Source organism: Melospiza melodia, unplaced genomic scaffold (assembly GCF_035770615.1).
Source record: "Melospiza melodia melodia isolate bMelMel2 unplaced genomic scaffold, bMelMel2.pri scaffold_62, whole genome shotgun sequence".
Taxonomy (NCBI): domain Eukaryota; kingdom Metazoa; phylum Chordata; class Aves; order Passeriformes; family Passerellidae; genus Melospiza; species Melospiza melodia.
Genome location: NW_026948801.1, coordinates 1,289,372 through 1,432,769, shown reverse-complemented (window position 1 = coordinate 1,432,769; position 143,398 = coordinate 1,289,372). Strand labels below are relative to the sequence as shown.

The following is a 143,398-nucleotide window of genomic DNA, read 5'->3' as shown; positions in this document are numbered from 1 at the left end:
AACATAAGACACCGACTTGGAACTATTCAAACCTCAACTTGCAGAATCCATCTCAAATAGACAAAAATAACAGTGGCAAGAGGCCTTGGAGTCTCCATAAAAATGCCCACCACTGTCATGATAACTCTGTGCTCGTGGCGCTGAAATAGATGGTGACCAAAGAGACTTTGCTATTATCCTCTTTAAGCCAAAGGAGAATTTCAAAGCCAGAAATGGCAATGCACTCCCCTTGTGTACAAATAATTGATGCGGCTATCTGTCCTTTTCCCACATCACCAGAGGTGACAAAGAGGGTTTTATCCTGACTCTCAGCTGAGCTCAGCCACTGGCCATGGTGGGGAGCTGGAGCCCTCCCTGTCATTAGAACTGTGCAGGCCAGGGATGGCCCTGCTCCTGAGGTAAAGAAACACAGCACCGGTGTCAACTGCCCATGTTGGATCCCTGCCCAGGCACCTGCCTGCGAGCTCATCAACTTGTTAAAGTACCAAGAAACAGCCAAGGGTTTGGCAAACAATTCTAACTACAGTCGGAGAAAAACACATCCTACACTTATCCAGGCCACCCACACACGTGACTGAACAATGTACAGATGACTTGAAAGCCTGAAAGTTTCAACGACCACAGGATTTGGAAAAGATGCTACAGAATGGAAGAGAAGAGCTGTGTTTAAAAAATGAAAAAGCAAGCAGAACTGCTTGGGCATTGCTTTGGTAGTAGGTTTTTTTCTCTTTTCCTTTTTTGTTTAGTTTTCTTTTTCCTTTTTTCCTATGTTTTCTATGAAATTTAAACTGGAAAGGTCTAACCTCTATTTCTCGGGATATTTATTGCATGTCTACCTTGTCCACTGAAAAATTCTTGTCCTTCAGAAACAGAGTTCCAACATTGTTCAAAAAACAAGTGGGAAATGTCAGGCATGGCTGGAGGCCAAAATGACAGGTTTCTGAACTGGTTAGGTTTCTGAACTGCCACTTCTCTTTCTGATACAACCAAAGCTACAGCAGATGCTGCTGTGCTGCAGGGGCACTTTTAGAAGGGGACCTTGGTGGAAGTGGTGCCAGCAGATGGCAATGGGATTTTGTCCTATGGCACACAGAACATGGAACAGGTGAGAAAGACAGTGGGATCAGTGAGTATTTGCACCTTACCAAGACAGGAGTTGCATTCCAGGAAGGAACTTCTCGTTCCACCATTTCGATGCCCACGATTCCCAAAGACCATATGTCCACTTTGGGGCCACATGGTTGACCTGTCACCACTTCAGGCGCCAGCCACCCAGCAGCGCCGGCCACGGAGCTCCGTCTGCCCTGCTCAGGGCTGAGCTGAGCAAAAAGGCCAAAGTCAGCTGTGGAGAAAACAACAAACCATGAAAGCCAGCTCCAATTTGGAAACCAAGCAACTGAATTCCCCACTCTCAGGCTAAGAATGTGCTGTTGGATCTCCTGGAGAACTGTCCATGCTCGATTTCCTTGGGGCTTTCCAAAAAAACCCAGGTTTCTTAACGCTGCTCACAGCAGTGGACTTCTTTCCCCTGAAGCTTTAGATTGTAGCTCCCTCTGTCTGGAAGGGACACACACAGAGCAAGGCCACTCTTGACTGCTTGTGGTTCCTTATACCTCTGTGCACGTTGCAACTGTGCCCTCAGCTCGCAGCAGGGGTCCCTGCACTGCCACCAGCACCATTTCTGGGGAGCTGGCAGTCACTCCAAGCAGCCCCACACCCACATCCCTGGAACGCTGCACCTGACCAAGAATATACTGACCCAGCTTGACAGAACCGTCAGTTCTGAGAAGGATGTTGCTGCTTTTCACATCTTGGTGGATGACATGGTTTGAATGAAGAAAATCCAGTCCTTGCAGGCACTGAGAGAGAAAACAGAAAGAGGAGGGCAAAAATGAGTGATGTGATTTCATCACAAAAGAAAGGAAACAAAGAATCTAAAAGATTCCCTCTCCAGGGGAATGGGGAGCAATGGCAGAACAGTAATGGCCACTGAGAGGAAGAGCTTGCTGCTCCAACACTTGCAGAGCAGGACCTTTCTGAGGAAAGGCACATCAGCTTTTGAAAGAGCAACAGCACCTGTTGTTGTAGGCTGTGCCCTGCAAACCAGCCAGGGTGACTCCTGCTGCAGTGGACGTGCTTTTTCCATGCAGAGGACAAAGGAGGGGTTTGGAAAGGAAAAGTCTCTCCCTTTGGTGTTTAGTGGATCACTTTTGGGTGGGAGGCTGCATGACAAAGATTTTCTTGCTGGCCTCAGCACAGGCTTGGATGTATCACACCAGTCACTTTCCAGAAGCAAAGAGCATTTTGGCTGCACTACTATCTTTTTCAGCTGAGGACTGTGAGAAATGAGTCTTTTTTCTTTGCTGATCATTTCAAATCCTTCCACCAGCACCTTTGCTTTCACAGGCAAGGAATGCAGTGAAGACAGACTCCAGGCAAACATTTAGAGAGGCAAGGTGGAGAACAGCAAATACAAATACATGAGACAGAGCGAGAATACAACAGCAGGAGATAAGAGTACTGGCACTGAGTACAGGGAGTGCAGAGGCACTGGCAGGCCTTTCACTTGAGATGCTTTTACTTGCCCATAGAATAGCAGCAACACAGAAACAAAGCTTGGCACAGGAAATCACTCCAGGTCTGAGGCCCTGTTTCCCAGACAATGCTGCCCAAGCCCTTGGAAACACAGATGGGATTGCTGACCTCCCGACTGATGGCTGCCATCTCATCTTCCGACAGGTAGGTCTGGCTGATGACATTGCTCAGAGTGCCTCCATCCATGTACTCCATAACCAGGGACAATTCCTCACCCACAAAGTAGCTGAAAGAAGGAAACAAGGGCGTGGAGATGAATGTACATTGCTGGGTTGCTGTTTGGAAAAGACAGGTTGACTCTTTTTTCAGATCCCTTTGAGACAAAGACAAAATAAAGGAATATACATCCCCTCTTGGCTGTGCATTGTTTGCCATCTGTGCAGTCTCAAAGAGAAAGGCACAGCTGCAAAAAAGGAGATGTCTTAGATGGGCAGTAAGCAAAATGTGCAGTTTAGTAACAGCCCAGATAAAAATCCTGTAATGCATGGTGTATCTGGAAAAAAGCACCTAGTCTTCCTGGCAGGCATAGCAATGGAAAACAGTGGCAACAATCCAAGGGAAATCCTTGTTAGTTTACCTGGACATAAGAAGACACTTGAAAAAAATCAAGCTCCAAAACAAAGTGGTGGCTGTGAATATAGACATCATTGATTTAGTAAGACACGACTCATCGTGTCTTACTAAATCAATGATCTCTATATTCACAACAATTTTTTGAACAATTTTCAAATGCCATGTGCCAGCAAAGACTCATGCAGACAAAATGCAATCTCTTACCACCCACTTGAGATGAAAAGAGCAATAATAATTAGCCAATAATTACAGCTCTATTTTCTGCCAGTGACCAAAGTGGGATTTTACCTTGCATGTTTGCAATATGTGAACAAACATTCATTGGACAAAAGCACAACTCACCTGTCTAAACAGTTGACCAGGTTGGAATTTCTGTTCACCTTCAAGACCATGAGTTCATTTACTTTTAGTTCCTTCTTCCTCAGTCCTTGAAGACGTATTTTCTTGATGGCCACCTAAAATGACATTGAAAATCAGTAACTTGAGAGGTTGGTGGCACGAGACCACAAGGCACGTGGAGCGAGTGATTTTGCAATGACACAGCTGAGCTGTGCCAAACTGCCTTGTGATCAGCCACTGCAGTAATTAGGAACTGACATTCCAACAGCCCATTTCTCTTCTCCCTTGAGAGCCAGTTACAGGACACATGGGGCCACTGACATTTTGCCTTGACCACTTGGTAACAGCGGTGTCTCAGTTATCACCCACAAACCTCTGACCACACTCTCTGCTGCTTTGTTTGGGACTCAGAAGAAGTAATCCATGCCTTAATACTCTGTGGATACATCCTGGGCTATGGGCAGGGCTTAGGGCTTTCAGGGGCGCCTTGCAGATCTCTCCCTATGTGCAGTTCCCAAGTGCAGAACTGCAGGTGGCTAAGGAACTACAGTAACTTTGAGATGGATTTGCTGGCAGCCAGAAATGAGAATTCAGGACTCTGAAGCTGTAGCCCCAAAGAGCAGTGAGGTGCTCGAAGGCACCACCTTTGTTTTAGCAATGGAGAGCGAGTGAGCGCGTCCTTCTCTGAAAGGAACCGCTGCCCTCCGTGCCTTCCTTCCGGCAGCTGAGGAGGACAAAGTCCCAAATGTGTTCTGTGGGCTGGCACCAGTCTCTGCTTCTTGTGCCTTTTCAGCACAGCTCTGCCCAAAGCTCCAGCCACAGCTCACACCAGAGGGGAAAGCCCTCAAGTGCAGCAGAGTCTGCAGGGGCTGTTCACATTTACCTCTCCTCCTGTGGCAGTGTCGAGTGCTTTACAAACATCTCCAAAAGTCCTAGGACCAAAACAGAAGCAGAGAAAGGAGAAGCCATTTAGATCTTGCAGTGAAAGCCAGCCCACACAGGAGATCTGTGCTGCCAATGCCTAAGACCTGCAGGATACTGGAAGCATGGAGATGTCTTTGACAATGACTTCTAAGCACACTTAGAAATTCTGATCAGCATTGACAATCTAAGCTCAGTGCCTGAACACATTTGCAGCTTGTCTGACTTCACACTTGATACCTATTCCACCAGCAAAACACCTGATGCATAGTTTTGTACAATTAACATTGCTTGGACTCACCCACTGCCAATATTTTCCAGTTCAATGTATTTTAGAATGGGATTTTCCATCTTCACCATTCTCCCTGAGGGAAACAAAATGCAAGATGTTCGCTTTAAAGCAGAGATCACACCTTCTAGGAGATACAAAAGGCAGCCCCACTGTCTGGGGCTCTGAGCCCTCCCTTTGTGGACAGCTGGCTAACAACAACAGGAACAGCAACTGGAACAACAAGAAAAGAACAGCAGGCCCACAGCACAAGTGGCTGACACAGAGACTGATTTCCAGCATCCTTTGAATTGAGAGACCTCTTGAAAGCAGGCACACAGGGAAGCAGAGGGAGATACATTCAGAGGACACTGAGACCAGAAGAGAATACCTACCAAGGCAAGTAAGTTTGTCACCTAGAAATATTAAGGAGAGCTGGAACTAACAGTGCCTTTGTTTTCTTGGGAATAAACACTGTGAGATTTAGAAAAGGTTTCTTACTTGCTAAGACTAAATGCACCTGGACATCTAGAATCAATTCCTCTGAACAGATGCCAAGTTCAGAATATTGCCAAGTGTTCCCATCTTTTCCACCTTGCAGCAGTTTGCCAGAAGAATGCCTCTGCGTTTGTAAACCAGAGCAGCTCATGCTAGAACCAATCCCCACGGGGCTTTCAGCATCAGGACCCTCACCCTTTATGAGCAGGCTGAGCTCACAGACGCCCTTGCCCGTGCCCTGCGTGAAGAACCGCGCCGCTTCTCTTCACCCTGACAGCGCGGATCAGTCGCTCCCATTGCACTCGCCCTCTCGGCACCGCACACGTCCCCATCTTCCCAACTCGGCACGGCGGGCACGGGCACAGAGGACAGCAGTGCTCCCCAGGCGTCCCTGTGACACAGAGAGCTGCCCAGAGGAGATGCTGACCCTCCTGTGAGTCCAGGCCGTGCGAGGCAGAAGCCGGCCCAGAGCAGGGGCTGCTGCCTCAGGCAGCTCCGCGCTGCAGCAGCCGGGCAGCAGTGGGACCCTCCCAGCTAAGGAAGGCTCCAGCCTCTGCAGTCCCACCAGCCCTCAGGGGCAGGGCAGCAACCACAACAAGGCTGGCAAAGCCCAAGCATGAGCACTGACAGGCACTGATGGGAAGAAGCCAGAGTGAGCCTTAGCCCCGGACAAGCTGTTGCCCCCATTCAGGACACAACAGGATGGGCTTTGAGATCAGCCACACCCAGGCGCAGATCAGTGCCTTTTTGTCCCAACTGGTGATGGTAGACACAGAATCCACTGGGCTCCCTTCTCAACCCTACCAGAACTTATCTGAGAGCACAGCACTGGCAGCTGTTCAGGGCAAGAAGCAGATTCATTGGGTTGTGCTGCAGAATCACAAAGGGCTTGATGTGTTCTCCTAGAGCCTAATTTCAGCAGGGCTTCTGCCAGTGGCTAGGACTCAAGCAGTCACAGCCTTCTGCTGATCCAGGAACAATCCCTGCTTCTGCCTTCGGCAGAGAGGGAAGCCCAGGCAAACTCCAGCCAGTCTAAGCTGCCCGGCGAGGCAGCAGGAACACCCAGAGCTCTCTCTTGCTGCCTCGGAGCAATGCCAGCACTTCTGTGACACTAAACTGAGCAGAACCCTTTGGTACAGCTATGCTGACACATGCACACAACACACTGTCCCTCAGATGAGAAAGATACCAGACGTACTCTGCTGCTCCAGGGAGTCACCCGCCGTCTCCTGTTGCTGAGCAGCAGCTGGGTCAGCACGGCAGGTGAACCAAGGGCTCAGGCTCCACTTCTTCAGCTGGAGAGCAAAGGCTCCTTTGGATGGCACTGCTGCTTCTGCAGCAGCTTCAGTGTCAGAGTCGATGTAGATCTGAGACAAGAAATGAGTTGATGTCAGAAAGGTGTGGCAGAGATTGCCCTGAAATGCAAGAGAGATTGCCATTTGAAATGCAAGCCCTTAGGAAGCTGCTGTCAGCCACATGCAGAGCTCCTCAACTGGATTGCTTTGGATGTCCACTTGTGAAACCAAATGGTCAAAAGCAAAGGCTGCTTTTACTCGAGTTCATAGCCAGTTTCTTGTACTGAAGGATGACTGCAGCAATGACTGCTCCACTTCCTCCCAAAGACTCCTTTCCCCCTCCTAGGTCTGCAGATACATTTGCAGCTCCTCATTCTAATGTTCTACCTCCTGCCATGAAATTCTCTTTTTCTGCACCTTCCTCGGGACGAGCTTATCCTGCAGCATCTCTGGATGGTTCAGTTCCTGGGCCTCATGCCAGCCTCGGGGCTCTTGGCTGCCCGTCATTTGCTGGAACTCTCTGCAGGCTGCCGGGTAGGATGGCGACACTTCCACCTCAAGTCAAACAGAACAAAGCAGTCAGAGACTACAGCTTGTCCCCGTCAGCCAGGAGTCATCGACTGGGAAGAAAGTAAAGAAAAGGACAGGAGCATTCACAAGGGATACAGACAGCTTGTAGCTCGTATTCCAAATCTATGTGAGTGACCATGTTCACCTGCAAAAACACCTCAAGAAACAAGGCCACCTGGAAGAAGCCAGCAGGAGTTTATTCAGATGACTGCTGGCTAAATGGCCAGAGGAGTAATGCCACTGTCTAGAGCATCAGCTGAGATCCAGCAGAGCAGGAAGTGTCCCTGAGAGCAGCTCTGACAGAGGCCTCATCAGGATGGCACTCAGAGGCATCACCCACCCCTGCTGCTCTGCACTGGAAAGGCAGGGCAGGCAGAAACCAACCCTTGGGTGACTGCAGTGCTGATTGCTATTTCCCTCACTTGCTTTTCTAGAGCCTTTTGCTCCTGAAGGAGGCGATTAATTTTCTCTTGGATGATTTTAATTTTTTCGTCTAGCCTCGTCTTCCTTACCTTGATCCTAGCCTCAGTTTCCTGCAGCTGGGCCTCCAGCTGTTCAGCAATTTTCTGTAAACAACAACGGAAAGGACTCTCTTTGATGAGTGGAGTGGCTGCCATTCCTTCATTCACCTGTTTTTGTTGATTGCCCCTCTGCATTGGGAGATTCTTCTCCTCTTGGATGTCTTCATTCCTCCTCTTCGCTGCCATGATGGCACTCTGAGCTTCAGGCAGCTCTGTTTGTGGCTCTGCCTTGATGTTCTGTGCACACAAATGCAGAGCAAGTGACTGAGAGCTGCCATCAGGCTCAGCTTTTCCCTCTTTTAGCCTCAAAATCACATTTATTCAGCCCCTTCTTTCTGCTTCCCTACCCAGCTCTGTTTCCACTGTAACCATCCTGTCCTGGTGCTGATCTCTGCAGATTCCAAGGCTCTGTGCTTCCAGTGTCTGTGGGACTCCTGGCCTCCTCAGTCCCAAGAGCTCTGGTTTATGCCCCTCTTCCTGCCCTTCCCTCTGTGCCCTGGCCAGTCAGGCTCACCTGGCCATTCTCCTGTGGCTCTTCCACCTGCTGCCTGAGCTGCTCTTCCTGCTCTCGGGCAGGGAACAGCTCTCCCTGAGTCTGGCATGGCAGCTCAGATGAGGCAGTGTGCTCCTGCTCTTTCCCTAGAAGCACCTGCACAGAAAGCAAGAGAAGATGGGTTTCAACTTCCCATACGCCCTTTGTGGGCCAAGACTCAAAGGCTGCTGGGCTCACACGTTCCCAGAGCACTGTGCTGCTGCTCTCCTGGGTCATTCTCAGCCCGAGGGGAGCCACAGATTCCAAAGTGACCCTGGACCTACCATCAGGGACCATCTGGGACTGAAGCTCCAGCAGCCTCTCAGGCAGCTGACAGGGAAGGGGTGGCATCTCTCAAGGGTCTGGTGAGGGCCTCCCTCTGCTTCTGCCATGTCCTGTTTGTCTCTCAGTAGTGACTGACACCCCGCCCTGTCCCACAGCTCCATCCTGGCTCTGCAGGGGCTTCCTGGGTGAGCTCACTCCTTGTGAGAGACACTTCTGGAGTTCACCTTCTCTTCAGGCCTGCACCAGCATTCCTTCTTCCTGACATCCACACTCTTGTTAGAAAACTGGGTCATCCAGGAGATGAGGATGCATGCAAAGATCTCTGATGGAAGTCAGAGAACCTCTATGGCCATCTCAGTATATGGAGGAGGACCAAGGTGTTTCTTCTCCCTCTTTTGTCAACTGAGAATTCTGACCAGCACTAACAGAGTTTCTCATAAGGCCCCATTAATGAATGCACTCACACAGCCCTGGGGATGCCAGCGAAGGAAACCATGTGTCATGTAATGTGTGTATGAGGAAAGTCACCAGACCCCAGCTACAGCAGGGGATAGTTCCCTTAGGACATGCAAAAATTTAAAGGACAAATGAAGGCTTCAGGTCAGAAAAGGCTGGAGCAGGAAAGCTTTAGGGGAAAAAACAACCATCTCTGGAGGGGGAAACATCTCTGCCTGCTCAGGATCAGTCAGTGGAACATGTCACTACTCCTCTCCTGAAGGGATGGCTTTAGGTGAGCTTTGCATCTTCCACTGCTTTGGAGCAGAGCCAGAAAGATTCAAATAGATAGACAGACAGATCTCACTTTTATAATCTCTCTTTACTGTGCTGTGGTATTTACATTCTTTGAACACAGAGAGATATAATTCCCTCTCCTAGGTTTTTTTTAAGGGAAGGTAGTGAGAAACTTAGAGAAGAAGCGAAAACAATTATTATCTCTACTGGCTGTTCTTTTTGTTTAGTACATGTAGAATGTGTCACAGTGATTGTTTACTGAAAGTGATTTGTTAATTGGATTTTAGTGATAGTTGTTTAGCTTGATTAGCTAATTAGATAAAAGCTGTGTCATGACTTTCTGGAGACAGTCACGAGTTTTTCTTTAGTAGCTTTTTAGTATAGTATCTCTTTAGTATAGTTTTAATATAGTACTAGTGTAATATAACATAGCTTAAGAAAGCATTTCTTTAACCTTCTAAATCATAGAGTCAAAGCACATTATTCCCCACGTGAGGGTCACCCTGAATCAATTCTGTCCTTTCTGTCGCTACACACATCAGCACTCGGTAGCAGTGCCCCATTCAGCAGCCATCCTGAACTTGCTCTCATGTTGCTTCAGTAACCCACACTCTTGGGGAATCTGGAGCATGTGGATCCTTATGGAATGCAACCAGACCCAGAGCATTGCACTGGGAACTGCACTCTTTGTGCATCTGTGCTTGGGCAAGTTCTTCTCTTGGACTCGGCCACACTGATGGTGCTAAAGTGGCTGGAATCAGAAATGCAGCCCAGCCCCTCCCAGCTCCTCTAATCTCTGAGCACCAGCTGGAATGCCAGGGCATTGATTTCCTGCTCAATTCCCAAACACAACACACACTGATTCCCTGGGCTGCCAAAAGACACAGGAGTCATTAACCTGAAAGTGATGCGTTTCTGTCAGTGCTGGAAAAGGGCAGGAAAGATTGAGAAAAAGCTCCCTTGCTCCCTGGAGAAGGAGAAATTACCCAAGGCTTGTCCTTCTAGCAAACAAACAAATAAACAAAATATGAAAGTGTTACCTACTCCAGTGTCTAAAGCACTTGGATGCAGTGAAGGGATGTTTGGCAGGGAAACAGCCCTCGTGCTGAGCACTGGCTCTATGGATCCAAGGCAGGGATCAATGGCAGTCTGCCTGAAGGTCCCTCATGAGCCCCCATTGTCCAGGCTAAAGCTCCCTCAGCACCTCCTCCCTGGCCTTGTGCTGCACCCCTTGCCCAGCTCCCCTGTCCCTCTGTGCCCACGCTGCAGCCCCTCCATGACTTTCTGCTTCCCAGGGCCCACAGCTGCACACAGCACTCCAGCTGTGGCCGCAGCGCTGCCCAGCACAGGACCACGCTCCCTGCCCTGCTCCTGCTGCCCCACTGCTGCTGGCACAGCCACCGTGCCCTTGGCCTTCTTGGGCCCCTGGCCCCACGCTGCCTCATCTTCAGCTGCTCACGGCCGCCAGCCCTGCGTCCTTTGGGCCCACGCAGCTCCCCAGCCACAAAGGTGCCCATTGCACTTCAGATACTGCAGGCACCATTGCAAGGTGTACATCCTGGGTTTAGCATTACAAGACAGCAGTCAAGGACTTGCAGCTTTGCTCGCACTCTAGGCTCCAATGCAGTTTTCAAATGCAGTTTTCAAAGCATACTACACAATAGAAGGTATCGACAGACACATGCAGTGTCTGGGTTTTGCCTCAGAAGAAGGGTTCAGAACTACTCCCTTTGTTTCTTTTGCCACGCCTGACAAGAATGCCCCCCCACAGCTTCATGGACAACACAGTCATCTCCTTGCAGCTTATCAAAGACCAAGAAACAGGCAGACTCAGAGCACCTATCTGCTCTGCTACTGGCTGCTCTGCCTGAAGGGGCAAAAGAGCAACCTGGCAACAAAGGCACCAAAATCCCTGACTTCAAGCAGCAACTCTACATCCCCAGTGTGTCTCTGAAATACTCCCAAGTAAACACACCCAAGAAGTTTGTGGAGACAAAGCACCAGAAAGAACTTGTGTGGTCAGATCAACATTTTTTTGTGCCTGCAGCTACTTGGCCAGTCTGTGCAGGGGGACAGGTCTCTCCACGCCACAGTGTCCCCTGTGTACCCAACAAGGCTGAGCACAGTGTCTTTGACATGCTCCCTCCTCTGGGAACAGGGAGCCTTCGTGCTTCAGGCTGGCCCCTATCAAAATGCCAGGAAGCTGGTCCCTAAACATGACAGACCAAAGCCCATTGTCCAGCTGTCACAGGCTGGGGGCAATCACCAGGCCCTGGCAGGACTCCAGCACTCAGCATCCTCAGCCAGCAACAGCAAGTGCTGGCTGGTCAGAAACTTGCAGCTCTGCCCTGCACTAAAGACAGCAGCACACACAGCTGGCACTTACTGGCTCAGAATGTTCAGGCTGTGGTGTGAGCACAGCTGGAGGCTGGCGCTCATCCACCTCATTTGCCTCCTCTTCGGCCTCCTCTCCATGAGCCGAGGGAGCCAGAGGAGAGACTGCTGTTGGTTCTGTGATCTGTGGACAGACAGCAGTATGAGGGACACAAAGTTACCTATAATTTATAACCTTATTTCTATTCAGCACTTTATGCTATTCAGCTCTATTTCTACAACCAGCTCTGCTAAGGACAAATCAGAAACTTTGATAACAATGGGATTCTAAGTCACTGACACTAAATTTAAATGGGCTAATTCAACAGAATTGCTAATAGTTCTGAATTAGACATTTCGCCCTGGCTGCTATCAAGAAGCAACATTCTCTCTGCAAAACAAGCTTTTCATTCCTTGAAAGTTCTGAAATGGAAAATTAGGAAATAGCCAGCGATGCCTTTGTTATTGCTGCTGCAGACATGGAAATGGATTTTCTTTCAGCCTGCCCAGCTGGCCCTCTACACTCTACTGCCACAGGCCAAGCTCACAGCTTGCTCTACAATTCTTAAGCACCAGGAACATGAACCTTTCTCACTCACCTCAGGATCAGCACCTCTGAATACACGCTTCAGGTGACCTGTAGTGGGCAATGGAAAATGAACAAGTGCTGTGAGAAAACTGCCTGGGCTGCTGAATCCCACAGAAGAGAAGAAGTCAACCCAAACAGAGAGTATTTTTCTTTATCAACATCCCTCCACATGACATAGTTCCTTCACACAGCCAGCAAGAGATCAGGACAATAATCTTGGTTGTGCCTACACTTCAGCCTGTTTAGCCTGTAAATGAATACAAACGTGATCAAGAAAATGCAAATTGTTCTTCAACACTCAATGCTTCTGTTCTGTCCAGCAGATAAAGCAGCTATTGTTCTCTTGTCTTTCAGGTACTTTTTTAAAAAAAGAAGTTGCATGCACTAATTCCCATTAAGTTGCTGAAAACAGTCACCCAGGAAAGCTTGCCCCAAATCCCCCTGAGCTGTGGCAGTTCTATTGTGAAAGAGCACAGCAGCAGCTCCAGGCTCAGGAGCAGACACTCACTGCTTTGGTGTTTGCACTTCACTGCAAAGGGAATCACTCTTTTAGCACTCAGTCAAGGGTCAAAATAGACAGTCAAATCCTTTCATTACAAAATTTGGAACAAAAGAAGCTTTCCCTGAGTTCTGGGGAGAACTACAAAGTCCTTAGAAGGCCTTCTGAGAAGGCCTCCCAGGCTGCATTTTGGAAGTTGTCCTGCTTGTCCCAGCAAACTGAGGAAATGACAGACTCTGCTGCCACAGACTCTCCCGTGGAGGGAATGGAAGCCCAGCAGGTTCCCCTGCAAATGCTGCCCCTGTGGCTACAGACACCCCCTTTTTAGCTGAACCTCTTGACAGGAGCTTTACCAAACCACTGGCATCCTAATGCTCTTTCAAAATCAGAAACTCAGCCCCCAAGAAAGAGCAGGAAGACATACAAAAGCCAGGTAAGGATACACCCTAACCTAAGTAGAATGGAAAACTCTACTTACGTGCAAAGTGTGTAACGTAACACGCGGAAAAAGAAATGCCATAAGCAGCAAAAGCTGCTGTAGCCAGATGGTGAAATATTGTCATTTTTGAAAGTTGGGTAAATAGAAGAAACAAGGCTCTTGTCAGTGGGCAGCTACCCACTGACAAATACCCCAACCAGAAAATTTCTCATCAACTGAGCAAGGCCCAGGGCTGCTCTGACACTCAGGCCTTCTGTGCACCAAGGCAACCTTCTGATGTCACGACGACAAGGTGGCAACCATGCCCTGACATCACAAAGCAAACACTCCATGTTGGTCTGTGAATTTATGCAAAGCAATAACCAACCTTCCCTACAGCAAATACAAAAGAGCCTGGGAAGTTTTTCTGTGTCACAAAGCAGCGCAAAAGCCCCTCATGGGCCAAACCCTGTTCAGGGATCCAAGAGGAACTCCAGGAGTGCCCCAAGCACCTACAGCCTGTACCCCAGTTGAGCACTCAGATGAGACACAAGCAAAGGAAACCAGAACAAGACAATGGCCCACAGCATTGCACATGTGAGAAATGACTCTCACTTTTAAAATTTTAAAGGTTTAGTAAACCTTAACAAAGGACTGAATAAGGAAAAATTGCAGCATTGGGAGTCTCTGTGACTAGCAGCCATGTGCTCATCTACAAAAACGATGCTCTGCCTTTTATACCCTTAGCCCCTCTAAAAGTTTTGTCAGTCAACTTTTTCTCTGCTATCCATTGGAGGATATTACTTTCTTGCATCCTGACTGGAGGTCAGGTGTTGTTACACCCTGCCTGCTGGTCACAAGCTGGCCCTCCCCAAATGCCCTGACTACCCAGGCTGTTACAAGGGGGACGGGAAAGAGGACTATGGGAGAATATATTACAATATAATCACTACTCATTTGAACATCCACATAACATCTGCTTCTTAATTGTCAGACCCAACCATTGCATTACTTGTCCAGAACACACAGAACCAGGAGAGAAGCCACTGTTGGCATCACAGCTGAAATGTTTCCTAACAAATCTCCCCACATATTTGCACCTTTATTGGACATGCCCAGGGCTCCGGTGCGTGTACATCTCTGCCTCTCTTCCCCTTTGGCAGCAGTCGAACTGGCAGCATCTGCCCGCCAGCAGCAGCTGCTCCCAGCTGGGAACGCCGCTGGCGGTGCTGATTTCCAGAGGCTTCTGTGTGCCAGGGGGAGCCAAGGCAGGAGCGGGTTGAACGGTGCTGGCGCTGCTGCTGCTCTGTGCCAGAGAGCCCCGGCTGGGCAGGGCACGGTGCCCACTGCGCTGCGGGCTCCTTCTCCTGCCACAGCTGGGCACACCTGGCAACAAGGCATGACAACCTGTGGGCAAGCCAAGGGGTTTCTGGGGCTGCACTGCTCTGCACACACCCAGCACACCTGCAGCACACAATTTTAACCCTCAAACAGGTAAACCAAAGGGAAACAGCTGGAAAAGATTTCATTTTCACCATTCTTACCTGCTCAACAGAAGTCTTCAAAATGAACATTACCAAGCAGGGCCCGATCCCTGATGCCAGCTCAGGGTTAGAAGAGAGGCAATCCTTGATCTCAGCACTGGGTGTGTGGGGAATCACTTCCCTAACACGTGCACACCCAGCAATCTCACTTACTAGTTTGTGTCCATCGATCTAAGACATATTCAATACTTTGCTGAAACTCACAGGCTAAATATTCCCCTATCACAGACATCTTTTCATTAAAATCCTTTCATTAGGATTTTTCCTGCTGAAGCTGAGAAGTTTCAGCAACAAAGAGTAAACAATGGTTATCTACTGCTGTGGAATGTAACAGGTGGATGCATGATTGGTCTCCTGTGGATGTTTGGATGTACTGACCACTCATGGCAGAGCTGGGTCTCACTCTCTGCCAGGAGACAGACCTTTGGTATTCATGCCTTTTATATTCTTAGCTTAGCTAGCCTTCTGACAACTTTCCTTCTATTTCTTTTAGTATAGTTATAATGTAATATATATCATAAAATAATAAATCAAGCCTTCTGAACATGAGGTCAACATTCTCGCCTCTCTCTTCATCCTGCAATCTTTGTGACCATCATCACATTCCCCCAAATTATTTGATTTACTGATTGATACTTATTGGCACTTAAGTCACTTCTCCGAATTTACTGACATGAGAATAGGAGTGTCCTGTAGGTCCCTGCTGGTCTTTGACACAGGTTCAGGAGGAGACAGACCCATGCACAAAATAACCCAGGACAAAACTGGGCTTACAAAGCAAATTCATTCTATTTGTTGCACTAGCAAATAATACATACCAAGCCCTGGATTCCTAAAATTTGCTGAGCACGAGAAGGAGGTGGAGTGTGATGCTCAGCAGCAGGGGCAGGTAGGCAATGCACTTTCAGGACATCCCCTGGATCAAAACCACGTGCATCTCATCCTTCTCACCCTTCCAGCTCAGAACCAGGCCTGGTATCTCCTGCTCAGGAGTGGAATTTCCCAGTTACAGCATTGGCTCACACATGGCTGGTGTGTGAGATGAGGCCAATGAGTCAAGGATTTAAAAGAACTGGAAGAGTTAAAATTTTAGTAATATTAGGGGGAAAGAGTATAGCAAGAAGAGTAGAAATAATAGGGGATAGTTAATTTTTAGCAGATAAGGTAGTTAAGGCTAGGGTAATATATCCCTTGCCTGTCTTTACTATGATTAAAGAAGCAGGATGGGATGCGGATTTCTTTGGGACAAAGAAGAGGACCGTAGCCTGCACCTGGGCCCCAAAACTTCAGCTATAGACAAGGGGTGCGAAAGCCTGCCAATAGATCATAAGTAAAGAGATCAAATTGAGCAAGACATCTTGGCCTTCATCAGAAGGAGACCATTCCCCACTTTAAAACCCACCCACCCATGTGATGTGAAAGAATCCGCAAATGTGAAGGAACTTTGGACTCAGTTATAATACATTTGAATACAAAGGGGGTAGGTGGGGTTACCTAATGAATATGTATTAGTTGTTTTGGGAATTATATGAATATGTAAGATTTTTTTAGATCAGTAGAGAGACAGTGCTTCTTCACACATGTCCTCAGGAGACAACTCCTCATGTGCCTGGCGCTGTAATAAACACACCACCTTCTACCTTTAACTGTGGGGAGTTCTATTCCACACCTCATTTGCTGACCGCGGCAGGAACACTTCTCTGCTCCAGCAAGAACATCCGGGCTCTGGAAATCTCTGGGCGCTGCCAGGACATTCCTTTCCTGGAGGCACCTCCACTCTCAGCTGCTCCTCGTGGGGGACAGACAAGACTGCTGGGACTGTGGAGAAAGGAATGTTTAACTCTGTATAAAGTAACCCGTAAGGCGTATGCAGGGGAAGGGCTGTTCACAAGTCACACAGAGATGTCCTGTGCACAACGTACGCCTGTGCAGTTTGGGTTTGGGTCTGGCTGCTGGCAGAAAGGATTTGCTGTGTCAATAAGGACCTGCTAGCAATTCTGGGGGTGAATTGAGCAAATCCTGTTTTATTGCTGCTATTTTTCCTGTGTGTTGTAATTGTGGCTGTGTTTTCAGTGTGTGAATGTTTGAGGAAGATGATGTGGTGGATGGTGTGTGTTGTGTTGAGAAAAGTGAGCACTCTGTCCCCTCATAAAGCGATATTCCTTTCCCGGTGAGCTTGTGTGTGGACTTTGTAATTGCAGGGTTTGGTACTCCCTGGTGCATCTGGTGCTTGGGTATACAGGGGGGTTGAGTGGTTTTTCTCCCACATTGTAGTCATTTGGGACTGCACAGTTGTGTTTGGGGAGATTTTAGGATTTTGTTTGCAACATGTGCAGCAATTTATGCAGAAAACTACAGTGTGGTGATTTATTATGTTAAACTATGGTAGTTCCTTTCTACTGCCCCCTTCCCCCAGGGTTTAAAATCTCCTGCCACGAGGTGGACACTCTCTTTCCTCCCCTGGACATCCTCTTTCCTCTCCTGGACACTCCCTTTCTCTCCTGGAGCTGTTCTTCATTAAAGCTGTGGGACTTTGGTCCTGGGAAGAGAGAGCGCCTCTCGTCTTTTGCTTTTGTCCTTGTCAGTGTCACTGGGCCCAGAGCTCGCCAAACTGATCCACCACGAGCTAAAAACTGACAAATGGCCCCACATACACAGATCAAAAATTGGTCACATTTTTGATGGACTGGGGTGTTCACCACATTTTGGAATTCCCTATTCCCACACAGGTCAGGCAATTGTTGAAAGGATGCACCACACTCTAAAAGCCATTCTAGATCAACAAAAGGGGGAGTGGCCCAAGCAACACCCCAGATGAGGTTGAGCAAAGCTTTATATGTCTTTATGTTTTGAACAGCTCATTTGCAGGACCTAATCCTCCAATTTTTAGGCACTTTTCAAACAGCACACAGGAAAAATTGAAAGAAAATCCTTCCATTTTGATTAGGAATTTTGAGTTAGGACAAATTGAATGACCATTTCCACTAATCACTTGAGGCAAAGGGTATGCTTGTATTTGCACAGGTGTTGGACTTAAGTGGGTCCCCGTGAAGGATGTGAAACTGTCTCATATACAAGAGCACACTGACAATTCCACCAGCAGGGAAATGAGCACGCAGACCTGAACCGCATGGAGAAGCTACGGTTCGTGCCAGACGTTCCCTGTTCAACCTGTGAAACCACAAATCTTGAGTTTGATGTTGATTTTTGGACTGTGAAAATGGTTTGTATCATAGAGCTCTTTCAGCAAAAGCGTGACGTCCATTATCAGCAGTTTCACCCTTAGGGGGAACTGGGGTAGTACAATTGCACCACAAACTTGAGTATCTGTCCTCAGGATGATGGGGAGTAACATTCAACTGTGGATCTCCCTGGTACTGAAACTCAGCACAAAATTCCATCACCAATGAACCAAGAATTCCAATTCTTGAGGATCACAAGGTTCTTTAAGAAGATCAGGGGCCCAGTGATGTCAGCTGGTTATGGAACTGGTCTCGTTGGCAGCCTCACACCAATATATGTCATGATTGGGTATTGGTTACTCCTTGGCTGGCACAGGCACACTGACCAAACGGGTGGCAAAGGATTTGTCTGGGCTCAAATTGGTCAAACATATGGTGTCTGAGACTGCTGTCTTGGCTAAAGCAAGGCAAACATTCATTTTTGGTTGATCTACATGCATATATGCATGCAAAAGCAAGCAAGCAAAACCAACAAGTGCCAGTATATAATTTGATCGAGCTCCATGTTCCTGTTCAGTTTCTTTTTGGCAAAAGCTTCCCCATCTATTTCAGTTCTGAAGCAAATCTTTTAGCACTTGTTCAGAGCATTGAAACCATTATACCGATTGGGGTGTTGGCTTAAGAAAGAAGATTGTGCTACTTCCATTGCAATTAGTGACATGATGACTGATGTTAGTTCTGTCAGACATGCAACCTTACAGAACAGAGCAGCAAATGATTTTCTTTTACAGGCACATGGGCATTGTTGTGAGGAATTTGAAGGATTGTGTTGCATGAACCTGTCAGATCATGCTGAATCCATCCACAAAGGCGTAAAAAAGCTGAAAGATTTGACAGCTCCAATTAAAGAAGATGGTGGGTCATGGTTAGATGATTTGTTCCAAGAATGAAGCTTTGAACCTCGGCTATAGGAACTTTGTAGAATGGGTCTCTATATGTATTGGGTGTTTTGGTAATGATACTAGTAGTAATACCTTGCATACGTCGGTCTGTGTGATAAATGATGGACAAAACTATCAAAGAAGTTTTAATCACACAAGAGAGAGAGGTAGGAAATGGATTCACAGAGTGTTCTTGAAATCTCACACAGATGGTGGATGAAGGTATAGACATGGAGGAATGTTTTGAATTAAGACCTTGGAACAGACAAGACTTTTTTGGAACAATGACTTGTGATTGCTGTCAGACATGACTTATGTGCTTTGCACTGACTGGACTTCCACAGCATTAAAATTGCTGTCTTGGAATATAGCAAGGCTTAATGCGAGCAAAAAGGATGCTTTAAGCAAGTAATAAGCAGGTATACTCTAGTAAAGCTATGAAATGCAAGGTAGTTAATAAACAACACGGTTACAAAGGTTTCTTTTTACTTCTACCAAGAGGGGGAATTGTGGGAATCCTTCAAATCAAAGGGGTTTGGGAAAGCTGCAAAAGGCAGGCCCCAGAGAGAGCAGAACTGCAATTAGAGCTAAGCAGCAGCCATAAGATTTGTCAGCAGAAAAGTTATATAAGAAGTAGAAAAGTAAGGGCAAATAGAACAATGGTCTGTGTATTAACGCTTGGCTAGAATAACTCCCTAAGCTACCAAAAAGTATCTCTAGCAAGATATTAGAACTTCTAAGCTTAATAATGGAGCTCTGTGCATTGCCTTTTAAGGTTTACAAGCAGATATTGTATTCAAAATAATCAAGCATTGTTTTACCCAAAGGTACAAGTGCTTATAGTGGTTGGATAGAACTACTGTCAATATGCTTCTGCTTTGTGTGATTGGTCAAAAAACTTACTTAAATTAAGTTATAACATTAAATTCTTTATCTGCTGCCAGGGATGTGAGCTGCTGGCATCTTCCCTTTGTCATAACCATGCAATGAGACTGATGCTGGAAAACAAAACAGCTTGAGGCAGCTCCTCAGCAGCCCCGTCCTGTTCGTGATTTGTACAGAGACCCCTGGCCGGCGCTAGTATATAGGTGTTAAATGGCGTATATGAGAAATAATTATGAATTATTTCATACGTTTTGAATTTTTTTTTATTTCATATTGATTTATATCTTTTCAATTCATATAGATTTGATAAATTCCTCCAGCTTGGGAGTATGAAGATTTACAACAGTGCAAAACCTTCTGCCCACTTAGCAGTCAGACCCCGGATGTGTGCATGCACACCCACCCACTGTGCTTGCTTTTCTCAGCATCTTGGGGCTGCTGTTTGCACAGAATTGGGATGAATTTAACTCAACAGAGCCACGAGTGGGGTGTCCAGCTTGTCATGAACACTCATGTGGCAATGAACCACACAGAGATCTCAAATCACAATATCAAAGGTACTTTCCTTCCTGCTGGGCAATGAGGAACTCTAAAAAAGACACAGAAAAGGGGTGGAAAACATTGGCATCATGCTACTGTTGGTGTCCTCCTGGAGGAAAATCTGTTTGGTTTCTTAAGGTGGTAGCTTTCCAAAACCTAGGAAAACTGCTCAGCAGTGGTAGCCCAGTTGTGAATGGTTTTCTTGACTTGGCAAATCTGGGGTGTTAACAATGGACTCGGTCCTTGGTCCAAATCATCTGCCCTCACCTGCAGACAAAAGCACTACCACCAGCAGCAGCAGCTACATCAGTCAGTTTTCTCAGAAAGCTGTGTTAAATTTGGGAGACGAAAGGAAAACACATCAGACACTGGGGATTATTGACAAGACTCTGAGGAACAGTTCCAAAGCAAAGGGCAGCAGCTTCTCTCTGGGGCACTCCTTGTGCTCCAAGGCAGCTGGGCTACCCTGGCTGCCCAGGACCCTGCGCCCCGCGGGCTCTGCAGAGCTGCACAGCGGGGAGGCAGCTTCGGGCACCTCAGCCCCTGGGCAGGAGGGGCTGCTTGCTCTGCAGGGCTGCCTGTGGGCAAAAGCAGGGTGCTGGCCTTCTGCTCTTGGCCCCAGCCTGGCCTTGCAGGGCTAATGCTGTTCCCTGTCTCAGATGTGCTAAAGACAGACTTGTTTGTTTCCAGCTCTGCGCAGGTGTAATTTGCACCACAAAATACTGAAGGGCTAAGGCCTGAACAACAGATCCTGACTGAAGCCTCAACAACAGGATCTGAGCCAAAGTTGCCCTCTAGATCACCTTCCCAACCCAATGTTCTATGTACCTGCTCCTTAACCAAGTGTTATTATCAAATGGATTGTTGCATCCATTCACTGGTGAAACACGTCTTCACCTTTCTGCATGAGGAAAATGGACAAGGCCACACCTGGCCTTGGTTCCTCCTTGAGCCCTGGGCAGGCTCGGGGAGAAAACCAAGAGGAGAATGACACCAGCTGTCCCCCAGCAGAAGCTCGGGCACATTGCTCGTCCAGCACTGTCGGAGCCGGGCTACTCTCACAGCGCACTCGGGAGCCTCGTGGCCGCCAAAGGTGGAGGCACCGCAGGATTTCCCGGTTCCCGGCCGTGGCTCTGCAGGGCTTGGCTGGGACAGCTTCCCCCAGCTGATGTGCAGCTCTGCATGAAGGGGAAACCATTGGGGTACCTGGTGATGGATCTTCCTTAATCACCAGAGGCACCCTTTTGCAATAAAGCTGAGGTGCATTGCTTAGCTTATCCTTTCCTGACTCTTTTTTGCACTTTTGCATTACAGTAAATTACACTGTTCCCTCAGCTGGTATCTGTGTCTGCATCTCTGACCCTCTCCACCATCAAAACAAACACACAGCCAGTTTAGCATGAGACCTGCCTCTCTGCCAGCCCATCTCTTGGCAAATACCCCTGATGGCCATCTGCACAAATGAAATTCCCACTTTGCAACTTCCTTTTCTGCAGGCAGGTGAGAAAAGGAGCCACTCCCAGCTCTGGACACCTCTGGAAAACAGCTGCATTCGGCAGTCACAGCCCTGAAATATAAACCTCCTTCCTTAACCTGCCACAGAGAGCTCCCACCAAGAGGCCTTTTGTCCAAGGATACCCACAGAAGAGCTGGAGAAGGGAGCAGTTTGAAACACAACTGCTTCAGAGTTTAAACTTGCCTTTACCAAATGAGCACACACCAACCTGTCCCAAAGGGAAAGCAGGCAGGAGAGAGAAGCTCCTCTCCCACAACAGCAAACTCTGTGCTTCCTTCTGTTCCAGCTGGAGAGTGGAGGCCATGGGCTGCACCTCACTTTGGGAAGGAGCCCTGGGAATTGGCCTGATCTGGGAGGGCAGCAAAAGGAATTCCCAAAAAAGTAGGAAAAGATTCTCTGGAAGGAGTAGATGATGAAAATATTTCTGCAGAAAAGCAAAAAAGGAATAATTGAAGCATTTCAAAAAGTGCCCAGACTGAAATTTGTTTGCCAATATGACAATCCCAAAGTCCCTGTGGTGTGTCAGGAAGTTAAGGAATGATCCTGCAAGGCTTGGATAAACACCACTGGTGTCCGTCCCCCAGAGCACAAGCAGCTCCCCAACAAGACTTCGAGACCAAGGGACAAAACTTCCGCCTTCAGCTCCCCACAGCAGCTCTAGGGAGTGTCTCCCCACTGCAAGATCTCCTTTGTCAGTTCACAGTGACAAGAGTTGGCTGCAGGAGGCATTTGCATTGGAGCTCTCCCCAGATTGGGGGGAAGAAAAAGAAGAGGTGATTCCTGTGAAAATAAAACGGCAATACCATTTGGGAAGACACCAGTGTGACTTTCCTACAACTCTAGGCCAGAAATTTCTTGAAGAAAGCAACATCTGTCCATGGGGCACTGATATCAATGCTGACAAAATTGCTGCCCCTTCCTGCTGCTGTAGCTGACTCCAAATCATGAGAAATGTGCCAACTCTCCCAAAGACAGGCAGACATAGTGAGATAAAAACAGCTGGTCTGCTGAAAAGGAGTCCAAATGAATGTTTTCTATCTCTCCCTTTCCATCCTTTCCTCAGCCAAGACAGAGCAATGTCCTTCCTCTCTGTCCCTGATGGCTACCCAGGCACGGGATGCAGCATGGGGACAGAGCCTGTCACTGCTCCCAGTGCCCTGCCCTGCCCTTCCCTGCCTGCCTTGCCCTTCCCTGTCCTGCTGGATCCTGCTGTGCTGTGCCAAGCCGAGCCGAGCCCGGTCAGCGGTCACGCATTTTGGGAATGACCCTCCCCTGTGCTGCCCGCCAGCGTAATGAACATACCACTTTCTAACTTTGACTAGTTAGAGAGGCTTTGTCCGTGATTTTCAGTTTTAACAATTCAGGGAGCTTTTGTTTTGCCTGATGGTACAGTTGCTGCCAAGCGAAGCACACCCAAAGACCAATAGTGACCCAGCCTTCCCTTTTCTTCCCTTTTCCTTCCCTCATACCAGGACCTGTCATACCAGGACCTCAGTGCTGCCTCACCTGAGGACTTAGAGCTGCCTCCAGGCCCTTCCAGGCTAAGTGCAGGTGCTCAGGACTCCAAAGTTTTCCTAGCTTTTTGGGAGAAGTTGTTTGCATCATCTGGACTTCTTGGGGTTTCATCGGAGGAGCCAGGCACAGGCAAATTTAATCTCCACTGTGAGCTCTTCATTCTGCTTGTTCCCGTGGAGCTCAAATGCCAGCCTGAGCTCAATGTTCCTCTGGTTCCCGTAGACCATCACAGCCCTTCCATGGCCTCTCCAGAGAGGAGCAGCTGCACATCTTCAGAGAAGCAGTTGCCAGCCCGCAGCCCATCAGGGAGGGAAAGAGTTTCTACCCTTGCTTTTTAGAGTGTTATTCTAGACAAGCATTAATACACAGATCAGTGTTCTATTTGTCCTTGATTTTCTACAGTTTAAATAATTTTTCTGCTGACCTATCTCATGACTGCTGCTTAGCTCTAATCACAGTTCTACTGCCTCTGGGGCCTTCCTTTTGATGCTTTCCCCAAAACTCTCTAATTTTGTGGATTTCCACAATTCCCCCTCTCTCTTCACCTAAAAAGAAACCTTCACAATTATGTCATTTATTACTTGTGTTTCATAGCCTTACTATAATATTTCTGCTTATTACCTATTTAAAGCTTTTTCTTGCTTGCACTAAGCATTGCTATATTACAACACAGCAATTTTAATGCATTGGAAGTCCACTCAGTTCAAAGGGCATAAATTATGCCTGACAATAGTTACAAGTCATTGTTTGAAAAAGTCTTGTCGATTCCAAGGTCTTAATTCAAAACCTTCCTCCATGTCTACACCTTCACCCACCATCTCTGTGAGATTTCGAGAACTCTCTGTGAATCCATTTCCTACCTCTCTCTCTCTTGTGTGATAAAATCTTCTTTGATAGTTTCATCCATCATTTGTCGCACAAACCAAAGTATGCAGGGTATTACTACTAGTATCACTACCAAAACCCCCAATACATATAGAGACCTATTCTACATAGTTCCCTTAGCCAATGTGCAAAGCTTCATTCTTGGAACAAATCATCTAACCGTGACTCACCATCTTCTTTAACTGGAGCTGTAAAATCTTTCAGCTTTTGTATGCTTTTGTGGATAGATTCAGAGTGATCTGACAGGTTCATACAGCACAGTCCTTCAAATTCCTCACAACCATGACATTGTACCAGTAAAAGAAAATCAATTGCTGCTCTATTTTGAAGGGTAGCAGGTCTAACACTATTAACATCAGTCAACATATCACTGATTACAGTGGATGTGGCATTCGTTTGTTTACTCAGCCAACATCCAACCGGATCTTATTGTTTCAATGCCATTGCTGAAGCCAGTTGGGGTAAAAACAAACCTGCTGAAACTCTTTTTGCAGCCTTCCAAGGCATGAAATCACTCTTACAGTTTTCATCATAATGACGAGCAGATCTTGTTCCCCTTAGTTTCCTCTTAATGACTGCCTTGGCACTAGGTGCTATCACAGGGAGTATTCCAATGCTACATGGGCCACCTTCAAGGTGTGATGGATTGCCTTGCCAAGCCAAATCTCCACAAATGAACAATATCCCTTGGGCAATTGTTGTGGATATTGGCCAGCCTCAGAAAACACATCCCAACTGTTTGAAAAATTACACCAAAAAACTTAAGTTTCTGTGTGCAAAATAATGGAGAATAACTTTGTACTTTGGAGGATCACGTTCTTGCTAACCATTAGCTATAAATGTAAGACAAAAAATCTATTGTTAAAAAACAAGGATTTCTAATTCTTGGGGTTCAGATACTGCTTTGGAAGGTTCTTTGGCCCAAACATTCCAATTCAATACAGGATTGTTCCCATTGTCAATTTCACCAGGCTCACCATTGGATTGCTTTATGATCAAAGGCAAATCTTTTACAGGCACACCAACCAGACAGGTTGAGAAAGGCTTTTCTGGTTCCGAATGAGACAAACATATGGTATCCAAGCCTGCTGCCTTAGCTAAGGTCAACCAAACATTTGGTTTTGGTTGTTCGATAGACAAATCTGCATGACAAGAAGCAATTAAAACCCACCAACACCAGCATAGAATTTGATTTTGCTCTATCTTTTTCATGAGATAATTTTTGGCAAAATCCTCACATATATATCAATTTTAAAACTTTGCTTTTAAACTTAAGATTTCACCTTTCAGATGCAGTAGATGGGATCTAAACTGTAACAAAACAAAAACAGCCCCGCAGGGCTCTGTCCCATCCCATCCTGTCCCATCCCTCCTGACAGTCTCACAGGGCTGCTGTCCCATCAACATCTGCTCTGCTCCAGTGTGAAACAGGGCCCAGCATGGTGCCGGGATCATCAGAGAGTTGAGGTGTGTGCTGGAATTCAATGCCCTCCTCACCCCAGAGCAGCCCTGCATTTCCCTCCTGCAGCCTTGGTCTCCTTGGCTCTTTGGGCTCTGGACTGTTCCTGCAGCCCCCAAGGGCCGTTGAGCTCTGCCTCTGGCACAGTCAGGCCTGGCCAGCACAGGCCATGCTCAGCAATTGCTTGTGTGTGCCTGGCCTTGCTGTCAGCCCCGACAGCGGCTGCGTGGCCCCTTTGTGGCCCTGTGCTGTCCCAGCCATGGTGGCCCAGTCCCTGTGCAGGCCCAGCCCAGGCCAGGAGCATTGTGGCTGGGAACAGCCCCTGTGCCGTGGTGCCCACAGCAGCCTTGGGGCTCTGTGCCCCATGGCCTCCCTGCTGGGCAGCCTCTGCCAGCTCCTGCAGAGCCCCTGGCACCTGTGGGGCTGCACAGACAGCCCTGCCCCAGGCTCTGCCGGCCTCTGGGCCAGCAGAGAGGCTGGACAGGGCTGGCCATGGCTGGGAACAGGCCCTGAGGCCCGCAGGAGGATGGAGCTCGCCCACAGCCAAACTCAGCCCAGGCCAAAGCTGGAATCAGCAGCCAGGGCTGCCAAGGGCTGGGCACAGAGGCTGGCACTGACAAATGTCCTGGGCCCCCTCCCTGCTCTGTCCATGCCACCAAGGGCACAGAGCAGCCTCCTCTCTGGGCCACTTGCCTGTTTGCAATGCCTTGCACAGGCGCTGGCCCTGCCCCACAAGGCCTGGCCTGAGTCTTGCCCCTGCACGCTCAGCCAGGCTGAGATGGACACTGATGGTTTCTGGGCCAGGCTCTCTGAGCCCAGGCCAGCTCCCTGCAAGCTCTGCCAGCTGCCCTGAATTCTGGGCAGCACCAAGGGCCTCTCCCCAGCCCAGCCCAGCTGGCTCTGGCCCCACAGCTCTGCTCAGGCCAGGCTGCTCTGGGCACTGCCCCACGGCCTCAGCCCAGAGGGCACAGCAGCAGCTGCAGCTGCCACAGGACTCAGCCCCAGCCATGGGGGAAGGTGCTGGTCCAAGGCCAAAGGAGGCTCCCTGGCTGCCCTGCTCCCCTCAGGCTGAGGTGCTGAGAGCTCTGCAGCCCCTGCTGCCATTGCATCTGCCCAGGGCAGCCCAAGAGCCGCGGACTTGGGGCCCTCAAGAGCTGCTCCTGCTCCAGGCCCAGGGCCCAGGCCAAAGCTGGGGCAGCCACAAAGCTGTGCTCATTTCTGTTCATTGCTGCTCTGATGGGGATAGATCTCCTCGCACTTGGAGGTTGCTGATGAATTTTCCTACTCCAGAGGCCTCTTTTTTCTTGAGCTCCTCAGTTCAGGAATTCACTCGAAAAGGCTCATAAACATTTGTTCAAAACACTTGAACAAGACAAGCCCTGGGGAATCATTCCAACTTTTAATTCTTCTGTGGTTAATTAGACAAATTTCAGAAGTGAATTGAAAGTGAATATACTGTATTGAAAACAATGAAGAGAGAATTGTTTGGTCAAGGTAAGTTTTCTTCTCCTCATTATAGATGGACATCTGCAATATCCAATTTATATTGACCCCCAGCACTTTCCAATGCAGTCTGATTAGGTATTAAAAATCAAGACCTTTCTTGGCTGACAATCACTCAGACTTTGTCCCTACCCCTTCCCCACCATTTCCCCCATCCAACTCCTGGCACTCAGAGCAGCTGAGGAATGCAGTCACATCCAGGGGTGTCTCCAGGGCTCAGGATTGGGGCGAGATCAGTGAAATCGCTTTATTGCTGATCTGGATGAGGCCATCAAGGGCACCCTCAGTCAGTTCTCAGGTGAGCCCAGTCTGGGTGGGAATGTGGCTGTGCTGGAGGGCAGGAAGCTCTGCAGAGGGATCTAGACAGGCTGAAGCCATGGGCCCAGGACAATGGGATGAGGCTCATCGAGGCCAAGGGCCACATCCTGCCCTGGGCTAAGAACCACCCCAAAGCCCTGGCTGTACCCTGGCCCTGATCCCCACAGCCTGTCCTGTTTCCTTCATCCCTGCACTGCCAGGGACTTTCTGGGACAAGGGAGCTCTGCTCTGGGGATGGAGGGAGGTCCAAGTGCCACCACTGGAATGGGAACCACAACTCATCAGGTTTATGCCCTTTCGGGGTCAGAAACTGGTGAGACTCAGAGGCACAGAAAGTTTCTCTCCATGGCCAAGAGACCGTAGTTGAACAGGACACAATTTAATAACAGTCACGCTCTTCTCTGAGCCATGTGCAATGTCCCAGCAGTGTCTGATGAGTCCACCACCCACAAATGATTTCCATACTAAAATTAATTTGGACATTCATTGTTCTGTGATAGATATAAACAGCATTAAGTTCTTGTATCAGAATGCTCATCCTGGAGTGGGTGCAAAACAGCTCAAATAATTCCTGATTTGCAAAGCTGTCAGTGGTGGATGAAGAAGAGAGATCGGGCTGATTTTGGTGCTGAGGAAATGCTAAAAGCAGCCTGACTCATTTCATCTCCTGTCCTGGCTGATCTCCCCTCTTTCCCCTTCCATCCACTGGCGTTTGTCTCCCACCAGGCCCCCTGGTGAAGAGCCTGGCTCTGTGTTCTCCATCCCCTCCTCGCTGGCACTGCCAGGCTGGCATGAGGAGCCCCTCAGCCTTCCCTGCTCCAGGCTGCACAAGCCCAACTCCCTCAGCTTCTGCCCACAGCCCAAGGGCTCCAGCCCCACCTTGGAGGCCCTTCCCAGACCCTGCTCCAGCTGCCAGACATCTTTCCTGCCCTGGGCAACCCAACCCAGGCCACAGTGACCTGGATAATCCCAGTCCTTGATGTCCTGGTCACACAGCCCTGGTCCCTTGTTCCCTGTCAGGCTCTGGGGTGGATCCTGTGGAACATCCTTTGGTGGAGGCTGTGGCTCCAGGTGGGCCGGGGGGATTCCAGGGGACAGGGAACCTGCTGGGCATGAACAGCATTGGAGTTGTTGGGAGAAACTGTGAGGGGGAGCTGGATCCAGGGCCCAAATCCAACAAGGTGAGGTTTAACAAGTCCAAGTGCTGGGTCTTCCACTTTGGCCACAACAACCCCTGCAGCACTACAGGCTGGGGACAGAGTGGCTGGACAGCAGCTAGGCAGAAAGGGACCTGCAGAAACTGATGGACAGCAGGCTGGACAGGAGCCAGCAGTGTGCCCAGCTGGCCAAGAAGGCCAATGGCTCCTGGCCTGGATCAGGAATGGTGTGGCCAGCAGGAGCAGGGCAGAGATTCTTCCCCTGTGCTCAGCACTCCTTGGGCAGCACCTCGAGTGCTGTTTGCAGTTCTGGGCCCCCAATTTAGGGAGGACATGGAGGGGCTGGAGCATGTCCAGAGAAGGGCAACAAGGCTGGGGAGGGAGCACAAGAGCTTTGAGGAGCAGCTGAGGGAGCTGGGGTTGTTTATCCTGGAGGAGGCTCAGGGGAGACAAGGCGGTGTCACGGCACAGGTTGGACATGATGATCTCCATGGCCTGTTCCAGCCTTGTTGATTCTGGGATTCTCTGAAACCACCCTTGGAGCAGTTGCAGGAGGAGCCCTGGGCCTCCTCTTCAGAAGCTCCAGCAGCCCAGGTCCCTCAGCTTCTCCTGCCAGCCCCAAAGCCCATCCTGTCAGTCCTGCAGAGCCTCTCCAGCCCATGCTCACTGCCCTCTGTCTACCTTCTCTGACATTGGGTCCTCCCCCCTACATCGGTTGTTCTTTACATGGTTTCCTTCCCTAATGGCAGTTGCCATTACCTTGGGTTTTGTCTTGGTCTTCTCTTTTTCCCTCTTTACACACATTTTCTGTGCTTCCCCTAAAAGATCCTCTAACCTTTCTTGACAACCATCTAACTTTTCTAACTTTCTCCATATATCTGGCCAGGCATGAGTGATGAAATTTATCTTTAGTAAGATCTATCTGGCCACTGTATCAGGGTCAGCTCCTGAATGTTGCCTCATATTTCTTCTCAATCTTTCTAGCCACTCTGTCCTAGTTTCTTACTTCCTTTGCTGCTCATCAAAAGCTTCATGAGATTTTAATTACATGGAGCTGCCTCTTTGATACCTCTTATAATCAATGTTCTGTATTCCTCCATGTCTTGCCTCCCCTCAGTGCTGTTGTGGTCCCAGGTGGGGTGCACTATGGGCATTTCCAGATCCCCAGGAGGTCCTTGCACATGCTCCCTTTCCCATATCTATATCTCAGCTGCTCGGATCATCTGTCTTTCTTCTGGTGTGAATAGCATGGTCGTTATTGATTGCATCTCTTCCCATGTATAGATTTTGGTCCCAGGAAACTGGTCTAACTGTTCCACTAATCCAGTGAAGTCGTCTAGTAATCCTTTCAATTATTTCTTGAACATTCTCATGTCAGAAGAACTGAGAGGCACGGTTACAAATCTAATTCCTCCCTGCACTCCACACAGGGGTGCTTCCCTCAGGGTATATAATCCCACTGCTTGGTTCCCATCCCCTGATCTGCTTTCCTGTCTTTGTTCTACCCTGCTCCTGGTGTTCTGGCTAGGCCCATCAGGCGGTAGGGGAGGTGCATCTGGGGCTACTGGAGGTGGAGGGGAAAAGTGTTCTAATGGGTCCCATTCTGTTTTTCTGATATCTTAAACATGCTCATCTTGGAGGGTGAGCTCTCCCTCCCACAGCAGGCAGCATAGTCATTCTCTTCCTGATTCAATGGTTTCTTAGCTCTTACATGGATGTTTAATGCCTGGCACATCCACCCTTCATCTGACCCATATCTCAGCCAGTATACATGATTGCTCCTGATTTCCCTTCTGGTTCATTCTACCATGCACTAGTGAATCATTTTGAGCTCATCCTTATCTCTGATATTTGTGTCATATTTCTGTTATGAACAAGTTCACAAGTTAATACAGAGTTGTTAGTGTTAATCTGAAATTGTTACAAGTTAATTGTATTATTTAAATTGTTGTTAAATGTTAAACCTTTAAGTTACCCCCATGTTGCAGGGCTTTGCAAGGGTTTCTCAGGGTGAGAGAGATAGACCAGAATCTTGGCTTCATGATCAGAAGGCTGGATTAAATAATTTATGATACATAATACATTATGACTATACTAATAGGAATAAAGAGAAAAGTTCAAAAGCTGCTAAGCTAAGAATAGAATAGGAATCCATCAACAATAGGGCTCTCTGTGAATCTGTCCCAGAGAGCTCAGTCTCTGATTGCCCCTTAATTGTAAACATGGAACATGGGCCAATCACAGATGCGCCTGTTACATTCCACAGCAGCAGATGATAATTGTTTACATTCTCTTTCTGGGACCTCAGCTCCCCAGAAGAAGGAAAAATCCTAAAGAGAGGATTTTTCACAAAAGATGTCTGTGACACCCCCACTGTTAATCCTCTTACCCTAACAGTAACTTTGTTGCATCTGTCCAGTACTGCCTCCACTGCCCCCCAACATGGCATTGGGTAACATCCCCGGAAAATATGCAAAGAGACATTCAAGAAAATCCAATGAAAGGCCCTATAAACAACCAGCTGGCCGGAGATTTAAAGAACTAAGCAATGGGTCCTACTAGCAAAAAGTTCTCCTACTCCACCCGCAAGGTTTTAGATGTCACCATGACCTGACTAGAACTGGTCAGAATGAGGACCCTAGATGATGAGCCAAAAACTGTCTTCCTAAGCACACCTGTGAGGATGGAAGCCCAAGTTCTGCTGTGGAGCAAAACTGTCTATCTCCTTTTCTGCGTTGCCAAAGGGAGCAGCGGTTGTGTGTGCAACCCCTTGGGCCCTCACCCAGAGCTTATCACTCCATAAAGGTATCCAAAAGGAGCAACTCTCTTTGCCCTATTCATTTCAGCTGGGGACCCATTTGGGATAGCCATGCCTGAAGAGGATGCCAGGAACGGGACGGCTGCCTGCCATGGACCTCCAGGACAGCTGGCTACCTGGACCGAAGAGATTAGCCTGGGATCAGCAATGCTGAGGAGCGCTGGAGGAGTAAGTGACCCCGGTGGCGGGTGTAGGAGGTGTGCAAAGGGTGTGTGAGTGAGACAAGGGCGGGCAGCTCAGACCCCTGAAGCGAATGAGGACCCTTAGTTCCGCAGTTCCAGACCCCCGTGAGGGGGCCAGCCAGGAATGGGGGAATGAGAGGAACTGCTGAGTGAGGTGTCTCCTGAGGATAGTGAGGGCCCTCCCCCGGGCATTCAGGCGTGAGTGGCATGCTTCAGGGCTAGGTCTCCCTTGCTAAGACCATTGCGGTCTAGGTAGGTCTGGCTGTGTGGAGTACCTAGACATTGAGTGAGTCACATGCATCTCAGGGTGCCCTCAGGCACAGCCAGTACCAAGTGCCCACAAGGGTCCTCAATTCCCAGGACCGGTCCAGACGTACCGCAGGTGGTGCACTGCCATGATCTTGGGGAGGAGATAATGAACCCACAGCCCAAGAGCACTGGGGTGGGGACTCTTTAGGTTAAGGCAAGGACAGGCACCACACATTCTTGCACACATCCCTTTCGCCTAGGCTATTCCGCTGGGGAGGGGTAGCCAAGCTGGATGGTGGACAGCAAAGGGGTCAGGTCCCACTTGGGTTGATCCTAGTTTCTGGGAAGAGATACCCCTCGTAACCCCACAGAATGGAGTCTCCTTGAACCTTTCTACCTCCATTCAAAAAGTGAGGAAGGCAGATATGGTATTGGAACAGGACGGTCTAGCCCAGGGTTTGGACTCATGGTCTGGACTGGCGAGTGGCTAAACAAGGGAAGGTCCTGGTGCCCAGGGAGGGGTTTTAAAAAGGAGTTAGGAATTTTAGTGGAAGATCCAGTGGGCGTTTCAAATCTGTTGGACCAGTTCCTTGGATCTAACACTTACACCTGGGGAGAATTAAACTCTATATTTAATATCTTGTTTTGTCCTGAGGAGGTCAGAATGATCAGAGCAGCAGCAATCAGAATTTGGGAGAGGGAGAGTAGAATAGGGCCTCTTGGAGACCTTAAGATGCCTTTAGTCGGTCCAGGGTGGCATCCAAATTGGGAAGAAGGCAGAAGGAATATGAGAGACTACCAGTCTCTGATAATTGAAAGTATAAAAGAATCTATCCCTCATAGTAGCAACACTAAATTGGCCTTTGAGGGCACTCAAGAAAAAGATGAGACTCCAGCAAGTTGGCCCAATAGATTGAGGAGGAATTTTCAGTTATATTCCAATATAACTGATCCAGATCCCAATAGTCCAGAGGGACAAGTACATTTAAAAGTACAATTTGTTACAAAATCTTGGCCCGATATTAGGAGAAAGTTGGAACAAATTGAAGACTGGCAAGAGAAAGGTATAAATGAGTTATTAAAAGAGGCTCTGAAGGTTTACCCAAGGAGGGAAGAGGAGAAGGCAAAAGCAAAAGCCAGAATAATGGTTGCTGTAGCTCGGCAAAGTGTTGGGGCTGATAACAGCCCATCAGTATGGTCTTCTGGAATAGGTCAAAAAAAGCCAACATCCTCGGTAGGATGATACAGGGTAAAAAACAGGTTTTAGAAAAGATGGGGAAAAACCAAGAAAGATAGAAGGAGTACCTAATGACAGGACACATTATTATTGTGAGGAAGTCAGACACTTTAGGAAAGATTGCAGGAAATTGCGGATAGATGCAACGATTGCGCAGGAACAGGAGTCATTGGAACGGGTCTTGAGGGGTGACAACTAGGGGTGTAAGGGGCTCTATATGTTAGGGGATCCGATGAGACACCAAGAAGAGCCCCTAATAAATTTTATAGTGGGTCCCCAAGATGAAGACTTTGAATTCCTTGTGGATACAGGAGCTGATAGATCAAGTATTAATAACTTACCAGTGGGGATGATCATTGGGAATAAGACCTGTGAAATATTAGGTGCAGAAGGGAAGCTGTTTAGAGCACCAGTTGTCGAAAATGTAAAAATAAAAGGAAATTCAAGGCAATGTATAGTAGATATTATCTATCTGCCTAGACTAGAAACCAGTCTGTTGGGTAGAGACTTACAAATCCTGTTGGGAGTGGGGATCCTACCTGAGAACGGGAAAATGGTGTTCAGACTTATGAGGTTAGCCCAAAGAGACTTAGAAGAGATCCACCCCAAGGTGTGGGCAGAACAGGGAAAATATGGATATTTGAACATTCCACCAGTAAAGGTAGAAATGCACAAAGACACTTCTCCCATACAGGTGAAACCGTATCCCATATCATTAGAGGGAAGGAAGGGATTGGCGCCTGTGGTCGAGCACCTATTAAGGGAAGGTATCCTAGAACCGTGTATGCCCCCCCCCTAATACCCCCATATTAACTATCAAAAATATAGGGAGGGAAAATATGGATTGGTCCAGGATTTAACAGAAGTAAATAAGAGGACTATTGCAAGGCACCCTCTAGTGCCCAATCCATACACATTGCTGAGTCAGATCCCAAGAGAACACGCTTGGTTTACCATCATAGATTTAAAAGATGCTTTTTGGTCTTGTCCCCTTCCTGAAGATTGCTGGGATTGGTTTGCGTTTGAATGGGAACATCCGGATAGAAACCGGAAAATGCAGTTAAGGTAGACACGCTTACTACAAGGATTTACTGAGTCCCCTAATCTGTTCGGGCAGGCACTAGAAGAATTATTAGATCCATTCCATCATAAAGAAGAAATAAAAATATTGCAATACGTTGATGATTTACTTGCATCTGGAGAACAGTAAAGTGAAGTCAAAATGGTCAGTATACAACTATTAAATTTCCTAGGGGAAAAGGGGCTGAAGGTATCGCAGGATAAATTGGAATTAATAGAACCTGAAGTCACCTATCTAGGATACGTGATTGGAAGAGGGTGTAAAAAATTCAATTCTGAAAGAATTACAGGAATTCTTTCAATTCTGGCTCCTAAAACTAAGAGGTACGTAAGAAAATTCCTGGGATTATTTGGGTATTGCAAATTGTGGATAAATAATTACACACAGAGTGTGAAAATTTTCTACAATAAATTGGTATACCAAGAACCAATCCAGTGGACAACAGATGACCAGCGATTGCAGGATCTAAAGAATAAATTATCTTCAGCCCCAGTGCTAAATTTGCCCGATCTTAGGAAGGAATTTTATCTATTTGTAAGCGCAGAAGAAGGAATCACCTATGTGGTGCTTACCCAAGAATGGGGAGGATCCTGAAAACACATAGCATTTCTATCAAAATTACTAGATCCTGTAGCCCAGGGGGGGCCCAACCTGTCTGCAAGCAATTGCAGCTGCAGCATTTTTGATAGAAGCCCAGAAATTGACATTACAGGTAAAGATTAAAGTGCACCCACCACATGATATTAGAACGGTTCTTAGTCAAAGGGCCCAGCAATGGCTCACTGACTCTAGGATTTTAAAATATAAAATTATCCTAATAGATACTAATAATTTAGACCTAGCTACTTCTAAGTGTCTTAATCCTGCTCAATTCCTTTCTTGAGAACCCGTAGACAATTTAGAACACAATTGCCTCGAAGTAATACACATGTAAACAAAAGTAAGGGAAGACCTCAGAGATGTTCCCTTAGGTTATGGGAGAGTGCTGTTCATAGATGGGTCCTCTTGAGTGATCGCTGGGAAGAGTTTCTGGGTATGCAAAAATAGGTGGTAAAGACATGGAAGTCTTAGAAAAAGATAAACTGTCTTTGAATTGATCAGCCCAGTGCTGTGAAGTATATGCATTAAAAAGGGGACTAGATTTGTTAGAGAAAGATTATGGCACCATTTACACAGATTGGCAATATGCATTTGGCATAGTCCACACATCTGGTAAGATCTGGGAGAAGCATGGATATTTAAATTCTAAAGGAAAAAATTTAGCACATGCAGAGCTAATAAAGATAGTATTAAAATCTTTACAAAAGCCAACAGACATAGCAATAGTGCACATAAAAGGACACCGGAAAGGGAATACACTTGAGATAAAAGGGAATAAACTTGCTGACCAAATGGCCAAGGAAGCAGCCTTAGAATTAGGAGAACCAGTTAAGATTTCCAAATTAAAGGGTAAAGATGGACAAAAGGAACGTGAAGTAAGACCAATCCTCAGTGAGAAAGAACAAAAGGCGATAGAGGAACTGAAGTTACACCAAGGGGAACATGGTGAATGGTTAACCCAGATGGGAAGAAGTTTCTAAATCAAGCGTTAGCACAGAAAGTATTAACAGAAATACATGAACTAACACATTAGGGAGCCCAGGACTATGCGACCACTTCCTGACAGAAAACCTATGCATTGGAGTGTATGATTTAGCCAGAACAATAACTAAAGGATGTGTAATTTGTCAAAGGATAAACCAAAAGGTAATGAGAAAAATAGAACCCGGAGGAAGAGAATTGGCTTTAAGACCATCCCAAAACATACAGATAGACGTCACTGAAATGCCTCTGGTACAGGGATATAAACGCCTACCCACCTCACTCATTGGGTAGAAGCTCTTCCCACTAAAAAGGAGACTGTAGAAGTGGTCGCAAAGATAATCTTGGAAGACATCATTCCCTGGTATGGTTTAGTGAACACTATCGATTCTGATAGGGGGCCTCACTTTGCTGCTCAGGCCTTACAGCAAGTAATTGAAGCCTTGGGGATGAAATGGAAACTACATACTCCATGGCATCCCCAGAGCTCAGGCAAAGTTGAAAGGATGAGTAAAACACTCAAAAAAGTGTTGACAAAATTAATATCTGAGACCAAATGAAATTGGTTGAAGTGCCTACCCTTAGCCTTGCTACGCATTACAACAAGACCCTGAGCAGATATAGAGGTCTCCCCCTATGAGATGATGTTTGGGTTTCCATTCTTACTGTCCCCCTACAGTACTGGAAATTATTTAGATGAAGAAGTGGCTACCCACAAGTATTTAGAATCTAGTGGGAAAACATTAGAGAGCCTTAGAAAAAAAGGATATATACCCCAAACCTCTCCTCAAGATACAAATGTGCATGATATTCACCCTGGAGATTGGGTACTAATTAAATCATGGAACAATACACCTTTAACACCTTTAACACCTAAATTTGAAGGTCCCTTTCAGGTGTTGCTGACTACACACACGGAGATACGGACTCAAGAAAAGGGTTGGACACATATTACTAGAGTCAAAGGGCCGATGACACCTCCCAACAAAATACCCAACTCCCTTGCACCATCTGCAGGACCAGTAGAAAGAACCTCATCCACCAATTCATGAGAGCGGACTGTAAGCCAGAATCCAAAAGATCTAAAGATAATTCTTAAGAAAAAACCAAGGACTGATAAAGACTGAAAGCAGAGCTAAAGAATTGTTCTTATAAGCCATTATAGGAGTTAAGAGATTTGTTGTAACGTGGTGAATGGTAAAAAGTGTTTTAAGAGTTGAAAAGTTAGAATCACCCCCTCTAAGAAAATTAATAGAAATCAAACTCTCCTGCTGAGCTTTCACAAAAGGCAGTAAAAATAAGCAGATAGACAGTGAAACAGCCAGTGTACAGAGACTCTATCAAATCCCTTGGAAGACCTGAGATCCAAGAGGCAAGACCGGGGGGAACAAGCATGGAAAAAATGGCCCCTACTGGACTCTTGGGAAAACTGGTGCTGATGCTGCTGGTGAGTGGTGCTGTCAGCAGAGATAAGGACCCTTGCACCAAATGTTACTATCCCATCTATGATGGGGAAGACCTGAAGGCCCTATTCAGAGTCCACACCAACATAAACCTGAGCTGTTTTAATCACTCTCAATTAATTACCTGCCGAGAAGACAGGAAGGTCTACTGAGTTAGCAGGAATACGGCCTCTTATAGGCAACACCTGCTTGGGGAATTCCAAGTAGGAGAACCCTGGTTTTGTTTTGAGCATTAGGGTTAAAAGACCTGGTAAAGGAAAAACAGCTGACAAGGGAGAGAGATAGTCCAGACATCCCCTTGGAAAAAAAAATTATTTATAGATCTAGTAGAAAAGATAAGCAAAGAGGTAAATTTAACCAAGTGTTGGGTTTGTGGAAGTACCCAAATGACTGAAATTTGGCCTTGGGAGGGAATTAATCTAAGCCCACTAGAAATTTTGAGATGGAAACAAACAAAATTAGAATACGAATCTTTGACATCCAGGGGAAAAGAAAAATGGAACCTAAAATCAAAAATAATAGGTGAAGAATGCATACTGAGAATGGGGAAGAGATACAACAAACCTGTAGGAAAAATGGCATGTAAAAGATATTTAATAATAAAGAATTTGGATACCAGACGGGACCCAAAGGAGCCCAATATGTATTGGGCTGGTGGAAAAACAGAAAAGGGATGTATATATCATGAAGGATATAAGCTGTATCAATGTACAGCAAAAAGAATAAACCCCTTCTGGAGAATCAGAGAACTATCAAAATTTTGGGAATTCCTGGATGAAACCATAGATGGGTTCTGGCAGGCCCCAGAGTATTTGTTTTGGATCTGTGGGGACACAGCATATACAAAGTTACCTGGAGACTGGACAGGGAGTTGTATCATAGGGGTCATCAAACCAACCTTTTTCCCACTACCTAAGAAAGCAGAAGCACACCTAGGAGTCCCAGTATATGATGATTTAAAGAAAGACAATAGAAAGAAAAGAGATGAAATTGACATGGGCGGGACACAAGTATGGAAGAGCGAAGTGTGGACTCCAGAAGAAATCATCCAAACTTACGGGCTAGCAACATGGGCTCAGGGTGAATCCTGGGGCTACTGTACCCCTATCTGTATGTTAAATAGAATAATCAGGCTACAAGCAGTACTTGAAAAAGTTTCTAATCAAACAGCTCTAGTATTTGAGCATATAAGTGACCAATTGTCCCAAACAAGAACAGTAATTTATCAAATTAGACTGGCTGTAGATTACCTATTGGCACATGAGGGAGGAATATGCAGAAAATTCAACTCTTCTGAGTGCTGCTTGGAGATTGACAATAAAAGTGCTTTAATTAAGAACATCTCTAAGGAAATCCACAAATTGGCTTATGTAGGGACTCAAGAGTGGGCACCTTTAATCAATACTAACTGATGGGATGAGTTCTGGTCCTTTATAGGAACGTGGTGGGAAAAAGCTGCATTTATAACTATCTGTTCAATAACTGGATTGTTGTTTCTACTGTGTCTCTTGCCCTGTTTAGTGTGAATGCTAACTTCCACAGTCGAAGCAAGTATTCAAATTCCCAAGATAAGTAATCAGAGACAAGCAAAAAAAATGTTAGTGGAAAGCCAGAGGCAGAAACATGAAACTGCAAAAGAAATATACGGCAAATTCAAAAAACTCAGGAAATTTTATTTCCAAGAGCTAGAAACAGGAAATTGATGCGGGCATCAGCCCAATCAAAGGAATAGAGGGGGGACTTGTTATGAAAAAGTCCACAAGTTAATACAATTAGAGTTGTTAGTGTTAATCTGAAACTGTAACAAGTTAACTGTGTTATTTAAATTGTTGTTAAATGTCAAACATTTAAGTTGCCCCCGCTGATAATCCCCTCACCCTAACAGTAACTTTGTTGCATCTGTCCAGTACTGCCTCCACTGCTCCTCAACATGGCATCAAGTAAAATTCCAAGGAAAATATGCAAACTAAGAGAGAGTCAAGGAAATCCAATGAAAGACGCCAAAAACGATGAGCTAGCCGAAGATTTAAAGAACTAAGCAATGGGTCCTACTAGCGAAAAGTTCTCCTACTCCACCAACAAAGCTTTAGATGTCACTGTGACCTGACTAGAACTGGATCAGAATGAGGACCCTAGATGACGAGCCAAAAACTGTCTTCCTAGGCACGCTCATGAGGATGGAAGCCCCAGTCATGCTGTGGAGCAAAACTGTCGATCTCTTCCTCTGCATCGCCAAAGGGATCAGTAGCGGTGTGTGCGACCCCTTGGGCCCCCACCCAGAGCTTATCACTCAAAAAAGGTATCCAAAAGGAGCTGGTCTCCTTGCCCTTATATATTTCACATTTGTGCCCCTTTGCTGGCCCAGCCATGGTGGCCCAGCCCCTGTGCAGGCCCAGCCCAGGCCAGGAGCATTGCAGCTGGGAACGGCCCCTGTGCCGTGGTGCCCACAGCAGCCTTGGGGCTCTGTGCCCCATGGCCTCCCTGCTGGGCAGCCTCTGCCAGCTCCTGCAGAGCCCCTGGCACCTGTGGGGCTACACAGACAGCCCTGCCCCGGGCTCTGCCGGCCTCTGGGCCAGCAGAGAGGCAGCCAGGGCTGGCCATGGCTGGGAACAGGCCCTGAGCCCTGCAGGAGGATGGAGCTGGGCCACAGCCAAACTCAGCCCAGGCCAAAGCTGGGCTCAGTAGCCAAGACTGCCAAGGGCTGGGCACACAGGCTGGTGCTGGCAAATATCCTGGGCCCCCTCCCTGCTCTGTCCATGCTACCAAGGGCACAGAGCAGCCTCCTCTCTGGAGCACTTGCCTGTTTGCAATGCCCTGCACAGGTGCTGGCCCTGCCCCACAAGGCCTGGCCTGAGTCCTGCCCCTGCACGGTCAGCCAGGCTGAGATGGACACTGATGGTTTCTGGACCAGGCTCCCTGAGCCCAGCCCAGCTCCCTGCAAGCTCTGCCAGCTGCTCTGAGCTCTGGGCAGCACCAAGGGCCTCTCCCCAGCCCAGCCCAGCCGGCTCTGGCCCCACAGCTCTGCTCAGGCCAGGCTGCTCTGGGCACTGCCCCACGGCCTCAGCCCCTGGCAAGGGCACAGCAGCAGCTGCAGCTGCCACAGGACTCAGCCTTTGCCATGGGGGAAGGTGCTTGGCCAAGGCCAAAGCAGGCTCCCTGGCTGCCCTGCTCCCCTCGGGCTGAGGTGCTGAGAGCTCTGCAGCCCCTGCTGCCATCCCATCTGCCCAGGGCAGCACAAGAGCCCGGGCCTTGGGGCCCTCAAGAGCTGCTCCTGCTCCAGGCCCAGGGCCCATGCCAAAGCTGGGGCAGCCACAAAGCTGTGCCCATTTCTGTTCATTGCTGCTCTCATGGGGATGGATCCTCAGCCACTTGGAGGTTGCTGATGAATTTTCCTACTCCAGAGGCCTCTTCTTTCTGGAGCTCTTCCATTTGGGAATTCAGTGACAAAGGCTCATAAACATTTTTGTTTAAAACATCCAAACAAGAAAAGCCCTTGCTAATAATCGGTTTTTTGGTTAATTAGACAGATTTCAGAAGCTTATTGAAAGTGAATATGCTGTATTTAAACAATGCAGAGAGAAGACTTTTGTCCTGTGTTCTTTTCCTGTTCATAGATTGATATCAGCAATGTCCAATTTATATTGACCCCTTGCACCTCTTCATGCAGTTTGAACAGATATGAAAATCAAGAGTCTTATAAATGATCAAATTGTGAGCCAAAATTATAAAAAATTTAGAACAGATTTATTTTTTTGTCTGCGAGACCAAAGTTTGTTCTTTGAAACCACCACAGCCAAAGATACAGCGTTGAGCCTGGGATCGGCACTGGGTGAACACGGATCTGACCCCTGGAGTGTCAGAGTCCCCCCAGTTCATGCTCGCAGCTTCGTGCTGCGAGGTTTTTACAGTTTATTCTGTCCGAGGCAACGATGATAAAATTTTCTTTGTGTCTCTTCACATGCATTGCTGTTGCTTTCCATGAGCAGAGGTGGACAAAAGCCTCGTCCAGGTGTGCCATTGGTGTCAATCAGCTTTGGAGGAGTCGTGTATTCAGATGTATCAGGGTGGCATCGCTGACTGTCTTGATAGATGCAATCATCAAGGTGATAATTGGTTTCCAATGGTTCTGGACAACTCAGGAAACAAGTGATCATCTCCCTGGAAGCTTCTATTCTTACCTTAAGGCCTCAATTGTTGTCTTAACTTGCATCCAGGAAATAGTTGAGTCTGAATAAGACAGCTGCTCCTGGCCAAGGTAGTCAAAATACATGGTTTGGATTTCACAATATTTTATACCATACATTAATAGCATGAATTATCCCTACCATATATTACAAGGGTACACTATAGTGGATGAAGGGGTGGTAGCCATACAAAAGGGAAAGTTACCTTCCAGCTGGTCAGCCCAAGCCTGTGATTTGCATGCCCTAAAACGAGCTCTGGAAATATTAGCACAGAAAAGGGGAACAATAGATACAGACTGAAAATACACTTTTGGAGTAGTGCATACTTTTGAAAAAATTTGGGAAGAGAGGGGGTTATTCACTTCAAAGGGAAAGAGACTGATTCACAAAAAATTTCTTTAGAAGAGTTAGAAACCTTACAGAGGAAGTACCGGTGGTATTACCAGAGGAAGTAGCAGTGGTATATGTTCAAAAGATATCAAAAATGGGTGCAAGGGAAAAATTTAGCCGATTTTGAAGCTAAAAATGCAATTGAATCAGAGACAGAAACACTAATATTAGTGTTAATCCCCATGAGAGAAATGGAAAAAGTCCCCATATTCAGTGGGACAGAAGAAGAAGAACTCCTTAAAACAGGAGCCAAGAAAGATAATGAAGGGGAGATTAGCAGATGGGCAGCAAATGTTGAATAAACCCTTTGCCAGGAAAATGCTAGAAGGCATACATGGAACAACACACTGGGATACATAAGTGCTAAGTGATCAATTTCTAAGGGATTGGGGATGCATAGGAATTTTCAGAATAGCTAAGCAAGTAACTGAATGGTGTGTGATATGTCAGCAAGTGAATAAGAAGGTCATGGGAAAAACACTCAGAGGAGGGTGAGAACTGCCTTAAAGCCCTTTCAAAACATCCAAGTAGAGTTTACTGAGTTTCCTCAGGTACAACGTTGGAAGTTTTTGCCAGTGACAGTAGATCACTTGACTCATTGGGTCGAGGTGGTACACACTGTGAAAGCCAATGCCAGTGTCGTGAGTAAAACACTTCTAGAATCAATCATTCCCCAGTATGAGACGGCAAACAGGATTGATTCAGATGGGGGAACTCATTTCACATCAAAGGTATTGCAGAAAGTTGTTCAGGCCCAGGAGTAAAATAGGAATTAGACACTCCAAGGCATCCACAGAGTTCCAGTCAGGTTGAGAGAATGAATCAAACTCTTAAAAGAGCTCTATTTAAGCTCATGATTGAAACCCAAATGCCATTAATAAAATGTCTCCCTTTAGCCTTATTAAGAATTAGAACCCAACCCCAGCCAGATCTGGGGATGCCCCCTTATGAAATGATGTTTGTGTTACCCTTCCTGACCTCACCCCAGAAGGTTGCCACCTATGAGGAAGGGGAAGCCAATGCCAAGAAATAAGTTATGTCTATAGCACAAACCTTAGAAGGGCTAAGACATAAAGGGGCAATTTCTCAAACTACCTCCCTGAATTTCAGAATCCATAATAATAATCCTGGGGATTGGGTGATGATCAAGTAATGGAGAGATCAGCCTCTAACTCCTCAGTGGGAAGGTCCCTTTCAGGTACTGCTCACCACCAAATTGGCCGTGTGAACTGCAGAGCGGGCATGGACTCATGGCAACACAGTCAGGGGCTCAGGAGAAGAACCCAAAGAGTGGACTGTAACATCCAGGTTGCATGAAACAAGATTGACTTTCAAGCAGAGACTGAAAGACAACCAGAAAAACACCAAGACACCCGAAACGTAGAGTCAAGCTTCCACCAACCAGCTCGAGAACTGTCTTCCTGTTTTCATGGGTGAGAATTACCAGCATCTGTTGAGGAGAAGTACACAAGGGACTGTGAAAGGTAATGGGGCAGCATCCTTAAGAAGTAAGACAAGGAATAGAGGGCAAGATTGGGTTGGCCCCTTTGTTTGCTACCAAGAAGGCTCCATAGCCCTGCTGTGGGTAGCAACCTTGTTGGCATGGTAAGGTGGGGACAAAAGGCCATACCAGACCTCTATCATTGCTCAGTTGCCTTTTAATTCAACAGGGACTGGAGGGCAGGACCGAGTTGGCCTCTGTGCTCACCCCTAAGATACACTGACTATGGGTAGCAGCCAGATAGGCACGGTAGATGGGAGTCAAAGCCATACTGGACCTCTGTGGTGCCCTTTTGTGCATTACAAATAAGTGTGTCTAAGGAAAACCTGAGATTTTTTCTGCTGTTCCCACTGTCCTTGCCCACATCAACAGATGCTGGTATGACTCATTCAAGAGAGAGAGAAATTTTTTACTTAATTGTTTGAGCAAAATTACTTATAGAAAAAGAAAAGGAGGGTTTGTTACAAATGAGTAATCCTATGGTTGACTCTCACAGTTAAAGAGTGAATATTAATTATATGTTAAGAAAAGTTTTGTAGATGTATAGTTATCCTTCCCCTCCCCCTTGCATTGTTATCACAGGATGGCCTCAGTAGTTGGGGCATTTGGGAGGGTCAGCTTGTTACTATGGCAGAACCTGACCTCCAATCAAGGTGTAAGACAGTGATCTCCACCACTGGACAGTGAAGAAGGAGTCGATTGACAAGACTTTGGGAGGGGCCAGAGATATAAAAGACAGAACATCCATTTTGTAGCTGAGCGCGCGGTAACTGAATCCTTTGCTCCCAGCACTGTGTTATTTTCTTTATTAAGTCTTCTGTTGTATTTTGATAAGATCGTAACAATTTAAATTTTTGAAAGTGAAAATGGTTTCTCACATGAGGTTGGGGAATGTGAGGCAAGGTTGTCCACACTGGGTCAGCTCCAAGGTACAACTTCACTGACCTGGCCAGACCTCCTTAGGAGTGCCCTACATCAATATAAAACACTTAACGCTCCAATCAGCTCTTCTCCAAAGAGAACAGTAATAAAATACACTCTTTAAAATAGGATTACATATTACTTAAAAGCTCTTTGAAATATTTCTCCACAACTGTAAAAGGAAGTCTGCCTCATGAACTGCTCCAGACCAGAGAGAAATCAAGGCAGAGCCATAGTTTGTCAGGACGCCCAGCCTGGCTGGGGCTGTGCCAGGAGGCCCCAGGGCCTCAGGACAAGGTGTCTCCTCACAGCACTTGGTGGCACAGACCCTGCTGTGCCCCAGGGCACCAAGACTTGGCTTCTCTTTGTCCCCACCTGTCATCAGTGCTTCCAGTTCTCTGCTCTGCCTGGGGCCTGGGGACACTTCCTCAGTCGTGTCCCTCAGTGGGACCCATTAAAATTTCAAGAAACTTTGGAGCTGGATTCTGCCTTGGAATTCTGGAGAGGTTTCTTCAGCTCCCTCTCAGGGACTGATGTTCAGGGCCTGAGCACAAAGCTGCAGAGGCTCATTAAAGTCCTTGTGCTGTGTCTGTGCTGCTGAGCTGGGCTGGGCTCCTGGCACAGAGGCAGCTCCTGGTAACCAAGAAGAGCTTCAAAAGCACATTTCTCTTGATGAGCAGCTCTTCTGCCAGCCCAGCAGGGCTGGGGCACTGCCTGCAGCCACCCCAGGCACAGCACAGAGGCACAGAGAGCTTCAATCAGTCAGGGCTGGGAAGGTGCTGAGAAGTGCCTGGGGCAGAATCACTGCCAGCCCTTGGCACAGGAACCTCTGGCTGCAGGACAATGCAGCTGCAGCTCCTGGAGCCATCTCCTAAAGCTGGAACATCCCAACGCCTACAGACTCTGTGAGTATAAATCTGGGTATTTCTGGTGCAGGGGAGGTGAAATGCTCATGAAGCTCTGACATGCTGAGGGCTTCTGATTAGTCATAGAATATTTCCAAGTCAAGGATTTTGATAAAAATGAGGAAACTTTCTAAGTCTAAGTCAGTTTCCTACTATTGCAGAATGAAAGGTAGTGGGGATGAATATTAAAGGTTGATTATGAAGTATTTAATATGAATTTTGACAAGTGCCTGAGACATCCGAAGTGTTACTTTTTGTGATCAATAGGTTCACAGGAGATTCCTAATGTGCTTCCAATAGGTTAACAGGAGATCCCCAATATGCTTTAGGCCACTGTGCCCAAGGACAGCAGCAGCATCACCCTTGCTCTTAACCTTCAGGCTCAGTCTGAGCTGTCCTTCATCCAAGCTGCAAACAGAATCTGCTCCCAGCCAGTGCCCAGCAAACAGGCAGGGTTTTGTCAGGCCAAGGAGAGTGCACAGAGATTTGGGGTCTGTGAGTGCTGCCACAGAGAGATCAGGAGCAGGGAAACACCTGCAGGAGGAAAATCTCCAGGAAGCAGAGAGAAAATCAGGCAATGAGAGGAAACAAAACCCAGCAATGCTGTGGCAGGGAGAGTTTAGAGATATCCACAGGATCCCCTCCAGTGCAGCCCCTCCCTCTGCACAAGCCCCCTCCCTCCTGTACCCAGCCCAGTCTCTGCCCTCAGGGCTGGGGCTCCAAGGCGTGCAGCCCCTCCTGTGCAGGCAGAGCTGCAGCAGAGCTGTGGGGCAGCTCTGCAGCCCCGGGCCCAGTTCCCTCTGTAGAGCACAGGGCTGGGAGCAGCTGCCTGGCCTTGGGGGCTCTGGCAGGGGGCACAGCTCGCTCAGGGTGACACTGTCCCCAGTGCCCGGCTCTGGGCAATGCTGTCAGTGCAGCCAGGGAAGGAGCTGCATCTCCCTCAATCCAGTGCCATCATAAGGACACTTGGGACTCTCTCTGAGATTTCAGTCCAAGCTGGGAGCTTCAATCCAGGATGCAAACCTCTCCTAGAACAACTTTGTGTTATAAGATTGATGGGGAAAGACAGAGGTGTTGTGACAGTGAAAATGCTGCTGGATTGGTGAAATGAGCAAGGTGAGTCCTTGGCTACAAATGTGGAGCTGGGCTGTGATGGATCCATCTGCTCTCAGCAGTACCTGGGGGTTGGTAAGAGAAACTTGGGAGTGTGAAAATTCTCCATTTCAGAAATTAAAAGCCCAGAGAAACTCAAAACAGAATGAAGAGACAGATCATCTGCTCCCAGTCTGCACTTACCATCTGGCTGCAGGGAACTCACTTTGTTCTACCAGAGGGCAGCAGAAATGCTGAGTGTATCTGATATTGAAAATAAGCTGGACAGATATGCAGGGAGCTCAAAAAGAAAACCTCACAACTCTTAAACACAAAACATTGTCTATGTATGTTAAAGTGGGGGGTGTATTAGAAATGGCTTTTATTTTGGTTTCAGATGTCTCCTCTGACTCTTCACTGTCCTTTTCTCCATTAACAGGTCCCCATGTGCAGCCCCAGCAAATGCCCAACAGCAGCTCCATCAGGCACTTCCTCCTGCTGGCATTGGCAGACACGCGGCAGCTGCAGCTCCTGCACTTCTGCCTCTTGCTGGGCATCTCCCTGGCTGCCCTCCTGGGCAACGGCCTCATCATCAGCACTGTAGCCTGGAGCAACCACCTGCACACGCCCATGTTCTTCTTCCTGCTCAACCTGGCCCTCACTGACCTGGGCTCCATCTGCACCACTGTCCCCAAAGCCATGCACAATTCCCTCTGGGACACCAGGGACATCTCCTTCATAGGCTGTGTCACACAGCTCTTTTTCTTTATGTTCTTCATCTCAGCAGAGTTTTCTCTCCTGACCATCATGTGCTACGACCGCTACGTGTCCATCTGCAAACCCCTGCACTATGGGACCCTCCTGGGCAGCAGAGCTTGTGCCCACATGGCAGCAGCTGCTTGGGCCAGTGCCTTTCTCTATTCACTGCTGCACACACCCAATACATTTTCCCTGCCCCTGTGCCGTGGCAATGCCCTGGGTCAGTTCTTCTGTGAAATCCCCCCGATCCTCAAGCTCTCCTCCTCCAAATCCCTCCTCAGGGAAATTGGACTCATTGCTGTCAGTGCCTGTTTAGCACTTGCCTGTTTTGTGTTCATTGTTTTCTCCTATGTGCAGATCTTCAGGGCTGTGCTGAGGATCCCCTCTGAGCAGGCACGGCACAAAGCCTTTTCCACCTGCCTCCCTCACCTGGCCGTGCTCTCCCTATTCCTCAGCACTTGCATATTTGCCTACCTGAAGCCCCCCTCCATCTCTTCCCCATCAGTGGATCTGGCCCTGTCAGTTCTGTACTCAGTGGTGCCTCCAGTCCTGAACCCCCTCATCTACAGCCTGAGGAACCAGGAGCTCAAGGCTGCAGTGTGGAAACTGATGACTGGATGCTTTCAGAAACATTAGACTGCTGGAAAATTTTTGCTAATCATTTGTAATTAAAGTCATCTTTGATACTCCTTGTTGGTTTCATTTTGGAGGTTCTTTTTATGTGTCTTACTTTTACAATATAGTCAACAAACAAATATCATTGCTTGTGCATTTCTCATTTTGTTTCTGTCTACTTTCCCTGTGCTCAGAGACTGTTTCAATGAGGGACTGTGCTCTCAGTGGCTTTAAAATGAACTAAAGAATCTCCCAGGAAAGTTCTCACCAGAGATGCCCTTCTGTAGCCTTCTCTGGAGCTGCAGCAGCAATGTCTCTGTGCAGAGCTGGGGGCAGATCAATGCTGGCACAGCAGCTGTGCCCACCAGCAGCAGCACTTGGTGTTGCCAGTGCTGCTGCTGTGGCCCTGCCCCACTGCCCTGGTGGCCCTGGTGTTGCTGTAGGGCCTGAGTGCTCTTGGGGCCGGGCACAGCCCTGGGGGTGGCAGTGCCGGGGCTGCAGCAGGGACAGGCCATGGGAACTGCTGGGGCAGCACTGACGCCTCAGGCCAGGGCCTGGGGGCTCCAGGCTCCTTGCCCAGGCTCTCTCAAGAACACACCCAGGCCAATGCTCAGCACAGAAAAGCCCCGTGAGCAGCCCCAGGCTGGCCGTGGGCAGGCTGGGGGCAAACAGCATGGCTGGGGCTCTGCAAGGGCCCTGGGGGAGATGGGAAGGAGCAGCAGAGCAGGGGCTGATCCATCCCCAGTGCACTGGACAGCCCAGGGCAGCGTCCCAGAGCGTCCTCATGGAGCTGCCAACAACATCCCCCCTCTGCAGCCCTGGCCTCTCCCCCAGCTCATACAGGTGCCCCATCCTTGCAGGCACAGACATGGAAGCACTGGCTCAGCAGCCCCTGTTTGCATTGCACAGAGCAGGGGGAGCACCCCCATGCTGTTGGTGTGGGGACATGAACCTGAGGGAGCACAAATGCCATCAGCCCCTGGGGCCAGCAAGGGCTGGGGGACACCAGGGAAACCACTCAGCTTTGTCCTGGCCTCTGCAGTCAGCCAGAAAGTTTGTTCCCATCAGCTGGGAGTTTCCTGTGCCACTGCAGACGCTGTTGCTCAGAGCCAGGGCTGCCTGGCAGCCACCCCCAAACTGTCCTGAGCGTTTCATTTGCTTCACCTCTGCTTTCTTTACTCTTCCTGCTACAAATTTCTTCCTGTTGCCTGCCCCTGTTCCTTCCCCTTCAAACAGCCCATCTCTGTCCTGGTACACCAATGCAGAGATTTTTATTGCCTGCAATGCTGGCCCTGGCTACACCATTCCTCATCCAGCCAGGAGCCATTGGCCTTCTTGGCCACCTGGGCACACTGCTGGCTCATGTCCAGCCTGCTGTCCATCAGTGCCTCCAGATCCCTTTCTGCCTGGCTGCTCTCCAGACGCACTGTCCCCAGCCTGTAGTGCTGCAGGGGTTGTTGTGGCCAAAGTGCAGGATCCAATATTTGGACTGATTAAACCTCATCTTGTTGGATTTGGGCCCTGGATCCAGCCTGTCCAAATCCTGTGCAGAGCCCTCCTACCCTCGAGCAGATCAGCACTCCCAGACAACTTGGTGTCATCTGCAAATTTGCCAATGGTTGACCCAATCCCGTCATCCAGATCATCAGGGCAGACATTGAAATCCATGCTGGCTGGGTCTGATCCCTCAGCCATCCTGTGGGTGCCCTCTGATGGCACTCAAGGTGATCTGTTCAATAACCTGTCTGGGCACCCAGGTCAGGCTGACAGGCCTGGAGTTCCCCAGAGCCTCCTTCCAGCCCTTGTTTGGGTGGGGTCACACTGGCACCTCCAGTCCTCTAGGTGGGAGTGTTACCCAAAATTTGTTAAAATAGAAAACTCCTTAACACCAATGTAGCATTAAGAAGCAACATTCTTTATTCAGCTAGATACACGGGGGACAGCTCCTCCCAAAGCCGTGCATGCTGAGTACAGGAAAGTTTCTGTTTATTTTCTGTATTTTGCACACATATGCATTGATTGTCCTGGACTAAACACACGTATGAATATAATTTCCCCAAAATCATTAACGTATTTCCCCTCCCCTTTACCCATGTGTTCTCCTGTCCTGGGGGTCTCTCTGGTGAGCCCTGGTGGTCGTGGACCTCAATGTTCCAGTGAGCCTGGCTGAGCTGGCAGGACACTCAGGCTGGTGAACTTCCAGTTCCCCTTCTCACACAATGGGCATTGTGTGGTTTCCATAGGCCCGGGGTTTTTGAGAACAAGCTCCAGGTGTCAGCTCACCTGGTGGAGACAATTGATCATCTGGTAACATGAGGTCACAGAGTGGGCTGTGACATCACAGAGTGGGTTATGTGGGGTCATTGAGCAGCTATGACATAACAGATTGCCTCTGTGACACCACAGGACAGAAGTCTGAAATCACAGAGCTAACTGTGACATCACACTGCAGAGGTCTGCCATCACAGAATTGGCAGTGACATCAGAGGCCAGCTGTGTGACAATAGAGAATGGGCTGTGACCTCACAGAGCAGCTGTGACATCCCAGAGGGGCTGTGTGACATCCCAGCAGGGCTGTGTCAGGTCACTGGGTTGGTCACTCTGCCCCAGCTCCCCCTCACAGTTTCTCCCAACAAGTCCAATGCTGTTCATGTCCAGCGTGGTCCCTGTTCCCCAGTATCCCCCTGGCCCACCTGGAGCCACAGCCTCCACCAAAGGATGTTCCACAGGATCCACCCCAGAGCCTGACAGGGGACAAGGGGCCAGAGCTGTGTGACCAGGACATCAAGGATGGAGATTATCCAGGTCACTGTGGCCTGGGTTGGGTTCCCCAGGGCAGGAAGGATGTCTGGCAGCTGGAGCAGGGTCTGGGAAGGGCCTCCAAGGTGGGGCTGGAGCCCTTGGTCTGTGAGCAGAGGCTGAGGGAGCTGGGCTGGTCCAGCCTGGAGCAGGGAAGGCTGAGGGGCTCCTCATGCCAGCCTGGCAGTGCCAGCGAGGAGGGGATGGAGAACACAGAGCCAGGCTCTTCACAGGGGGCTGGGGGGAGACAAAAGCCAATGGGTGGAAGGGGAAAGAGGGGAGATCAGCCAGGGCAGGAGGAGATGCAATGAGTCAGGCTGGTTACAGAATTTCCTCAACACCAAGAGCTGCCTGACCTCCCCTCTCCATCCACCACTGACAGCTTTGCAAATCAGGAATTGTTGGAGCTGTTTTGCACCACACCAGGATGAGCACCCTGATCCAAGAACTAATTGTGTTTGTATCTATTACAGAACCACATTGTGTGAAATTAATTTTAGTATGGAAATCACTTGTGGATGGTGGACTCATCAGATGCTTCAGGGACCATGCACATAGCTCAGGGAAGAGTGTGATTGTTATTAAATTGTGTCCTGTTCCACTATAGTCTGTTGGCCATGAAGAGAAACTTTCTGTGCCTCTGAGTCTCATCAGTTCCTGACCCCAAAGGACACAAACCTGATGAGTTGTGGTTCCCACCCCAGTGATGGCACTTGCATCTCCCTCCATCCCCAGAGCAGAGCTCCCTTGTCCCACAAAGTCTCTGGCAATGCAGGGATGAAGGAAACAGGACAGGCTGTGGGGAACCAAGTGCAGGGCAGTGCCCAGGAGAATGACTTTTGCATTTGATGGAGCTGTGCCTTCCCTTGTCTTTGTTGGCTGACAAGAAATGAACATGCCTTTGTGTCTCGGGCAGTTCCTTCTCCAAGGAAAGCAGGTGGGAGTTGGAGCCAAGGAGTTGAAAGCTGCAGGTGCAGCCTGGGCTGGAGGGAGCTCAGATTTGCACAAGGCTGCTCTGAGTGCCAGGGCTTGGATGGGGGAAATGGTGGGGTGGGGATTGGGACAGAGTCTGATTGATTGTCAGCCATGAAGGGTCTTGATTTTCATATCTACTCAAACAACATGAGGAGGTACTTGCATTCATTGTCAATTGGAGATTGCTATTAACATTCCCCTGTTAATAAAATAAGCAAAAAAAAACTGAAGCAGGACCTAAGAAATGTTTTCTCACAGTGTTTTTAAATAGAACATATTCAGTTGAATGCACTTATGAATTCTCTCTTATTAACCACACAAGATTTGGAAACTGAAATCAAATTATCCCCAGAGGTTTGGCTTGTTAAGGTGTTCTGAATGTTTATGAGCCCTGGGACACTGAATTCCTGCACTGAAGAGCTGAAGGCTGAACAAGCCTCTGGAGCAGGAAAATTCAGCAGCAGCCTCCAAGTTGCTGAGGATGTCAGCAGCCCCCACTGAGGCCATCCCTGCCCAGAGACCGTGGGGGAATGGGCAGACAAGGAGAGCGTCCCTGGGGCTGGGGCAGCACAACTCAGAGGCACCAGCGGCTCCAGCTGGGAAATGGAGTGAGGAATGTGGCTGGGAAAGCCCTGCCTGGGCTGTGCCAAGCAGGACAGACAAGCCCTGACTCCCATCCACTAAAAAACTCTCTCAAGGAGACATTTAAAAGGAATTGCAATTGTTTGTGTCCTCTGAGTTGAACTCACTGGAGAAATACCAACAAGAGATTCTCAGGAGCTCAAAAGATCAAAACAGACTCTACTGGAAACTTTAGACAATCGGAGAAAATTTGGCAAAAGGTTTATTATGACATTGTAGTGGTTTTGGTTTGTTAATTTAAGACTTTTCTAATCTTGAGATTTCTTAATTAATGTGTTGATGAGTGTGGTGTGTTTATTTTAGTGTCAGTTAGTTATTTTTGTATTTATTTTGTTGTGAGATAGGATTAGAAGAAAGGTATAGTACACTTAAAATTTTCAAAGGCTGTAAATTAAATTTTATTAATAGTAAATAAAGGAAAAATCTAGTAAGCATTAAAATAAACTCCTTAGAACACTTTTTTTTCTTTAAAACTTTTTCTTTTTACTGACAATATAAAGAAACTAAACTTAAAATTTCTAGTTAATTTACTATTGCTAGAATAGTCTTTTATTAGTTACTTAGGGAGAGAAGTTTTTTCTTGTTAAGGTTATGGAGATTTTTTTTGCAAGAGGAAAAAATAGCTTTTCTGTGATTTTTAATTTTCTCATTGACAACAGTTTTCTGGGGAAATTTTTTTTGCGAAGTTGTTTTTATTGCTACAGGCTTTTTCACAGCTTGTTGATGGGCCATGTCGACTTATGGAGTATTGTTTTAAAAATTAATTCTTTAAAGGCAAAAATCTTTGTTACTTACTTTTAAAATTATTTTTATCTCTGGGAATTGAGATCTTCTTTTAGGGGTACTGGATTAATATTTTAATTTTCTTGTTTAAAATTTTGATGAAATTACAGTTATTTTAACATTTCTCTTTTTTTAGCATGGAGGTTTTTGGCATTAATTTGAATTTTAAAACTTTATTTCATATTTTTATGTGTTATAAAGAAAAAGAGGTTTTTTCCTTATGGTTTATAAGAAGATTTTAGTTTTAAGATTAAGGTATTTTTTCTTCTTTGCTATTTGGGATTTAATTTCTTCTTTACTGACTTTGATGGCTTATACTTTTTTTTTATATGCTTCCATTTTTATTCTTTTACTCAAGGGAGGATTGAAGTATTGAAAGGACTAACACCTGACCTGCCATTAACTTGTGGTGGAAGTTGTGGTTAAATTGTGTTAGGTTTGGTTTTATGGTTCATTTTTGTCTTTTTTTGTGTTTAAATTTTTAGTTGTAGGGTTATTTTGTATGGGTATAGGTTTTAGGGGTTTTTGATTTTAGTTATGTTGGGGGGAGGGGACTTGATGGTAGGATTTTAATAGGTGTGGCTACCTTTGTTCTGGTTGGGGTTTTGTAGCCTGTTTTGTTTTCCTGTTTGGGAGTTGTTGGGGTTTGGTTTGCTTAGAATGGGGCCGATGGGGGAAGGCAGCCTGGGGAGGGGGGAAGGGGCTCAGCCCACAGCAGGGTTGCTGGGTTTGGTTTGGTTTGGTTTGGTTTGGTTTGGTTTGGTTTGGTTTGGTTTGGTTTGGTTTGGTTTGGTTGATGTGGAGCCTGGGGCCCGCTGCTTCTTTGCTGACTGGAAAAGAATGAGGAGGTTCCTGGGTTTTTTCATCTTTAACATTTGTGTTTCACAGAGGCGTGTTCAGTATCTCAGTGGTTTAACAGATTGTTAGTTACACAAAATGTTTTGTATTATTTTGTATCATTATTCTCATGTCAGACTACGACAGACATTCAATCAACAAAAAACCCTTCTCAAAGCATTGGCTTGCCCCATTCAAATTCACAAACTCTAAGCCTGTTCAATTTAATGTTAAGCAAAATTGTCAGGAGCACAGAAACAGAAGAAGAAGACACAGAAAGAGAGAAAGACAAAAAAGATGCAGAGAGGCACAGACACATCTACCAACTCTTGGATTCCAGTGGTGTTCAGATGGACATTCCAAGAGGTGGTAGGGTCAAGATGTGTGCTTACCTTGTGGTCAGCCTCAAATACCCCTTGGTCTCCCTGGGCCCTTCCCCCAGGTGGGGCTTGGGCTCATTTAGTCACTCGAGAGCTGGGCTGGGGGCTGCAGAGGTGGCTATGGAGCATTGCCTGTGCTGTGCCAGGGACTGGCAGCCACTGCTGGGCTGGGATAGAGGCTCTGGGGGGATTGGGGTTCCAGGGCAGGGCAAGGCTGGACCTGCCCCTTCCTCTCCCACACACAAAATGTTTTGATCCAACAATCTCCTCCAGTCTGTCACAACAGGCAATGTTGGAGGTGAAATCCCAATTCTGGCCATGGGCATCTGGCCGAGAAGGACAGTTCTTTTCCATGGGAAGGAAAGCACAGAGCTCCAGTGTTTGGAAGGCAGGTGAGAGCCTCACTAGGCCAAGGTCTGCCAGACTTATCAGAAATGGCAGATTTTGTCTGGGAGCAGACTTTGGATTTAAGGAATTTTGGAGGTGGAACCCCAGTCTTGGCCATGGGCACCTGGAGAAGCAGGACAGTTCTTTTCCATAGGAAGGAGAGCACAGAGGCTTCTCCAGGGTTTTGGGGACAGATGGGAAGTGACCCTGGTAAATCCACTGCAAGATAGACATGTCCTGTCAATATTCTTACGGGAACAATCCCTGGATATGAAGGAATTTGGAGGTGAAATCCCAATTCTGGCCATGGGTGCCTGGAGAAGGAGAGTTCTTTTGAATAGGAAGGAAAGCATGGTGTTACATGGGCTTGCAAGGGTTCCTCAGGGGTGAAGAGATGGACGAGAATCTTGACTCCATGATTAGAAGGCTGGATTTATTATTTTAAGACGTATATGTTGCATTAAGACTATGCTAATAGGAATAGAGAGAAAAGTTCAGAAGCTGCTATGCTAAGAATAGAAAAGGAATGAATAAAAAAGGGAGCTCTCTGTGAATCTGTCCCAGAGAGCTTGGTCCCTGATTGGCCCTTAATTGTAAACATGGAACATAGACCAATTACAGGTGCACCTGTTGCATTCCACAGAAGCAGATAACTATTGTTTACATTCTCTTTCTAGAGCCTCAGACTTCCAGAGGAGGAAAAAATCCTAAAGAAAGGATTTTTCACAAGAGATGTCTGTGACAGCATGGAGCCCCAGTGTTTCAGCAGCAGATGAGAAGAGACCCTACTGTTGCCTTCTGGATCAAGGCAGGCGACCTGGTTCTGAGGTACAGCTCGACAGCCCTCTCTCTCTAGGGCCGTTCGGGCCAATGACATACGCAGACACCAATGTGGTGGACGGTCAAAGGCGTTTATTACTTCTTCTCATGGGGTCTTATAGTCTTAGGGGTCTCTACGTCAAAAAGGGGTTTGTCTTTCTTACCTATGGTTAGTAGGGAATGGAAAAGTACTGGGTAAGGGATGGAAAGTTACTGGCTTCAGTGGGGCAACATTCCTATTGTTAGTGGGACCACATTCCTATGTTAATTTCTTATCTATGAGTACCTGAGGGTCTTATCTATGGGGAACCGAGGGTCCTGGCTTTCCGTGACATCGCGAAATCTTCCGCAGCGCTTCTTCCCTAGCTACCACATCTCTCCCTCCCTTTTCACAAATGAATGAGGTAGTCGTGTACATAGATACTGAATTGAGGTATAAGGTTGTAACTTGACAAGGGAAAGGGATTTTGGGAAACTTGAGTAAGCTTTTGCTAGACAAGTTTTGAAAATCTTGTGACTGGCAGTGTTCTTTGGTTGAATTTTCTGGTTGAATTCACAGCAGTTGTCGTCGCCCTATGAACAGGATGTTGGTCTGTTCTAGGCGGCTCTGAACGAATGAGACCAACTTGTTCAGCAGGCATGGTCCGAAGGTGACTGTTAGAAACAGCATCGCCAATGGACTTATCAGGGCAGAAATCAGAGTGGTTAGCTAAGGTGATTGATTGAACCAGGACTCGTACTAGCTCTGTTGGGCCTCTCTGTCTTTCTGCTTCTGAGCCAGTCGGTTCCGGAGTTCCGTCATGGAGTCTCTCACGACTCCCGTGTGGTCTGCATAGAAACAGCACTCTTCTTTCAAGGTGGCACACAGGCCCTCTTGCTGCATGAACAGGAGGTCTAGGCCCCCCCTGTTCTGCAAGACCACTTCTGAGAGTGAGGAGACTGACTTCTCTAGATAGGAGATGGATTTCTCGATCTTCTGCAGGTCTTCGTCAATCGTTGCCTGCAGTTGGGACAGTCTTTGATGCTGTGTCGCTAGGGCTGAGACACTCGTGGCCGTTCCTGCTGCTCCCAGGCCGAGCAGCATTGCGATAGTTATACCTGTCATTATTTCTCTTTTGTGGATCTGGCTGGGTCCCTCAAGAAGATGGTACATCTCTTCGTCTGAGTGGTACAAGACCCTAGGAACAATCAGAACTTGGACACAGAAGTCGTTAGAGTCATTGAATTTGGGAAGGAACACACAAGGACTCACTCCGGATCGCTGGCAAACCCACATCTCCGATGCGGATGGGACTGCCCACTTATTGTTTTTCTTGTTCAGCCTGCCAATTTTGGTGCAGATGTTACTTCTCTGCTTAGCTAGGGTTGAATTGCTAAAGCATTTGCCTCGGCCTGTGACTTGACTCAGGGTGATTCCTTTGCGAGGGGTGTCCCATCTGCACTGGTGAGGAGCGTCGGCTGTGGAATAACTGAAGGGAGTGTCTAAAGCGACTCCCTCGTAAAAGGGGGGTTTGACATCGTAACAAAGCTAGCAGGATTTGGTTAGGTTAGGGTTGGATTTGTTCAGGGATACAAAGGTAGCCTCTAACATACGAAGGATTGGGTCTGCGTCTGACTCGGTTAAGCGACTCATCTGAAAGGTTTCCGCTTGACCGGTCGGGACATTGCTGACCCCTGTGGGTAAGGTTTTGGGGTAGGTTATGTTTCTCTCTTTCGGCACGCTTTTAATCGCTTTGTTGGGTCTGACTGCTCGGGGTGCTGACGGCTGGAGCCTGATAATTTGCACGTTCACCCTCTCTTTTGACTTTTGAAGGACTACTGTCCACGTTCTGCCTGTGGCTCAGCTAGGGTGATGTGGCTGCAAGACCGTCATGTTGTAATCAGTGCATGCCCGAAAGTTAGGGATTTTAAGTTGGTTTCGATGGGAGTTTTCGCGAAAGAAGACGGGTATTTTGCAGCCGATGGGTGCCCAGGTGAACTGTAAGAATTTGTCTGGTTCTTGTGGGTCTCACCCAGGCTCCGACGGTCTGGCATCTGTAACTATGGTTTCGCAGCCCCAGTGCCCACAATATCCCTACTCTGGGTGATTGCAGTAGTTTTTCCCAGGGTTTGAAGCTGGGCGCCAGTAGGATAGGTACGAGTGTGTGACGTGTAGGGAATAGGGGTTTACCCTTGGCTGTCCTGGAAACAGGTCAGTGATGCGGAGCACGAAGGATGGGGTGTTCGGTGTGGTGATTTCTCTGAGTGCTCTGCCACTACTAAGGTGTCGCATGACTCACCTGAAGGGCCGATGGGGGTAGTGATCTGGGCTGGCTTGCCCTCTGGTGACAAGCCCCAACAGCAAAATCACACAGAAACACTTTTGGCGGTTGGGTCTCACCCGTGCGGGTCTCTCGGGTGCTGCCTGACGGCTTGGTGGTCTGTCACTTTCGTCTGGAACCGGGATGTACGCGTCACGAGGACGTCTCACGAGCAGGTCCTGTAAACAAAGACTCGCAATTCTCGTCAGTCTCATTCTGCTCGCTATGAAGGTCTGGTTTAATTGACTTAAGTGGACACCACCTGATTTTGCCGTCCTTTTTGACAGCCGCGTACCCTCTCCCCGTGAGCATCAGCCTCTAACCCCGTTCCCACTCGCCTAGCTCGTTTCTGATTACCACTTGTGGGCCCTCTTCTAGCGCTCGAGTGGCCCAGTGTTTTTGGACGGGACTGTTTGTTTCGTCCCCCCTAGGGAATTGATTCAGTGCTAGCAAAGCGGTTGCCAGCATACGTGCCTGATCTCTTGGGGGAATGGCATTGGCAAAGCCCTCTGCTTTTGCCAATACTTCTATCTTGGTTTTCAGGGTTTGGTTTGCTCTCTCAAATATGGCCTGCCCGGTACTGTTATATGGGATGCCTTGCACTAATTTGATGTCTCATTTCGCAGCGAATTCTTGTACTTGTTTGGAGGTGAAATTGGAACTGTTGTCCGTTTTGATCTGCTTGGGGATACTAAGCCAAGCCATGGCTGTCAGCCAGTGCTGAATTGTGGCTTTGGAGTTTGCTTTGGAGTGCTGTGTGGCTATGATTGTCCCGCTATAAGTGTCTACCGTCACTGCAAGCCATGCTCGGGGCTTCAGCAGTTGACATAAGGTGAAGTCCGACTGCCAGATTTCTGAGGGCTTGAGATCTCTCGGGTTGACCCTGTAGGTCCAAAGGGGTGACTTCTGGCAATGAGGGCAGGTGGCTACTACATGTTTTGCGTCCGCCGTCGGGATTCCGCATCTCTTCGCCAGTGCTTTGGCTCCGATGTGGAGTGACTCGTGCAGTTGACGAGCTCTTTGCAGGGTCCAAACGCCTTTTGCTGCGGCGTCCGCTTTATCATTGCCGGTCTGGAAGTAACCTTTGACTGGGTCATGGCTGTTGATGTGGATGACTGACACGGTGCCCTGTCGCGAGGAAAGTGCTTCTTCCAGCATTAGGGCTGCTGCTGATGTCGACACTCTTGGTCCTGCCATGGACAGGCAGAGCCTTGCCACGAATATAGAGTCCGTTACGATGTTGAGGTGTTCGTCTTGGAAGAGTCCGCACGCCAAAACCACTGCTGCTGCCTCCAGCTGTTGCACCGACAGTGTGGGGTCACACGCTTTGACGCAGTGCCATTGTTCTCCTGCTGCCACACTGCTGCTGCGGTTGAAGTCGTGGAGGAAGCGTCTGTGAAGACCGTTGGTCCTGGCTGCGGTCTGTCCTTGACCTTCAGTGGCACGTCCACGTCGACTACGGTCAGCAGCTTCATCCAGGGTGGCTTGGAGGAGTAGGAGATTTCTCCTCCGAAACCGGAGAGAGCAAGGGCCAGGTACTCTGATATTGTGGCTGACTCCGAGGTTGGCTGCTTGCGAAACGGAAGGTGGATGCTTGTCGGCTCTGTCCCTAGGTGTTTCAAGGCGTGTCTCCTGCCTTTCATGATGAGGCTGGCGATGCATTCGATTCCCGGGGAAAATGCACGAGCGAGTCTTCCGAGGACCACCGATTGGATTGGTTGGGCCTTTTCAGAAGGCCCTTGGGCCAGCGCTCCTACTCCCCCCTTCGGTGTAAAGTGGACGTACAGGTCCAGTGGCATGGCTGGGTTCCACCTGGCAAGTGTGCCAGTGGACATCTGGTTTTCGATGAAGTCGAGGGAGCTCGTTGCCTGCGGCGTCAGCTCCTTGGGTTCTCAGGGGTTCTTCCCTTTCAGGAGGTCGTACAGAGGGTCCATGACCTCGAGAGGAATCAGGACGACGTTGCAAAGCCACTGCAGCGATCCCACCAGGCGTTGCACATCGTGGAGCGTCTTGACGTCTCGGTTGATCTTCATCTTGGGGAGTGTCACGTAGGAGCTTGTGATTCCTACTCCCAGGAAGGTCACGCAGGGTCCTCTCTTGATCTTTGCGCTCGCGATCTCGAAGCCGTTGGCCTGAAGGGTCTCTGTGATTGTGGTCACCAGGTCATCTACTTGGCTTGTTGATGGTGCTGCAACCAGGATGTCGTCCATGTACTGGATGATGGTTGCGGTGGGATTGGAGTGTCTGACTGGCGTCAGTGCTTTATCCACGGTGATCTGGCATATGGTCGGGCTGTCGACTAGGCCTTGTGGAAGCACTCTCCATTGGAAGCGAAGGTTGGGCCGCTCGCCGTTGCGAAACGCCACGGAAAAGGCGAATCGTTCTCTGTCCTCAGGGTGCAGGGGGTATTGAAAAGAAGCAGTCCTTGATGTCCAGTACTGCACACGGCTGCCCTTCGGCCATGGCTGAATTCACGGGTAGCAGTGTCTGGACTGGACCCAGGGGTCGGATCGTCTTGTTCACCTCTCTCAGGTCGTGGACGAGACGATAGCCTTGTCTGGACCTCTTGGGGATCACAAATACAGGGGTGTTCCATGGGCTGGTGGAGGGTTCTATGTGACCCTTTTGCAGTTCGCGGTCGACCAGTTCTAGCAAGGCTGCCATTCGAGGCTCTGTCAGGGGCCACTGCTCAACCCATACAGGGTCTGATGATTTCCAAGTCAATTTGATTGGCAGCAGGGGGTGCACGGCAGTGGCCCTCATGATAAATTTGTAATCCGAAATCCGAACATGGAAAGGACGTCCCGTTTCCCCGGGGCGGGGATGCTTGGAGTGAGGGTGCTGCCAGGGAAAGCTGTGTCGGCTGGGGACAGCTCGCTGAGTTGTTGCCCTTCCTCGGAAGCCTGGACTAACGCGGTCGTCCTGCCATTCCTGCTTAAATACAGTCCGCCCCGCCCCATCAAAAAGCATGCGGCTTATTTGCGTAATATCAAAAGTGAGCAGATCGTTATTGTTAGAAAGGTCATCCTCGAGAGTGGGTACTACAGCTGAGTTGATCCCTATTTCTGAAATCGCTTTGGCTTCTTTTGGGTTAACCGGGGTATATGCCCTTTGTTGGTTCCCCCGCGCTCCGGCAACCCCCCCCGGGAAAGCGTGCATGGAGGCTGCCGGTGCCCGGTCCCCACAGGCTGCTTTTATTTTTCTCCAATCGCTGAGTTTGTGTTGCGATTGTTTCTCGATATTGTTTAAAGCTTTATTCGGTTTCGCTCGAAACCGCATTAATTCTGCTCTCTCGGTTTCCGAGTCCCAGCCGGGCTCGGTCGGCTCTTCCGAGCTGTCTGAGCAGCTGTTACTTGACTCTGAGCCGGAAGCTGACTGCCGGTACACTTCCGGCGCTCCGTGCCGTTTTGTGCGGCTTCGACTTCGCTCCTCCCTTCGGGGGTGGTGCTGCTCCCTCCCCCTGGGGTCCCCCCGCCTCCTGCCAGGGGAGGTCCTTACCCTACAAGGACCTAATTTGAATAGAGCACTCTGATTGGTCTTACGCGCCTCTGCGGGGGCTGCTCCGTCTCCCCGCTCACCCGCGCATGCGTTGTTAAGCAGGCTGATTCCGTTTCCGCCCCCCGCCTCCTCCCTTCCGCCCTCGCCATGTGGTTCGGCGCCATTTTTAAACGCACATGGCGGGGGCGAGTTTTTACTGATCTCGGCAGGGTCTGACAATCTGGCCTCGTTCCGCGCCTCCTCCGCGAGTCCCTGCCAGAAGCATCGCGCGCGCTGCTCTGCTTCTTGCGCCGGACCGGCGGCCGGCGGGGAAGAGACGGATAGAGAAACCGCGGCTTTTTCGGACGGTTCTGCGGGAGGGCGGGGACCCGGCGGGCTCCGCGGGAAGGTCGGGGGGTCCCCTGGGGGTTCCGGGGGGTCTCCTGGGGGCTCTGGGGTGTCTAGGCTCGGGCTCGGGAAGGGGTGGAACGCGCCCGGCCCCCGCATGTTCCCGCCTTCAATCCGATCGCTCTCAGAGGCGGTCTGCGTCGCGGCCCCCACCCCCGGCTTTGGTGTAGCTAATAAACGTATACGCGTGGCTTCCCGCGTCTCCTGTTCTTCTAACGTCTTGCGTAGGGCCTCTTCTACTTTCCCCCACGCTTTGAGGTTTTTACCACTGCCTGCGGACTTAGAGTCCTCTGCTGAGGTGGCAGTGCACTTCTCTCGCGCTTCCCAATATAATATATTTACCGGACGTTCGATCGTCCCCAGCTCTAGGAGCCTTGCAATAGCAAGAGTAGAGTTCTTGAGCTCACCTTTAATTCCCCATTGCTCATGAGCCTGACTTACGACCTTCGCTGTGGATTCCATGGTCCAAGCTGGTCTGGGAGGCATCCCCCCCCGCTGCGGACAGTCTCGCTGCCGCAGCCGCCGTCCTCTTTCCAGGAGTGTTCCCGTTTCCCGGGCGCAAGCCGCTGTCCCGGGTCCCGGCACCAAATGTTGCCTTCTGGATCAAGGCAGGCGACCTGGTTCTGAGGTACAGCTCGACAGCCCTCTCTCTCTAGGGCCGTTCGGGCCAATGACATACGCAGACACCAATGTGGTGGACGGTCAAAGGCGTTTATTACTTCTTCTCATGGGGTCTTATAGTCTTAGGGGTCTCTACGTCAAAAAGGGGTTTGTCTTTCTTACCTATGGTTAGTAGGGAATGGAAAAGTACTGGGTAAGGGATGGAAAGTTACTGGCTTCAGTGGGGCAACATTCCTATTGTTAGTGGGACCACATTCCTATGTTAATTTCTTATCTATGAGTACCTGAGGGTCTTATCTATGGGGAACCGAGGGTCCTGGCTTTCCGTGACATCGCGAAATCTTCCGCAGCGCTTCTTCCCTAGCTACCACACCCTACACATGCCAAGGTCAGCTGGATCAGTCAGGTGGCCCCTGGGAAGCCAAACCACCCAAATCTGTTCTGTGTTCTTTTGTTTTTGTGGGGCCCCACAGTGTCACAATGGTGCCTTGGATCCATGAGGCCATAATGGTCACTTGTTTCCATGGGGTCCAGCAGTGTCACAATAATCCCTAGGTCAATGGGGTCCCACAGTGTCACAATGGCCCCAAGGTTCCAGAAGGCCCTGCAGTGTCACAATGGTCCCAATGATTTCATGAGGCCTTGCTGTGTCACAATGGTCTCCGTGGTTCCTCAGGCCCCACAAATCACGACTCCTCTGTCCCATGAGCCCTGTAGTGTCACAATGGACCTTTGGACCCTGGAGGTTTGCAGTGTCACAAAGGTCTCCTTTGGCTCCACAGTGTCACAATGGACCATTGATGACAGGAGGCCCCTCGTGTCACCCTGGATCTTTGGTTCCATGCAGCCTTGCAGTGTCACAATGAACCCTTGATTGAATGGGGTTCCACAATGTCACCATGGCCCCTCGGTTCCATGCAGCCCTGCAGTGTAACAATGGTCTCCTTTGGTTCCCCAGTGTCACAATGGACCACTGATGACATGAGGCCCCACAATGTCATTATGGCCTCTATGCAGCCCTGAGTGTCACAAAGGCCCCTTGGTATCATGAGGTCCCAGAGTATTCAGAACAGTCCTCTTGGTTCTGTGGGGACCCCCAGGGTCACAATGGTCTCCTTGGTTCCATGAGGCTGTGAAGTCTCTTAATGGTCTCTCCATGGTTCCATGAGGTCCTGCAATGTCACAATGGACCTTTGGCTCCAGAAGGTCCTGCAGTGTCACAATAGGCGCTTGGTTTGATGGGGCCCCTCAGTGTCACAATGATCCCTACATTCCATGGAGCCACACAGCATCAGTACAGCCCTCTTGGTTCCATCAATCCCAGCAATGTCACAGTGCTCTCCATGATTCTATGAGGCTCCACAGTGTCACAATAGTCCCTTGGTATCACAGGGCCCCACAGTGTCACATTGATCCCTTGGTGTCACAGGGCCCCACAGTGTCATAATGGCCCCTTGGTTTCACAGGGCCCCAGAGTGTCACAATGGTCCCCTGGTCTCACAGGGCCCCACAGTGTCACAATGCTCCCTTGGTGTCACATGGCCCCACAGTGTCACATTGATCCCTTCGTGTCACAGGGCCCCACAGTGTCATAATGGCCCCTTGGTTTCACAGGGCCCCAGAGTGTCACAATGGTCCCCTGGTCTCACAGGGCCCCACAGTGTCACAATCGTCCCTTGGTCTCACAGAACTCCACAGTGTCACAATGGTCCCTTGGTTCCATGGGCACTGTGCTATTGCTGCATTCCCCCCTCCCCTTCTCAGCCCGCCCTGCCAGCTGAGAAATGCTCCTTGGGGCTTGGCCTTGGCCAACAGCCCCTGGGCTCAGCTCCTCTGCAGCTCATCACAAACACTGTCTGCTCCAGGCACTGCTGCTGCCCAACCAGCTCCTGGTTTCTCTAGGAGCAGCCCTGGGAACTGTTTCTGTTCCCTCAGTGGCACAACATCCCTGTTCTCACACTGCCAAAGACAGCTGTTGGTGCAAAGTGCAGCCAGGATGAACCATTGCTGGGACTGAAGCCCCTCTCTTGGGGCCCTGCAAACAGCACTCCAAAAGGAGCCCTTGGAGCTCTCCTGGGCCAGCGACTCCCTCTGAGTGGGGCCTCTCCCAGCCGGGAACTCTCCCGTTTGCTGCACTCGGGGATCCTGCAACAAGACAGAGCCTGGGCCGATCCCCCCACTCCTCCAGGCTCAGCCCTTCACCCGTTGGGGAGATGCCAAAGGATCCCCAGGGAGCATTTCCTGCCCTCAGGGAAATTTCTCACAGGTGCCTTGCACTGACTCTTTGTGTCTGTGTGCACACAGGAGTGCCTGTGTGGGGTAATTGTGGCAGAAATGCTGCTCTCTGAGGGGTTTGAGTGCCTTGGATAGCTGAGTCTGTCAGGCCTGTAAGAAATGTTCAGTAATGAGGAATGAGCTAAGTTAAATGCTTCTGAGAGTTGTTCTTTTGCTAAGTAGTTATTTAAATGTAAGTTATTAGGCTAAATTAAATACAGTTAAGTGTTATTCCTCTTTAAAATTGCTAAGTCATAGGTTTTAAGTTAGGTTAAATACTGTTAGCTTCTGGTTTTGACTAAATTGTGAATTTAATGTATCAGTTAAGGTTAAGTGATAAGTCCTGTTAAGTTTGAGCTCTGTTCAGCTTTTCTCTCTTTATTTCTTTTGTCCTTGCCCTCACTGTCCTTGTGTCACACACACAGAAGGACAGTTCTTAGTTCATTTCTGGTTTGATTGTTGGCATTAGGTTTGGTTTTGTTGTTGCTTTGTTTCCTTGCTGTGCCTAAAGTATCCACTCAGGAGCAGAGTGACTCTTGCCAAGGAACTCTGTGCTGCTGTCCCTTAATATTAAATCTGGTTTTTGCTGATCCCGTGCCGGGGATGTTTTCAGCGCCCTCAAGCCCTCATTCGTAGCAGGGTGAAGGAGCCCTGGCCCAGACTCTGGCCCTGGGGGACATGGGGACACTGCCAGGGGGTCCCTGTCCCCCTGTGCCACTCCCAGGGCCCTGGCCCCCCGTCCCCATGTCAGGCTCTGGGGTCGATCTCGTGGATCATCCTCTGGGGGAGACTGCAGCGCCGGGGGTGTGGGGACCCAGGGGGACAGGGGACCCCGCTGTGCACGAGCAGGGTTGGACTGCTCTGGGGGGAGCTGTGAGGGGGGCAGAGTGACCTCCCCAGGGACCTCACACAGCCCCTGTGATGTCACACTGCCCCGGTGTGATGCCACACAGCCCCCTGTTGTGTCACACAGCTGCTCTGTGATGTCACAGAGCATCTGTCAAAAAGTCACAATGCAATTCACTGTCTGTTCTGTGATGTCACAGCCTAATCTATGATGTTATGCAGCCACCCAGTGATTTCACTACCCACTCTCTGTGTTGTCACAGAGGCACTCTCTATGATGGCATAGTCTGCTCTATGGCCTCACACTATGATGTCACAGACAGCTGTGTGATGTCACCAACCCCCTCAGTGATGTCACAAAACCCTCTCTGTGATGGCATACTGCCACTCTGTAATGTTACAGCACACACTTTGACCTCACAGCCAGCTCTATGATGCCACACAGTCCTGTCATGATGTCACAGCCTGCTCTGTGATGTCACGAAGTCTGCTCTATGATGGTGTAGCTGCTCAGTGACCTCACACAAAAAACTCTGTGATGTCATAGCCCAATCTGTGACCTCACACAACCCACTGTGTGCTGTCACACAGCCGCCTGTCACTGATGTCACAGGCACCACCAGCTCTGAGCTCTTGCTGAAGCTCTGTCCACCTTCCTGGCTCAGGGTGGGTCTTTCCTCCTCAGAGCACCCTGGGCTGGGTTCCCAGCACCTCCTCCTGTGGGATCTCTGGAGATTTTCCTCCCCATTGGAATTCTGCACCATGGCACTGCTCAAAACAGCCTCTTCCACAAGGTTCTGGTTTGGGGAATTATCCTCCCTCGTGTCCATCCTCAGCTCCTTCCCCGGGGGGGAGGAAGGACAAGGACAGGATGGGATTTGCATCCGTGCCAGAGGGAAGGGGAAGGAGATCCCCCCAGTGCATCCCCAGCAGGACAAGGCTGGCAGCAGGGTTGTCCTGCAGCCGGGGGCCGTGCTGGGCTGGGAGAAGGAGCAGGAGAGAGGGGGAAAGGGGCACTGACTTCCTTCTTACCTGCCCTGGTATCCCAGGCCTCCTTTCCCTTACTTGCAGCCTCCCTCTCCATCTGGCCAAGGTTTGGGGAATGGGAAATCCTGTTTTGGGAAGAAAGCAAGGGGTGCACACATTGAACATTGTACTGGTTTGAAGGCAAACCTGGGGGAGAGTCGAAGTCAGAATTACACTTGGACACAACTTCTTCTGGCTGACTTATGGGAGAACTGATGAGGAAAATGGCTGTTATGAGTGTCCAGTGTAAAGAAAATATTTTGTTTTCCTTCCTTGAGAAGTGTGTTAAAATCACTGGAGGAAAGGGAGAAAATGTTACCAGCGAGACTGACAAGGTTCATTCACCCATGGTGAGGAACACAAGGCTGCTAAAAGTACGAAAAGAGGCCCATCTCAAGTAGCGAAATTCCAGATAGCTCCAGGCTGATCCCAGAGCCCCAAGGGTCACAGTCTGGGCTGCCCTCAGGGAATGCTGGCCTGGTATTGAGGGGCAGCATGGGAGCACCTGGATCTTGGGGCACCCATCTGCTTCCCATGTTTGGAGGTGTCTGAGGAGGGCTGGGATGATGCCAGGGACATCCTGCAATGACATCCCCCCTGTCCCACTCCGGGTGAGCTCAGTCCCAAACCTGACCCTGATCCTGGTCTCAGTCTCACCCCACGTTTAGACACAGTCACAGTTCTATATTTAATCACATCCCAGTTCCAAACTTGTCTAGCCCCAGACCAAATCCCAACCCCAGCCCTAAAGCCAATATAGCCTTAACCCCAATCCCAGCTCTAATCCAAATCACAGCCCCAACTCCAACCCCAGCCCCAATTCCAGCCCCTTCCTAATTCCTCAGTCCCAAACCAAATCCCAGGTTCGGCCCTTCTGGGGATTTGGGGGTGTCTCTGTCCCTCTGACGCCGATGATGTTTGGGTGGGGTCACACCAGGGCTGAGAGGGACAGAGACCCCCCCCAGCCTCCGCAGGTGTGAGAAGGTTGGAGAGCCCCCCCAGCCCCGAGCACCCTCAGCAGTGAGAGGGACACAGAGCCCCTGGTCCCCAGCCCTGCACAGGCATTGCCTGAGGCCAGAGGGATGGAGATCCCCGAGCATCCCCCAGGGTGAGGGGACAGAGACCCCTGGGCATCCCCTGGGCTGAGAGGGACAGAGACTACCCCAAGCACCCCCTGGCAAAGGGGTGAGAGGGAGGGAGAGACCCCCCAGGCATTCGCTGGGGTGAGAATGATGGAGACCCTCTGGGGAATGGCCTGGGGTGAATAGGGACAGGGCAACCCCCCCCAAACCCCTCCCAAGCATCCCCCAGGGCAAGAGGCACAGAGCATCCCCTGGGCACTGGACAAAATAAACTTGGTAGATATCAAACTTGACTCTGCAAAATACTTTGATGAATGTTTGATTTTCCCACAAGTTATTTGTGATGAAAATGCAAACAAATCCCTGACTTTAATAAACTGACAATCAAAACAATTTTATGGTAATTCCTAGTTCCATTGGTTCTGCACAGCTCCAGCTCAGCTGCTGGCACATTCTGATAAAAGAAAAGTGGAAATTTGGCCCAATACAGATTGTGAAAAGGGAAGGCTCTGTGTAGCTGTCACAAAAGTGACAGGGACAAAGAGAAAAATTATTCTTAGATTTGGCAAAGCCCCCCGTCTGTGTAAGAGAGTGACAGGGACAGAGACCTCCCCTGGAGGGGGCCAAGTGTGACATTGTCCCTTGTGTGTGTGGCCTTCCCTGGGTGGGGGTTTTACACCTGAGCCTGTTTGGGTAAGGGGGGGTGGTGTTCACCCCCTGAGCAGGGATTACCCCACTCTTTCAGGTTGCAATGCAAGATGTAACCAAATGCATGTTTTCAATCACCATCTCCATCAACTGCTATAAACAGGTGGGGCAGTGTTCTTTATCTCTTCCATGACTCACCTCTGATAACACCCTCCAGGAGAGATATCTTCTGTGAATGGGCCATTGAGTGTCACTGCAGGACTGATCAAATTCCATCATCCCATTGTGATATGCTCTGCCCCGAGGGAGGATCCAAGCATTCCTACCTGGATATATTCTGAGGCTTTGAACACCAGGAGCACCTTGCCTGCTAGATTGTAATTCTGGTTTGGACCCTCCCCCAGTTTGCCTTCAAACCAGTACAAAATTTAGTGTACTCATCCCTTGTTTTCCTCCCAAAACAGGATTACCCATCCCCAAACCTTCACAAGATGGAAGAGGAAGCTGCGAGGAAGATGAGGATGCCCCACGACACCCAGGCAGGTGAGGAGGAAGTCAGTCCCCCTTTTCCCCTCTCTCCTGCTCCATCTCCCAGCCCAGCATGGCCCCTGGCTGCAGGACAACCCTGCTGCCATCGCCATCCTGCCGGGGATGCACTGGGGGGATCTCCTTCCCCTTCCCTCTGGCACGGAGGCAAATTCCATCCTCTCCTTGTCCTTCCTCCCCCAGAAAAGCAGCTGAGGATGGACACAAGGGAGGATAAATCCGCATGGCAGAACCTCGTAAAAGAGGCTGTTTTGAGCGGCTCCATAGCACAGGAATGTGATGTGGAGGAAAAGCCTCAGAGATCTCACAGGAGGAGGGGCTCTAAACCCAGCCGAGGGGGCCCTGAGGAGGAAAGACCCACCTTGAGCCAGTAAGGTGGACAGAGCTTCAGCCAGACCTCAAAGCTGGTGTTCCATGAGCAGCTTCATGATGGGGAGAAGGCCTACAAGTGCTTGGAGTCTGGGAAGAGCTTCAGGCAGAGCAGCACCCTGATCAGCCATCAGTGCATCCACACTGGGCAGAGGCCCTACGAGTTTCCAGAGTATCAGAAGTGGTTTCAGACCAGCTCCCATCTCCTCCGCCACCAGCGAAATCACACAGAGGAGAGGCCCTTCTGCTGCCATGAGTGCGGGAAGGGCTCCAAGAAAAAATCCACCCTTATCACCCATCGGCACATCCATACTGGGGAGAGGCCCTACGAGTGCCCCACATCATGAGAAGAGCTTCTCCATGAGCTCGGACTTGACCAGACACCAATGGAGTCACCAGTAAGGGAAGTTCTGTGAGTGCTCCAACTGCAGGAAGAGCTTCATGCCCAGCTCCGGCTTCTTTCCCCATTGGAAGTCACACGTTGGGAAGAGCCCTGGTGATCCATGTTCCCTGTGATCCATACTGGGAAGACAGCTGTCCCTTATCCTGCCCCTCCTAATGAACTGATGGGGCAGTGAAAACATGAGGGTCTGCCCATGGCCCTATCATTACATCAATTCCCACCTCAGAACACTGCCAGGGGCAGGAAAGGGTCTCTCTCTCTCTCTTTCTCTCTCTCCTTCTTCCTGAGGAGAAGGGTGTCCTTTCCAGGCAGGGCAAATTGTGGCCAGGCAGACCCAGTGAGTTTTGTTTCAGTTTTCCCTGTAAACAGTTTTATTTATCCCTTCTGTTATCAATATTGTTTCTGTTCCATTTGTTCCTTATTTTGTTGCTGTTCCGAATAAATTGTTCTTATCCCAGCCCAGGATCTTTGCCTTTTGTGCTTTCCATGGGAGGCGGGAGGGCAGCGAGGGCAGCGCAGTTTCAGCGGGAGCAGGAAATTGAGGAATCCCATTCCTGAACCCCAGCAGTTGGAAACTGAGCATTCCAGCTGGTCCCAGCCCTAGTGGCCATGGCAACAGCCTTGGGAGCGGGTCCCTGGCTGGGGCTGTGGGAACCTCTTCCCTCTGGTGCCCAGGGACAGGAGTGGAGGGAACAGCTGCAGCTGAGTTGGGGCAGGCTCAGGCTGAATGTCAGGAAAAGATTTTTGTCCAGAGGCTGTTGGGCCCCTGCCCAGGCTCCCCAGAGAAAGGTCCCAGCTCCAGGGCTCTTGGGGCTCCAGCAGCATTTGGACAGCGCTGCCAGGCCCAGGCTGGCATTGTTGGGGTGTCCTGTGCAGGGCCAGCAGTTGGAACTGGAGAATCCTGATGGGTCCCTCCCAGCTCAGCCAATTCTGTGGTTCTGGGATCCCATGAGCCTGGGGATGGGAACTGTAAGTGGTTGCCATGGCAACGGACTCTGGCTGCAGGCCTGAGCTGGTGTCCATGGCAACCACCCCTGGCATGGGGTCTCCATGGAGCTGCCGAGGGACTGACCATAGCAACAGGGGGCTGGTGATGGTTGCCATGGAAACTGACCATAGCAACAGGGTCCTGGTGATGGTTGCCATGGAAACTGACCATAGCAACAGGGGGCAGATGATGGTTACCAGCGATATTGAAAATAGCAACAGGGAGCTGGTGATGGTTGCCATGGAAACAGACCATAACAGCAGGGGTCTGGTGATGGTTGTCTGCTAAGGATCAGATTTGTCACAGGCCCTCAGAGGGGTTCCATGGGCACTTTCCAAGACCCTCCAGGCTGTTCAAGAGCTGGAATATCACAGGCAGAGACAGGGGCTCCATGGAGACCTCCCAGGGCTTTCTGGGGATGGTAAAGAGCCCTGTGGTCAGAGGCAGTCACAGCCATTCCATGGTGACATCCCAGGGGGACTGTGGGCTGCAAAGGCACCGATCTGTCACAGGTACTCATGGGCGCTCCATGGTGAAATTCCAGGAGTCCCCAGGCTGCCAAAGAGCTGGGATGTCCCAGACACTCACAGGGGTTCATGTCATGGGCACAGGGGGAGCTTCAGGCAAGGTTTATTAGAGAAGCTCCTGCTGGGTCTCAAGGATCAGAAAGGATCCCAAATAGCCCCCACAGATCCCCAAATGTCACCATTCAATCAGAGATAACACAACCTCAGATCACAAGTCTAAGGTCTAAAAGCCACCCTTTTTCAATCCTCTTCTTTTATACCTTAGTTTGCTACAGGTGGACCTCACTGGTCATTTAATCAACACATTTCACATGATTGGCTAATTAAGGCAACACTCTTCATTAAACAACTTTAAGGAAAAAACATCCTATTATAAATATTTTCAAGGTGCCAGTTATTGATGTTTGTTTTATGTTGGGCCTTTCTGGGCGCTGTATGGATATGGGAAAACCTCCTGTAGCAGTTCTGTGCCAGGTAAAAGGAGATGCACAGGACTTTTTTGGTCTTCAGCTTCCTGTTTATTGTTATCTTCTCTAAAGTTTTGCATGCTGTGCCTACCAGGCTCAGCATGCTGGACAAACACCTCAAAGTGGCTCTAAAATGTACGGTTGCAAGGTCTTTTAAAGTTGTCTCACCCAATTAACTCTTAAAATGTACATTATTTCTACTTATCGACCAATAAGTCATCCCTTGATTGTCGACATAACCGCTGCGCTGTGCTTTCCTTGACCAACCACCCTCTGCCACCATCACTGCAGAAAATAGAGTAGATGAAGAAGAAGACAGGGACTACACCCAAATTCCTCCATTTTGCTTGTTATCTGCACCATACTAAAAATCCCAAAACCTAAATTTCTCACCCTAGTGACATAGTATACTATGCTCTGTTATCTATTTCACACTTTGGTAAATTCTAACCTGTCTCAAAGTCCTGGAAGTCCTCTCCATGCGTGAAGGTTAAAGGCAGTGTTTCTCTGGGGGTCAGGACCCCTCAGAGCAGACAGAGAAATATTCCCTGGGCCCTGGATTCCCACACATTTAACCTAAAATCCTTTAACTTTTAACATGTGAAGTTACCCAAAAATATTTCAGGTATATAGGATTAGAAGAAGAAAGAGAGAACAACAGAAAGACAGAAGATCCAGAGAAAGACACACACATAGGTACCAACTGCTGATGTTGCAGCATCAAAAACAGAGGAACCCCAGGAGAAGGCAGGATCCACACCCTGGGCTGCCCTTGCGCTCCAGCTTTAACGCCCTGGGCCTTCATGGCCCGCCCCGGGGGTAGGACTGCCAGTTGTTTGCCCAATCAGAGCCAGGGTAACACCAGCTGCTAGTGTGTGATTGATTAACAGCTTGGCCAATCAGAGCATGGTTAACATCACCCCCCCCCCAGCTGTGTGATGTACAGCTCTACCAGGCCAGGGCTGGGGGCAGGGCTCTGTCCCACCACAAACCAAGGCCTGACCTGGCCCTGGACCCGCACAGGCATTCCCAGCATCCCAAGGTGTCTTGGGACATCGATCTCATCCAGCCTCTGACAGCAACCACGGTGACACTACGGAACCTCATGGAGCTATGGGTCGGTTGTGACAACGTGGGTGCAAGGACACCATGGTGACACTACGGAACCTCATGGAACCAAGGGGCCATGGTGACACTGGTGCCTCATGGAATCAAGGAGACCAATGTGAAACTCAGGGGCCCCAAGGAACCAAAGGTCCATGGTGACCTTGTGCAGCCCAGAGTGTCACGGAGGAGCCACTGTAACACAGCAAAGGCACATGGAGCTGAGGTGCCATTGAGACACATCAGGGGGTTGTGGAACCATGAAGCCATTGTGACATTGCAAGACCTCATGGGAGCACAGGGCCATTGTGATACTGCAGAATCAAGGGGAACATTGTGACATTCCAGGGCCTCATGGAACCAAGGAGACCATTGGGACACTATGGGGTCCCTCAAAACCAAGGGAACATGGCACAGGTGTGGGTGGCTGGGTCTCCTGGGGATCACCTGACAGGTTCAGTTGACCTTGGCATGTTGAGGGCTGCTTCCCATATGCCCCTGGATTGGGGCTCTGGGCTTTCCTTCCTATGAGAGAGAACTGTCCTTCTCCAGGGACCCATGGCCAAAATCAGGATTCCTCCAGATTTCCTTGTATGCAAAGATTGTTTCCAGATACAGTCTGCCAGTGCAGTCTCACTTCCATGGCCACTGGAGCTGACGGGTCCAGCCGGCCGCTCCTGGAGTCACTGGTGGAGACTGTGAATCTCTCTAAGAGAACCCTGAGTAGTGGCTCCATCTGCGCCATGGTGATGCAGGCAAGAGCAGGACTGCAAAGGGCTGAGGCGAAGGAAGGAAGGAGTGGACACGCGTGTGGATGCCAAGGTGCTTTATTTGACCCAGGCAGGGCCAGTAACGGTGTCAGGGAAAAGCCGTTAGGGAGGCACTGATAAAGGGGAAAGGTGTATGGGGACACGACGGACCAATGAATGAAGCCCAGGGATGGAGCGAGGGAAACTCAGAACCAATAGGAAGGGCCCAAGGGAGGGAAAAGGCTCAGGGGACAAATCATATGTTATGTACGGGAAGATTGACATAGAAATTTCTAGAAAGGAAAGGGGGTTGGTATAATGATTGACAGATAACTGGTGGAAGGAACAAACCATTAGGAGGGAGAACATGGAGGGAACCGAGGGTCAAACGAAATTTTTAACTTATAAAAATAACCAACTTTACAATAAACCCAAATGAAACACACAATGCTACACCAGCTACATCTTTCAACTTAAGACATTTACAAAGGTTGCCATTTTAAGTACTGAGTTTTTGCTCTTTAGTTTTGTTTTTTTCTGCATGCTCTAGTGGCCCCCTTAAATACTACCTGAGAGACCTGACCCTCCTTCCAAAGATGATACCTCCTCTTTTTATTCTTAAGTTCCTCCAAAACCTTCTTGCCCATCCATGCTGGGCATTTACCTCATCGAGTCGTCTTTTGGCACACAGGGACAGTCTGTTCCTGTACCCTCAAATCTCTGTTTTGAAGCATGCCCACCCTTCCTGAACTCCTTTGTTTTTAAGAGCTGCTCCCCAAGGAACTCTCTGAATAAGTCTCCTGAATAGACCAAAGTCTGCCCTATGGAAGTCCAGTGTTATTGATGTTCATCCTGATTTCAAGAAATATTGAGAACTCTATAATTTCACTATCACTGTTCCCCAAGAGACATCCAACCACCACATCTCCCCCTAGACCATCTCTGCTTGCAAACAACAGATCTAACATAGTCCCTCCCCTGCTGGGCTTACCCATCAGCTGCGACAAAAATTTGTCCTCCAAACCCTCTAAAAATTTCCTGGACTGCCTTTTTTCAGCTGTATTGAGTTCCCAGCAGATGTCCAGCAAGTTGAAGTTGCCTTCAAGAACAAGGGCTGATGATACAGAAACATTCTATAGCTGTTTATAGAATGAGTTGTCCAGCTCTTCTTCCTGGTTGGGTGGACAATAACAGACTCCCAGTAGGATGTCAGCCCTCCCTCTAATTGTCACCCATAGGTATTCAACTTCATCATCATTAGTTTCACTGCCTATGGCGTCCAAAGCCCCCCTAATATAAAGGGCCACTCTTCTACCTCTTCTCCCTTTCTTGTCTCTCCTGAAGAGCTTGTAGCCATCCAGTGCAGCACTCCAGACCTGTGAGTCATCCCACCAGATTTCCCTGATGGCAATTACATCACAGCTCTGATGTTGGACCATGGCTTCCCAGCTCTTCTTGTTTGTTACTCATGCTGCCTGCACTGGTATACATCCACCCCAGCTGGGCTGCTGATTTCACCCCTAACTCAGGCTTACCACTCTTGGGCCTGCTTCCAGACAGCCCAGCCGCATCCCCTTTCCCCTTCAAACCTAGTTTAAAGTTCTTTCAAATTCTGCCAGTTCACGAGCTAAAAACCTTCTGTCCTTAACTGAGAGATGGAGCCCATCAGGTTCCAGCAGGCCAGGCACTATAAAAGTTGCCCCGTGATCAAAGAATGCAAAATTCTGTCCATGACACCAACACTTGAGCCACTGTGTTAGGTTGGAATTGGGTGTATGTATTCTATTCCTATCTGTGGAGCAGTTATCATCTCTTAATTGGGCAGTTTACATTATCTCTTCCACAACTAATCCTCCCACCAGGGCAATATCTTCTGTTAATGGGCCATTGAGTCTCATTGCATGACTGATAAAATTACATTATCCCACTGTGAGAAGAACCACCCAGAGTGAGGAGCCAAGCATTCCTGACTGGATATAATCTGAGATTTCAAACACCACAGTAACTCTTTTCCTACTGGATTCCCAGAGGACCAGCTTTCTTCTCCACTGGATTCCAAGAGGAAGATCAAGCCCATCTACACCACCACTGGACCTGCAGAGGAAGACTACACCCTTCTACAAGATCACTGCTCAAACAAAAGCACATCTGTCACTCCAGGAGCACTGCAGCCACAATTTAATGGAAGTGGTACCAACACCCTGACCAACAGGGTGTCAGGTCATATTTTGAACCCTGTCAGCAGGATTTTTTGTACTATTGCACTTCTATTTTTAATTTTCCTAGTTAAGAACTGTTATTCCAATTCTCATATCTTTGCATGAGAGCACCTAAATTTCAAAACTATAATAATTTGGAGGAGGTTTTTCTATTTTCCATTTCAAGGGAGGCTCCTGCCTTCCTTAGTGGACGCCTGTCTTTTCAAACTGACACAATGCCCTGGGAAACTTAGGCAGGTGAGGAGAAACTCAGTGCCGCTTTCCCCCTCTCTCCTGCTCCATCTCCCAGCTCAGCATGGCCCCTGGCTGCAGGACAACCCTGCTGCCAACGCCATCCTGCCGGAGATGCACTGGGGGGATCTCCTTCCCCTTCCCTCTGGCATGGAGACAAATCCCATCCACTCCTTGTCCTTCCTCCCCCAGGGATGGAGCTGAGGATGGAGACCAAGGAGGAAAAATCCCCACAGCAGAACCTCATGGAAGAGGCTGTTTTGAGCGGCTCCACAGTGCAGGAATCACACATGGAGGTAAATCCCTGGAGATCCCAGAGAAGCAGGGGCTCCAAAACCAGCCCAGGATGCTCTGAGAAGGAAAGACCCACTCTGAGCCAGGAAGATGGACAAAGCTTCAGCCAGAGGTCAGAGCTGGTGGCTCATGAGCAGCTTCTTGATGGGGAGAAGGCCCACAAGTGCTTGGAGTGTGGGAAGAGCTTCAGGCAGAGCAGCACCCTGATCCAGCACCAGATGATCCACACTGGGGAATGGGCTTGTTGTTGGAAAAGAAATGAAATTTAGCAAAATATTTAATTATAGTGAGTCGTGTGTGAACTGGTTTGTTAAAAAGTAGTTTTGTAGCCGTTGAAAGTGTGTGTTGGGTTTTGTGTGTTACCTAGCAGGTAGTCTTAGGGATTTAATAAATAATTAAACTAGTGCAGGAAAGTAAGAATGCTAACCTGTCTGGAGGCAGCATACAATGCTCTTAGAATAAGATAAGCAGAGGATTAATGATCTTGTTTGTGAACCAAGGAATGTATCATAAGGGGTCTGTAACCAGGCAAGGGGAACGGGGAACTGTTTCTTATAGACTAGGCAAGGGGAACGGGAAACTGTTTCTTGGAGACTTTGTTGTGAATCGCATGTATAAGAGGGAAGCATCCATACGTGAATTTGGGGGCTGGGATTTTGGGACGTGAGTCCCCCAGTTCCCCGGGCCCTTAATAAAGCACCCACAAAACTTATCCGAGTTTTGTGTCATCTATCAATCGGGCAACAGTTTTCTGGCAACCGCGGCAGGACTCCAAGGGCTGCTGGGGCGATTCGCGTCCCGATCCACTCCAAGCCGGCACCGAGCACTTCTCGGGGAGTAATCGGTCATGCCCGACCCCCCGCGCCTGTTGGAAAACTGCCAAGGTAAGCCCGAAGGTGCTTTATATTGGAAAAAGGTGATAATTGGATTTGGATTGGGTGGTTGGTAAAAAAAGCCTAGGCTCCGGCCATAAGACGTCTAAGGACGCAGGACCGGAACTCGCCTCGTATTTGTTTTAGGGAAGGACGGCGAGAAGGTATATTGGTTTAAGGTATATTGGTTTATTGGGATTAAGGGTGGAATTAAAGGTTGTAATATGATGTCTTTTAAAACTTTTAAAACCTTAGTGCAAGCCAATGGTAAAATACCTGGAAATACACCATTAGGTTGTATATTGAAACGGTGGAAAAGTGAGGGGTATTATCAAGAATTGGATAAAAGCAAAATGATAGATTATTGTAATCATTGGTGGCCTGAATATGAGATTGTGGAAGCGGGATGGCCGGTGAATGGTACACTGGAATTGGGGATAATGGAATCTTTGATGCAATTTTTAAGGAGAAATGAGAAATGGGATGAAATACCATATTTGGATTTGTTTTTCATTTTATATCGGAAAGAGGAATGGCAAAAGGAATGTGGTATCTTGGTTTTAGAAGTGAATGATGAAAGGGAGTGTGTGGGATGTAAAGAAAGAAAGGAGCGTAATTTGTATCCTTCAGTCGCGGAAGATTTGTCTTATTGTATAGCACCTCTGAGGGTTCCGGTTGCTCCTAATGTGCCCCCTGCTCCCCCTGCGGATATAGCTATAAAAACAGGATCTAGTGAGAGTGATAGTGATGGTGGTGATGGTGAAAAGAATGAGAGTGTTAAAAGAACTCCGTTAGCAGGGCGGACTCGCAAGGGAAGGAAGGGGCAGAAGGGGCCACAGTTAAGTGCGCCGTTGAGGGAAGCTGTGGGACCACAGGGAGAAAGGATACTTATAAAGGTGCCTTTCTCCCCCGGAGATTTGGTAATATGGAAGCAATCAGCGGGGAGTTATCGGGAGGATCCTGAAAGGGTGGCAAGGGTGGTTAAAATGGTAATAAACACTCAGGATCCAGACTGGAATGATTTACAGATATTATTAGATACTATAATGGATTCCACGAAAAAGGAAATGGTTATTAGAGCCACTAGAGAAAAGGCTGGAGGTAGCGTGGAAGGTATACAAGAACAGGGAGAAAGAAACTGCAAAAAGACAACAAGCTAGTATTCTGGCTGTAATGCAACAGACAGGGGCAGGAGGAAGACCCATTAGGGGTCGAGGTCGGGGAGGAGCTAATCGCGGACAAAGGGGGTTGGCAAGAGGTCGGGGAGGATTTGGGTTTGCACCTAACATGGGGAGGTTGGATCCAAACCAGTGTGCGTTTTGCCGACAATTGGGACACTGGAAAAATGAATGCCTGGTTAGAGGAGGTATGGGCATGGGAAACATGGGATTAAGGACAGTTCCAATGGGGAATGCTCCTGTGGGAGGATTCACGGGAGGACCAGAAGAAGTCGCTCAAGCACTAGTTTTGTTGGGAAACTATCAGAATCAAAGCTGACTAGAAAAAGATTTAAGGGTAGTTTTAGAAATAGATGGAAAGGATCAAGAATTTATGGTAGACACTGGAGCTACTTATTCTGTACTCAATAGACGATTGGGACCTTTGAGTGACACAACGGTACAGGTGGTGGGGGTAACAGGGAAGCTAGAGGAACAACCATTTTTACAACCTTTAAATCTTAGGTTTGGGGGGAAGGAATTAGATCACCAATTTTTGTATATGCCAAACTGCCCCACACCCCTTCTTGGCAGAGACCTGTTGTCCCGACTTAATGTGAAAATAATATTTGAAGGGGGAAGGGTGAAATTGGAAATACCTGAGGAACAAATAGCAGGCATTTTTGTGATCAAGGAAGTGGATGCCTCTCCTATTCCAGAAGAAATTGAGCAGGCTGTAGTACCCTGGATATGGGAGTCAGGGGTCCCCGGAAAATCTAAAGCTGTGCAGCCAGTAAAGGTGGAACTAAAGGAAGGGGCCCGACCAGTGAGGATAAAGCAATACCCCTTGAAGCTTGAGGCAAGGAGGGGAGTAGCCCCGTTAATTAAACAATTTTTGGTTCAAGGAATATTACAGGAATGTGAATTGGAGTATAATACTCCAATTTTTCCAGTAAAGAAACCTAATGGTAAGTACCGTTTGGGCTATTAATGAAATAGTGAAAGACATACATCCAGTTGTTGCTAATCCTTATACCTTGTTAACATCTGTATCGGAGGAGTTTAAATGGTTCTCAGTGATTGACCTTAAAGATGCCTTCTTTTGCATCCCACTGGCAATAGAGAGTAGGAAATATTTTGCCTTTGAGTGGGAGAGTCCTGATTTTGGGAGAAAGAAGCAGCTTATGTGGACGAGACTCCCACAGGGATTTAAATGCTCCCCTACTATTTTTGGAAACCAACTGGCCAAGGAGCTGGAGGAATGGAAGATAACCCAGGTAACAATATCCCCATCCTTGTATGTAGTCCTGCAGTATGTGGACGACATTTTTCTGGCTACTAAGGAAAGGGAAATGTGCGTGGAATTAACAATTAAATTACTCAACATGCTTGGCCAAGCAGGGTATCGGATTTCGAAGGAAAAAGCTCAATTGGTCAAAAATAGCGTTATTTACCTCGGTTGTGAGATCACACAAGGGCAGAGACGTTTGGGAGTAAACCGAATAGAGGCAATATGTACTATTCCTTTGCCTCGTAACAATCAGGAATTGAGATCTTTTCTAGGAATGGTGGGATGGTGTCAACTGTGGATCATGAATTTCGGTCTCCTAGCCAAGCCATTATATGAGGCCTTGAAGCAGCATCGGTTGGAGTGGACGACACAGCAAAAGAAGGCCTTCCAGGAATTGAAGCAGGCACTAAAGGAGGCCCCAGTCCTAGGACTCCCTGACGTGACCAAGGAATTCCAGTTATACATGAATGAGAGGCAAAAACTGGCATTGGGGGTCCTCACCCAGAAGGTGGGATCCTGGAAGAGGCCAGTGGGATACTTCTCTAAACAACTGGATTTGGTAAGTTCCGGGTGGGCCTCGTGTTTACGAGCCGTGGCGGCAACAATAATTCTTATTCAAGAGGCCCGGAAATTGACTTTGGGGGCAAAAATGAAAGTGTTTGTTCCCCATATGGTCATGGCCGTTTTGGAGCAAAAGGGGGGTCACTGGCTATCATCCAGTCGAATGTTGCAATACCAGGCTATCCTGAGAGAACAGGATGATATTGAAATAAGGACTACTAATCATGTTAATCCAGCAGAGTTTTTACGCAGTGACCAGGAAGCTGGGGGACTGGTGCATGATTGTGTAGAGGTAATTGAACAAGTATATGCCAGCAGACCCGACCTAAAGGATGAACCATTGGAAGAACCTGAATGGGAACTATACACTGATGGATCCAGTTTTGTCGAGAATGGGACTCGCTATGCCGGGTATGCAGTGGTAACATTGGATCAGGTAATAGAGGCAATGGCTTTGTTACCTGGAACTTCGGCCCAGAAGGCAGAGGTGATTGGACTCACCAGAGCCCTGTATTTGAGCAAGGACAAAAGGGTTAATATCTGGACAGATTCTAAATATGCCTTTGGTGTGGTTCATGTACATGGGGCGTTATGGAAGGAAAGGGGGCTTTTGAATTCACAGGGAACCAACATCAAGCACCGGGAAGAAGTGCTACAGCTACTGGATGCGGTACACAGTCCCAAAGCAGTTGCAGTAATGCATGTTAGAGGACATCAGACTGCGGAAGGAGACGTTTACAGAGGAAATCGATTTGCTGATGTTACAGCACGGCAAGTGGCACGGGAAGTATGGACTCAAATGGCATTGGTACCGGTAAGAACAAATCCGGCTACCCCATACTTGAATCAGGAGCCCAAATATTCAATAGAAGATGGAAAACTAATAAACTTCCTAGGGGCACAGAAGAATCAACTTGGGTGGTACGTTACACCAATGGGACAAATAGTGGTACCTACCCACATAATGAAATTTATTTTGGAATCTGAACATAATAAATGTCATTGGGGGGCAGAAGTATTGGTAAAATTTTTGAAGAATGAGATAATCTCTAATCAGATGTTAACAATGGCAAAAAGAGTTAATGCAATGTGCCCGGTATGTTTGAAAAATAATCCAGTAGTTAGGAGACAAATACAAATGGGAAAGTTGCAAGTCGGGCCACAACCAGGAGATTACTGGCAAGTTGATTTTTCTGAACTGCCTAGGGCACAGGGATACAGATACTTGTTAGTGTACGTATGTACATTCTAAGGGTGGCCGGAAGCTTTTCCATGTAGAACTAATCAGGCTAAGGAGATGGTAAAAACCTTGCTAAAAGAAATAATACCAAGATTTAGAGTACCTTTAGGATTGTCATCAGATAGGGGTCCACATTTTATAGCCGGGATAGTGCAGGAATTAGCACGAATGTTAGATATAACCTGGAATTTGCATACCCCCTGGAGACCTCAGTCTAGTGGGCAGGTGGAAAGGATGAATCAAATCCTGAAAGGACAAATCAAAAAGATTTGCCAGGAAGCTAAACTGCACTGGCCTCAAGCTTTGCCTTTGGCCCTACTCAGGATTCAAATTAAACCAAGGGAAAAAGTAGGCATAAGTCCATATGAGATATTATATGGCAAACCATATCATGCAACTGTATTAAAAGGGGAGGTACATGTGAGTGGGGACCAGGCGATTGCAGAGTATGTTATGTCACTTAATAAGATCTTGAGTTCTTTAAGAAATACGTTACAGTGGAATAGACCGCTCACGCTGGAGAATTCTGTCCACGACATCCAGCCTGGGGACCAGGTGTACGTCAAGAAGTGGATCACGGATCCGCTACAGGAATCATGGAGCGGACCCCACCAGGTGATGATGACGACCTACATGGTGGTGAAGGTCCAGGGGATGGATGCTTGGATCCATTACACCAGGGTAAAGAAGGCACCGTTCCAGTGGGAAACCCAGATAGTGTCTCCAACCCGGATGATCTTCCGCGCAAAGCCGCCTTCTTAATTATATTACTGCTAGTGATCATGAGACTATTACCTGTTCAAGGGTCTACTCTTGTACAGGTTGAAGAAACAAAGGTTACAGTCATGGAAGGGATGGATGTCCAATTAACTTGTGTTATCTTTGACAGCCAGAAAGTTGAGGCCGGTGAAGTTATTGCAATATGGCAACGGGGGGCTGAAAGAAGCCGAGGCAAGATAGGAGTCGGTTGGGATCAGGATAAACAACAAGGAAACACGGTACTGAATCTTACCAAGGTAACCACAAACGATACGGGAGAATATACATGTTTGGTCAAAATACGGGATAGTTTTGATTACAAAAGAGTGAGTATGAGGGTTTTGCCATGGACAGGGGATCGTGCTGAAAACATAAAGGTTAATCCAGTATCAATGGCAGTGGACATGTGGGACGGGCCACCTCTCAGAATAAATTGTTCCTTCCTAGTAAGATCAAGATATCAAAGGAACCTTTGGATCAAATGGTGGAAGCAAAATAGGGAACTGACCTGGGACAGAATAGAGGACGGGACCAATTGGTGGGGGAAAGGAAGACAAAGGTTGTGGGTGGTCGAGTGTCACTAATCCTAGAATAGGAAATGCATGGTGGAGGCATGACAGAATGATGTTATCCTTACAGAGACACGGTAGGAGTAGACGGGAGGTTAATGATACAATAGAACGAAATACTGAGCAGGAAAATTTAGTGGCAGGATTAATCAGAGATTTTGGGATCATGCAGAATGTGACTAAAATAACAGCTTGCCTGCCATTACCACAGGCTGCAGGTGAACCAATTCCCTGGGGAATAATACCGGTAACCAAAATGCCTGAAACATTCAAGAATGTTTCATGGTCCTGCCAGTCAGTTCCCAAACCAGTAGATGTATGGAGGGATTTGTTTATGACCATTCGGGCTATGACTAGAGAGGAATGTGAAAAGAAATCCAATCATTATGGTTGGATTCAAAATACCAGGAGGTGTTTAATTGCAAGCCCAATAGATGAGCCATGCAATACAGTACGAATAAGAACGAAATCCCAACGAAATGAGATGAGTTGTCAGAATGTCACACAGAACTTTGACACCTGGAATAGTTGGAAGACATTATGGGGACCTAGTGTTTTGGAACACTATAATTACTTTGGGGAAGTACAATGGTGCATCCAATGGTCAGGAGTAAAGAATCAGTCACATTATAGGGCCCTTATCACGTCTACATCTTCCTGAGAGTTCAGACCGCAGAAAGAGGATTGGAATTGTACTTGGAGGTTTTTACATGTGATACACCAGAAGACCGAATTGGATTGGTACCGGTGAAAATGGCATTAAAGTGGGGATGCGAGTGTAGGGGGTATGATCACACGGTTAGCAGAGTCCATGGATGGGCCTATAGATTGCAGATATACTACTGTGCATAGCCCTGGAAATCTAGTCTGGGTGTTGGGACACGGACAGTGGACCACACATTTACCTCTAGATGGATCAGTAACACAAATCACCCTAGGGGTTCCCACATTGTGTCCATACTGGAAACAGAATAGATTGATCCAAAGGAAAGGACTCAGAAAGAGGGAAGAATCCCTAGAGGAGCAGTGGCATGAACCTGGCTCAGGAGTGCAATTTGGATGGATATTGGAGTCATTATTCCCTCCGGTAGCGACATATCGAAACAGGGAAATGCTCAACCATTTGTTAGGATAGACAGAAAGGTTGGCAGCAGCTACTAAGAAGGGATTTAAAGATCTAAATTTGCAATTGCAAGCTACATCAAGAATGACCCTACAAAACAGAATGGCATTGGATTTGCTACTGTTAAAGGAACATGGAGTTTGTGGTTACCTGAGTAGGAGAATAGATCATTGCTGTGTACACATTCCAAATGTTACACTTGAAGTTGAGAAAGATATTTCTCAACTGGCAGAAGTGGAAACAAAAACCAAGGAAATTGAAAAGGAAGCACAGCATAATTGGATAGGAGCAGTATTTGATTCTTTGGGGCTTCACCTGTCTGGCTGGCTTACGTCTGCTATACAATATGTACTAATGTTTTTAGTATTTCTAGTGACTATATGGATTGTATATAGATGCCTCTTAGGTGTGATCGAAAAGGAAAAGAAGCGATCTCTCCGGTTGCTGAAGGCGATGACCCGCGGGCGGCAGAATGAAAAACACTCCCCACCTCGTTATGAAGATGTCACTGTCAATACTGTTGATTGAGCATCCTTGCAGCAGGACTGAAGGATGCTCAAAAGGGGGGAAATGTTGGAAAAGAAATGAAATTTAGCAAAATATTTAATTATAGTGAGTCGTGTGTGAACTGGTTTGTTAAAAAGTAGTTTTGTAGCCATTGAAAGTGTGTGTTGGGTTTTGTGTATTACCTAGCAGGTAGTCTTAGGGATTTAATAAATAATTAAACTAGTGCAGGAAAGTAAGAATGCTAACCTGTCTGGAGGCAGCATACAATGCTCTTAGAATAAGATAAGCAGAGGATTAATGATCTTGTTTGTGAACCAAGGAATGTATCATAAGGGGTCTGTAACCAGGCAAGGGGAACGGGGAACTGTTTCTTATAGACTAGGCAAGGGGAACGGGAAACTGTTTCTTGGAGACTTTGTTGTGAATCGCATGTATAAGAGGGAAGCATCCATACGTGAATTTGGGGGCTGGGATTTTGGGACGTGAGTCCCCCAGTTCCCCGGGCCCTTAATAAAGCACCCACAAAACTTATCCGAGTTTTGTGTCATCTATCAATCGGGCAACATTGTGAGTGTGAGGAGTGTGGGAAGAGCTTCAGCTACAGCTCCTACCTTTTCAGGCACCAATGCATCCACACTGGGGAGAGGCCCTACGAGTGTCCCGAGTGTCAGAAGAAGTTTCAGACCAAGTCCTATTTGCTCCGCCACCAGCGGATTCACACAGAGGAGAGTCCCTTCCACTGCCCTGACTGTGGGAAGGGCTTCAAGCACAACTCACCCACCTAAACGTGACCCACCAGCACATCCACACCTGGGAGAGGCCCTACGAGTGTCCCCAATGTGGGAAGAGCTTCACCCACAGCTCTCACTTGACCAAACACCAATGGAGGCACTGGTAAGGGAAGCCCTGCAAACACTCCAACTGCTGGAAGAGCTTCATGCACCACTCCAGCTCCATCCCCCATTGGAGGATCCACGTTGGGCAGAGCCCTGGTGTCCCACATTCAGTGATCCATGCTGGGAGGACACCTGACTGGTTATCCTTTTGGTTTGGCCCCAATTTCCTCTTGATTTTTCTTTATCATTTAAAAACATATGAAATAAGAATAAAAAGGTAGAAATTTATCAAAGATGTTGAAAGTTCCATCGGTTAACATTTACTTGAGCAGGAATTTCTGGTTTTGGGACATATTCTGGAAGATTTGTAGGTTCTTGGGGGATTTCAGGAAGTGTTCTCCCTATCTTTGCACTGCAAAAGTCAAGATGGATTGATCTGTCATCTCAAAATGACACAGTCCCACTGAAAAAATTCCAATCTTACACTCAAGGGACTCAATCCCATTACAAATTGCCTTGTTCCCACCTCAAAAAAACATAGTCCCATGCTAAAACTACTCAATTCCACAGCCTCCAGGGTGAGATAGGATTGGATACAGACAGGGAGTAGTGGGGCCCAAATTTGAGGGTATGGGATCGGGATTGTGGGGGGCTGGGTGTGTGGGATGTATTTTGATAGCAAATAAAACTTTCAGAACTATTGGTTTCTGTCCCATTCATTTTCCATCAGTTCCAGTTCTGTTTTTCAGTGTCACCTTCTCAGCTGATTGTGTTTGCGTCTCCTTTCTCTCCTGCCTCTCTTTGCCTGCTCTGTTTCTCTCTCAGTGTCTCTCTTGACCCAGGGCAGCTCCCACTGGAGACCCTGCCCTGATTAAATTCCCAATCCAGGAGCTACAACAACCATGGGTGAAGTTATGAAGGCTGGCAGTGAAATGTCACTGTAAGATCTTGCTCCACTTGGGTTTTGGCTCCTTCTTAAGGTCTTTGCCTCCCAGGGCAGGAACATCTTTTCCTGGCTGGGAACTGGAATTCCAGCCCCTGGGAGTGTGTGCCATGGATCCCAGAGGGGCATTCCCAAGGCTCCCAGGGTGCTGCTCCTGCCATGCCTCCCAAGGAACTGTGCAGGGCCAGGGGACAAGGTCCAGCAGCTCTGTTGGTTTTGCAGTGCCACAAGGGCCCCTGGTTCCATGAGTTTCCCTACTGCCAACAGCGGTTCCTTGGTTCCCATGATGCCCTGCTGTGTCACCATTGATATTTGGTGTCATGAAGTTCTTCAGTGTCACAATGGCCTCCCTCGCTCCATGAGCTTCCACAATGTCACAATGGCCTCCGTGGATGGGCAGTGTCATCATGGACCATTGTCATAAACCTATGTAACACTGCATATCCTCATGGAAACGAAGGGGCCAGTGGGACACTGTGGGAAGTTGTGGAACCAAGGGGATCATTGTGGCACTGTTGGGGCCCATGGAACCAAGTGGCCATGGTGACACTGTGGGGCCTCATGGGAACAAGAGACCATTGTGAGCCTGCAGGGCTGGAACACCCCAGAACACTGAAATGCTGGGGGTAACCAAAGGTTCCTTGACTTGAGTTTGGTGCACAGGAGAAACACCAACCAGATATTCTCAACATGGCCAGATGCGAAAAATATTCTTGGTAGGAGGGGACCCACAAGGATATTCAAGTCCAGCTCTTAAGTGAATGGCCCACATAGGGAGTGAACCCGCAGCCTCAGTGATACCAGCACCATGCTCTAAACAACTGAGCTAAAAGGTCAAAATGACACAAAATTTTACTAGCAAAATATGGACAAAGTCAAGGAACTTTGGCAAAGGGTTTAATAGAACATCGCCTTCAATATGAAACCGTTATCATAGCATGAACTTCAATTACTTAGCAAATTTAATCTAAAAGCCTTTATCCCTTAAGATGTTAAGTTACCCAAAAATTTTCCAGGTAAGTAGTATTAGAAGAAGAAGAAATAGAGAACAACAGAAATACAGAAGATCTATAGAAAGACACGCACATAGGTACCAACTACTCAAGTTCCAGCATTGCTAACAGAGGAACCCCAGGAGAAGGCAGCATCCAGGCCATGGGCTGGCCTCGTGCTCCAGCTTTTACCCCCCTGGGCCTTCATGGCCTCGCTCCTGGGTTGGGACTGCCAGTTGCTTGTCCAATCAGAGTCAGGGTAGCAGCAGCTGCTAGTGTGTGATTGATTCACTGCTTAGCCAATCAGAGCTAGATTAGCACTGTCCCACACAGTGAAGCTGTGTGATTGACAGCTCTGCCAGGCCAGGGGGGCAGGGCTTTGTTCCACCACAAACCAAGGCCTGACCCAGCCCTGGCCCCACTCAGGCATTCTGAGCATCCCAAGATGTCTCGGGACATCGATCTCATCCAGCCTCTGACAGTGACCATAGTGACACTACGGAACCTCATGAAGCCGTGGGTCAGTTGTGACAATGCAAGTCTAAGGACACCACGGTGACACTACAGAACCTCAAAGAATCAAGGGTACTGTTGTGCAACTCAGGGGTCCCATGGAAGTAAGGGTCAATGATGAAACTGTGGGACCCATGTATAAAAGAAGCCAGCGAGGCCACATGGAGACAATGGACCTGTGTGACTCTGTTGGGGCTCATGAAACCAAGAAGCCATTGTGACATTGCGAGACCTCATGGAATAATGAGACCATTGTGACAGTATATGGGCTTCATGAAATCAAAGGAACATGGAACAGGTCTGCCTGGTTTAGCCTCCTGGAGTCTGTCTGACAGGTCCCACTGAATTTGACATGTCAAGGGCCACTTCCCATCTGACTGTGAAGCACTGGGGCTCTGTGCTTTTATTCCTGTGGGAAAGAACTGTCTTTCTTGTCTAGGCACCCATGGCCAAAATTGGGATTCCGTGTCTAAAATTCTCTATATCTAAGGGTTACTCCCAGAACAAATCTGCCCGTACAGTCAAACCTGGCTAGACTTGGCCTCTGGTGACTGCCTCTCATCTGATCCTGAACTACTGGACCTCACTTGTTTCCTTCCTATGGAGACCACTGCAACACTGCGGGGCAATGTGGAACCAATGGGCATGGTTACGCTGTAAGAACTTGTGGAACCAAGAGGATCATCGTGACACTGTGGAGTCTTGAAGAACCATGGAGACCATTTGGACACTTTGGAGCCTTGTGAAATGCAGGTCATCATAGTGAAACTGCAGGGTACCATGGATCCAAGGGACCAGTGTGACACTGTGGGGCCTCATGGAACCAAGGACATCTTTGTGGCTCTGTTGGGCCGCATGGTCCCAAGGGCCCAGTGTGAAGCAGTGGGGCTTTGTGGAGCCAACAGGCTATTGCTGCATTTAAGATCCTTGTGGAGCCAAAGAGCCATTGTAATCCTGCGAGGCACCATGGATCCATGGAGAGTATTATGGCATTGCAAGGCCCCATGGAATCATGGAGACCATTGTGACCCTGCAGGGCCTCATGGAAGGAAGGGGCCATTGTGACAATATGGGAATTTGTGGAAGCAAGAGGATCATTGTTGCACTACTGGGCCCCAATGGAACCAAGGGGCCACTGGACACAGCGAGGCTTTGTAGAACCAACAGACCATTAGGACACTGTGGGCCCTTGTGGAACCATGGAAACCAATAAGATCCTTAAGGATTTGTGTCATCAAGGGGCCATTATGACACCTGAGGGCATCATGGAAGCAAGAGAACCATTGTGGCACTGGAAGGCCTCATGAAAGCAAGGAGCCATTGTGACACTGCACACAAACTTCATGTTCCCTGTGGAAGCAAGGGAACATGAAATAGGTGTGGCTGCCTTGGCCTCCCAGGGGTCACCTGACAGGTCTGGCTGACCTTGGAATATGGAAGGCCTCTCCCATCTGCCCCTGAAACACTGGGGCTCTGGGCTCTTCTTTTCATGGAAAAGAACTGTCCATCTTTTCCAGGCATCCATGGACAAAATTTGGATTCTACCTCCAATTTTTTTGTATTAAAGGATTGTTCCCAGACTAAAGTTGCCAGGACAGACAAGTTTTGCTGGTCTTTGACTCCTGAGGGGCAGCACTCACCTATTTTCCAAACACTGTAAAGGCCTCTGTGCTTTTCTTTCTATGAAAAAAAAATCCCTTTTCTCCTGGTACAAATGTTTTAAATTAGGACTCTGCATTCATAACTTCAAGTATCCAAGGGTTGTTCCAAGCAAATCTGCCAGGACAGACAGGTCAGGCTTGCCTTGACCTCTGGTGGGTGCCGTTCATAAGCTCCTGAAACATGGGGCTCCATGATTTCCTTCCTATGGAGACCAATGTGACATTTGGGAGCCTTGTGAAATGAAGGGGCAATTGTGACACTGCAGAGCACCATGGATCCAAGGGACCATTGTGACACTGTGGAGCCTTGTGGAACCAAGGACATCATTGTGGCTCTGTTGGGTCACATGGTTCCAAGGGACCAGAGCAGAGCAGCGGTTTGAGAGTTAGCCTGGCTGTAACTCAGAGTCAGCCTGATTTTAGTCCGAAAGAACTGGGCATGAGTTTCAAGCCCTGGGAATTATTTGTTTCACTTAGGGCGAGCTTAAGAGTTCCTCCATAAGCCTTTAGTGTCATTATGCTATGTTGTCCAAGTTCTATTTCCCTATTGGTTACTTGTTTCCCCTATATGGTTATTGTTCTAGTTTTCTAACCCCAAGTGTCTATGTTGTTGCTTCCCCTTTGTCTCAGGTCTTTGGATCCTGCCCCTTGTACTGTGCTGGGCTTCTCCATGTTTATTGTTTCTCACCCTATTACTAAAGGGCAATTCCATCAAACCCGCTTGTTTTCATTTTTGCCTCCCTCGCCCTGAAGTCAGGGAACCAGAGAGGTTTGTCGCAGCCATCCTCACTGTGACATTTGGTGCCCAAACAGGAACCATGACATTCAGGGCTCCCTGTCAATTACATTAGCTGGGGTGAGCTGATGGATAGGCAAGCGCTCCCCGGGATTTTGGATTGTGCCAGGCCCGGCGGATCCATCGTTGCTTTGAGGGACATTGGCCAGGATCAGCAGGAACAAAGACGGTTTCACCTACGTAGGATTGCAGGTGGGTTTGGGGAAATGGAAGATATTTATTGCCCATTTTGCCACTGTGTTTTTACAATATGCACCCAAGTTCCATAATTGATTTGGGGTGTTCGGTGGCTGTTCCCCCTAAGGTGGACACCAAATGTCCAAAGTAGAAAGGAGCATATATGGATGCTTTAAGTTTATTCTCACTGATCATGACAAAATATTTTCAAAGAATAAATTAAAATTGTAAGGTGGATCATTAAAAATTTTCCAGATGCCCCTGCTAATGAAATCCATACTACCGAATTTTGGGACTCAGTGGGAGTTAAATTGTAAAACATTTGGATCAAAAGAGACACCATCATGCCCCTCATGCTCCCTATCTTCCACACCATCCTTGAGACCCTTCATCAGCAAGCAGTGTGTCGAAAACTGAATCTATTGGTCACTCCTAACTCAGTACCTCCCCTCAAACTTGTCTTTTTTGGACCTTCCACAATCCTCCGAGATGGCAATTGCCATGCCCTCTTGGAGCATTCCACCCTGGAGACTCAAGATGGAAGGAGCCTGAATATGGCCTGACCATCCTCCCTCTATCTTGGCTCCTCCACCTCCTGCTACTTCCACCTTCTCTTCTTCCCTGAATGAACCTCCAGACTCCACCCCCACAAGTGCGGGTCATGCCCCACTATCAATCATTCCACCTTCACCCTGGGCCTTGCCTCCAGAACTCCACCCTGGAACTCCACCATCCTAAATCAAGACCCTTTCTCCTCAAAACCTGACAAAATGCAGTGCCCTTTGCCTCACCATCTGGCAACAATATAACCCCCATGGTCAAAGATATTAACCCCAACTGTCATACTATTTCTAATCTGAATGTTTCTGCTACAAGTTATTCTTCCTCCCCAGAAGACAGTTTGGATTCCCCAGAGCCACCTCGCCCCTCAACGCCAGTAGACCCCTAGGAAAGGATCTGGAAGGAAGCAGTTAAGGAAGGAAAATGGCAAATAGCCTCAAAACCCCTCCTTGTCCTGGTAGGTTTTGAAAGAAGGGGGCAGAATCCCAGGTATCATCCATTGGTTTATGAGGAAATCAAGGATCTGTGTAGGACAGCTAAAGACCATAGGAGGGACTTACCTTGTTTTAATGGCCTAATGAGGGCCATGTTTACAGCACGTCTTAACCCCCTATGATTTAAAATGTATTATGACCATGTTGTTGTCACCTGCAGAATATACCCTGTGGGAAGGAGGATGGAAGTGTTTACTAAATCAATTAATAGCAAACTATGCTAATAATGAGGCAAGGGTGGAATTGACAATCAACCATCTAGCTGGAGAAGGACAACACAGCCTACCAGATGATCGAGTAGCAGGTATCCCCAGAGAAGTATTGGATAGTATCAAAGAGATGGCTTTGAAAGCTTTAATCCAGGTATCGGATGGTAGCACGCCCAATTTGGACTACCATGTGTGGCTGCAGATAAAGCTTTAGGACAATTAGACCATCTTGGGTGCCTGTTAAGTAAGCAAACCAATGCTACCTCCCTCACATTGAGTGGCCTGCTCTCAGACATAGAGACCATCAGGCATGCCACCCTGCAGAACAGCGATAGAGTTTTTACTCTGGGCACATGGGCAAGGTTGTTTAGACTCTGAAGGCATGTGTTACATGAACCTCTCCAGCCACAGCGAGTCAATCCACAAGAGCATTCAGGTACTGAAGGAAGGGTTCAAGAAGCTTCAAGTGGAAAACAAAGCCTGGTTCAATAAGCTCTTCCAATGCAAGGGACTAAAGGGTTGGACGATGTCTAGCTAAAACAGGATATTTAACTCTCTTAGTTGTTGTTGTTGTAATGTTAATTTTTCCATGTTTGTTTGGATGCTTTTTGGAAGACTTAAAAAATTCTTTCAGTTCCATCTTCGCTGTAAAACAAAAAGGGGGAAGATATCGAACACAGGCTCCTCATGGACTCCTTGGAGGAGAGACTTGGAGGCCAGGATGGCACAAAATCCTTTCAGAGACTCAGTGTGAGAAGGAAAATCCTTAAAAGTACCTAAAAGTATTCTTAAATCCATAAAGCACCTTAAAACCCTTTAGTATCTCAAAGTGTTAATGAGCCCCACTGAGTGTCAGTACAAACCTCTCCAGGGACTCATTAAAGCAGATAATTGGGGCCATGATTGCACAAATCTCTCACAGAATCTGTATCAAAAGGAAAATACCAAGTACCTTAAAATAACTGAAGTACCTTGAAGCATTATTGAGCCCCACTGAGTGTTGTTACTGACAAAGCCTCTCCAGGGACTAATTACAGCAGACAATTGGAGGCCATGATTGCACAAATGTCTCAGAGACTCCAAGGCAAAAGCCAAACCCAAAGTCCTTTGAAAAACCTGCAGTCCCTGGGAGCATTAAGAAGGCCCCAGGGCCATTTCTGACCAAGGCTTCCCAGGGACTCCTTCCAGCAGATCCTTGAGGCCACTGGGATGTGGGCTAGGGGGCAGGACAAGGGGCTGACAGTGCCCAGCCTGGCTGGGGCTGTGCCAGGAGGCCCCAGTTCCTCAGGACAAGGTGTCTCCTCATAGCCCTTGGCGGCACAGACCCTGCTGTGCCCCAGGGCACCAAGACTTGGCTTCTCTTTGTCCCCTCCTGTCATCACTGCCTCCAGTTTTCTGCTCTGCCTGGGGCCTGGAGACACTTTCTCAGTGGTGTCCCTCAGTGGGACCCATTAAAAGTCCAAGAAACTTTGGAGTTGAATTCTGACTTGGAGTTCTGGAGAGGTTTCTTCAGCTCCCTGTCAGGGACCGATGTTCAGGACCTGAGCAGAAAGCCCCAGAGGCTCATTGAAGTCCTTGTGCTGTGTCTGTGCTGCTGAGCTGGGCTGTGCTCCTGGCCCAGAGGCAGCTCCTGGTAACCAAGAAGAGCTTCAAAAGCACATTTCTCTTGATGAGCAGCTCTTCTGCCAGGCCAGCAGGGCTGGGGCACTGCCTGGAGCTGCCCCGGGCACAGCACACAGGCACAGAGAGGTTCAATCAGTCAGGGCTGGGACGGTGCTGAGAAGTGTCTGGGGCAGAATCACTGCCAGCCCTGGGCACAGGAACCTCTGGCTGCAGGACAATGCAGCTGCAGCTCCTGCAGTGATCTCCTAAAGCTGGAACACCCCATTGCCTACAGATCCTGTCAGTCTGACATTCTCTGCTTGTCTCTTGTGCAGAGCAGCCGGGGTGCCCATGGCTGTCCTGCAGAGCAGGGTCCTGCAGCCCAGGGCACTGTGCTGGGGCAGGGACCCTGCTGCCTGCCAGGGACAGCTCTCAGCCAGCCCTGGCAGCTGCTCCCAGCACTGGGGGACAAGATCTGGGTGTGAGGAGACAGCTGGTAAGGCTTGGAAGTGTTATCCTTTTGTGGGGAGAATGCTGCATTGTTCAGGACTGCTGCCAGCATGACATTTAACTGTAGATAATTTCCAAGTAGATTATACAGGGAGCACAGCAAGGCAGGGGCTGCATAAAAGGGAAAACCCTGCTTTTTTAATCTACTGCTCTGGGTTGCCTGGATGGAAAACTGCACATAGATATTCATCTCTCAGTTCAGGTGGAAAAAACCCAAATTTCTCTCAGATATGAATAAACCCAGCAGAGACGGAAATCAGCACAAGGCCCCTTAGAGGCAGCATCAATGTCTCTTTTCCAGCCTCTTCAGGGGTGCTCTTATGTTGCCCTCAGAGCCTGCAGAGCCAGAGCTGCCCCTGGGCAGTGCCTGAGCTGGGAGGGGTCTGCACGGCAGAGCTGAGCCCCCAGGGCTGGGCTGGGCTCTGGCAGCACTGGCAGGGCCCATTTCTGGGCAGAGGGAATCTGCTGGCAGCAGAGCTCTGGGCAGGCAGTGGGGGGAAATTGCCCCAAGCTGTGTTGGGATATTTCAAGTCCTCTCAAAACCCAACTATTCCATGATTACTTTTTTTACAGATCCCCATGCCAAGGCAGCACAAATGTCCAACAGCAGCTCCATCAGCCACTTCCTCCTGCTGGCACAGGCAGACACATGGCAGCTGCAGCTCCTGCACTTCTGCCTCTTGCTGGGCATCTCCCTGGCTGCCCTCCTGTGCAACGGCCTCATCATCAGCACCGTAGCCTGCAGCCACCACCTGCATAGCCCATGTTCTTATTCCTGCTCAACCTGGCCCTCAGCGACCTGGCCTCCATCTGCACCACTGTCCCCAAAGCCATGTACAATTCCCTCTGGGACACCAGGATCATCTCCTACACTGGATGCGCTACCTAAGTATTTCTGCTTATCTTCTTTATGGGAGCAGAATTTTCCCTCCTGACTATCATGTGCTACGACCGCTACATGTCCATCTGCAAACCCCTGCACTACGAAACCCTCTTGGTCAGCAGAGCTTGTGCCCAGATAGCAGCAGCTACCTGGGTCAGTGGCCTTCTCTATTCAGTGCTGCACACAGCCAATACATTTTCCTTGCCCCTGTGCCATGGCAATGTCCTGGGCCAGTTCTTCTGTGAAATCCCACAGATCCTCAAGCTCTCTTGCTCCACATCCCACCTCAGGGAACTTGGGCTTCTTGGTGTTAGTGCCTTTTTGGTGTTTGGTTCTTTTGTGTTCATGGTTTTCTCCTATGTGCAGATCTTCAGGGCTGTGCTGAGGATCACCTCAGAGCAGGGACGGCACAAAGCCTTTTCCACCTGCCTCCCTCACATGGCAGTCGTCTCCCTGTTTGTAAGCACTGCATTGGTCGCCTACTTGAAGCCCATCTCAATCTTGTCCCCATCCCTGGATCTGGCCCTGTCAGTTCTGTGCTCGGTGGTGCCTCCAGCCCTGCACCCCGTCTTCTACAGCCTGAGGAACCAGGAGCTCAAGGCTGTAGTGAGGAGAATGATGTTTGGTTGGTATCAGAAACATTAAATTGCTGGCCAGTTAAAATTAATCATTTGTAATAAAAGAAACCTTTGACACTCCTGGTTTGTTTCATTTGGGAAATTCTTTTTCTTTGCTTTAGTTTTTTCATGTTGTCCAAAAAGAAATGTCATTGTTTGTGCCAGTTCTCATTTTGTTTCTCTCCATCTTCCCTTTGGCCACAGATTGTTTCAAAGAGTGGCTGTAATCTTGGTGGCTTTAAATGAACTCAAGGATCTCCCAGCAGAGTTTTCTGCAGAGATGCCCTTTTGTTGCCTTCTTTGGACCTGCAGCAGCAATGTCTGTGTGCAGAGCTGGGGGCAGATCAGTGCTGGCCCAGCAGCTGTGCCCAGCAGCAGCAGCACTTGGTGTTGCCAGTGCTGCTGCCGTGGCCCTGTCACGCTGCCCTGGTGGCCATGGTGTTGCTGTAGGGCCTGAGTGCTCTCGGGGCCAGGCACAGCCCTGGGAGTGGCAGTGCCGGGGCTGCAGCAGGGACAGCCCATGGGCACTGCTGGGGCAGCGCTGATGCCTCAGCCCAGGCCCTGGGGGCTCCAGGCTCCTTGCCCAGGCTCTCTCAAGAACACACCTAGGCCAACGCCCATGAGCAGCCCCAGGCTGGCTGTGGGCAGGCTGACAGCAAACAGCATGGCTGGGGCTCTGCAAGGGCCCTGGGGCAGATGGGAAGGAGCAGCAGAGCAGGGGCTGATCCATCCCCAGTGCACTGGACAGCCCAGGGCAGCGTCCCAGAGCATCCTCATCGAGCTGCCAACAACATCCCCCCTCTACAGCCCTGGCCTCTCCCCTGGCTCTCACAGGTGCCCCATCCTTGCAGGCACAGCCACGGCAGTACTGGCTCAGCAGCCCCTGTTTGCATTGCACAGAGCTGGGGGAGCACCCCCTTCTCATGCTGTGGGGACAGGAACCTGAGGGAGCACAAATGCCATCAGGCCCTGGGGCCAGCAAGGGCTGGGGGACAGCAGGGAAAGCACTCAGCTTTGTCCTGGCCTCTGCAGTCAGCCAGAAAGTTTGTTCCCATCAGCTGGGAGTTTCCTGTCCCACTGCAGACGCTGTTGCTCAGAGCTAGGGCTGCCTGGCAGCCATCCCCAAACTGCCCTGAGCATTTCCTTTGCTTCACCTCTGCTTTCTTTACTCTTTCCTTGTACAAATTTCTTCCTATTGGCCACTCCAGGGCTCCAAGACCTTGACACACCACTTGAGCTGCTGCCCAACCAGTGCTGAGCAAATGGGAAGAATCTTTGTCCTGCTCCTGCTGGCCACACCATTCCTGATCCATAGGAGTGCCACAGCTTGGATGAGAGAAATGGTGGGGAGAGTGTGGGGACAAAGTGTTATTGTCAGCCATTAAGGGTCTTGACTTTCATATCTGTTCTGACTGCATTAGAAGGGTCTGGGGATCAATATCAATTGGACATTGCTGATATCAATCTATGAACAGGAAAAGTAACCAGGACAAGTTAATTCTCTCAGCATTGTTTTCAATAGAGTATATTGCAGTGTCAAAACGATCTCCTTGGTATAATGAGGCTTTGAAGTGTCACAATGGTCTCCTGTATTCCATGAGGCCCTGCAATGTCACAATGAACCTTTGGTTCCTTGGGTCCCAAATTGTTCCATGAATCTTTTGTTCCATGGGGCCCTGCAGTGTTGCAATTTTCTTATTGGTTCCATGCTGCCACATAGTGCCACAATTGCCCATTGGTCCAAGACTGCCTCATAGTGTCACAATGGACTCCTTGGTTCCAAGGGGGCCTGAAGTGTCACAAGGCTGCCTTAGTTCAACGAGGCTATGCAGTGCTTTAGTGGCCCCTTGGTTCCATGAGGAAAAGCAGAATTAGAATGGCCCCTTGGTTCCATGGAGTACCACGGTGTCACCATGGTCCCATTGGTTCCACAGGGCCTCACAGTTTAACAACGGATCTTTGGTTCCATGAGGTTCCACTGCATCACAATAGATTTTGGTTCCATGAGGTTCCTCAGTGTCTCAATGGCCCCTTGGCTCCATGTGGCCCTGGTGTGTCACAGTGCCAGGTGGTTCCATGAGGCCCCACAGTGTCCAAATGGTCTCCTTGGTTCTGTGAAACCCTACAGAGCCACAATGGAGCCTTGGTTTCATGAGGCCCCGCTGTGTCACAATGGACCCTTGGTTCCATGAGTTTTCGCCCTATCAACAATGATCTGAGTTCCACAGTGTCACCATGGATCCTTTGTTCCATAAGGTTCCATAGCACAACATGACCACCTTGATTCCAGAAGGTTCTGCAGTGTCCCAATGGACCATTAGTTCCATGCAGCCCCAAACTCTCACAATGACTCCATGGCTCTATGAATTTCCATACTGTCAGCAATGGTCTCTTGGGTTCCACAAGGCCTTGCTCTGATACAATGGACTTTTGGTTCCATGGGATTCCACTGCATCACAATGGACCCTTTGTTCCATGAGGTTCCGAGTGTCACAGCTGGATCCTTGGTTCTGTGAGCCTCTGCAGTCACCAAATGTCCAAACTATCAGAATAGGACTCCTTAATTCTAATTTGGTGTTTAAGAGAGCATCATTTATTCAGGCCTGAGGTCCAGCAGGGGATAACTCCTTATGTGGATATGTGATTCTACCAGTGTATCGCTTATATACAGTCACTACATGAATATTAAAATTTACCCATTTCCATAAAACCCACCCCAAGTTCCCAGATTCAGTCCTTTCTTTTTCTATCACTGCACCTTGACCCAGATGTCTCCATCTTTTCTTCCAACCATTCCTGCTGGGAAAACAGCCCCTGCATGATTTCTTCTTGTGCCAAAAGTTCACAGGCATAGTAAAATTTCAATTAACCCTTTTGGTATCAATCCCAAGGCTTTGTTTGGGCAGGCAGAGGCAGGCAGGAGGCAGAGCTGTCAGCAAAGGAAGGGCCCAGCCAGGTGGGGCAGCTGGGGGATGCCAACAGCCTGCAGGGACAGAGGCACAGGGCAGGGACACCGTAGGACAGCCTGGGCTGCACAGGGCACAGGGATGGGCAGCAGCTGCAAGACAGCCCTGCCAGAGCCAACTTGGGCAGCACTTTGGCCATGGCTGCTGGCCCTGAGCCTGAGCCACTAGGGGACAAGTGTGGTGGTTTGACCAGGAAGAAGTGGGAATTCTGGGATGCTGTGGTCAAACCAATGGGTGCTCAGATTTTGATATTGGCACCTGATGTGGCCAGTGGGGTTTAGACACACCTCCGAGAACACACAGGGGTTAAAAACCAGAGCTTCGGCCCTGGGAGACTCTCTTGGGACTTCGAGGGAAGAGGTCGGATATCCCTTCCCCCGTCCAACTGCTGCTGCTGGGCGGGGGAGGGGTAGCCATGTGGTAGGCCTGGGCCTGGACAGAGACGGGGGGTGAGGAGGCCCTTGAGGATGGAAGGGTGGAGGAGCTCCAAGAGACAGCCATCAGGCAGCCATTCACCCCCAGGAGAGAGAGAGAGGAGAGCCGACATCTGAATTTGATAGCAGCTGGCCCAGGAGGAAAAGGGGGGGGAATGCAGCGAGGAGGTGCCGGCTGGAGCAGTAGCGAGTGTGGGAGTGCCGGAGCTCTGGGACAGGCAGAGACTGAAATTTTTAACCCTTTCTTTCATGATTGGGACCTCGCAAAAATGCTGATCCTCCTCGGAGCTGAATAAGAAGAAAGATAGGAAATGAGATAACCAAGAACTAGGCCCGAGGGATGTGGAGAAGACTGGCTGAGTGGGGAGAGATGATTGGAGTGGCCTTTTGGCTGGACTTTTCTTGTGTAGCCATAGACTCAGTTTTATTCCTGTGACACAGAGACTGCACTTAGGGGGAGGCAGTGCCTCAGAACCAGGAGGGTTCATTGTGAGGACCCCTCGGCCCCAGGGGGTTGGAAAAAAATGGGGGGGACAGATGTCCCAAAGCAGAGACTGTGCCTTTTTGGAGTGAGACAAGGCATCCTTAAAAGACAACCCAAAAGCAGCTGTGCTCCATGCACAGTGGTGAGAGCACTGGGCATGGAAGGAAGATGTAACAAATGGCAAAAGGACTTTCCGGGCGGTGCTGAGTGATATGGAAGCACACAATGTTTCAGCGTGTTTTCAGGGGAAGCCTATGGTGCAAGAAGGACTCCTCTCCTCTTCATAGACTGAAGTTTGAATATTCTAAAGGGTGGTGCCAGACTGGGCAGTTGGTGATTTGGGGGAATGTATCGGATTGGGAAATTTTTGGTGGTGGGGAGGAGGAAAGTGCTTTTTTGTAAGGTTTTCAATTTTTTTTCCCTTATAGGTTTTCCCTTCTTTTCTTGTAGTTTAGGTAATAAAGTTTTCTTTATGTTTAAGCTGGAGCCTGCTTTGCTTATTCCTGGTCACATCTCACAGCAGACACCAGGGAGAGTGTATTCTCATGGGGGCACTGGCTCTGTGCCAGGCACAAACCATGACAACAAGTGACCCTTGCAGGCCTGGGGCCTCATTGCCTCCTTGACCCTGCTCAGCAGCCTGGCAGGGGCCACCCCATGCTCCTGCCCTTATCATTGCACATCCTCACATGCCAGTGCCCATCCCAGGAAGAGCCCTGAGCAAGGAGGGAGGGACAGGATCTGGATCTGCCTGGCCAGGGGCTGGGGCTCAGGCCTTGGCACTTTGCATTCCTCAAACACATCCAGGTGTGCTCAGCCACAAAGAGATGTTTGCCTTGCTTGTTCCCAGCTGTCATCACTGCCTCCAGTGTTCTGCTCTACCTGGAACCAAGGGACACTTTGACGTGAGTTGTGACCACTGGAAGCATAAGTCCCATCAGTGGGACCCAGTAAAAGTTAAGGAATCTTTGGAATTTGACTCTGATTTTGAGTTTTTGAGAAGTTGTTTGAGCACACTCTGAGCGACCTAGCCTGATGCAAAGAGCACCAAAGCCTCAGAGGCTCATTAAAGTCCCTGTGCTGTGTCAGTGCTGCTGAGCTGGGCCGGGCTCCTGGCCCAGAGGCAGCTCCTGGCAAGGGCAGCGCTGCAGAGAGACAGCTCTGGCCAGGAGCAGCTCCTGTGCACAGCCCAGCAGGGCTGGGGCACTGCCAGGGCCCCTCAGGGACACCAGCAGGGCACAGACAGAGCTCACAGGGGCTCAGCACTGGCAGGGGCTTTGGCATGTGACAGAGGGGGCTATGTCACAGCAGCACCTCTGTGGTGTGTCATAGAGCCACAGAGCAGCTGGGATGTCAGCAAGGGACTGTGTAACAGCACAGAGTTGGCTGTGTGACAGCACTGAGGAGGGTGTGACATCACAGAACTAGCTGTGACATCATGGAAGGCGGCTCTGTAACATTACAATGTGGGTTGTGACATCAGTATGATATCACAGAGCAGCTGTATGATGTCACAGAGAAGGCTGTGACATCACAGGATGATTGTGACGTCACAAAGCTTCTCTGTGAAATCACACAGCAGCTGAATTTCTTCATATAGAGGCTGTGTGACATAACAGAGTGGTTGGAGACATCACAGGAGGTTGTATGAAATCACAGGTCGCCTGTGACATCACAGAGGGCTGTGTGACATCACAGAGGGCTGTGTGACATCACAGGGACTGTGTGACATCACAGGTGGCTGTGTGAGGTCGCTGGGGAGGTCACTCTGTCCCGGTCCCCCTCACAGTTCCCCTCAGAGCAGTCCAACCCTGCTTGTGCACAGCGGGGTCCCCTGTCCCCCTGGCTTCCCCCGGGCCCCGGCCCTGCAGCCTCCCCCAGAAGATGTTCCATGAGATCGACCCCAGAGCCTGACACAGGGACGGGGTGCTGGGGCCCTGGGGTTGGGACAGGGGGACAGGGACCCCCCCGGCAGCGTCCCTGTGTTCCCCAGGGCCAGAGCCTGGGCCAGGGCTCCTTCACCCTGTTATGAACGACGCCTTGAGAGTGCTGAAAAAATCCAGACCAAGGGAGCAGCAAAAACCACATTTAATGTTAAGGGACAGCAGCACAAAGTTCTTTGGCAAGAGTCACTCTGCTCCTGACTGGACACTTCAGGCACACCAAGGAAACAAAGCAACAACAAAGCCAAACAATATTGAGGCAATCAAACCAGAAATGAACCGAGAACTATCTCTGTGTGTGTGTGTGACACAAAAAGACAGTAAGGGCAAGGATAAAAGGAATACGGCCTAAAAACTTAACAGAGCTTAAACTTAATTTGACTTAACTTACACCTTAACCCTAACTGATACCTTAAAAGAACAGCACCTAACAGCATTTGACCTGACTTATAACCCATGGCTTACTGATTTGAAGGAGGAATAACACCTAACAGTATTTAACTTACCTAGTACCTTTTATTAAAAGTAACAACTTCACATAAGAACAAATCTTAGAAATATTTAACTTCCCTTAGACCTTGTGACTTAAACTTCCTTACATGGCCTGACTGACTCAGCTATCCAAGGCACTCAAACCCCTCAGAGAGCAGCATTTCTGCCACATTTCCCCAGCACAGGCACTCCTGTGTGCACACAGACACAAAGAGTCAGTGCAAGGCACCTGTGAGCAATTCCCCTTAGGGCAGGAAATGCTCCCTGGGGATCCTTTGGCATCTCCCCAACGGGTGAAGGGCTGAGCCTGGAGGAGTGGGGAGATTGGCCCAGGCTCTGTTGTCATTCAGGATCCCCGAGTGCAGCAAAGGGGAGAGTTCCCGGCTGGGAGAGGCCCCACTCAGAGGGAGTCGCTGGCCCAGGAGAGCTCCAAGGGCTCCTTTTAGAGCGCTGTTTGTAGGGCCCCAAGAGAGGGGCTTCAGTCCCAGCAATGTTCATCCTGGCTGCACTTTGCACCAACAGCTGTCTTTGGCACTGTGAGAACAGGGATGTTGTGCCACTGAGGGAACAGAAACAGTTCCCAGGGCTGCTCCTAGAGAAACCAGGAGCTGGTTGGGCAGCAGCAGTGCCTGGAGCAGACAGTGTTTGTGATGAGCTGCAGAGGAGCTGAGCCCAGGGGCTATTGGCCAAGGCTGAGCCCCAAGGAGCATTTCTCAGCTGGCAGGGTAGCCTGAGAAGGGGAGTGGGGAATGCAGCAGCACAGGGCCCATGGAACCAAGGGGCCATTGTGACACTGTGGGGCCCTGTGAGACTAAGGGACGATTGTGACACTGTGGGGTCCTGTGAGACCAAGGGACCATTGTGACACTCTGAGGCCTGTGACACCAAGGGACCACTGTGACACTGTGGGTCCTTGTGAGACCAAGGGACCATTATGACACTGTGGGGCCTCATGGAATGTAGGGATCATTGTGATACTGAAAGATCCCATCAAACCAATGGTCCATTGTGACACCGTAGGACCTCATGGAACTATGGAGACCATTGTGACACCTTGTGGTTTCATGGAACCAAGGGGCCATGTGACACTGTGAGACTCCATGGATCCATTGTGATGTTGCAAGGCCTCATGGAACCATGGAGACACCATTAAGAGACTTCATGGCTTCATGGAACAAAGGGGCCATTATGACACTGAGGGTACTCATGGAATCATGGAGACCATTGTGAAACTATGAAGCCTCATGGAATGTAGGGATCATTGTGATACTGAAAGATCCCATCAAACCAATGGTCCATTGTGACACCGTAGGACCTCATGGAACTATGGAGACCATTGTGACACCTTGTGGTTTCATGGAACCAAGGGGCCATGTGACACTGTGAGACTCCATGGATCCATTGTGATGTTGCAAGGCCTCATGGAACCATGGAGACACCATTAAGAGACTTCATGGCTTCATGGAACAAAGGGGCCATTATGACACTGAGGGTACTCATGGAATCATGGAGACCATTGTGAAACTATGAAGCCTCATGGAATAAGCAAAGCATTGTGACACTGTGATGCCTCACGGAACCAGTGAGACCACTGTGACCTTGGGGGTCCCCACAGAACCAAGAGGACCACTGTGATACTCTGGGGCCTGGTGAAACCAAGAAGCCTTTGTGACACTGCAGGGCTGCATGGAACCAAAGGTCCATTGTGACATTGCAGGGCCTCCTGTCATCAGTGGTCCATTGTGACACTGGGCAACCAAAGGAGACCACTGTGACACTGCAAGGTTTCATGGAACTGAGGGGCCATGGTGACATTGTGGAACCCCATTGAACCAAGGGTTCATTGTGACACTGCAGGGCTGCATGGAACCAAAGCTCAAGGGTGACACAGAGGGGTCTCCTGTCATCAATGGTCCATTGTGATGCTGTGGAGCCAATGGAGATCATTTTGACACTGCAAACCTCCAGGGTCCAAAGGTTCATTGTGACATTCAGGCTCATGGGACAGAGGAGTCCTGTGACATTGTGGGGCCTGTGGAACCACGGAGATCATTGTGACACAGCAAGGCCTCATGGAATCACTGGGACCATTGTGACATTGCTGGACCCCAACGAACCAAGGGTCCATTGTGACACAGCAGATCTTCTTGTAATGAAGGAGCCACTGTGGCCCTGTTGGGCCCCATGGAACCAAGGTACCATAGTTTCATTTCAGGGCCCCATAAAAGCAAGGGAAGACAGAACAGATCCATCTGGTTTGGCCACCCATGAGCCAGCTGCCTGGTCCAGCTGACCTTGGCATGTTGAGGGTCTCTTCTCCTCTGCTGCTGAAACAATGGGGCTTCATCCTTTCCTTCCTATGGAAAAGAACTGGCCTTTTCCTCCAGGCACCCATGGCCAGAATTGGGATTTCACTGCCAAATTTCCTTATATCCAGGGATTGTTCCCACAGGAATTTTGCCAGGACAAGTCTGACTGACATTGTTTTCACAAGCGTCACCTCCCATCTGTCCCCAAAACACTCAGGAAGGCTCCTAGCTTTCCTTCCTATGGGAAAGAATTGTTCTTCTCTAAGTTCCCATTGCCAAGACTAGGATTCCATCTCCAAATTCCCTAAAACCAAAGTTGGCCCCCAGACAAAATCTGCCATTTCTGATATGTCTGGCTGGCCCTCTGGCCCAGTGAAGCTCTCACCCGCCTTCCAAACACTGGAGCTCTGTGCTTTCCTTCCTATGGAAAAGAACTGTACTTCTCAGCCAGGTGCCCATGGCCAGAATTGGGATTTCACCTCCAACATTGCCTGTTGTGACAGACTGGAGGAGATTGTTGGCTCAAGACATTTCATGTGTGGGGGAGGAAGGGGCAGGTGGAGCCTTGCTCTGCCCTGGAACCCCAGCCCTGCCCTGCCCTGGAACCCCAATCCCCCCAGAGCCTCTATCCCAGCCCAGCAGTGTCTGCCAGTCCCTGGCACAGCACAGGCAATGCTCCACAGCCACCTCTGCAGCCCCAGCCGAGCTCCTGAGGGACCAAATGAGCCCAAATCCCACCTGGGGGAAGGGCCCAGGGAGACCAAGGGGTATTGAAGGATGATCACAAGGCAAGCACACATCTTGACCCTACCTCCTTTTGGAATTTTCATGTGAACATCGCTGGAGTGCAGAAATTGGTAGCTGTGTATGTGCTTCTCTGTATCTTTTTTGCCTTGCTCTCTCTCTGTGTCTTCTTCTGTTTCTGTGCTCCTGCAAATTTTGATTAACATTAAATTGAACACGCTTGAAATTTGTGAAGTTGAATGGGCCAAGTCAATGTTTTGAGATGTATTTTTTGTTGATTGAATGTCTGCTGTAGTTTGATATGAGAAGAATTTTTAAAAGTAATACAAAACTTTTTTTGTAACTGACAATCTGTTAAACCACTAAGATACTGAACACGCCTCTGTGAAACACAAATGTTAAAGATGAAAAAACCCAGGAACCTCCTCTTTCTTTTCCAGTCAACAAAGAAGCAGTGGGCCTGGCCCTCGCCCCCATCTCAACCAAACCAAACCAAACCAAGCAACCCTGCCTTGGGCTGAGCTCCTTCTCCCCTGCCCAGGCCGCCCCCCCTCCCCATCGGCCCGATTCTAAGCAAACCAAATCCCAACAACTCCCAAACAGGAAAACAAAACAGGCTACAAAACCCCAACCAGAACAAAGCTAGCCACAGCTGTTAAAATATTACATTCAAGTCCCCTCCCCCCAAAAAAACTATAACCAAAAACCCCTACAACGCATACAAAATAACCCCACAACTAAAAACTTAAACACTAAAAACTCCCAAAACCAACCATAAAACCAGTCCTAACGCAATCCAACCACAACTTCCACCACAAGTTACTGGCAGGTCAGGTGTTAACCCTTTCAATACTTCAATCTTCCCTCAAGTAAAAGAAAAAAACGAAATACAAGCATACAAAAAAACAGCATAAACACATCAAAGTCAGTAAAGAAGAAATGAAATCGCAAATAAAAAAAGAAGAAAAAATACATTAATCTTAACACTAAAATCCTCTTTAAATATAATGAAAAAACTCTTTTTCATTATAACACAGAAAACTATAAAAAAATCAAAATACACAAATTAATATCAAACAAAAACCTCCATGCTAAAATAAACAAATGTTAAAATAACTGTAATTTCCTCAAAATTTTAAACAGAAAAAAAGCAATCCACTATCCACAAGAGAAGATCTCTATCCCCAGAGATAAAAATGATTTTAAAAGTAAATAATAAAATCTTTTACCTTTAAAGAATTAATCTTTAAAACAATACCCCATAAGTCAACATGGTCCATCAGTGAGCTGTAAAAAAAGCTTGTAGGAATAAAACCTGCCTCGCAATAACAAATTTCCCCAGACAACTGTAATCCATGACAAAATTAAAACCCCAAAACCCCTGTTTTTTCCTCTTGTAAAAAAATTTCTGAAATAAACAGGGCAAGGAGACTTCTTCTCCTTTTTAATGCCTTTATTATAAGTGATCAGCTCAGGATTGGGCAGCTCGGCGGGGCTGCAGTCTCTCGTCACGTCTCCCAGGGTGACTCAAAGGAGGAGGAAATGCGCAGCTTTGTCGTCCAGGGGCAGAGCTGAGGATCAGGTCCTCGTGGGAGCCTTTAGGGCATGGTGATCCCAACCGATGTTGAATTGGTCTGAGTCTCACCTCCTCCCAGACCCAGCCCGAGGGCTCTCGAACACAGGGTGAGGAACAACGAAGGTTTTCAGCATCTCTGCAGGCCCAGCACTCCGTTCCTGACATCCAGACATCACTCCAGTCTCTCAACTCTTAGGTGGCTCATTGTTTTTGGGGTTTTCTTAGTACATTCGGAGCAGGGGTCCCACACAGCATGCTGGTCCTTGGAGTTATTTTGCATATCCCTTCCCTCCAAAGTCTCTTCTCCTTGCTGTTCGGGAGGTATCCCACCCTTCAATGTCTCAGAGATGGGCCATTAACTCGCCCCAGCCAGGGCTTTTACTGATACAAAAACAACTATTAACAACAACGACCCGTAATTACCATAACACAAGCAGCAGCCCAACAGCAACAGTGGTAACCTTTTTCTCACAGAAAAAATTGGCAGAATTTTTTGTTCATTACAGTCCCCCTTCTTTTTCTTTGATCGAGCTTAAATTTTAAGCTCAAATCAACTTACAATTTTTGATTCATGGGTTTCATATTTAATTTTTTGAATTGACTATAAATTTCATGTGCACTTTGGTAATCACGATTACTTAACTTTGTTACTTTCCTTGGTTTCTTTAGGTTGGTCTGCATGGTAAATGCTGTTTTAATGAAACAGATAAATAAGCATAGTAAAAAGAGCAATCCTCCAAGTATACACACAGTGAGAAAAACTACCTTTTCCCATACATCCTTTTTGAAAATCTCCAGGTTCTCCCACCAACTGAAATCAAGTGTAGGAGTTTGTTCTTGATTATTTACACATGCTGATCTTTTCCATTTGAAATGTTCCTAATAATTGCATTCTTTGTTTTTAATACTGCCTGGAGCCTGATGACTTTGTTTAACATAGATATTGGGGTCTGAACTTGTCTTTTACAATTTTGAATTCTCTCTATTTCTATTTCACTTTGCTCATTCTGTTTAGTTTCTCCCAAATCATTGTATATAGGAACTCCTAAACTTGATTCCGTTTCTTTGGGTAATAAGAAGAAAATTGGTTTTATCATTCTAGTGGTGCAACTGCCAGACCAGTCTCCTGACAATTTGGTGTGTGCTGTGGTATCAGAGATCAAACCTAGGGGTTTAGAGCTCCCCTGAAATGTGTTTTCAGCTTCTGTTGGGCATTCCCAACATTTACACAGTTCTTTCATTTTCCAAAAGGGGGTTATCTCTTTTTCAGTACACTCATAACATTCATAAACTTCATGGTGATTACACTTGTCTCTTTCTTTTTTTTTCAACAGACTCTAATTTGTTTGGATCTCTTGGGATCCACTGGGTGGGTGAATACTCCACTGCTAAATACTTGTTACAAACAATCTTTCTTACCATTTTCACCATTTCTTTTCTTTTTACTAGATCTACTGAGCTTGTTTCAGCAGCATCACATTTAAAGTACAACCAGGCTTCTCCTATAGGGCACTCTCCCAGGAGTGTCTGCCTAAAAGTGGCAATATTGTGGGCTGTTATAAGTTAGTTGCGGTGGGGAATTAATCACCAACTAGTAAGTCCAAATAAAATGAAATTTATTAATTGATAGAGCAAGTGATAACAGGCAAAGTCAGTATTGGGTGCGCTGGGCAATAGGGGAGTCCCCCCTCCACCACTGCCGCACTCTTCTGATATTTCGTGGAGTTCCTATACAGTCCTGCTTCCGGGTTGATGTGTAGTACTCTGTGTATTCTTCTTTTGTGTCTAGGTGGTCATAGTCTACCTCCCGGACGTCTGAAGATGAAGGCTGGTATTTTCCCTATTTGCTAGGTTTATCTGATTCCTGGAATTTTAGGCTCAATCTGCTGAGTTCCTGGAATCCTAGGTTTACTGAGCGGATAAGCTGATACTGTGTTATCAATCATAGCAAACCCCCCACCCATATTAACAGTTTACTAAACAGATAAACAAATGTTTGTGAAACCTATTGTCTTTTACTTTCACCTTCCTTATCCTTTAAAGTCTGGAAATTTAGTTAAACAAACTAGAGGTGGTGCAACAGTCTTACTGGAATAACTTTGTCAGTTTTGATGAACAAACTTAAACTTTTAACCCATTACACCCGGTACAGCTGCTTCTGGGAATTCATCTCCTTGCATTCCTTGCAGCCCCAGAGCTCCTCAGAACACAGTCCCGTGCCTAAAACACCTGTCATGCCCTGTGCCCTAAAGAGCCCAGTCAGAGGTCCCAGACCTCCCAAGGGCTCCCGAACCATTTGTGTTCCCCGCGAGGGCCTCAAGTTGCGGCTCGGATGCAAATGTGTCCCCCAAGTGTCTTCCCAGACCCCCAAAAATCTTGTTCGAACCATTTCTGGGACATCAACTCCCATCATGCCCCACGCCCCACCGAGAGCCATTGCAGCTGCGCCTTGAACTCGCGTGATGCTCCGTGGCCGCATTTAACCGTATGATACCCACGCCTACAACTCCCATCACCCCCCGCACCCCAGGGAGTCCCGTTTGAGCCCCCCAAGGGCCCGCCCGGACCCCGCAGGGCCCCATATTCTCCTCCCTGACCTCCAAGGGCCCCCCTGGACCCCCAAGTGCTGCCCCGGATGCTGAACTGTCCCTCAGAATCCCTGAGTGCCCCTCCAAGTGCCCACCCGGCTCCCCCAAGTGTCCTCCAGACCCTCAAGTTCTCTCTGAATTCCCTCCTCAGACCCAAAACTGCCCCAAATGTGTTCCAGAAACGTCTCCATGGACCCCTAAGTGTCCCCTTTTACCCTGTCTGTGAAAATGATAAAAAAGATGACAAAAGGATTTATAATAGGACTAATTAGCATAAAGAAGGAGGAATAAATAGCCAACACTGCTCCATGAATTAATGAAGGGAATTGTGTTACTTAGAAGCAATTATCAATAAAATTTTTACTTGCTAAAAATGTATGGATTTTTAAATATAAATATTAAAATTCATTAATATAAATATAGAATAATACTATTATAAATAAATAAGAAAAAATTATCCTTTCTTAATTCATTCCTTTTTTTTTTTTCCATGGGAAAATGCATAAATTTTTTATGCTTTGGGATGTCATTCTGTAAGACACAGTCCAAAGATCCCTCATCTGCCTCCCAACTGCCGTCAAGGATGGAGATTGAAGCCCTCCCCAAGGATGAGATGAGACCCTTAAAATTCTAACCCAGGGGTGCTGTCCTGACAGGAGCAGGATGTCTGCCATAGGAAGCGGGAGGTTTCTCTTAGGAACCAGTCCTGAAACAATGGGCCCCGCTGGCACTGGTTTGTGCTGTTCAGAACTGGACTGTCTGTACCTGTTCCCAATAGATTTATTCTCCACTGTGCCGTCGATGTGCCGTCCTGCTCCCCTCCCGGCGGCAGATTATAAAACACCCCTGAGTTAACCAAAGACTTTGACATTCTCCCTGATGTGACCAGACGGATCTATTGGCTGCACCACGAGGATTTCATCTCTCTGTTGGCCCCCTCCTTTCTCTCTCACTCTGTCCTTTATCTCCTTTCTAATCCTTCTATCGCATTTGCTGTGGGCACTCAATAAAAGGTGCATTTGTTTTGATTGAAAGTCCCCTGCTCTGTGTCTTTAGGTATTGGAAAATGATGATAAATAAAGTACACATAGTTCATAGTACAAAACGTAAACACCAGCCCAGGGGCAGGGAGTGTGCCTCTGTCTGACCTCTGGCAGGCCAGAGAAAAAATGTTATAGATAAGAAACAACAAACAACCTTGGAAACCAGAGCCAGAAAATTCCGACTCCTTCTTCGAAACACCAGGCTGGGAAAAAAGGATTCTCGGGGTCATCCCTGACCACAGGGAACGCGAGATTGGCCTTCTGGGCTGTCTGGGTCAACATCAGAGTAAATCTGGAAGTTTTGCTTTAGCCTATTAACCCATGTTGCTGGGGTCTTGTCTTTTTCCTGGGTGCCATCAAATGCTAACCTGGTATTACTCCCTCTAGGGACTGATTCTTTTATCCCTCTGGTCATCACGGATCTGTAATCTCTCATATTCCTTCTCCCCTCTTCTTGATTAGGGTTCCAGTCAGACTCCACTAAAGGCATTTTTTGGTCACCTGGGGGCCCGAATTGGTTTTCTCATTCCCAATTTTTCATTCCTGCAGTTCTTATTAATCGAGCTTGGGGAAAATAGGCTGTTAAAGATGGAGTTCAATTCTCCCTATGTATAAATATTAGGGCTAAAAACGGATCAATTTGATTTGCTATTCCTACTGGGTCTTCCACTAAATTTCACAATTCTTTCTTAAAGTTTCTAACTTTGGACGCAGTCAAAGGAGCATTTACAAATCCAATCTCACTGGCCACCCTGCACGTGGGAACTTCTCTGAGGGGGAATGATTTTTCCACTTCAGCCTCTTTGGTCCGGGTGTTACAACATCAGCTGTGGAGCCTGAGTGGTTAACTTCACTCCTGGGCATGAGATTCTGAGATGTTGTTTGGCTTCTCATTTGTGGTGGGGGAGGCAGAGCAGGAACTTGCTGGTGAATAAGGGGTGCATGAGATGGTAGAGGTAAGGGAACAGTAGTGAAGGGTAAAGAGAGTAAGGAGAGGGTGGAGGGGAAGGTGGTGGAGGTATAACTGGATTAGGAGGTGGTAAAGGAATGACAGCTGGGAGAGGAGGAGGAATTGGGTCCACAGCAAGAGGAATTGGAGGAAGGATTTGAGGTACTGCAAGGGTAGGAGGAGGTAAGTGGTCAAGGCGGTCCTAGTTTTTGTCAGCCTTCCCAGCCTCTTCTTCTTTTACTTTACTAGCTTGCTTTCCCTCTTTTAATTTATAGGCTCTTGTGTTTTCCTCCTCTGTGGTGTACTTTAGTCAACAGGTGACATTCTGTATCTGCTCCATGTCTGGATCCTCTTGAGTACTCAAGTATTGATGTCATTGGGTACACAACGGTTTGTCTCGTGTACTGTCCCATGGCCACTGCACCTGTAAATTTATCCTTGGCCATACCTTTGGGAAATAGTGGACCATCTTTATTTGATTTAATCTTTTTGTTATTTCCCAATTTTGCCAGTTGTTAGGTAGTTTTCTTAAGATAATATTGGGAGGGATATTTTTAATTTTCTTCTTATTCTTTCTTGGGGAATTTACTTTCTCACTATAGCACTTCTCCACACCTTCTCAATGGGCCTTCAAAGAAACTCTAATGTGCCTCTACCCAAACCAAGGAATACCGACAGACAATGCAATCATTAAACAACTCAAGCTTGTTTGGCCCTTTCAACTTATTTCTTATTTTCAGTATTAAAGCCAAATCTTAAGCATTCAAATAACTCCTAAACCACTTGCATTCACAATTCTTACACTCTTTCATGGTTTGATGCTGGTGCAATGCCAGTGCCCCCATGAAAATACATTCTCCCTGGTGTCTGCTGTGAGATGTGACCAGGAATAGAACAAAACAGGCTTCCACTTAGAAATAAAGAAGACAAAACTTTATTAACCTACAACTATATGTAAAAAGAAACACAGAAAGAATGAAAATCTTCTAAAAACATTTCTCCTCCCCCCACCAAATTTCCAATACATCCATCCCTCAGATCACCAACTCTCAGTCCGTCACCACCTTTTAGATATCAATTCTCAGTTCATCAAGGAGTGAGTAGTCCCTCTTGTGCCATAGGCTTCCCCTGGAAACACAGTTGAGACCTCATGTGTTTCCTGTCACACGTGGCACCACCCAGAGATCATTGCCATCATGACATCTTCCTTCCATGTCCAGTGCTCTAACCACTGTGCATGGACCAGAGCTGCTTCTAGGATTTTCCTTTTAAGGGTACTTGGTCCAGTTCCAAAAAAATAGTACAGTCTCACACTTTCTGGACACCTGTCCCCCTCCAAATTTCACCCCCTGGGGACAAGGGGTCTCAAGAATAGAGATATTCTCCTCCCCTGAAGATCGAGGGCACCAACCACCCTCCTTGCCTGTCGTCTCTGTTCACACGCTCCTTCAGATCACATCACTGCACTCACTTGGCTCTGAGCCATTGCCTCCCCACTAAATGCAGTCTCCGTCTCATAGGAAAAAACGGTTCTGTCCATAGCTATACAAGAAAAGTCCAGCCAAAGGACTTTGCAAAGGACCTCCTTCCACCTAAGATTTTTCTTCACTTCTCTTGTGGCCCATTTCCTCTTATCTCATCTCTTATCTCTCTTCTCATCCAACTCCAGGAGGATCAGCATTTGTAAGGTTTCCATCATCCAAGAAAAAGGGTTAAAAATCTCAGTCTCTGCCTGTCCAGAAGTCCCATGGCTCCCTTGCCAGGCACCTTTTCCCTGCACCCCTCCTCCTTCTCGCCAGCCATGCTAACAAATTCCAAGGTGGCACAGGCACAGACCCAGACACCAGCTCTCTCTCTCTCTCTCTCTCTCTCCTGGCGGGGGTGGCTGCCTGATGACTCTCCAATATTCCTCCACCCTTCCATCCTTGGGGCCTCTTCACTTCCCATCTCTGTCCAAGGCCCAGGCCTGCCTCACCCGGCCGCATGGCTTCCCGGCCCCCACCCAACTGGCAGCAGCTGGGCAGGGGAGAGGTCTGAACTCTTTCACCACCAGAACCCAAGAGAAAGTTTTCCTGGGAGTTCTCTGTTTTTAACCTCTGTGTTCTCAGAGGCGTATCCATGTCCCCAGTGGCCCCACCAGGTGCCAATATTCAAATCTGAACACCCATTGGTTTGACCACAGCATCCCAAAAAACTCCCTTCCTCTCAAACCATGACAGGGTGATAGGAACATATCGACTCTATCTTATCCTTGTATGTTACTTTCTGAAATTGTATAGTTATTGATGTTGTTCAATTTGTATAGCTATTGATAAAATTGTGTAGCTGTTGATTTTTTTACTATCCTAATATGCTGCCTTTAGCTTATTCTTGTGTTGCCTTATAAAGTTGTACAACTGTTGGTATTGTCAATAGTCTAGAAGTGGAGGTAAAAGGATTTTTGATGATAAATAATGTAAGTTTGGGGAATTAATCAAGGTCAGCACATGGATGTATTCTGGAGTTAGTGGAATCTACACAAAGGATACTTGTACCATGTTTGCTATTTCTTCAGCAAGGACCCTGTAGGGGGATGGTAGACATGGCATTTATTTAAAAGAAAAAAAAAGGGAATTGTAGGCACACAGTTTGTGTTAATTGGGAGTGGGACTATGGCTGAGCCTCATCCCTAAGGGTGACAACCATGCAGGACAGGTGAACTGTATTAAAGGTAATGAGACATAGAGTGCTGAGGTGTACTGACCGACTACAAAAGGGTACAGAGGGCACACAGGTGCAATGCATGTAAGATGAAGGGTATAAAAGGTTGTACTGAAGAACAATGAAGGGCTGTGGAAGAATGACTGGATAAACAGGGTCATGGGTCCCTGGAGAAGTTGTACAAGCAAACCCCTTGTTAGTTTAGCATGAGTAAAAGCATAAGTAGGCCGCTCTGCTTGTTAGCTTGATATGAGTTGGCTTCAGTTGACGTAACTAGGCCTTGCGCCATGATAAGGAGTTTGCAAAGTATGCTGCATCATGCTGACAAGGTTGAAAGGGCAAGGACAGCAGCAAAAATAAGGAAGAAAAGAGGTTTTGCAATATAAAAATAGAGAAGTAAAAGCAACGAGAATGAGCAAGAACCCTGTGTTAGAAACCACAAAGTAGGAGGAGTGTGTAAAAATAACCTTTTGCTTTAAACCAATGAACTAATGACGAGTATGGATAATTATGGACAAGTATGAAAAATTACTGAAAACATATAAAGGTGTCATTGTACTCAAAATAAACTGAAGCTTGCTTTACCAATCACATTGATTGATCGCATGTCTTCCCTTGCTGCCGTCAAAGGGCTGATACTTGAAGCCTTCTTTGGTGTCAGTTGTACCCCCAGCTGTGACATCTGGTGACCCCGATGTGATCCTGAGGTGATTTGATCAGACAACTGTGGACCTAAGAGCAGTAAGATGGTGGAGCCAGGTGGACTATGAGCTTGGGAACTGAGCCAGGTGGACCAAGAGCCTGAGAGCCTAAAAATCTGGATGAGTTATAGCCAGGCAGACTGGAGAGCCAGAAAAAAAAGTAGGTGGACCTGAAAGCCTAGAAGCCTGGACAATGTATGAGTTGCCCCCCCAAGAGGAAGAGTGCTGGATTTGAGGAGCAGATGCTACACACTTTGCTTATTTGGTACGAGAGAAATAGAGTGAGGCTATGCACTTTGTTTGTTTGGAAGGGGATGGCTTGGGAGCTAACACAAACTGCCTTTTTTAAAATGTGGGAGAGTACCAGCCATGTTTTTGCTTATGTCCCTCCCTGCAGGAAGAGTGGAGTGAGCCCTGCATTCCCTGGTGATGTTTTAGCCTGCTCTGTGATGTCACAGCTCATACTATAATGTCACACAGCTGGTCTCTGATGTCACAGCCAACTCTGTGATGTCATAATCTCCTCTGTGATGTCAGACCTCTGCCCTGTGATTTCGCAGCCGGCTCTGTGATGTCACAGAGACAGCCTATGATGCCATAGCTGCTTTGTGACCTCACAGAACCTCTGTGATGTCATGGCTCACTCTGTGTTCTCATGTTATCAGATGATAAATTGTCTACACCAGGTGAACACACACAATGCTGGTTCTCCAAAACCCCAGGCCTATGGAAACCACACAATGTCCATTGTGTGAGAAGGGGAACTGAAATTCACCAGCCTCAGTGTCCTGCCAGCTCAGCCAGGCCCACTGGAACATTGGGGTCCATGAGCACCAGGGACCACCAGATAGACCCCCAGGACAGGAGAATGCATGGCAAAAGGGGAGGGGAAATATGTTAATGAGTTAGGGGAATGATTATCATATGTATGTTTAGCCCAGGACAATCAATGAATATGTATGCAAAATACAGAATGTAAACAGAAACTTTCCTGCACTCAGCATGCACAGCTTTGGGAGGAGATCCCGCTCTGTGCATCCAGCCAAATAAACAATGCTGCTTCTTAATGCTACATTGGGATTATGGATTTTTCTATTTTGCTATTTTTTTGGTAACAATCCCACTCCCAAGGAAAGCTCTGTCTCCTGCTGTTCACAAAGAGAGAAAGGCTGGTAGGAGATGTGGTGGTTGGAGGCTGCCTGGGGTACAGTGACCATAAAATAATTGAGTTTTCAACATCCTGTGAAAGAAGGAGTGGCATCAACAAAATGTGTACACTGGAATTACAGAGAGCAGACCTTGGTATATTTGGGATGCAGATTTGGAGAGTAGTCAATCAGGTACTCATTTTTTAAGGGAAACAGCCCTTAAAAACAAAGGTGTCCAGGAATGATGGACACACCTCAAGAAACTAATTGTAAGGGGGAAGGAGCAGCCTGTCCCTCTGTGCCAAAAGATGAGCAAGCTAGGAAAATTACTGTCCTGGCTGGGCATGGAGCTTTTGTGGGAACTCAAGGAAAGAAAAGAGGGTGCATCACCTTTGGAGAGAAGGTCAGGTGACTCAAGAAGTGGTTAAGAATATAGTTAGGCCATGCAGAAAGAAAAGTAGAGATGTGAAAGTTCAATTAGAGGTTAACCTGGCGGCTTTGGGAAAAAATTATAAAAAATATTTTTATCAATAAATTAATACCAAAAGGAAGTGTAAGGAGAACATCTATTCATTGTTGGATGCAGTGGGGAATAGAGTAACTAAAGATGAGAGAAAAGCTGAGGTACTTCCGCCGTCTTTTACTCAATTTTAAACAGTAAGACAGGTTGTCCTCAGGACAAGTGTTCTCTTGAGCTGGGAGATGGGCACAGGGAGCAGAACAGTCCCCTGGAATCCAGGAGGAAGCAGTTGGTGACCTGCTGAGCCACTCAGATGCTCACAGGTGTCTCTGGGATCAGATGGGATCCATCCAAGGGGGATGAGGGAGCTGGTGGATGAGCTCTCCAAACTGCTCTCCATCATTTACCATCAGTGCTGGCTCAGCAGGGAGGTCCCAGAGCACTGGAGGTGCCAATGTGAGCCCATCCCCAAGAAGGGCTGGAAGGAGGAGCTGGGGAACTCCAGGCCTGTCAGCCTGACCTGGGTGCTCAGCAAGGTTATGGAACAGATCACCCTGAGTGCCATCACAGGGCACCCACAGGATGGCTGAGGGATCAGAGCCAGCCAGCGTGGATTTCAGTATCTGCACTGATGATCTGCATGAGGGGACTGAGTCCAGCATCAGCAAATTTGCAGATGGCACCAAGCTAGGTGTGAGTGTGGATCTGCTGGAGGGCAGGAGGGCTCTGCATAGGGACCTGGACAGACTGGATCCAGGGCCCAAATCAAACAAGATGAGGTTGAACAAGACCAAGTGCTGGGTCCTGCACTTTGGCCACAACAACCCCTGCAGCACTACAGACTGGGGACAGAGTGGCTGGACAGCAGCCAGGTTGAAAGGGACCTGGGGGCACTGATGGACAGCAGACTGGACATGAGGCAGCAGTGTGCCCAGGTGGGCAAGAAGGCCAATGGCCCCTGGCCTGGCTCAGGAATGGTGTGGCCAGCAGGAGCAGGGCAGGGATTCTTCCCCTGCACTCAGCACTGGTGAGGCCACACCTCGAGTGCTGTGCCCGGTTGTGGACTCCCCAATTTAGGAAGGACATGGAGGGGCTGGAGCATGTCCAGAGAATGGCAACAAGGCTGGTGAGGCATCTGGAACACAAGTCTTGTGAGGACTGCCTGAGGGAGATGGGGTTGTTTATCCTGGAGAAGAAGAAGCTCAGCCAGACAGGGCAGTGTCAGGGCACAGAGCGGACTTGATGATCTCCAAGGTATTTTCCACCCTTGCTGATTCTGGGATTCTCTGAAACCACCCTTGGAGCAGATGCAGGAGGAGCCCTGGGCCTCCTCTTCAGAAGCTCCAGCAGCCCAGGTCCCTCAGCTTCTGCTGCCAGCCCCAAAGCCCATCCTGTCAGTCCTGCAGAGCCTCTGCAGCTCCTCCTCATCACCCAGAACAAGGAGCCCCAGAGCCAGACACAGCAGCCCAGATGTGCCCCCCTGGCCTGGGGTGCCTCTGGCAAGGGAGCAGCACCAGGCACTGCAGGAGCCTGCAGACAATTCCTGCAAAACTTGTAGGATGATCCTGCTCCCCAATGGACGTTCCCATGGTGCCAAGTCAGGAACTGCAATGGGGAGTGGGGCCAGAGAGGAAAGGGCCAACAGGGATGGGCTGTATGCTGGGGAGGGGACAGGGATGGGCAATAGGAGGAAATCTGGATCAGGAAAGAGGAAAAAAAGCATAGGTGAAGGAAAGGAAATGCTTAGGGCAGTTTGGGGCTGGCTGCCAGGCAGCCCTAGCTCTGAGCAACAGCATCTGCAGTGGGACAGGAAACTCGCAGCTGATGGGAACAAACTTTCTGGCTGACTGCAGAGGCCAGGACAAAGCTGAGTGCTTTCCCTGCTGTCCCCCAGCCCTTGCTGGCCCCAGGGCCTGATGGCATTTGTGCTCCCTCAGGTTCATGTCCCCACAGCAACAGCATGGGGGTGCTCCCCCTGCTCTGTGCAATGCAAACAGGGGCTCCTGAGGCAGTGCTGCCATGTCTGTGCCTGCAAGGATGGGGCACCTTTGTGAGCTGGGGAAGAGGCCATGAATGCAGAGGAGGGAATGTTGTTGGCAGCTCGATGAGGATCCTCTGGGACACTGCCCTGGGCTGTCCAGTGCACTGGGGATGGATCAGCCCCTGCTCTGCTGCTCCTTCCCATCTGCCCCAGGGCCCTTGCAGAGCCCCAGCCATGCTGTTTGCTGTCAGCCTGCCCACGGCCAGCCTGGGGCTGCTCACGGGGGTTTTCTGTGCTGAGCATTGGCCTGGCCGTGTTCTTGAGAGAGCCTGGGCAAGGAGCCTGGAGCCCCCAGGGCCTGGGCTGAGGCATCAGCACTGCCCCAGCAGTGCCCATGGCCTGTCTCTGCTGCAGCCCCGGCACCGCCACCCCCAGGGCTGTGCCCGGCCCCAAGAGCACTCAGGCCCTACAGCAACACCAGGGCCACCAGGGCAGCGTGGCAGGGCCATGGCAGCAGCACTGGCAACACCAAGTTGCTGCTGCTGCTGGGCACAGCTGCTGGGCCAGCACTGATCTGCCCCCAGCTCTGCACACAGACATTGCTGCTTCAGCTCCAGAGAAGGCAACAAAAGGGCATCTCTACAGAAAACTTTGCTGGGAGGTCCTTTAGTTCATTTAAAGCCACCAAGAGATCCACTACTCATTGACACTTGGCCACTGTGAAGGTGGAGATAGACAAAATGATAAAGGGCAGAAGCAATGACCTTGCTTTGTGAATATTACTGTATCTAAAACAAGGAAAAAATAACTCAGCAACAAAACCAACAAGAACTATTATGGCTTATATTGGGATTTTAAGAAATTGCTAACCAGATTAATTTTTCTGACATCCTCCAGTCACCAATCTCCACACTGCCGCCTTGAGCTCCTGGTTCCTCAGGCTGTAGATGAGGGGGTTCAGGGCTGGTGGCACAACCGAGTACAGAATTTACACTGCGAGATCCAGGGATGGGGAGAAGATGGAAGGGGGCTTCAGGTAGGCAAATGTGCCAGTGCTGAGGAACAGGGAGATGACCGCCAGGCGAGGGAGGCAGGTGGAAAAGGCTTTGTGCCGTTCCTGCTCAGAGGGGATCCTCAGCATAGCCCTGAAGATCTGCACATAGGAGAAAACCATGAACACAAAACAACCAAAAGCAGTAGAGACAGGGAAAATAGAAACCTTAAGTTCCCTGAGATAGGATTTAGAGCAGGAGAGCTTAAGGATCTGAGGGATTTCACAGAAGAACTGGCCCAGGGCATTGCCATGGCACAGGGGCAGGGAAAATGTATTGGCTGTGTGCAGCAGAGAATTGAGAAATCCAATGGCCCAGGCAGCTGCTGCCATGTGGGCAAAAGCTCTGCTGCCCAGGAGGGTCCCGTAGTGCAGGGGTTTGCAGATGGACACGTAGCGGTCATAGCACATGATGGTCAGGAGGAAAAATTCTGCTGACACAAAGAAAAGAAAAAAGAAAACCTGTGCAGCACATGCTGAGTATGAGATGTCCCTGGTGTCCCAGAGGGAATTGTGCATGGCTTTGGGGATAGTGGTGAAGATCATGCCCAGATCGCTGAGGGCCAGGTTGAGCAGGAAGTAGAACATGGGTGTGTGCAGGTGGTGGCCACAGGCTACGGCGCTGATGATGAGGCCGTTGCCCAGGAGGGCAGCCAGGGAGATGCCCAGCAAGAGGCAGAAGTGCAGGAGCTGCAGCTGCTGTGTGTCTGCCAATGCCAGCAGGAGGAAGTGGCTGATGGAGCTGCTGTTGCACATTTGCTGCCTCCGGACATTGGAACCTTTTGAAGGAGAAAAGACAGGGACGACTGGGGGGAGATTTCTCACAGAAAAATCAAAGTTGTTTCTCACAAACAGTTTCCTGCCACTGAACACCTCCCCCTTGTCTATGTCTAGGAGACCTTACTTCACCTTTGTTGCTGGAGCCCTGATTACTGCTGGCCAATGTTTTCTGAGGAGCTGGACCTTGACCCACAGGACACCTGGGAGTCAGCCCTGACCTCCAGTCAGTTCAGGGCAACTGTGAGGGCAGGGGCCAGTCCTGATGTTTGGATTTGGATAAATAATCTTCTCCTAAAGCAGACGAGCTGCCTGGGTGAAGGAATGGGGATAGCAGGATGCAGAACGAGAGATTCTGCTGCACGTGCAGAGAACAGAGAGTCCAAAGAAGCAGGAGGATTGTCTGAGGCTTAGTGCAGACTTAGGGGAGCTGCTCTGTCCCTCTCTCCTCTTCCAGCTGTCCTGAACTTGCACCTTTCTGAGATCCACTCCCGTGTTACCCTGGACAGCCAGGAGACACTGCTGATTCTGTCTTTAAGTTTTGATGACATATTTTTAATCGTATATATTTTATTTTTATGATGAAAAAAAAAAAATAAACCAAGAGGAGAATGTGAGACCAGGACCTGCTAGCCTAGAGATTATGGGAGTGCAGCTCACTCAATGTGCCAGTGTCTCACCACATCCTTTCCTCATTGGGCCTCTCCTCTTCCTCTTTTGCCATCTTTTCTTTGTGTCATTTGTGCTGCTGTTTTCAACTTGTCATTGTAACAGGGCCAGACATTGACATGTTTGGGGGACAATGGGTCCAAAAGATCCTGTCTAGTCAAAGGTTTTCTACCTAGATGTGTTCTGTGCTCACCAAAGGTCTGAGCAAAGAAACCAAGAGAAGTGTGCCCAAATCCCAAAGCTTTGCTCCTTTGCAATCTCCCACAGATCTGGCTCACAGGTGTCTTCAATCACAATTCCATAGGTAAGAAGAGGTAATGTATTTCACTGGGAAATGATGCACTGCTTTGGCAAATATACATCACCTGTATGTATATGTACCCGGGACAGCACTCCAGCTGTGTTGTTTGCCCCTTGTTTGCAGAAGGATGAGTGCACTGGGAGGCCAATAACAAGTGACAAGGGTTCCTCAAATCTACACTGCAGCCTGGCTGCCATTCAGCCCAGAGCTAGGGGATCATTTCTTCCCATGGACCAGTGCTTGCCAGTGGAATGAATTCCTGCACAGCTGGAAGAAGCATTTCTGGATTCAGCTCCAGCTCTTGGTGGGCTGCATGGTCATTGACAATGCTGCCCTTCTAGAAATTATTCTGCAGTTTCCTTTGATAGTCATTTGAAGCTTTTAAACTTCACATTTCAATTTGCTTTGCCTTAGGGAAAAACATTTCTGGGCCCAGTGAAAACTGTAACCTTTTGACAGCAAAGTCCTCATGGTTGCCAGCTTCTGATGTTACACAATGTCACCTGGCTGCATGTGTCTGCTTAGCTCTGGGTCTAGTTCTGGCCTAGTAAAGCCCAGGCAGGGTGGAACATTGCAGGGAAAACTGGTCAGTGAGCTTATGGGGTTGCCATCAGGAGCAGAGTGAATGTGCCCTTTGGGGATTTCTCTGGAGACAAAATTAGGGACCTACTCCATGCCACAATATTCTCTTAGATCTTTCTAAAATATCCTAGAAAAGGCTGTGAAACTTCACATCTCCTTGCACAGCCACTGTTTGAAGAGGGGCATTTTGGTCCCTCCTCAAAGTCATTGCTCTTGCACATCAGAAACATGAACATCCACCAACAGGAATGATGCATGGTCCTGCTGCTGCTGCTGCTGCTGCAGAGGACTGGGCAGTGCAGACCTGGGTATTACCAATATGAGCACTTAATTAGCATTTCATGCCCCTTCAAGCTGTGCAGATCCCAGGGCTTTTTGTTTCAAAGCAGCCACTGCACCATCTCTAGGGAAGAACAGGAAATGGGAAACAGCGACTGCCAGCCTTGCAGGGGTGTGGGGGAAAACCTGAAGTGTCTGCATCAAAAGATGAATGGGAAGAGTGTAATTGCCAAAGCAAATGCTTTGTTAGGATAGCAGGAGCAGTTCTTTACTGCATGCTTGCATGAAGATCATTTGGGATCTCCTTTTTGTGTCTCATGCAGAAAAGGAGTTCTAAATAATACCACGCCACTTAAACCAGATTGGGATGTAGCTCTGTAGTGGTTCACAATGAAGCAGACTGCCTGCTTTGTCACTGCCAGCCCTGGTGAGCCTGCAAGGGACTGTAGTGTATCCCATGCCTGTTTTGCCTCCAAGCAGAGCTTGGTTTTCCTTATTAGTGTGGAGTAAATACAAGAGTAATAAAATGGACAATTAAACTGGCCACTTTGGAGGATATGCTCATGCTTTCACACGTCAGTCCTGTACCTCATGCTCCCAAGGCTTGTTACTCATAATGAAATATTTGAACAAAAACACCTCTGCTCTCATGTTACATCTGAATAAAATTGCACAAGATCATCAAGAATTCTGCTGTCAGGAACAAGACAAGAGCCTTCCGACAGTCACGTGCAGCTGTCCTGGATTGCTGCAGCCCTTTGTGAAAAGCTGCTGCAGACAGAGTGTTTGGAGTTGGTGTGGGCCTTTATGAAAGATCTGTGGAGCAGTGTGCAGGGCTCTCCTGGCAGGAAACTGTTTGTCCAAGCCCAGGGACACGGTGCCGGCAGGAGCGGAGCGGCCCCGCTCCCAGCCCGAGAGTCTGTGAGCTGAGCCACGCCGGGGAGAAAAGGCAGCGAGGGGCTCCAGCCCAGCTGCTTCACTGCCCTGCTCACTCCATGGAGCTCTGCCACGGGAGAAAGCCGACGCCGGACGAGCCCCCGAGCTTCCATCAGCTGCTGGAACTGCTCCGTGACAGCTCCTGTTCTTCCGAGAGAGACCCCGGCGCCTTCTTGTAATGCCTGTCATGGGGGGATTCTGTTTGTTAATAAACTGTTGGGGGTTTTCCACTTTCATCTATTAGGAATAATTTCCTATTGCCGGAAAGGGATTGTTGGAACACTTTAGAGGAGACGACTTATTGCACAATATCCTGTTTGAAGTTGTCTGAACTGTGTGAGAGAGATGGTGTCACACAGGAGCATCCCCAAGGCTGCTGAGGGGAAGGCACAGAGGAAGACAAACCCAGTATTTCTGAGGGAACTCCTTTGCACCAAACCAACCTGAGTTATCAAACAGCAGACCTGATGTTTCGAGACATGGGCCAAAGGGGAAACCTTTCAGTGTGTTTGGTCCAGGCTGGGTTATGCTCGAGGCAAAGGTGTGTCAGTGTGTTGGATAATACTCTTTTCTTGACCTGGAGATGGGGACACTGAGAGGTGTTTTAAAAACTTTTATTCCATTTTCAGTCTCATGAGAAGGGTGAGACAATACAGATGTTCTAATTCACGCCATCACAATCAAAAGCCAACTACTTCCTAATTATAATACATTATAAGTGTTTCTTGGTCTATCAGCCTTTTTGCCATGCCATGTTGTAGATGCCTTAAAGCCAATTATTTGAAACTACCCCTCGTGGGTCCCACTACAATGCATCTTTCATAGATCTGTTTTTCCAAAGTCTTATTTGCAAGGCCATTTTTTGAAACTTTTATCTAGCTCCATTTCTCTCTCAACAATATCTGTCCTATTCCATGGAAATTTTTAAGTTAGTATTTTTGTTTCAAGATTTATATACAGATTCATACTTTGTGGGCCTTCTATTAGGCTCTAAAAACTTTCTACAAATCCATTTCCCACATCAGTGCACTTGGCTCCTTCTCTCCTCATTGTGCCTGGCAAGCACAGGAGCCCAGAGTTCCTGCAGAACCCATCACAGCACTCAGTGGGAGCAAACTTGTGTCCAGTCCTCACCTGGAGCTGTGGTGCCCAGCATTCCAGCACACTGCAATGAGGAACTGTTCCTGCTCTTTCAGAAGGAGCTAAGGAGCTTTGGCCTTCAGATCAATTGTCTGCAGGCTCCTGCAGTGCCTGGTGCTGCTCCCTTGCCAGAGGCACCCCAGGCCAGGGGGGCACATCTGGGCTGCTGTGTCTGGCTCTGGGGCTCCCTGTGCTGGGCAGTGAGGAGGAGCTGCAGAGGCTCTGCAGGACTGACAGGATGGGCTTTGGGGCTGGCAGGAGAAGCTGAGGGACCTGGGCTGCTGGAGCTGCTGAAGAGGAGGCCCAGGGCTCCTCTTGCAACTGCTCCAAGGGTGCTTTCAGAGAATCCCAGAATCAGCAAGGGTGGAACAGGCCATGGAGATCATCAAGTCCAGCCTGTGCCCTGACACTGCCTTGTCTCCCCTGAGCCTCCTCCAGGACAAACAATCCCAGCTCCCTCAGCTGCTCCTCACAGGACTTGTGCTGCAGACCCCTGCCCAGCCTTGTTGCCCTTCTCTGGACACGCTCCAGCCTCTCCGTGTCCTTCCTGAATTGGGGGGCCCAGAACTGCAAACAGCACTCGATGTGCTGCCCAAGTAGTGTCGATCACAGGGGAAGAATCCCTGCCCTGCTCCTGCTGGCCACACCATTCCTTAGCCAGGCCAGGAGCCATTGGCCTTCTTGCCCACCTGGGCACACTGCTGGCTCATGCCCAGCCTGCTGTCCATCAGTCCCTGCAGTTCCCTTTCTGCCTGGCTGCTCTCCAGCCGCTCTGGCACCTTGTTGAGGGAGGCAGGCAGGGAGGGAACGGGTCCAGATCCAGTCCTTCCTGAAATGTGGTGTTTGCTGGTACTGCCAGTTCCCACATCTTGGTATTTCTGTATTCTGGCACAGCCCAAGTGCAGCAATTTGCTGGCAAAGAAAGCCAAAACCAAGCAAATACCTGGTACCTACAGCAACCCGATCTCGTGTTTGCTGACACCGCCAGTACCCAGATCGGGAATTTTTCAGATGCCTACACAGCACAATTCCAGCAATTTGCTGGCACAGAAAATTAGCATCAGGAAATTTCTCAGTGCCGGCTCATCCCTCACCCAGATCTGTTGTGCGCTGGCACTGCCAGTGCCCACATCTGGCAATTTCCCTCTTCTGGCACCACCCATGTCCAGCAATTTGCTGGCAAAGAAAGCTAAAACCTGGCAATTTCCCCTTGCCAGCACCGCCCAATCTGGAGTTTGCTGGCAGCAGGACCCCAGGAAAGAAGGAAGGAAAGAAGGAAAGAAAAAAGGAAGGCATCCAGATCCAGTCCTTCCTGGAGCCTGAAATGGGCTGTTTGCTGGCACTGCCAGTGCCCAGATCTGGAAATTTCCCTATTCCGGCACAGCCCAAGTGCAGCAATTTGCTGGCACAGAAATCCAAAACCTGTGGCAGCTTCCTGCTACTGGGTCTGGCACCACCCACATCTTGCATGTCATGTAACCAGAACCCAGATTTGGAAATTTCCTGGTGCCAGCAGAGCCCAAATCTGGCAGATTTCTGTCGCTGGCAATGACACCACCCAGATCTGGTGTTTGCTGGCAGCACCAGCGCCCAGATCTGAAAACTTCCTGGTGCTGGCACAGCCCAAGTCCAGCGATTTGCTGGCACAGAAAGCCAAAATTTGTAAATCTGCAGGTTCTGGCTCCAGCACCATCCAGATCTGGTGTTTTCTGGGATCGCCAGTACCTAGATTTGGAAATTTCCCAATGCCTTCACAGCCCAGGTCTAGCAATGTGGTTTTAGCTAGCTTAGGAAGAGAAGTTCCTTGGACGGTGACTTTCCTTTTTCTTGGAACTGTTTAAACCTGCTCTGGACTGAAAACCCAGACAAACACCGGCAGCAGCTCACACCTGTGGCCCCCCCCGAGCTCTGGGACGCTGCATTCCAGCGCCAGAGGGACTTAGAAGAGACTGAGTGAGCCAACTAGAACACACGAAAAGGGCTTTCTGAATTTGCCATCTCTTCAGCACTGTCCGAGGTTTTATTTAATGCTATTCATTTTTCATGCTTGTGAATACTTTACTTGTTAAATAAACTGGGGTTTTTTTCACTTTTCTCCAGGAAAGTCTTTTCCTGAACTAGTAGGGGGAGGGGCTTCTTGAACTTCTTTCTAGATGGACCCCTTTTGGAGATTTCCTCCCAAAATTTGCCCTAAACCAGCACAGTCATCATGAAAATTTTACCAGTGACATAATTTCCCGGTGGCAAATCTTGTGACAGAAGCTTGACCTTGTTCTCCATGAGAGATTCTTGGGAAGAGCAGACAGGAGAGAATTCCTGGAAAACTGAAACAGCATTCCAGAAGTGAAATGAAAATGAAGGAAACAATCCAAGATGTTTTCCTCTGTTAATTTCTATGCTCCCCTTTTCCATGTTGCACTACTTCTCCATCCCAGTAATTCCAGATGCACCTCACCTCTAAGATTGGTGACTTAGGGATTTTTAGACACTGTAAAATACCATGAGCCACACAGAGTTTTCCTTCCCCTGTTTTTACTGGAAAGCAACACTGGAGATGTAAGTGTGGTGCTTGGGTCAGGTAGGAATCCTACACCAAGGGAAGGTGGCCCGACAGTGTTTGACCCTCAGCAAGGACAATGCCCAGCAGCAAGCGAGGGGATCGCTGTGCCAGTGTGCAGGAGTCAAGGCTCTGCATCTGGGCTCAGCGCTGCAAAGTTCCCGTGTTTGGGCAGACGGAGGGGCTGTCCCCGGGGCGCGCGGGGCTCGAACGTGGGGCTCGTGGGGCGAGCGGGGAACGGACACGGGGACGAACGGCCCCGGTGCTTCAGTTGCAGCAGCGGCAGCGGCGGCAGCGGCAGCGGCGGCAGCAAAAGCAGATATTCTCCAACACTCTTTCTCTTTCTTTCTCCTCTCTCCCTTTCCCGCTGTCTGGCACCCTTCTCTCGGGGTCCCTTGCCCGACGTCCCTCTCCTCTCCCAGCCTCCCTCTCCCCTGCCGGGCTGGGCCATGCCCTCGGCCCGGCCCCGCCCCCAGGCGGGGCTGCCCCGTGCCCGGCCCCGGCCGTCCCGCCGCGGTCTCGCCTCCGCCCGGCTCTGGCAGTACTGGCGGTGGCGCTGTTGGGCGGGCATCAGTGCCTGGTGCGGGGGCGGCATCGCCGCCCTTCGGCTCCGCCTGGCCCGAGCCCAGCCCCGGACCCGACGCAGGCTCCAGTCCCGACCCCAGCCCCGGCCCCGGCCCCGGCCCCGGCCCCGACCCCGACCCCGGCCCCGGCCCCGGCCCCGGCCCCGACTCCGGCCCCGGCTCCTCCCGGGGCCCGCGGAGGACACACGCGGCGCAGCCGCTCCCGCCGCCTCCACTGCGGTTTCCCCGGCCCGAGCTCCGCCTCTCGGCAGCGCGGCCGCCGGCACCGAACCTCCCGTGCCGCGTTCCGAAGAGCGAACGCCTGGGCATGGCCGGCCCGGTGCGGGTGAGGGGCGCTCGGGGGCCGTGGCTGGCCCCGGGCCGAGCGCTGACAGCCGCGTCCCGCCCGCAGGGAAGACGCAGCAGGGCCTGAAGGAGCAGTACAGGCTGGGTTCGCTGCTGGGGCGCGGCGGCTTCGGCAGCGTCTTCGCGGCCACGCGGCTCTCGGACGGCGCCCCGGTGAGCGGCGGACAAGGAGGAGTGGGCGGAGGAGGAGGAGGAGGAGGAGGAGAAGGGCAGAGGATGGGGCTGGGCAGGGCAGGCGGCGAGCTGAGCCCGCTGCTCCCCTTGACTTGCAGGTGGCCATCAAAAGGGTGCCACGCAACCGCGTCCTGCACTGGGGCGAGCTGGTGAGTGAGCGGGGCCAGCAGCCGGGGCTGCCGGCCGGGGATGAGCCGAGGCCCGGCAGGGTGGGAGCCGCCAGGACACCCCGAGGGAGAGCGGGCGTGGGGCCAGCGCAGGGCACAGAGCATCCCTGGCTGGCTGAGGGTTTCACGAGCCCCAACACGGCATCAGCCCCACTGATGGCATCGTGCTCCTCCCGCAGCCCGACGGCACCAGCGCACCCCTGGAGACCGTGCTGCTGGCCAAGGTGTCCACTGGCTTCCCTGGTGTGGTCCAGCTGCTGGAGTGGCTTGAGCTCCCCAAGGACATCTTGATGGTGCTGGAGCGGCCAAAGCGGTGTCAGGACCTGCATCGTTTCATTCGGGCACGGCGGTTCCTGCCCGAGGAGGAGGCGCGGGAGCTGTTCCGCCAGGTGCTGGAGGCCGTGCGGCACTGCACCAGCTGTGGGGTCCTGCACCGCGACATCAAACCAGGGAACATCCTGGTTGACCTGGACACTGGGCAGGCCAAAGTAATTGACTTTGGCTGTGGCACCTACCTGCAAGACACAGCCTACACTCACTTTGCAGGTGAGCCCACACAGGGCTCCTGGGCCCAGCATCTCATGACCCAACATCTCCCAGCCCAAGCTGGCTGTGGCAGCAGGGATTCTCTCTTTTGTGGCCTTTCATGGCACTGAGTCTTCAGCTGAGTTTCTTTTGAAACTCAGGGCTGAGTGGGTAGCCATCTTCCAGCCCTGCTGGCAGCCTTTGCCCCCCACTCTGCCCAGAACTGGTGCTGGGGCAGCCAGCCCAACAAAAACACCCATGGGTGGGAGTAGCAGAGAGGGGGGACTGGAACCGGTGCCCAGCCGGTTTGGTGTGCAGGTGAGAAAGGGCTTGGACTGCTCCACTCACCTGGTCTGTTGGGGTTCATAATGTTTTTTGGGGCAATGCAGGCAGGGAGGATGAGAGCATGGTTTTTCCCAGCACTGGGTGGGTTCTTCCTTGTTATGGTCAGGACTTGCCAGGGCTTCCACTGCCCCCTTGAAACACCAGTGGCTTCTTTTCCAACCCCAAGTCTGTACACAAGTCCCAGGTGCTGGTGAGAGGGCAGTGCTCACCCTGTGTGCCACTGAGGCAGCCCCCACATGCCCAGGGATGCTGGGGCCAGGCTCTGGGAGCAGCAGCATCCCCCTGATGAACTCCATCTGTATTCCATAGGAACACGGTCATACAGCCCCCCGGAATGGACCCACTTTGGCCGGTACTATGGCAAGCCAGCTACCATCTGGTCCCTGGGCATCCTGCTGCACCAGATGGTCTGCGGGGAGCACCCTTTCAGGAGGGGCCAGAACATCAGCCTGGACCATCAGCTCTCGCTGCCACAACGGCTCTCTCAAGGTGGATCCTCATCTCTGGGCTTGTGGGGAATTCCAGTGCTGGGAGACAGCAGCGGGCTTGTGGGCATCCTGCACTGGCAGCTGCTGAGGAGGTGGCACATGTCCTGCTCTCCTCCAAAACAGGGAGTTGATGGGAAAGTTCAGGCCGAGCTTTGAGCACATCCAGCATGGCCTGGGCATGGGAATGGTGGGGCAAAGCCAATAGGAGCCTTCTCCAACTAACTGGTGGTTTCTGGTTTCTCTTCCCAGAGTGCCAAGATCTGATCAGGCAGTGTTTATCCATGCTGGACTTGGAAAGGCCCTCATTAGAAGAGCTGTTCTGTCATCCTTGGATGAAGGATATTCATCTGCCCTAGAAGAAGGGAGAGAGCCACAGGCACACTTTGATCCAGGGCCCTGGTAAGTTCCAGCTCCACACATGCCTTGGCAATCAGAAGCAAAGGAACCCAGCCCTTTTTGTGTTGCCTGTGCCACTGCATCGGGCTCATGGGATGGGAACACACAGACCTTGTGCTGGACCTGAGCTGCTCTGCCCAGCACTGGTGGGCGCCATCCCAGCTGGTTTTGCTTGTTCTGGTTCCCTGACAGCTGGGGCCCTGGGCAGAGCCCTGAGAGCCTGATCTGCCCCCAGGGAAGGAGAAGGAGCCCCTGGAGAAGCTGTACCAGGTGGGGCTGCTGCTGTTGGAGAGAGTGAGGATGACACCAAGGATGACAAGCTCTTCCTCAGCCTGGCCAGCTGAAGATGATGGACTTTGATTCTGGCACCTTCTTCAAAGCCAGGCTCCACAGTGAATTTGCAGATGAGTCCACATGCAGGGGGATGTTCTCAGATTTGGGCATTGCCCAGCCTGGCTGGGAACCAAAGGCTTCCCCTTTGCTGGGGCAGATGCAGCTCATTCTTCAGTGGCTGCCCAGCTGCTTTTGGCAGGGCTGGGGCATGGCCTGGGGTGGGTACGAAATGGGAGTGGGCTCCTGGCCCTGCCAACAGCCCCCAGCACCCACCATGCCCCGGGCTGGGGCTGGGGCAGCCAGCCCGACACAAACAAAGCCCCATGGTGGGAGCAGAGGTGGGACTCCAGAACTTGTGCAGGGGCTGCTTTGCTGTACAGGCAAGGAAGGGCTTGGGCTTCTCCACTGCCCTTGTTTGCTTTGGGGTCACCGCGATTTTAGGGGGCAGTGCAGGGGGGGAAGAGAGAAAGTGTGGGCTTCCCTCACCCATGGATGGGTTTTTCCCTATCATGTGGGGGTTTGGCCTTCCTCAAGGCCCTGACAGAGATGGGAGTTTTTACTGTTTTTCTTGTTTTCTCTTTTTGTCTCTAATCTCTTTTCAATAATGTGTTGTTTGTTTTTCCAGAGGAAGCGTTCCAGGTGGTCCAGTGTGGATGGGGAAGTGCTTGGGAGCAGCTGTGGCGTGGATGGGCCGTGCCCTTGGAGAAGGCTGAGGACATGGTTTTGGAGCAGCTTTTCTTTCAGCCGTGGCTGGAGTGAGGTGGGTCCCTGTGTGCTTGGCAGAGTGGGATCAGAGCTTTTGGGAGCTGGCAGCGAGCACAGGAGCATCCTGCTCTGGGCAGCTGCTGAGGGCTGGATGTGCCGTGGCTGGCTGCAGGCTGGGCACATGTGCTGCCCTCCTGCTCTGTGCCAAAGGCAGCAGGGATGGGCAGCTCTGGGCACAGCCAGCATGGCCTGGGCACCGCAGGCCTTGGCACAAGGGCACAGGAGCCCTCAGCTGACGGGCGCTTTCTGCTTTCTCTCCTTGCAGCCAGGCTCTGCGGGTGCTGAGGCTGCTCTGGGCTCTGCCAGGGCTCTGCTGGGCTCAGCCCTGAGCCCAGCTGGGCTGGCTCTGCCCTCACATTGCTCTGACAGCTCTGCATCAGACGAGCCCATTGCGAGCACAGCGCCTGAGCTTTCTGCTTTGGCAGGTGAGTGAGACTCTGCTGCAGGCCCAGAGATTGCAGCTGGGGTCACACATCCAACTGGCAAGGACCCAAACTCTCCACAGTCCCAGCTGAATGCCTGGATCTGTACAGGGTGTTTTGTCTGTCCCATTCTTTCTTCTTTATTGGCTGGAATTGTGCAATTGCACTTTCTTCCTCCTCTAGCAGTGCCACGAGTGGGCCAAAGCTGGCGAGTGGGCCGTGCTCCTGAGGCAGTGCAGTCTGGAGCTGATGGATGGAGAACTGCCCTTCTGCACTTCCAAACCAGAGGAAAAAGCTGTAAGTGGGACTTTATGTCTCTAAGAAATCCCTGACAGTTTCAAAAGGAATGTGCAGCTCATTCGCAGGGTGAGAAGGAAGGTCATCTTCTAAAGGATTTGGGGTTTGACAGAGTTTCCATTCCCCGTCCTGCTTGGAGCTGGAAGGGCACAAAGCAATTTCCTCTTGCTTCGAGCACAATTTCAAATACCAGTGTTGGAAACAAAGCCCAAAATCTTTTAAGAGGCTTTTGAGGTCACAAAGATGGATCCATGCCATCAGCACATTTACAATGGAAATAACTGAGTTCTCATTTTAAAAAGATCATATACCTGTTAATGCAAAGAATGTAACTTGGCATTTATGGTTTTTTTTCATTAACTGTATGTTATGTTTTTTCACTAACACTTGGATTTTATTCTTATCTTTTACAATTTATCAATTTTTTCCCTTTTTCCTTTTTTTTTCCTTTCAATAGAAAACATGTCCTACAAAAGGAATGTCTTTTGCTCCTGGTTCCCGTGTGGAGCAGCTCCCTTCCTGCTGGCTGAGCTGCTCAGGCAGAGCCCGGCAGCCCTTGGCCCGGCAGGGCTGAGGCTTTTCCCCATTGCTGGGCACAGACTGATGGAGCAGCACTGCTGAACAGAGGCACACAGAGGGACCAGCAGCAGCTGCCTTTGGCCACCTGAGGCTCCAAGGCCCAAACTCTGAGCAGCCAGGGCTGGAAGAGACTGGCAGGATCTGATCCCTGACTCTGGGCCAGGGCTGCACAAATGACCCCACAGCAGCAGCAGCAGCAGCAGCAGCAGCACATGGAGCTGACTTGGAGCACAGCCCCTGCCCCTCTTCCCTCCCGTGTGCAGCGGTGTCACAGCAGCCTGAGGCACCTGGGAGCCCCCAGTGTGGGGGGAGATGGCAGCCCTGGGCTCCTGGAGGCTGTGGAAGGAACGGAGCTGGGCACTCCCTGTCCATGGGGAGCTTCCAGATGGAAAAGGCTGCTGTGCCCAGGCAGCTGCAAGGGCACAGAAAGGAGGCTCTGGAGCACTGGATCTGTGCCAGTGCCACAGTCCTGGACAGCAGCCAGCGAGCCCTGGGGGAACAGAGGGCACAGCAAGAGGGACAGAACCAGGCAAGGGCAGAGACTGGAGAGAGCCAGGCCCGGGAGCAGGAACAGCTGCTCCATTGCACTCTTGGAGAAAGCTCTTGGCTGGTTCAAAGCGCTGAAAGGCGTGAAGGGCAGAGAGGAGGCCACAGCAAACAATGCTCCTGTTTGCATAGCCTCCCCTCTCCGTGTCCCAGAAGGAATTGCATGGACTGTGTTCTTCTCTCCGAGCCGTCTCGTTCAGCATGAGCAGCTCAGCACCAGGAACTGAAGGAGCTGAAGCCTCAGGCCACAGGAGCTGGGCAAGAGGAGATATTTGGAGCAAAGTAATGCTGCTAAAATAGCCCCAGCTGAATGCAGTGGATAGAATCATGGAATCACAGAATGCTTGCTGTTGGAAAAGCCCTCTGAGCTCACCCAGTGCAGCCGGGCACCCAGCAGTGCCAAGCCCAGCACTAAAGCACATCCCTGAAGTGCCAAGGCCTGGACACCAGCCCTGAGTGAGGCCTGGACAGCAGGCCCTGAGCCAAAGGTGGCCTCTGGATGAACCTTCCAAGCAAAGGTTATCTTTGTATCTGCTCCCTAATGAAATATGCATGGTGATTAGCACTGTGGTAGATGTAGCCACTCCTTAGTGAAACATGGATTGACCTTTGTGTATTTAGAAGCCAGACAAGGCCATGAAATCTGACATCTGGCCTTGTTTGGGGCTGTATGGTGAAAGTCACCTCCCTCAGTTCCTCCTTGAGCCCTGGCCAGGCTTTGGGAGGGACCCAAGACGAGGATGAAAGCAGATGTTGCCACACTAGCAGTGCTGTCAGTTTGTTCATTCAGCACTGTCAGAGCTGGGCCCTCTCCCAGCGGGGTTGGAGCCTCACCTGTGGCTGGAGGCACCTGCAGGAATTCCCAGTGCCCAGGAGTGGCTCTGCAGCCCTTGGCTGTGACAGCTTCCCCAGCTGCTGTGTGGATCTGGGGGATGGTAAAGGCTGAGGGTAAATGCTGCTGGATCTTTCTTAATCACTGCTGCAATCTTTGGTGGGGATGGTTGGGTGCATTGCTGAGCTGCTCCTTTTGTGATTCTTTTCAGCTCTGAACTGCAGGAAATGACACTGATTTCTTCAGTTGGACTGTGTGTCTCTGGTGCTGATTTTGCACACTGGTAAAACAAAACTGGCACAGTCTGGCCAGATGCCAACAAAATGTCACTTGTTCAATGTAAATGTGAGGAATCAGTCCCATCAGAAATTCCCAGCTGGGGAGCCCTTCCCTGGAGTTCCCTGGCTCTGGAGTGGGCTGAGGTCAGAGCCCCGTGTGGGAGCAGTGGGGCAGTCGGGTAAAAGAAGCTGCGCCCCTGGATGTCTTCAAATGCATCCAAAAATTGCACATGGAAAAGGAAAAGACCTTGTGGGTTTGGGCAGACAAAGATAAATTTGTTGAGAGTACATAGGAAACAGCACCCTCAGAAGGAGCAATTATTGTTGGAATGCTCGCACATGGAGCAACAGAAGAGGTTTTAATCTTGAGCTCAGATGCATTTGTGCAAGTGAAATATTGATATATTGTATCATTATATACCTATTTATAGGTTAAGACATTTATATATATATTTACATATGTATTTATATATTTTAATATGTATCTATATTTTGATATGTCTATATCAATACATACATAAAAAATGGGAATAATATGAAATAGTGCTGACAATAATAATTTGGTATCTTTGGCTGCTCAGGGATGTAACACTAAATACCCTACAGAACAGGATTGGCCAGGACCCTAGTGTCAGTGGTCAATTTTGTGAGATCGTATACAATGAAAAAGGGAGGAAGGGATGAAATTGGCTATTTTTACAGGGTTTGCTTATACTGTGATGCAGAGTGCTTTGTCTGTTCCTGTGAAAAATACAGTGATTTTGCCTGCAGGGTTTTTCATGTACCAGACTATGCACAAGCTGCAGGATTGGTTGAAAGGGTGAAGGGGTTGTTTAAAAGAACAGTTGGAAAAATGAGGAGATGGGAACCTTTGCCCATGGAGAACCCATCTCCCAGATGTGCTCCATGCCCTTAACAATGGCCCACTGGGGAAATGGAAACCCCCTGGCTGTGCACGGCTGCCCCCAATTTGCAAATCCAACCATGGGCAGTGAGACTTGGACTGCCTGAGAAATTGTTCTGGCTGTGATGGTCCCTGGCAGGGCCAGCCCAGAGGCTGCAGGGCTGGCCCTTCATGCATTGGAATTCATTAGGATAAATTCAAAACAAATGAGAGCTGTCAATTCTGAAACAGGAATTCAGATTCCTCCAGGACACTTTGCTTTGGTAACTGCTCACTTGGAGCTTGGCCTTGCAAAGTGTTCCTGTCATGGCAGGTGGAATTGATGCAGAATATCCAGGAGAAATTACAGTAATTCTGTTAAACAATAATGAACAAGATTGGATTATTCAACCCCGTGACAGGGTAGCACAATTATTGATATTGGAATTTTGAAAATGAAAACAAAGCAGACCCAGCTCCAATCACCACCGTTTGTGGAGATAAAGGGTTTGGATCCAGCAGCCCTAATAATGGAGTCAGAGTGTGGGTCCAGAGGCCAAATGGCCCTCCCAAGGCAGCTGAAGGAGCAGCTCCTAGGAAAGACAACTCTGAGTCCTGAAACCTGGGCAGGAACAATGGGAATGTGTCCCTGCAGCCAAGGATTCTGTGTGAGAGCAAGGAGATCTGACAGGAGATTGTTTTACACATCCTGCCAGACCAGATCTCCCTGTTTGCCCCAAGGGCCCCTTTGGAAAATGCTCTGATTCACGGGGCTCCATGTGAAGGCTGCTGTGACACTGAGGGACTTGCACAGGAATTCCATCCAGGAGCCTGGGTGCCCCTCAGGGACTGGGACCCGGCCCCTTCCAGCCAGAGGGGAAAGGGCCCCCCAAGCCTTGTTAGCCACAGACAGCATGGTAAAGCTGAACAGCAAAGGGCCTGGGGGCATTATTCTGGAATTAAAAAGGTGCCAGCTCCATGCACAACAGAATTCTTGTTCCTAATTGGAATGAGATTGAGAAAAAAGAATGAAGAACGGTGTCACTAAAGTACTACTGATGTCTGTAAAGGTGTACCTTGATAGTCAGCCAGAATCTTTGTCTGCCACAAACACCTCTAGTGTTTCACCAAGGGATTGGTCATCAAAATGTAATGATGGCTTATGATGGATTGCTGAACTTCTTTTGTAATTCTTTGCTAATGATTATATGCTTTGCTGAGCTTATCCTTTTGTAAATCTTTGCAGCTGTGCATGATATAAATGACACAATTCTACAAGTTGGTGTCTGTGTCTTTGGTAGTGACCCTGCCCACTGGTGACCCAGCGCCCTCTTTTGCCTAAGTGTTCCCTGGGAAGGCAAAAGCACTCCCTCCAAAATTCCCCCTTTCCTCCTTGTTCCCCCCTTCACACCCTGAGCATGATGTGCTCTGGTCTGGGGTATGCCTGGGGTCAGTTGGGGTCCCCTGTCCTGGCTGTGTCCCCTGCCCAGCTCCCCCGCAGCCCCAGCCCCTCCCCAGCGTGGCTGACGAGGGGCAGGACAGGCCTTGGCTGTGCTGCAGCTCAGCAAGAACAAAACCATCTCTGCGTGCTCAGCCCTGTGCCCAGCACCCGGCCCAGCAGTGTCTCAGTGCCAGGGGCTGTGCCCTCAGTCCCTGCCGGGGGTTTCCATGGCAACTGCCAGGCCAGGTGACCCACGTGTCCCCCCAGTGCCGGTTGCCATGGAAACAGTGCCCAGCCCCGCCCCTTTCTGTCTGGCTGACCTGGCTTTGGCCCTGGCAGTGCCGCTGGCTGCTGGTTCCTGGTGCCTGAGCGGCCAGTGCGGCACAGGGCAGGTGGCCATGGCACAGCCCCCAGCAAGGGATCCCCTCTGGCTCTGGGCACTGACACCAGCCCTGAGCAAGGGCCCAGGGCAGCTTTCCATGGCCACCAACCATCACAATGGCTCCGGGCATTGCTTGCCATGGCCCCAAACCAAGGAATGGGTCCCCGTGGCCATTGCCATGGCACCTGGTGACACCGAGTGTCACTGCAATTGTACCTGGAACAGCCCTGGCACCACTTTGTCCTGAGGGTTGCCATGGCAGCTGAGGACAGCAACAGCTGGTGCTCTGCAAGGGCCCTGGGGCAGAAGGGAAGGAGCAGCAGAGCAGGGGCTGATCCATCCCCAGTGCGCTGCACAGCCCAGGACAGTGTCCCAGAGCGTCCTCATGGAGCTGCCAACAACATCCCCCCTCTGCAGCCCTGGCTTCTGCCCCAGCTTACAAAGGTGCCCCATCCTTGCAGGCACAGACACGGCAGCACTGGCTCAGCAGCCCCTGTTTGCATTGCACAGAGCAGAGGGAGCACCCCCATGCTGTTGGTGTGGGGACAGGAACCTGAGGGAGCACAAATGCCATCAGCCCCTGGGGCCAGCAAGAGCTGGGGGACAGCAGGGAAACCAGTCAGCTTTGTCCTGGCCTCTGCAGTCAGCCAGAAAGTTTGTTCCCATCAGCTGCGAGTTTCCTGTCCCACTGCAGGTGCTGTTGCTCAGAGCCAGGGCTGCTTGGCAGCCACCCCCAAACTGCCCTGAGCATTTCCTTGGCTTCACCTTTGATTTCTTTACTCGTCCTGATACAAATGTCTTCCCATTGCCCCCTCCCCTTCCCTCCCCTGCAAACAGCCCATCCCTGCTTGCCCTTTCCTCTCTGGCCCCACTCCCCATTGCAGTTCCTGACTTGGCACCACAGGAGCATCCCTTGGGGAGCAGGATCATCCTACAAGTGCTGCAGGAATTGTCTGCAGGTTCCTGCAGTGCCTGGTGCTGTTCCCTGGCCATAGGCACCCCAGGCCATGGGGGCACATCTGGGCTGCTGTGTCTGGCTCTGGGGCTTCCTGTTCTGGGCAGTGAAGAGGAGCTGCAGAGGCTCTGCAGGACTGACAGGATGGGCTTTGGGGCTGGCAGGAGAAGCTGAGGGACCTGGGCTGCTGGAGCTGCTGAAGAGGAGGCCCAGGGCTCCTCCTGCAACTGCTCCAAGGAAGGTTTCAGAGAATCCCAGAATCAGCAAGGGTGGAACAGGCCATGGAGATCATCAAGTCCAGCCTGTGCCCTGACACTGCCTTGTCTCCCCTGGGTCTCCTCTTCTCCAGGATAAACAACCTCAGCTCCCTCAGCTGTTCCTCACAGCTCTTATATTCCAGATCCCTCAGCAACCCTATTTCCCTTCTCTGGACATGCTCCAGCCCCTCCATGTCCTTCCTAAATTGGGTGGCCCCGAAGTGCAAACAGCACTCGAGGTGCTGCCCAAGCAGTGCTGAGCACAGGGGAACAATCCCTGCCCTGCTCCTGCTGGCCACACCATTCCTGAGCCAGGCCAGGAGCCATTGGCCTTCTTGCCCACCTGGGCACACTGCTGGCTCATGTCCAGCCTGCTGTCCATCACTCCCTGCAGGTCCCTTTCTGCCTGGCTGCTGTCCAGCCACTCTGTCCCCAGTCTGTAGTACTGCAAGGGTTGTTGTGGCCAAGGTGCAGAACCCAGCACTTGGACTTGTTAAACCTCACCTTGTTCGATTTGGGCCCAGGATCCAGCCTGTCCAGGGACCTGTGCAGAGCCCTCCTACCATCCAGCAGATCAACACTCCCAGCCAACTTGGTGTCATCAGGGTTCCATGAGGCCCCCAAGTGTCCCAATGGTCTCCATGATTCCATGAGGCCTCCCAGCGTTACACTGTCCCTTTGGTTCCATGGGACTCATTGATGTCACGAAGTCCCTTGGATCCTTGGGCCCACTGACCCTGCAGTGTCACAGTGGATCTTTTGTTCCATGAGGTCAGGCAGTGCAGCAATGCTCTCCTTTGTTCCACCATGTCACAATGGCCTCTTGGTCCCAAGGGCCACCACAGTGTCAAACATGTTTCCTTCATTCCACAAGTACCTGAGGAGCAGCCCTGACCCCTTGGTTCCATGGGGCCCTGCAGTGTCACAATGGCCCCATCGTGACACCAGGTCCTGCTCTGTCACAATGTCCTGCATGGTTCCACAAGGCCCTGCAGGGTCACAGTGGCCTCTGTGGTTCCAGGAGGCCTCACAGTGCCACAATGTATTCCTTGGTGCTGCAGTGTCACAATGGAGCCCTGTTGACACAAGATCCTGCAGTGTCATCAGGGACCCTTGGTTCCATGGGGCACCACAGGGTCACAGTTTTTCCCTCAGTTCCCAGAGTCCTTGAAATGGAGCAATGGCGCCTTGATTCCATTGTCCCCAGGCTCTCCCAAGAGTCTGCTTGGTTCCACAGTGGCACAATGGCCCCTTGGTTCCACAAGGCCCTGCAGTTTCACAGTGACCTCTGTGGTTCCACCAGGACCCAGACTGTCACAATGGACCCCTCGCTTCCATCCAGCCCCACAGTGTCACAATGGCCCCTTGGCTCTGTGCTGCCATGTCGTACACAGTGTCACCATGGTCCTCTTAGTGCCACCAGGCCCCACAGTGTCACTATGGCCCCTTGCTTCCCCAGGGCACTGAAGTGTCACAGTCATCAGAGAATCAACCAGGCTGCAAAAGTCCTTGGAGAGCATCAAGTCCAACCTGGGACCCAACACCATTTTGTCACCCAGGCCATGGCACTGAGTGCCACATCCAGTCTTTCCTTAAACACTTCCAGGGATGGTGACTCACCCACGGCCCTAGGCAGCCCATTCCAATGCCCAGTTGTGTGGAGAATATTTCCTAATGTCCAGCCTAAATGTTTCCTGGTGCAGCTGAAGGCTGTGTCCTCTTGTCTTCTCACTTTTCCCTGGGAAAAGAGCCCGAGCCCCACCTGGCTGCACCCTCCTGTCAGGGAGTTGTAGAGAGTGATGAGGTCTCCCCTGAGCCTCCTCTCCTCCAGGATAAACAACCCCAGCTCCCTCAGCCACTCCTCACAGGACTCGTGTTCCAGACTCCTCCCCAGCCTTGTTGCCCTTCTCTGGACACGCTACAGCCCCTCCATGTCCTTCCTAAATTGGGGGGGCCCAGAACTGGACACAGCACTCGAGGTGCTGCCCAAGCAGTGCCGAGCACAGGGGAAGAATCCCTGCCCTGCTCCTGCTGGCCACACCGTTCCTGATCCATAGGAGTGCCAGGGGTTGTATGAGGGAAAAGGTGGGGAGGTGTTGGGGACAAAGTGTTATTGATTGTCAGCCATGAAGGGTCTTGATTTTCACGTGTATTCAGACTGCTTTAGAAGAGTCTGGGGGTCAATATCAATTGGACATTTCTGATATCAATCAATAAACAGGAAATGAAAACCAAACTTGCATTGTTTTCAATACAGCAGATTCACTTTAAATACTCTTCTGAAATCTGTCTAATTAGCCACAGAAGAACTGAAAACATAGATTATTCCCAGTGGTTTTTTCCTTTTTGGGTATTTGAACAAATGTTTATGAGCTTTGCTCACTGAATTCCTGAACTGAGGAGCTCCAGAAAGAAAATGCCCCTTGAGGAGTAAAATCCATCAGCAACCTCCAAGTGACTGAGGATCCATCCTGATCAGAGTAGCAATGAACAGAAATGGGCACAGCTTTGTGGCTGCCCCAGCTCTGGGATGAGCCCTGGGCCTGGAGCAGGAGCAGCTCTTGCGGGCCCCAAGGCTGAGGCTCTTGTGCTGCCCTGGGCAGATGGGATGGCAGCAGGGGCTGCAGAGCTCTCAGTTCCTCAGGCAGAGGGGAGCAGGGCAGCCAGGGAGCCTCCTTTGGCCTTGGCCAAGCACCTTCCCCCACGGTGGGGCTGAATCTTGCGGCAGCTGCAGCTGCTGCTGTGCCCTTGCCAGGGGCTGAGGCTGTGGAGCAGTGCCCAGAGCAGCCTGGCCTGAGCGAGGCTGTGGGGCCAGAGCCGGCCGGGCTAGGGAGAGGCCCTTGGTGCTGCCCAGAGCTCAGGGCAGCTGGCAGAGCTTGCAGGGAGCTGGGCTGGGCTCTGAGAGCCTGGCCCAGAAACCATCAGTGTCCATCTCAGCCTGGCTTAGCGTGCAGAGACCAAGAAGATCAGCCCAGAGTCTGCAAGTTCTCTGGGTGGGAGCTGAGCTTGTGAGCCCCTGAGCCCCACCAAGTGCTGGGGCTGCACCTCCATCTCCAGAGATGTGATAGATAGGAGCAGGGACAAATAATTCCTGCTGGATTGTTTCTTGTGTTTGCTTATACAGGTGACCTGGAGTCATATGTAGATGAGCTGTTTTGTTTCAGATAACTCGGGTAAAGTGATAAGAATAATATTTTTAGCTGAAAATAACACTTCACACATAATACACAATAAGAAAGAAAACATACATAATCAGAAGAGCATCTGAGTTTTTAAGAGCGTGAGACTCATTGATGTCCCAGCAGTCAAACCTGTTCAAATACTTTCCTCAGGGCTTCCTTGAGATGAGAGGTGACCACCAGAGGCCAAAGCCAGCCAGAGCTCTCTGTCCGGCAGCTTTTGTCTGGGAGAACCCTGGCATACAGGGAATTTTCGAGGGAAGTATCAATTTTGGCTGTGGGCACCTCGAAGGACAAATGGTTCTTTTCCATAGGAAGGAAAGCACTGGGCACCAGTTCTCTAGGGGCTGATGAATGGCAGCCCTCAACATTCCAAGATCAGCCGGGCCTGTCAAGTGGGCCCTGGGTGGCCAAGCTAGCCAGATCTGTTCCATGTTCCCTTGGTTCCATGAGGCCCTGCAGTGTCACAATGTTCTCCTTGCTTCTGCGGTGTCACAATGGCCCCATGCTTCCAAGAGGCCCTGCAGGGTCACAGTGGCCCTTTGGTTCTGTGGGGCCCCACAGTGTCACAATGGTCTCCATGATTCCATGGGGCCTTGCAATGCCACAATGCTCTCCATGGATCCCTGGTGCCCTGAAGGATCACAGTGGTCCTTTGGCACCATGGGGCCTTGAAATGCAGCAATGGCCTCTTGGCTCCACAAAGCCCTGCTGCTTCACACTGGCCTCTTGGGACCATGCAGCCCAACAGAGCCACAATGATGTCCTTGGTTCCACGAGGCCACACAGTGTCACAATGGTCCCTTGGATCCATGAGGCCCTGAAGTGTCATCATGATTCCACAGGAAGGAAAGCAGGAAGTAAAGCATGGAGCCCCAGTCTTCCAGGAGCTGATAAACAGCAGCCACTAGAGGCCGAGACCAGCCAGATCTGTCTGTCCTGGCAGCTTTCTTCTGGGAGCAACAGAATAAATACCTTGTATCTCAGGTATAAATATTCTGTATCCCACATATATGGGATTTTGGGGGAAGAATCCCAATTTCAGCCCATGAGTACCTGGATGAGAAGGCCAGTTCTTTCCCTCAGGAAGGAAAGGACAGATCCCCAGTGTTTTTAGGGCAGATTAGAGGCGACCACCACAGCCAACTTGAGCCAGGCCTGTCTGTCCTTGCAGCTTTTGTCCAGGAGAAACCCTTGCATGTAGGGAATTTGGGAGAAGAACCAATTTTGTCCGGAGCTGTGAGCAGAGGCTGAGGGAGCTGGGCTGGTCCAGCCTGGAGCAGGGAAGGCTGAGGGGCTCCTCATCCCAGCCTGGCAGTGCCAGCGAGTAGGGGATGGAGAACACAGAGCCAGGCTCTTCTCTGGGGGGCCTGGTGGAAGACAAAAGCCAATGGGTGGAAGGGGAAAGAGGGGAGATCAGCCAGGAGAGGAGGAGATGAAATGAGTCAGGCTGGTTTCAGCATTTCCTGAACACCAAGAGCAGCCTGATCTCCCTTCTCCATTCACCACTGACAGCTTTGCAAATCAAGAATTGTTCGAGCTGTTCTGTCCTCACTCCAGGACGAGAATCCTGATGCAAGAAGTTAATTGTGTTTATATCTATCACAGAACCATGTTTGTGTGAAATAAATTTTAGTATGAAAATCACTTGTAAATGATGGACTCATCAGACACTGCTGGGACATTGCACATGGCTCAGGGAAGAGTTTGTAATTGTGTGATTGTTATTTTAATCGTGTGATTGTTATTAAATTGTATCCTGTTCAACTGTGGTCTGTTGGGTAGGTCCAGTGTAGGCTGGAGGGAGCTCAGATTTGCACAAGGCTACTCTGAGTGCCAGGGCTTGGATGGGGGAAATGGTGGGGTGGGGGCAGGGACAGAGTCTGATTGATTGTCAGCCATGAAGGGTCATGATTTTCATATCTATTCAAACTGCATGAGGTGGTACTTGGATTCAATATCAATTGGAAATTGCACATGTAAATGAATTACTAGTGAAAAAAAAATTGCAAGACCTAAAAAATATTTTCTTGCTGTCGTTTTAATCTCAGGGTATTCACATGGAAAAGGCTTCTGAAATCTGACTAATCAACCACAAAAGATCTGAACACTTAAATCAAATTATTCCCAGGGGCTTGGGTTCTTAAGGTGTTCTGAATGTTAATGAGCCCTGCTGAATTCCTGAATTCCTGCACTGAAGAGCTGAAGGCTGAACAAGCCTCTGGTGCAGGAAAATTCAGCAGCAGCCTCCAAGTTGCCGAGGATGTCAGCAGCCCCCACTGAGGCCATCCCTGCCCAGAGACCGTGGGGGAATGGGCAAACAAGGAGAGCGTCCCTGGGGCTGGGGCAGCACAACTCAGAGGGACCAGCGGCTCCAGCTGGGAAATGGAGTGTGGAATGTGGCTGGGAAAGCTCTGCCTGGGCTGTGCCAAGCAGGACACACAAGCCCTGACTGCCATTCCCTAAAAAACTCCCTCAATGAGGCATTTAAAAGGAATTACAATTGTTTGTGTCCTCTGAGTTGGATGTACTGGAGAAATACCAACAAGAGATTCTCAGGAGCTCAAAACAACCTAACAGTCTTTACTGCGAACTTTAGAAAAGCAGAGAAACTTTGGCAAAATGTTTAATACAACATTCAATCAACAGAAAACACTTCTCAAAGCATTACCTTGGCCCGTTCAACTTCAGAAACTCTAAGCCTGTTCAATGTAATGTTAATCAAAATTTGCAAGAAGAGGGAATTAGAAAGAGAGAAAGACATAAAAGGTACAGAGGAGCACACACAGAGCTACCAACTCCTGGATTCCAGTGTTGTTCAGATGGAAATTCCAAGAGAAAGCAGGGTCAAGATGTGTGCTTGCCTTGTGGTCAGCCTTCAATACTCCTGGGTCTTGCTGGGCCCTTCCCCCAGGTAGGACTTGGGCTCATTTGGTCCCTCAGGAGCTGGGCTGGGGGCTCCAGAGGTGGCTGTGGCGCATTGCCTGTGCTGTGCCAGGGACTGGCAGACACTGCTGGGCTGGGATAGAGGCTCTGGGAGGATTGGGGTTGCTGGGCAGGGCAAGGCTGGGGTTCCAGGGTAGGGCAAGGCTGCACCTGCCCCTTCCTCCCCCACACATGAAATGTTTTGAGCCAACAATCTCCTCCAGTCTGTCACAATCAGGAATGCTGGAGGTGGAACCCCAATTCTGGCCATGTGCACCTGGACTAGAAGGACAGTTCTTTTCCATAGGAAGGAAAGCACAGAGCCCCAGTGTTTGGAAGGCAGGTGAGAGCCTCACTGGGCCAAGGCCAGCCAGACTTGTCAATAATGGCAGATTTTGTTTGGGAGCAGTGTTTGAATATAGGGAATTTTGGAGGTGGAAGCCCAATTTCAGCCATGGGTTCCTGGAGAAGCAGGACAGTTCTTTCCCAAAGGAAGGAGAGCATGGAGCCTTCCCCAGTGTTTTGTGGATAGAAGAGACATGACCCTTGGGAAACCACTGCCAGCCAGACTTGTCCTGGAAATATTCCTATGGGAGCAATCCCTGGATATAAGGAAACTTGGAGGTGAAATCACAATTCTGGCCATGGGTTCCTGGAGGAGAAGGACAGTTCTTTTCCATAGGAAGGAAAGCACAGAACCCCAGTGTTTCAGCAGCAGATGAGAAGCGACCCTCAACATGCCAAGGTCAGTTGGACCAGTCAGGCAGTGTATGGGAGGCGAAATCAGTCACACATGCTCTGTATCCCCTTGGTTTTAAGAGGCCCCATAATGATTCCATTGGGTCCAGCAGTGTCATAATGGACCCTTGGTTCAGTGGAGTTGCACAATGTCAAAGTGGCCCCCAGGTTCCAGAAGGCTCCAAGTTTCACAATGGTCCCAATGATTCCAAGAGGCCTTGCAGTGTCACAATGGTCTCTGGGGTTC

General features: G+C 49.4%; 1 protein-coding gene and 1 long non-coding RNA gene across 2 annotated transcripts; both read left to right on the top strand.

Moving 5' to 3' along the window:
• The first annotated feature begins 72,882 nt into the window (after positions 1 to 72,882).
• LOC134413949 (serine/threonine-protein kinase pim-1-like) lies at positions 72,883 to 128,172 on the top strand. The gene is made up of 5 exons (XM_063147964.1): positions 72,883 to 72,894; positions 126,296 to 126,397; positions 126,517 to 126,567; positions 126,765 to 127,131; positions 127,765 to 128,172. Exons 1-5 carry the CDS (start codon positions 72,883 to 72,885, stop codon positions 128,097 to 128,099), a joined length of 867 nt encoding a protein of 288 aa, XP_063004034.1. The 3' UTR covers positions 128,100 to 128,172.
• A 16-nt stretch (positions 128,173 to 128,188) lies between these two features.
• On the top strand, positions 128,189 to 129,806 carry LOC134413942 (uncharacterized). The gene is made up of 3 exons (XR_010026617.1): positions 128,189 to 128,342; positions 128,532 to 129,432; positions 129,703 to 129,806. It is a non-coding gene; the product is annotated as an uncharacterized LOC134413942 (long non-coding RNA).
• The last annotated feature ends 13,592 nt before the right edge of the window (positions 129,807 to 143,398 follow it).

Excerpts from the sequence above, each read along its gene's own strand:
- LOC134413949 (XM_063147964.1), top strand. Across the intron at positions 126,568-126,764 it reads TCCTGCACTGGGGCGAGCTG|CCCGACGGCACCAGCGCACC; the intron begins GTGAGTGAGCGG and ends CTCCTCCCGCAG. Across the intron at positions 127,132-127,764 it reads AGCCTACACTCACTTTGCAG|GAACACGGTCATACAGCCCC; the intron begins GTGAGCCCACAC and ends TGTATTCCATAG.